At 33.8% G+C, this 144,179-nt stretch overlaps 5 protein-coding genes and 2 long non-coding RNA genes across 22 annotated transcripts; 5 read left to right on the forward strand and 2 right to left on the reverse strand.

Annotated features, from left to right (window-relative positions):
• The first annotated feature begins 20,984 nt into the window (after window positions 1-20,984).
• On the forward strand, window positions 20,985-27,410 carry LOC113734758 (mitochondrial import inner membrane translocase subunit PAM16 like 2). 2 transcript variants are annotated; one of them, XM_072082352.1, is made up of 5 exons: window positions 20,985-21,192; window positions 22,879-23,126; window positions 24,933-25,020; window positions 26,792-26,925; window positions 27,002-27,410. In XM_072082352.1, the coding sequence occupies exons 3-5, from the start codon at window positions 24,963-24,965 to the stop codon at window positions 27,134-27,136; spliced, it is 327 nt and encodes a 108-aa protein (XP_071938453.1). In that variant the 5' UTR covers window positions 20,985-21,192; window positions 22,879-23,126; window positions 24,933-24,962; the 3' UTR covers window positions 27,137-27,410. The 2 variants fall into 2 exon arrangements, with proteins under 2 accessions (XP_071938453.1, XP_027117214.1); XM_027261413.2 differs by lacking the exon at window positions 22,879-23,126.
• A 24,318-nt stretch (window positions 27,411-51,728) lies between these two features.
• Window positions 51,729-56,279, forward strand: LOC113735076 (uncharacterized). The gene is made up of 6 exons (XR_003459509.2): window positions 51,729-52,390; window positions 52,480-52,523; window positions 52,713-52,904; window positions 53,530-53,679; window positions 54,011-54,058; window positions 55,912-56,279. It is a non-coding gene; the product is annotated as an uncharacterized lncRNA (long non-coding RNA).
• Window positions 56,280-60,950: 4,671 nt separating this feature from the next.
• LOC113734762 (uncharacterized) lies at window positions 60,951-64,424 on the forward strand. Of its 6 annotated transcripts, XR_011841598.1 has the most exons (4): window positions 60,975-61,384; window positions 61,952-63,128; window positions 63,953-64,013; window positions 64,096-64,424. It is a non-coding gene; the product is annotated as an uncharacterized lncRNA (long non-coding RNA). The 6 variants fall into 6 exon arrangements; XR_011841597.1 differs by having other exon boundaries at window positions 60,971-61,384; window positions 61,952-64,013; XR_011841600.1 differs by having other exon boundaries at window positions 60,976-61,384; window positions 61,952-62,905; window positions 63,013-64,424.
• A 746-nt stretch (window positions 64,425-65,170) lies between these two features.
• LOC113734761 (pentatricopeptide repeat-containing protein At2g27610) lies at window positions 65,171-72,998 on the forward strand. 5 transcript variants are annotated; one of them, XM_072082354.1, is made up of 6 exons: window positions 65,172-65,485; window positions 66,076-66,937; window positions 67,378-67,513; window positions 67,694-70,362; window positions 70,897-70,949; window positions 72,681-72,998. In XM_072082354.1, exons 3-4 carry the CDS (start codon window positions 67,415-67,417, stop codon window positions 69,905-69,907), a joined length of 2,313 nt encoding a protein of 770 aa, XP_071938455.1. In that variant the 5' UTR covers window positions 65,172-65,485; window positions 66,076-66,937; window positions 67,378-67,414; the 3' UTR covers window positions 69,908-70,362; window positions 70,897-70,949; window positions 72,681-72,998. The 5 variants fall into 5 exon arrangements, with proteins under 5 accessions (XP_027117219.2, XP_071938455.1, XP_071938456.1 ...); XM_027261418.2 differs by having other exon boundaries at window positions 65,171-65,485; window positions 66,076-67,513; XM_072082355.1 differs by having other exon boundaries at window positions 65,174-65,485; window positions 66,076-67,598.
• A 7,986-nt stretch (window positions 72,999-80,984) lies between these two features.
• Window positions 80,985-88,763, forward strand: LOC140004019 (clathrin interactor EPSIN 3-like). 5 transcript variants are annotated; one of them, XM_027261429.2, is made up of 14 exons: window positions 80,985-81,130; window positions 81,812-81,910; window positions 82,076-82,127; window positions 82,631-82,710; window positions 82,793-82,871; window positions 83,114-83,197; window positions 83,317-83,462; window positions 83,969-84,343; window positions 84,899-84,943; window positions 85,037-85,144; window positions 85,224-85,411; window positions 86,345-86,556; window positions 86,890-87,817; window positions 87,921-88,763. In XM_027261429.2, the coding sequence occupies exons 2-14, from the start codon at window positions 81,876-81,878 to the stop codon at window positions 88,364-88,366; spliced, it is 2,778 nt and encodes a 925-aa protein (XP_027117230.2). In that variant the 5' UTR covers window positions 80,985-81,130; window positions 81,812-81,875; the 3' UTR covers window positions 88,367-88,763. The 5 variants fall into 5 exon arrangements, with proteins under 5 accessions (XP_027117230.2, XP_071938459.1, XP_071938458.1 ...); XM_072082358.1 differs by having other exon boundaries at window positions 84,902-84,943; window positions 86,342-86,559; window positions 87,921-88,511; XM_072082357.1 differs by having other exon boundaries at window positions 86,342-86,559; window positions 87,921-88,408.
• A 1,056-nt stretch (window positions 88,764-89,819) lies between these two features.
• Window positions 89,820-94,015, reverse strand: LOC140037650 (leucine--tRNA ligase, cytoplasmic-like). The gene is made up of 3 exons (XM_072082356.1): window positions 93,882-94,015; window positions 90,118-93,423; window positions 89,820-90,022 (listed from the first exon to the last, which is right to left on the reverse strand). Exon 2 carries the CDS (start codon window positions 93,396-93,398, stop codon window positions 90,141-90,143), a length of 3,258 nt encoding a protein of 1,085 aa, XP_071938457.1. The 5' UTR covers window positions 93,399-93,423; window positions 93,882-94,015; the 3' UTR covers window positions 89,820-90,022; window positions 90,118-90,140.
• Window positions 94,016-98,420: 4,405 nt separating this feature from the next.
• LOC140037651 (actin-related protein 2/3 complex subunit 4-like) lies at window positions 98,421-106,784 on the reverse strand. Of its 2 annotated transcripts, XM_072082362.1 has the most exons (8): window positions 106,705-106,784; window positions 105,263-105,328; window positions 104,820-104,872; window positions 103,865-103,892; window positions 102,841-102,915; window positions 101,737-101,841; window positions 99,783-99,872; window positions 98,421-98,667 (listed from the first exon to the last, which is right to left on the reverse strand). In XM_072082362.1, the coding sequence occupies exons 1-8, from the start codon at window positions 106,708-106,710 to the stop codon at window positions 98,578-98,580; spliced, it is 513 nt and encodes a 170-aa protein (XP_071938463.1). In that variant the 5' UTR covers window positions 106,711-106,784; the 3' UTR covers window positions 98,421-98,577. The 2 variants fall into 2 exon arrangements, with proteins under 2 accessions (XP_071938463.1, XP_071938462.1); XM_072082361.1 differs by lacking the exon at window positions 106,705-106,784 and having other exon boundaries at window positions 105,263-105,438.
• Window positions 106,785-144,179: the final 37,395 nt, after the last annotated feature.

The raw sequence follows: 144,179 nt of genomic DNA on the forward strand, positions 1-144,179 counted from the left end.
ATAACGGTTCTGATTTTGGGGTTCAATGGGTTGGGGGTAATTATAGGTGGGTCTATTTGGTGGAGAAAATTGTTGATTGTAAGGAGGTCGGGATCGAATTTATTGAAAGTTAAGTTAAGATATTTGAAAAGGGGCTATAGGCAAGTTGGTGTAATTAGGACAAGATCGACGATGAGTGATATTGGTATGGTAAACAGGATGAAGGTTTGAATAGTAAGGGTAAGGGTTTGAGTAGGTAGGGTACTATTGAGATCTGGGTCTTGGGACAGGGTTTCGATCCCAGACAAAAGCAGTTTCCCCCTCTTTCTTTTAAATTGTTATTTCTTTCCACTATACCTTGGCCTTGCAAAGCTTTCACTTGAGTTTTCAGGACAGACACATTAACAATTTTTCTAACCCTCACGAAATCATCATATTCTTTAAACTTGTTGACAATAGCAGCGAATGAGCATCCAGTCATGCGAAAGATTTTCACAAAATACGGAGGATCATGTGCTTTAATAAAGGTGCGAATGATTTCATTTTCAGTCATTAGCGGCTCAATATTTGCAGCTATTTTCCTCCATCTCTTAGCATGGGTTTTATGGTCCTTAGATGGTTTTCTCTTCGTTCCTTCCAATGTGGTTCATGTCGGAGCTAGCTCACAATTGTACTCGTACTGCCTCACGAAAGCATTAGACAAGTCAAGCCAGGTCTTTACTTCCTCAGATTTCAAATTGGAATACCAATCGAGTGCATCCCCCTCCAAGCTTTTCGGGAACAGCCTTAGAGGCAGATTCTCATCATCTACGGGTCTTCCCAACTTGTTGGCAAACAGTCGGAGATGTGTTTTGGGATTATCTGTCCCATCATACTTGTTAAATTTCCGGGTTTTGAACCCCACAAGCAATTGCACATTTGGAAAGAGACAAAACTCATCATAATCCAGCACTCTTTGCTTGTTTAACCCTGACTTTTCCTCATAAATTCATCAAAACGGTCCAGGCGCTCGAGCAACTTCATATCAACAGGAGCAGAAGATTCTCTTACTTCTGGTTTAGCTTGGACAATATGGTTTGGCAGGAAGGGCTCTATAGCGGTGTGATAAAAAGTATGCGGCTCAAGGGGTATGTTCGAAGTGACTTGGGGTTGTAGATCTTGCGTGTGAGTAGGAAGGAATGAAGGATTAGAAGGGTAAATGTATGGCAAATTTGTGGTGGTATAGGTGAAAATTTCTTCGGGTGAAATAGGAAAAAATGGAGTAAAAGTAGTTTGAGTCAGGGATATGACAAATGATTTTGGCTCAGACTATCTGACAGGTACGGGTTCGGGTTGAACCCCGCTGCTGATAAGTTGATCAATCAATTTTCTCTGGGCCACCATCTCGGTTGTCATCTTGCTAAACTTAACAAGCATCTCAGTTAACTGAACCCCCAAATTTGTAGTCTCAGGTTGACCTGTAATAGCAGACCTATCCGACAATTCCGGTTGTGAACTCATGTTTACACGATTCCTTTGGGTTTGACTACGAAATCGTGTTATGATAGAGTTTCGACGAGAAGCTATGTTTAAATATTACCTGAAAATATGAAATAACTGCATTTAGACTTACCCCTTGATTGATTGCCAACGGAAAAGAAACCAAGAAAAAGAAAAAAAATAGAAGTTAGTAAATATTAAAAAAAATCGGATGCATGTCCTAGGGGGGAAACCCTTTTATGCCAAGGGTAGACCTAACATGATGCGGCACCTTCGAAATGGGACTCGTTATACAAACCTGTTTTTTACAACAATCTTGTACGAGTGTAAAGAAAGATCGATTTCATTGATAAACTTGCCAATATATTTACATCATGTCACGAAGGCGGTTCTGTACAAGGTTGCCAAAATTTCTGAGCCTATCTAATGCAGAATCCCTAGTTTCTCTAGCATATGGAATTCTAATACGTTCAGTTTGATTATACAATTCTCCGCATTTTCTTTTCAACTCTTGATGCTTCTCTCGTTCATCCTCGTACAATTGCTTATTTTGCTCCGCTATTCCCTTGTGTGTCTCGACAAACTTACTTAACTGCAGAATTTCCTTGTCCCTTGCTTCGATGATGGCTTTCAACTTTTTGACCTTCTCGGCTAGTTCATCTTGTTGCCCTTGTGCAGTGGATCTTCTTAACCAGTCCTCGTATTGTGGAGTCGTCAAACCCTTCTGCTTGAGTTCTAGAACGAAATTAAAACACTCGTCATCAAATAGTGTCACCCATGCCTCAATAATCTGGTCTTTCATGGGAACTCGCTTGGGCACGTTCCTCTATTGAAAATGATGGTAAGTTTACTCACGTCAAACGCAGGCGGCATTTCTTGGGTACGTCCTAACTGTATGAGGAACCTCTTTGGGGTGTATGCGGTGATTTTTTGGGTACCCAGTAAGAGAACAAATTCTGACACTTTAGTGCGAAGTATTGACCTAAAGCAATTCGTCCAGTCTAACACCCACTTAATGTCTTGATCCGGCAACATCTCTAAGTATTTGACACATTCAAACGCATTGCTCGGCAGACCCTCTCCGTTGATTCGCTTATGATGCGTGATTACCCAGTTGTACTCAACCACTGGTAGACTTTTGGGAACGGACGCTCGTCTCTTAAAATGCTCTAGGGTCCAAATATGCAAGACTACATTGGCACCATAAAAGAATCTTTTCCCTTTCTGGCAGCTGGTACAAGCTAAAAAAATGTTCGCAAAGATAGTTGGGATTATGGTGCATTGTTTACTTTGGATTCCTAAAAAGAGGTCATGCATAACCTTTGCTACCTTGAAAGCTATTTTTTGATCTTTTCTTGGGAAGAAGTAGACTCCAGCCATAACCATTCCATACACCAATGGCCTTCTACGCTCCCATATGTCCTTGGATGTGAATGAAAAATCCTCCCTATGTCTCTCGAACCCGTTTCGTAGTGCAAAACGTTCAAATAAAATGTTCAAGGCAATGCCCTAGTCTAACCCTTGTAATACCGACTCTTTCAATCCTATGATCTTGCAAAATTCTGTCTTGTCTGAAATGGACGGGGAAACCAAAGCGGTTCCATGCAAGGGTAAATTGAGGAGGCCAGCTATTCCCTCAAGTGTTACTGTTGCCTACTCTAAAGGCCGAACACTCTGGATCCCAAAGATGTACTAAAGTGTCTACTAAATAACCGTTGGGTTTGATCTCCTTATGGTCTCCAATCAATCCTAAATATTGAACTACTTGATGCAATTCACTGGGTAGCATAAGGACAGGCCATCTTTGAATCTCAGTCGACGGTATCAACAACTGATAAATTCGGCGAGGGCAATCCATCTTAAAATGAAAGAGGCGGGTTGTCAATTACTTTACCTACGAGTCCCATTCTCCGGTTGGCAAGAATTTAAATGTGCAATCCCTTGAAGGGTTACGTACCCATGGAAAAATCAAGGTGGGTTTAATCCTAGCAACGGAATTCCCTAAATGGCATTTCCTCTATGGCTCATGCATGATGCCAATTTATCAAAACTACTAAATATGCAGTACACAAATGAAACGTGACCTAAAGGAAACCCTTTTTTGTATGTCGGGGTGAGCCTAAAATGAAATGTATTCATGCTGCAAATGCGAAGCATTGAATTTAAATGTGTTACATCAAATGTAGTAGGCTCCTAGAGAGTACCATGCCAGAACTCTTATTTTCTAGAGCTTATGAATGCAATGGAGACAAAAACCAAAAAAAATTAGTTCAATCAGATAAATACATATAATACATTTGTAGCAAATCAATACAAAGAGATAAGGTAATAAAAGGAAAAGGGGGGGTTGGATCCCTCCCCTCGTGAATAGTATCTCTAATAGGGTAAGACAGACTCTACCCTAGATAAACTATCATAGATGTACGAGGTATTGGCTCACTAATGCATCTAGATTCGATAGATTTTAGATCCTCGAGCCTTCAGATTTGGAAATCAAAGGTCATCAATTCCAAGATTCTTTGTCGGTGGCTTGAGCTATTCCCCAAACATTGCTACGCACACATCATGCCATAGCTACATGTTTGAGTGAATATATTAAAAATCTCAACTTTCGACTAAAAACTAAATGCTATCAACCCAAAGTTTAAAATGGAAGATTGAATGACCCCTCGAATCATGCTACGCACACATCATATCGTGATCACACGTCCAAATGGGTCGCCTAATCCTAATAGGGAAGAGTGGCGTGACAAGCCACTAAAAGAAAAATAAATGAGGGATAAAAAATAAAGCGTATGCACGTATGCTAGTGCTCCGTTTGGAAGGGAGGGATCGAGAACCAACGCGAGACTCTAGGGTAATATCCCCTCACCCAAATGCAATGCAAAGCGCGGGATCACATAAATAAACCACCGTCCATCAAATCAATCGTACGTAAATGGATGAGGAAGTGAGTTGATACGCACGAAATGAAAAAATTCTAAAAAAAATGCAACCCTAAACATCCAAATGCGATATATGAAAAGGGTAGAAGAGGAAAAGAATAACTAAATCAAATACTCGAACCCACTTAGGAAGCCCCCAATGGAGTCGCCAAACTGTTGCGTCCTATTTTTTGAAAATAAAAAAAAATAAATTTACTTTAGAAAAAATGAATTTTTGGATTATTCTTGATTAAAAATGAGTTTTTTATTTTTAAAAAAATAAAGAAAATGGGTGTAAATGGGACTTTGAAAATGCAACGATTTGATCCAAAATAATAGTTTAAAAGGGTTTTGAATAAAATTTGGAGTCACCATTTGGTATCGAGTTTTTAAATAAATTTTTAAATAAAAATTATAGAAAATCCTTTTAAACGACTCCTAAGTCTACGAAAATCAGAAAAAGTGTTTGGAGGTCACAATTGAAGAAAGGGAAGGTAAAGACAATGTCTAAGGCACCCTCTCAACCTAGTCTAAATTAGTTGCATGATTTAGTCATGATTTTCCTAATTTCTAACCTAAAGATGTATCGCATTTAGATGTAACTAACATGGATGCAATCCTAAACCTAATGATGAATCGAAATGGACAAATATCTCTTAGAGGGTCAATCGGACTAGATCACATGAGTTGTGATAGCCAAAGATAAGCTCTCCAAGAGGTTACAAATAGTACCAATGATGTAAAAATGAGTGAGATGAATGTGTGCAATGTGAACAAAATGAGCGTGTGTGAAATGAGAATATGTAAAGTGGTAGTGTGCAAAGTGATAATATGTAAAGTGAGAGTGCAAAGTGATAATGTGCAGAGTGAGAATGTGTAGGATGAGCGTGTGTGAAGTGAAAATATGGAAAAATGATAGCGCATAAAGTGGGAGTGTGCAAATGGTAATGTGCCTTAGAAATGCATAAACCCTAGAGGAATGTAAACAAGACGGGTACGGGGAGACCCTAAATTGTGACTTTTGATTTACCTCTTGGTTTGAAAGAAAACGAGCGTGCTAAGGCTATGTGTAGCCATACTCGTCTGTTTCCCTTACCAGGTGGGTAACTCCCTAATCTAATCAAGCAGACGACCCTAATAACTAAAATGAAATGCAAAGTCCTAAAGATCGTATTTCAAATGCAGGAAAAGGGTAAAGGTTCATGCAAAAATGTAAAAATACTAAAAGAAAAAATGAAAAAATGTAAAAATACTAAAAGAAAAAATGCATGAAAATGTAGTGAAGGCATGCGAGTATGTACTAGCGAGGGACGGCCCTATTGAGTCTAGCATTGAACTAACCCATGTCTATGAGTCCTCACTAGCGTTGGACTAGTGGAAAATCGGAACAAAGGGCCACAACTAGCGTTGTACTAGTGTGGTGACGTCAGACATTGATTATGACTAAATTGAAATATAATAAAGCGAATAAACACATAATATCACATAAAAACATAGCACATAAGTATGATATCTAGATGCAATATTCTAAAAAAGCGGATAACACATAACACATAAGCATGCAAGACATACCAAGCAAATAAAGCAAACAAGCCCTAACTATTACATCAGGGGAGCCCTACTACAATATAAAAGGGGAAATAAAATAAATAATAAAAAGAAATATCTAACTATTACAATTGTGGCATCTAATTGCCTTCCCAAATAATTACAAATTGAACTAAAATAAATATACAAAAATTAAAACAAATAAAGCGAATAAATAAATAAATAAAATAAACACATTCAAAAGGCATGCAATTAAGCACATAAAGTCAAATAGAGACACATAGGGTCGCGTAAAATAAAAAATAAGGGATAGAGTGTACCTCCCTTGAGTGGATGTCCTAATAGAACGAGTTACTTATTTACCCTCCAAAATAATAAAAAAAGGTCAAGGTATCACTTTAATTAAGAAGTAATCACATGATATGGGGATAAGCATGAAATTGAATCAATCCAAGGCATTCAAAGGAAGGTGAACAACTCATGTTTAAGAAATTAAAACAAGTAATGACTTAATTGCAAGAACTAAAGAATTTTGAGGGGTCTATTTAGCATCATTACAAAAATTAAGGGTCTAAAAGGAAATAAATTAAAATTAGAGACTTAAGGTGAAACCTACCAATCAAGTGATAAAATTCACAAAAATAAATAGGAACCAATTAAACGACAAAAAATTCAAACATTCCACTAAAAATTCAAATACAAAACTATAAGTAAAAAAAAATCGTTCAACTTTCAGATTCTTCCTAAGACTCATTAAAAATTCTGTCCAAGAATCAAATTAAAGCATGCCAAAGGAAAACAACATGTTGAAGGGGTAAAATTGATTAGTTTTTCAATTTATTTGGTCATAGTAGAATCAGGAGAAACTTTAAAGGTCAAAATGTAATTTCTCTGAAGTTTCATGCAATCTTCATGCAAGCTACGAAGACAATGAACTTCTGCAACTTTCCTTGTTCCCTATTGCAGCTTATCATATTACATTCTCAAATGCAAGACAACAAGATCAAAACAACAAGACTACCCTGCGTATTCTTTTAGCATGAACAACCAGGAACTAACATCAAAAGAATGAACTAAACTATCCATTTCAACCAACAAGACTACCAAGATAGGAATGTGCGAAGCAAAGGAGAACACAAGTAATGAGAAAGAAGACATTTTAACCTTTGGAAAGAACCACTTCAACCCTTGCCCACTACCCAACAAACGCAACCCAGAAAATTCGCAAAAGATTCTAAACAAAACCCAAGCATTCTATACAACCATCATTCAATCATCAATGATTCACCAACACAACAAGATTCATGAGCAAGGAAATCATCTGAAACCCAGTCATAGCAAAGGGAAAAGGAATGACTCATGAAACCAGCAACCAAACATCAGCATTTCACGCATGATCTGAATTTATCAAGTCATGAAGTGTCAAACTGCAGGAAAACATATAAAGCTGGGAACTTTCTTCTTTCCTCAACTAAAAAACTTTGGCAGCCTCTGAAAACTTTGAGTTTTCATTGAGCTTTCACAACCAGCACATACCAAGCTATACTTCATCACAAAAAACAGTACAAATGAAGGAAATCAGCCCTCCCCAAAATCCTAGGTTTTGACACGAAAAGATCCGATGATTCCCTACCCAAAATCAGAAATAACAATGGCTTCAACTCTTCAATGCAATCAGCCCATGAAGCACGTATACTCAAACGTCAAAGATAACTAACGGGGAAATGGCCATAAGTAAAGTCATAGACCCTATGCTTGAGAGCTTCAAGATCTGAACCAAGGCTTAAAGGGAAAGACAACTTACAGTGCTTTCTTTTCTTTTCCATAGGCGATAACAGTGGAATGAAATGAAGATGATTTCTACTCCTCGCAATAGGTAGCAGCTCCAATGGCTCTTTCGTCCCTTTAAGAATAGCACTTGACCAGAATTTTCTCTTCTTCTACCTTGCTCTCTTGCTCACTCGCACGGTCTCCTCCTCTCACTTTTCTCAGTCCCTCCTCTAGACGTCACTCCAGTTTCTTTCTTAGCTTTCTCTGTTTTTTTCTCTACCTCGGCTCTCCCTCACTCTCTATCTTCCTCTCAGCCACCACACTATCTCACCTATAGCCGTCCCCCTCAAACCCTCAGTTCATCTCTTTCCTTTTATATCAAATGGCCAACCCTAAACCTCATTTCAATGGTCACAAACAAACCCCAGCTCAATGCTTCTCACTTGGCCATCCGATTGGCTTTTTCTCTACGAGATTTTTGGAGGGTTAGATCAAAGCCAAGTAGGGTGAGGTTGAGATGATCCGAGGGTGCTAAAAAAAAAGGAAAGAAATAGTGGAAAAAGAGAAGAAAACATTTCTGCACCTCTGATGTTGAGCTCCGTTTCAACTTGTGAATATGAAGGAATGGCGCGCGTGCAAGGCACGCGCGTGTGTCTTACTCTTTTTTTTCTTTTTTCTTTTTTCAACCAAGTGCTATTTTTCGATGCAAATAATACACATATTACCTAAAGTGTAAAAAGGATTTTTATTCATTTCTTATTTTTCATTTCTTTGAAAGATGCGACCTAAAAATGCAAAAAGGATATTTTTTTATAATTTTTCGCTTTATGAAATTTAAACGATGCAAATGAATTTTAAAGGCAAAAATGAAAAAATATTTTTTTTTCCGAAGATGCAAAAAGGATGACACAATAACCAACTATCATGTCAAACCTAATTATAAAATGCCAAAAACCAAAACTAAAAAAATTTTGGTGTCTACATAACTATTACATTCGGGGTCCTAATTACAATTTAATAGGGAATTTTAAAAATAATAACTTAACTATTACATTTATCTAACTAAATATATATTTAGCAAGTTAAACCTATCTATTACATAAGTTAGTTAAATACATGTCTTAACCACTTATCTATTACAATTTGGTATTTTAATGCCTCTCAAATAAGCATAAAAAATTAAATAAAATACATGAAACTTAAAATGAGTAAAATGAATAATTAAAAGAAAAAGCACTCTAAACATGCAATTGCACATAAAAACACATTGGACCGCATAAAAGAATTTAAAATGATAAAAGAGGTTACCTCCCTTGAAGTTGTGGTTGAATGGAGTGAAATTTGCTTTGCTTATGCTCCAAAATCAACAAAATGATCAAGGCACCAATTTACTTATACAGAAATGGAAATAATCATGGAATCTACCAATTAAATCACTTAAATGAAGTATAATTAATAATTAAAGAAGAAAAACAACTTGTATTTAAGAAATCAAAACTATGAGGAATCTAATTGCATAAATTAAGAAACCTTTTGGGTCAAATCATAATTATTGTAAAGATTAGGGATCAAAATTAAAAAAATAATGTTTAGGGATCAAATTGAAATTATATTAGGGACCTAATTGAAAAATATCAAAAGTTTTTGAGGCCATGGTAGAGTTACTTAAAAGTTTAGGGGCTAGAGTGCAAATTTCGTCATTAGATGTTGTGATTCGGCCATTTTTCTTCTTCTTGGGCTAAAAGCCACTTGGCCCAATAAAAGCCTCAAGTGAAATAAGATGGGCTAGCCCATAAATTTTATCAAACACTTCCAATCACAACGCATGGATTTCAACCCTCAAGCCCAAGCTATAACCCAATCAAATAAACCAAGCTTTTCTATCAAAAACCCAAACAAACAAACCACAATCGAAAAACTAATTGCCATTTTCTGTCAGAAAATTACGTCGTTTTCCGTGATCACATTTCCCTATTACCTTTTTCCCTCACATATATCAAATCGCTACAGTAATTTTTCCATGAAAAATGACGGAAAATGCAATCCAAACAGGGCCTAAATTTTCTTACAAAACCCAACAAGATAAAATCAACTAAAAGACATTTAACCCTAATTATTTCCTAAAATCCAGAATTAATCTACCCAAAAGACCACTTAAAATATAAAAAAGCTGATTAAAATTTGAAAGAGATCAAAATGGTTCATTTGCAGAAGTTTTGGGGCCACAGTAGAATTCTGCAAAAATTGGGGGCCAAAAATGAAAATTTCAGAAGTTAATCAAGCATCTTCTCCATAGCTTGTTGCGTTCCTATTGCAACTTTCTGGGTTTCTCAAATGCAATCTTCTTTTCATCCAAACACAACTAATGTCTCAACTAATCAAAATCTAGATCAAAGCAGTAAGATCACAAAGCCCCCCTTATCCCTTTTCAACATAAAAACTTTGACATCTAAACACAAAGATTCAGAATAAGATCATGCCATGTGTTTAACTATTGGGTTGCAAGAAAGTAAGAAACATCCCAGTTCATGGTTCTAAAAATGAACATTCTAATCTTGGCCTCTTCTTGGTTTCAAAGAGATTTCATCAGGCTTCTAAATGACCATTATCGAACCATAAATCGTCAGGAAACAAGCATGGCAAAGCCAATGAAACAAGAAAATGGCACCAGCAGCAAAAGTGCAAGAGTTCATGTCCAATGGGTTTAAATCTTTGTGAAAAACGTATTAAATCAGTAAGGAGAAGAGTCATGGTTACCTGAGAGTGCTTGCACGGTGGAATGGACGTGAGATACTCCCAAAAATGCGTGCTGATTTGTAAAATGAAGCCCAGCAAAATTTTGTCACAGAAACCGTAATGTTGATGAATCAGCTACTTTGAGCTTCAATTTGACCGGCTTGGAGGTGTTTTTCAAAGTGATTTCTAAATGAAAGTTATTCTACTGTACCATAGGAAAGTACAGAAAGCAAGAGTCCTCTGAAAAACCTAAAATCTACATCGGAATTCGAGACAGGACCAGGCTAGTTCTGGCCTGGTCACGAAATTTTTGCAGAATTTTCTCTTGCTCTTCCTCTCTTCATTTTCTCTATTTTTGCTGTATTTCTTTCTGTTTCTTTCTTGCTCCGTCGCCTCTCCTCTTTTTCTCTACTTTTAATGGCTGCATCTTCATCCATTTATATGGCACAAATCCCCATCCCCCCAAACCCTGGGAGCAACGATGGGGATGCATTAGCTTTTAGGGGTTGATTTTGAACCATTAGATGGTGAGTTTTGGATAAGAATTGATAGTTGATTTGGCACTTGTAATGGAAGACTTGAAAAAGAGGAAAATGGAGCGGGATTCAAGACGAAATCAGACCCAAAATGGTAGCTGAAATTTCTTGCTTGTGGGTTGGTACGATGGTGATGAAGAATGGCGCGCATGCCATGCACGTGCGTGTGGAAGAGATTTTTTTTTTTACAAAACTGATTTCTGATTTTTGTTTTCTGCTTTTCTTTTCTTTTTCTTTTCTCTTTTTTTCGATCTTCTAAAAATGATTTTTCTCAAAAAAATAGAAATGAAAAATAAATTAAAATAAAATAAAATTTAACTAAAATTGAATAAATAAAATAAAATAAAAAAATTTTTGGTGTTAACAGCTTGCCTCTCTTTGTTTGAATTTCGAAAAAACTCGAGATAAAGACGTAGACACCAAATTATTCACATGTCCAACTCAACCGCAATCGAAACAGTTAGCAGAACTTAATCAATGAATCGGAAGATTTAACCCTAAAAAATAAAAGGAATGGTAGGATGAAATCCAAACCTAATGAAATAAATGGTCGGTGGGATAAAACCTAAATCCGTCAAAATAAACGTTCGGTGGGATAAAATCCAAACCCAACAAAATAAAAGGTCGGTAGGATAAAATCCAAACCCGATACGGTTGGTGGGATAAAACCCAAACTCGCCAAAATAAACGTTCGGTAGGATAAAATTCAAATCTAATACGGTTGGTGGGATAAAACCCAAACCCAACAAAATAAAAGATCGGTGGGATAAAATCTAAACCCGCCAAAATAAACATTCGGTGGGATAAAATCCAAACCCGATTCGGTTGGTGGGATAAAACTCAAGCTCAACAAAATAAAAGAACAGTGAGATAAAATCCAAACCCGTCAAAATAAATGTTCGGTGGGATAAAACCCAAACTCGATATAGTTGGTGGGATAAAACTCAAACCCAACAAAATAAAAGGTCGTGGGATAAAACTCAAACCCGCCAACATAAACATTTTGTGAGATAAAATCGAAATCCGCCAAAATAAACATTCGATGAGATAAAATTCAAAACCGATACGGTTGGTGGGATACAATTCAAACCTAATAAAATAAAAGATCGGTGGGATAAAATCCAAACTTAACAAAATAAAATATTCGATGGGATAAAATCCAAATCCGACGTGATTGGTAGGACAAAACCCAAACCTAACAAAATAAAAGGTTGGTGGGATAAAATCCAAACCCGACGTAGTTGTCGGTGGGATAAAATTCAAACCCAACAAAATAAACTGTCGGTGAGATAAAACCCAAATCCGACAAAAATAAACGTTCGGTGGAATAAAATTCAAACCCGATACAGTTGGTGGCATAAAATCCAATCTCAACAGAATAAAGGGTTAGTGAGATAAAACCCGAGTCTAACATTGTTGGTGAGATAAAACTCGAATCCAATAAAATAAAATTTAGTGGGATAAAATCCGAATCTAACACCATTGGTGTGAAAAAATCCGATCCCAACAAAATAAAATGTTGGTGAAATAAAATCCAATGCCAACAAAATAAAGGGTTAGTGGGATAGAACCTGAACCAAATACCATTGGTGGGATAAAATTCGAACCTAACAAAATAAAGGTTAATGGGATAAAACCCGAGTCGAGCACCGTTGGTGGAATAAAACCTAAATCCAACAAAATAAAAGGTTAATAGGATAAAATCCGAGTCGAACAAAATAAAATATTAGTGGGATAAAATTCAAACCCAATAAAATAAAATATTTGTGGGATAAAATCCCATCCCAACAAAATAAAGGGTTAGTGGGATAAAATCCGAATCTAACACCGTTAATGGGATGAAATTTAAACCCAATAAAATAAAAGTTAGTGGGATAAAACCTGAGTCTAACACCATTGGTGGGATAAACCCGAGCCCAAAAAAATGTTAGTGGGATAGAACCCCGAACCCAACAAAATAAAGGTTTATGTTTGAAAGCAAATCATAAATGGATTTGAAATCACATTTTTCAAAATTTGCCCCAGTGTAAGGCCTTCCTCTTCTTTTCTTTTGTGATTGACCTTCAACTTTGCAAGATTCTGACTTGCATTTTTTCACCGATTTTAGTCATAAATACCCGCACATAAGAGATTTGCCAAAATATAACATGCACTTGAACCTTAATAAAAAAATTCATTACTATTTTTGAAAGAAACGGTCTTATCAAAGTCGAATTTTGAACAATAAATTCGAAAGTATATTACTTGACTCGTAGGCAAAATCTCACAAATGTATTACAAAAATTTGCCCCAATTTGAGTCTATTTTGTGAAATTTCACAAATATATTATAAAAATTTTGCCCTAGTTTGGGGTCTATTAAGCAAAATCTTACAACTGTATTATAAAAATTTTTCCCAATTTGGGCCTATTTAAATTATAAAATTTTATTCGAGTGATTTTTCATTTATTTGGATAAACCAAGAAAACTGTGTTTCCCAAAATTTAGAAAACAATCATGTACTAACATGTAATATGAATTGATGTATAATAGAAATTGTATTTTTCAAATGAAGAAATTAAATATCATGTTTAAATCTATGTAGAAGACTCCATGATGAATCTCTCAAAACAAGATCAAATTGTAAAAGATCTCTTTCTTACTTTAGGATCAGTGTTTAGGAAAAATAATCACTTTCCTCATTAGTTCATCCTTTAGGACCAAACAAACGGGTATTATTCCTGAATTTGATGTGGCTAAGAAAAATGTCATGTCAGGATCTGTCTTATTTTTGTACTCCAATTGTCTCTAATCTATTCAATATCACATTTTGGTGAAAGTGAATAGTTTATCACTCTTATTTCTTGAAAAAAATTCAGTTAACACATAAGCTCTATAGGCTTGTAATGTATGGGTAAAAACGATAGCTAAACATATGAAAACATGCTATGGCCTTATGAATTATGATCACGAATGATTGATAGATCCCTTAGAGGTATGATCCTTATTTCGAGTTGTCATGAAAGATAAGTCAGCAATGGACTTTATGATCTTATAATGCGATTTGAAAATGATAGTTAAAGAAATAAAATCTTCAAGAACACTACACTTAAAATTGCATTTCTTCCCAAAAACTGCCCCAGTTTTGGACTCAAAGATCTTGGACTTTATTTTGACTTTCTTTATTTTTTTTTTATCAATCACTAGAGGAAATTCAGCATTGGATGTCTTTGCATTTTTTTTCATTTTTTCTTTCTTTTCTTCACATTTTTTCTTTGTTTCTCTCTCTCTCTTTTTTTACCAATACTGAAATCTCAAATATCAATGATAGAATTGAAAACTCCCTAATTTTTAGAGTATAGATGGCCCCTCTTTTTTTCTTTTTTCAATATTGAAGTCCAAACATCAATGGTAGAATCAAATTCCCCCAAACTTGTAGTTTCTCTCTCTTCTTTTTTAATTTTAGCATTTTTTCTATTCTCAAATCTCCTTTCCCAATGTGGGGTGCGATTATAAATGCTTGTGAATCGAACCACCAATTTAAATTCAAATAAGGATGCAAGGGATAAGCAGTATTTAGATTGTAGAAACGATGGCCAAAATATCATTCTTATTTCGGATGACAACCAAAGTAAAGAATAGTTCATTGAGAATCCATTCCCTTTTGACATTTGAAACTTTTTCAACTGTAGGATTGTGATTATTAAGACTCTTATTTGAAACGAAATTTTATTTTTAAAGGCTCAAATGGAATAACCAATGATAAAATATGTATAAATAGAAAAACGAACGCTTAAAATATCATTCCAATTTCTCAAACAAACAAAAGTAATGTACATTTTAGCTTTATTTAAATGTGGATTGAATCTGATTAGACACAGTGGACATTTTGATAATGAAGATTATCCCACGCTAAAGTTTGTCAACTAATGTGATTGACTTCGAAAGCTTGATAGAAATGGACAAAATATGAATAATAAAAATGAAAGGGGAAAAGATATCATAGTTAGTATTTTGAGACAAATTAAATAGTTTGAATGACCTCATTTGATTTCAAGCGTTCTCATCGAATAGTTTGGACCACAAATCTAGTGTATGCAAAGATTTTAGAAAATTAAACATATACTTGTGAATTTTCAGGCAAAATGTTAAAAAATCTCAACTTAGTCTTATTTTTTAAAATCTGTCATGAAATCTCCCAATAAGAAATAAAGAATGAAATGTACACGAATATATACAAAATAATAATTGTCTAGATGAAAAACTTTGTTATTGCAAACGAAATTTTTATTCAACTATAATACAAATAAGAAAAGAAAAATTTCTAAAAAATACACTTTCACACACTTTTTCTCTTCTTTTTCTTTTGGGACAAAATGTGTTAGAAACAATGAATCAAGAGATTTTTTATTTTATTTTATTTGACAAACAATTATATCATGAAATCTCTGAAATGCTTTAGACTGGCGCTTCGAGACGGATTCTTCATGTTTTTACATTGTAGGATCTGTTCAAGAATTAAGTAATACTTGTAATTTTTAAAATTTAGACCAAAATTATTATTAGATATGGGAAAAACATTTTTACCCTATTGAAACATCTTTTATAAATGCACGGGAGGGAGAAAAAATAAAAGAAAAATACCAGAGTTAGTACGCAAAACTGTAAAATTGATATGCATGTCCTATGAGGGAGCCCTTTTATGCCAAGGGTTGGTCTAACATAAAAAATACAATCCTCTGAGATAGGCACCATACAATACCTGATGGATTTGATTGATATTTGAGTGAAAAAAAATTTAAAAATTTTGGCCAATTGGAGTGACGGGAGACATTTGTCCTAATAAAAGAGGACAAAGTTCGAATGGATTAATTGATTTGATTGACATATAAAGTGATGTTAAAAACTAATTTAGTGTAAAAAAAATCTACTTTTGAAAGGATCGCAATGTCTCGACTAGTTTCTTCAATGAACCATATATTGAAACCTTAAAAGAAAATAAATGGGTTAAATGAGTCAGATGGAATTAATGGTTTATTCAAAAAAAATTGACTGGATTATCCTAAAATGGATAACTTGATCAAATGGATTAGATGGAATTGATGATTTATTCAAAAAATTCACTGGATTGTCCAAAAAGTGAATGAACAGGTTGAATGAATTAAATGGAATTGACGGTTTATTCAAAAAATTCACTGGATTACCAACCCATATGTAGTTTCAAAAATTTTGTTGCGATGCATTAGTCTATGAACCTTCTAAAATCAGGATTTGGCCTCGATATATTTATTATCTCAATAATGAGGACTCATTTGTAAATTTTATTCAACTTAATGCATGCATAAATATCATTAAAATATGTGTGAAGGCTATAGGGTAACTACCCCCCACCCAAGATGCAAGACGCGATATAAATATATAAACATAAGTATATGAAAGTAAATAAACAAATTATTCATCGCATACACGAAATCGAGAGACGATTGCGCGTGTGAAATGCAAAAAACCCTAAAAAAGAAGGAAAAAGAAAAAGTAAAAGAAAGATGCAACCTAAACATCCTAATGTGATATGTAGAAGGGTTAGAGAAAGAAAAGGATAGACTAAATCAAGTGTTCGGACTCTCTAAACGTCCCCAGTAGAGTCAACAGCTGTCGCGCCCCATTTTTTTGAAAAGAAATGAAATAAATCTAAGAGTATTTAAAGTGTTAGAAAAATAAATTTTTGATTTGGAAAACGAGTTTTTATTTTAGAGAATAAACAAAAGAAAATGGCCTAAAATGGGACTTAAAAAGTGCGAAGATTTGAACCCAAATAATAGTCTAAAAAGGGTTTTTAAGAAAAAAAAAATAGGAGTTGTCACTTGATATTGAGTTAAGGTGTACCAAATCATCTAAAAATTTATTAATAATAATAAATATGAAAATAGGTAAAAACCCTTTTTAAACGATTTCAAATATTTGAAAACAAGAGAAAAGAGTTCAGGAGTTACAGTTGAAGAAAGGGAAGGCAAAGATTTGGTAGAATCAAACCTAAGGCACTCTTTCAATCTAGTCAAGGTTAGTTATGAGATGTAGTTGAAAATTTTCTTAATCTAATTTATAAAACTTATCACATTTGGATGTTATTATATGGATGCAAATCTAGATCTAATGGATATCGGGAGGGTCGAAATATTTCTTCAGAGTTTAATTGGTGCTAATCACATTAATGCCTAAAAATGATTCTTAGGAAAAGTCACGAATATGCAAAATAAGACTCAAAGAAAAAAAGAATTATAATATATAAATATACGTGACCTAAAAGAAAGGAATGCAGCATAATGGGTACAGGGGCTAAAATTCGTGACTCAAAATTTTTTTTTTTTTTTTTTTTTTATAGAAGAGATACGAACATGCTAAGGTTAAGAAACCATACTCGTCTATTTCCTATATTTGAAGGGTGACTCCCTTAACCTAATCAAGCAAATGAACTAACCTACTTCTATTTTTCCTAAATGGAATGCAAGTCTAAATGTCGTGTTTTGCGCACTTAGGGATATGGGAGATAATATATAGAGAAAATATTATGTAAGATGAGAAAATATCCTAAAGATGTAAAATATATATGAAATGCAATGAATGCCACGCAAAAAATGTGAATCTAGCGCGAAAAACTACCTAAAGGGTCTAGTATTGGACTAACCCATTTCTACAAGTGTTCACTAGCGTTGGACTAGTGAGAAATCGGGGGAAATGCCACAACTACCGTTGGACTAGCGTTGTGACGTCATGCATTTAATATAACTAAATAAATCATACAAACATAATTAAAGCAAGTAAGCACATAAAACACATAGTGCACATAACACATAAGCATAATATGTAAATGCAAAACTCTAATGAAAGTGAATAAACACGTAAACACGCAAGCATGCAAACACACAAGCAAATAAAAGACTAACTATTACATTCGTGACCCTAATTACAATTTAAGGGGGAATTTTAAAAATAATATCCTAACTATTACATTTATCTAACTAAATACATGTTTAGCAAAAATTTAAACATATCTATTACCTAAACTAGTTAAATACATGTCTTGAGCACTTTTCTTTTACAATTTGGCATTTTAATGCCTCTCAAATAATCATCAAAAATTAAATAAAATAAATGAAACTTAAAATGAGTAAAATGAATAATTAAAAGAAAAAGCACTCTAAACATGCAATTACATATGAAAACAAATTGGAGCACATAAAAGAATTTAAAATGATAAAAGAGGTTACCTGCCTTGAAGTTGTGGTTGAATGGGGTTAAATTTGCTCTACTTATACTCCAAAATCAACAAAATAATCAAAGCACCAATTTAATTATAAAGAAATGAAAATAATCATGGAATCTACCAATCAAATCATAATTATTGCAAAGATTAGGGGTCAAAATTAAAGAAAAATAAAGTACATGGATCAAATTGAAATTATATTAGGGACCTAATTGAAAGAAATCAAAAGTTTTTGAGGCCATTTTTTCTTCTTTTTAGGCTAAAAGCCACTTGGCCCAACGAAAGCCCCAAGTGAAATGAGACGGGCTAGCCCATAAAGTTTATCAAACAGTCCCAATCACAATGCATGGACTCCAACCCCCAAGTCCAAGCCATAACCCAATCAAATAAACCAAACTTTTCTATCAAAAATCCAAACAAACAAACCACAACCCAAAAACTAAAATTTCTTACAAAACCCATCAAGATAAAATCAATTAAAAGACATTTAACCCTAATTATTTCCTAAAATCCAGAATTAATCTATCCAAAGGACCACTTAAAATATAAAAAAGATGATTAAAACTTGAAAGAGATCAAAATGGTTAATTTGTAGAAATTTTGGGGCCATAATAGAATTATGCAAAAGTTGGGAGCCAAAAATGATAATTTCAGAAGTTATCATGCATCTTCTCCGTAGCTTGCTGCGTTCCTACTGCAACTTTTTGGGTTTCTCAAATGCAATCTTCTTTTCATCCAAACACAACTAATGTCTCAACTAATCAAGATCTAGATCAAAACAGTAAGATTACAAAGCCCCCTTTATCCCTTTTCAACCGAAAAATTTTGACATCTAAACACAAAGATTTAGAATAAGATCATGCCATGTGTTTAACTACTGGGTTGCAAGAAAGTAAGAAACATCCCTGTTCATGGTTCTAAAAATGAACATTCTAATCTTGGACTCTTCTTGGTTTTAATGAGATTTCATCAGGCTTCTAAATGGCCATTATCGAACCATAAATCGTCAGGAAACAAGCATGGCAAAACCAATGAAACGAGAAAATGGCACTAGCAGCAAAAGTGCAAGAGTTCATGTCCAATCATGGTTCGAAGTCTCGGCCGAGACCGAGACGACTCGGCCGAGTCGTCACCATCTCGGTCCCTATCGATACGATACCGAAATACTTGACTCACCGAGAAATCGGCCGAGTCGTCACCGCGACGGATTGACTCGGCCGAGTCGCACCGAGTTACTCCGAGTTATCCCGAGTCAAGACGAGAAATCAGCCGAGTCACACCACGACGGATTGACTTGGCCATTTCTTTTGCTATTTTTTAATTATTTTTATTTAGCCTACTTTTTTATATTATTAACAATTTTTAGAATATTAAATACTTTAAAATTTGCGTCTCACTGAGACCGCGACCGATATACCGAGACTGATATGGAACGTTCCGGGCCGCGCCTGCGACCACGCCCGTGACTTTAAACCATGTGTCCAATGGGTTTAAATCTTTGTGAAAAAAGTGTTAAATTAGCAAGGAGAGTAGTCATGGTTACCTGAGAGTGCTTGCATGGTGGAATGGACGTGAGATACTCCCAAAAATGCGTGCTAATTTGTGAAATGAAACCCAGCAAAATTTTGTCACAGAAACCGCAGCGTTGATGAATCAGCTACTTTGAGCTTCAATTTGACCGGCTTGGAGGCATTTTTTCAAAGTGATTTCCAAATGAAAGTTATTCTACTATACCATAGGAAAGTGCAGAAAAGCAAGAGTTCTCTAAAAAACCTAAAATCTACGCCGAAATTCGAGACAGAACTAAGCTGGTGAACCAGCCTGGTCACAAAATTTTTGCAGAATTTTCTCTTGCTCTCCCTCTCTTCATTTTCTCTCTTTTTGCTGTTTTTCTTTCTATTTCTTTCTTGCTCAACCGCCTCTCCTTTTTTTCTCCTCTTTTAATGGCTACATCTTCATCCATTTATATGGCACAAATCCCCCCCCCCAAAACCCTGGGAGCAACGATGGGGATATGTTAGCTTTTAGGGGTTGATTTTGAACTATTAGATGGTGGGTTTTGGATAAGAATTGATAGTTGATCTGGCACTTGTAATGGAAGACTTGAAAAGGATGAAAATGGAGCGGAATTCAAGAGGAAATCAAACCCAAAATGGCAACCGGAATTTCTTGTACTATTTCTTACTTGTGGGTTGGAACGATGGTGATGAAGAATGGCGCGCGTGCCGTGCACGCGAGCGTGGAAGAGATTTTTTTTTTTTTTACAAAACTGATTTCTGATTTTTTTTCTTTTTTTTTGTTTTCTCTTTTTTTTCCGATTTTCTAAAAATGATTTTTCTCAAAAAAAAGAAATGAAAAAATAAATTAAAATAAAATAAAAATAAAATAAAATTTAACTAAAAATGAATAAATAAAATGGTAAAATTTTGGTGTCTACACAAGTCATAATATATATAACTTATGTTTTGGATATAAATTTATAATAATAATATATTTAGTATTGATAAGCCAAGTCTAAAATAGGTCGAAGTCCCGGTATATTTATGAGTTCAATATGAACCTCATAATGTAAATTCGAAAACTTGAATCTTTTACTTTTTTTTTGAGTCGCTGTGAATTTATTAAAACCCAACTCATAAAACCTAACGTCACTCTCAACAATGCTTCTAAAGATAATTTTGCAAATTAGAGGGTCTCCAACTTTAATTTAAGTAAAGAATAGGGGAGGCAAATGCAACATAATCCGGCATTTTTAAAGCAGCTCCCAAGTCCCAACAAGCTCGAAGTATTGGCTGGCAAACGTAACTGGCCGTCCTACCCCCAAAGCTCCTCCTCCTCGCTATTCATCCGCTTGTACAAAAACCCTAATTTTCCCTCCAAATCCTAATTCCTTTTGAGCCAATCAGATCGCAACCTTTCTTTTCTGTTGGAATAATCAGCCATTGTTATTTCCTCCGATTTTGAATCCTCCCCAGCCATGGTAAGTTTTCATTTCCCTCATCTCATTTCTTTCTTCTCTCTTTCCCTTTTCTCATTTCATTCCTCATCTTTGCTTAATTGATATTTAATTAATCTTTAGAGAAAACTTGGAGGAAATTCAGGTTTGTTAGACAAAATTATGGGATGAATCCTTTGGTTTTAGGTTAAAATGGTATTATGTTTCTATCTTTTTTTTTTTTTTTGGAAGTGCTTACCATGGGAAAGTTTGGTTTTTCGTTTTTTATTCTTTTTTGGTTTTGATTTGCTAGCTATTTGTTATGAATGTCAAGAAAATTTATCACTTGTTATATGTATTTTATGCTTCAATTTAAAATGCTGAAGATAGTTTTTTGGGGAAAAATGTCGAAAAAATGTTTTCTATCTGCCTAATGGCGCCTAGATTGAAGTCAAAGAGAATGTCTTTTTGCACTATAAATATGGTTTTATCCTCGGATTAAGGGGAGATTAATGTTTTTGGTACAAAGGTTGTCGATTTACATTTCAGGATCATTAGAATGATTGTTTTTAATGCTTCCTAAACCTCGTAGGCATCGAGATTGGGGTCGATACTTATGCTGTATCATAGTAGTTAGTAATGAGAATACTGTTCTGATAGACAAATGAGTCTACTTACATCTCAATGATAAAGATAATTATATTTAGAACTTCCAAAACCTCCTTATGAGGCCACAAACTTGTGCACCAATTAAGAACTTTTAAGTGCATGTCATATTCTTAAAGTAGAAGCTAGTGTTGTTGCTACTTTTGGGTTGCTTCCTTGGGACAATTTGAATAGAGGGATTTATCAAGCACAGATAGATGAGAAGATCCCTTATTAGTGCTTCTTAGAACTTGTCATTTTGTTAAAAACCTGGTGCATTTTGTTTTTGCGGATGTTGGAAATGCAATAGCTTTCCATATGTTTTCTGGTTTAATGTGCTGCTGCAGCTGTACTTGTACCTATTGATGTGTAAGGAATGTAGTAGATTGTGTTTTGATGCTTTTGTAAGTACTTGGGAATTTCTCGAATATTTTAGTCTCTTTCTGCAATAGCTTCTGCCTTCGAAAAATAAAAGTGATTGCTAGTAGAAGATAGACTTAATTTTTATGGTTCATTTCCTTCATCTTCTAGAGTTAGGTTAGTTATGGCAATCAAATCACCAAAAGTGGCAGTTCTTTGTCATCCCATCTGCATATGTGTCCATTGAAGTCAGACCAAGATAGCTACGAATTTATGGTTACCTATGGCTAATTTGCCATATCTTTCATCATGGATACCATATGTTTACGGAGAAAGGTTAAATTACAGTCCGCTACTTCATTGAGAGGTACGGATGATTAGTTGGCAAGGAGCACCAATGGGCTACCAGCTTGTCTAGTTCAGTGTGCAACAGAAAAGGTTTCCTCCTTAGTTCTGATTTGTCCAACACCCTTCCTCTTACCTTCTCCATTACTCCAATACTGTCACAATTTCTGCCACAATTGTGTCCAATGGCTAATTAATTCTATGATTTTATGGACTACTTGTGAAATCAAAATTAACAAGGGAACTCCACAAATCTCACGTATCCAGTAAACTTTTCAATCAAACAAATACCTTCATCCCAATATCACTCTTTTTTCCAAAGCATGTGCATGTAATATACAGCCAGTTGATCATGAATCATGCGGTTAACATCAAGATCAGCATGGAAAATTGGAAGGTATTAAAAGGGAGGAGAGGTTGCGAGTACTGAATAGAAGATAAAGTAGAGATGGCCATTTGGGGTTTGCAGATTGATGATATGGGATTTGGATTTGGACTTGGAAGAGGGTACGAAAGTGGGAACGAGTGGGAGGAGAAAAGGTGGCAGGCGACAAGCAGGGTGAAAAATAGGTGATTTGGGTGAGGAAGAGGAAGAATGACACAAGTCCTGGAGACATTGCTCGTGAGAGGTAGGGTGGTCTGGTCTATTTTTGATTAACAAAACTACTGGGTTTCTTTTTGAAATTATGAACAACTGAAAAGATCGGTGTCTATGACTCTTAGATCACAGACGTCTGTTACCTAAGTACTACTTTTATATGGGATAGTTTCACAAACCTCCCTTGAGGTTTATGACAATTTCACTCCCCTCAGGTTTTACAAATTACACTGACCTCCCCTGTCACAATAAAATGACTATAATGACTTTCGCTTAATAGATAATACACATTATAATGAAATGAGATTAAAAAAAAAAAAAGAAACCCTAGCTCTCCCTTGCTCTCAAATTCCCAACAACCTTTGCCTACAACTACTACAAATCACACCACAATGGATCCCTTCAAACTCTATTGTATATTACCATTCCTCCTGTCTTCTCTTTGGAATTGCCAAATTACAAGTTCAGCTGATGGATCAGATTTCATGGTTAAAGTAAAATCTGATTTCATGGTCTAACTACAAGGAGATAAAGAGGCTCACAATAATAAAAGAGGAAGAGGAACTGAAGTTGGCGTATTTGCTAATTTGTCTGTGATCAAACTTTTGTAGGGTGTTAATAACTGCATTTGGGTTTCTGTTTATGCTTAGCAATTGTTGGTTGTGGTTTTCCTATGGAGGTAGAGCTTTTTATTTGTATTTAAGATGACGTGAATAGAGTGTTGGTTTTTGGCAAAATGAATTTCTTGAACATCTCTATAGGCATAATGATGCCTTTCCTTCTCTTAATCTTGATTAATCCTGTCAATGACTAAAACTTCCCTGAGGATTTTCTTCAAAGCCATAATATGTGGCTCTTGCAGTTGGAGTTGAGCCACTTGCATGGAACCAATCCATGGCATCCTATGTTGAAGATTATGCAAACATAAGAGCAGTTGATTGTGAGTTTAACCATTCTATGGAACCAAATGGTGAGAATATTTCTGAAGGGTCAAACAAATCCTTAGGGTCTGATGCATGCTTTGGGAGAAGCAATTTTATAACTAAAATGATGAAATTGCTTGGGTTTCGAATTTGGAATTAGAGTCTGTTAGGCTGGTTTGGTAGTATAGTGGGTTCAGCAGAAATGTGGAAGGTGGTTGACAAAACATTTTTTGTTTTGTTTTTTACGAAAAAGGTAGTTTAGGATTTTTGAGAAAAAATCTAGCCTTTTGGGCCTATATTGTTACATGAATAGTAAAAGCAAAGGAGGTAGGTGTAATTAAATAAACTTGAGGGGAGCTCTTTGCAATTGTCAGAAACTTCAGGGGAGGTTTCTAAAATGATCCCTTTTTATATTGTACACGACTCTGATTAAGAAATATGGTGTTATCTCACAATAAATTCCCTGGAATCATTTAGAAGACTACTTCGAAGTATGTCTGGAGTATAAACTTCAATACTGTTGCAATCTTCTTTCTAGGAGATCAACTAGATTTTGGTCACAGGTACAATATTACCTCGATGTTAAACTGATAGTGGTTGAAGTTATCAGGACATGATTGGTATTGATGTGTTGTCATTTCTTGTGAACATGTATGATAGATGAAAATAGGAAAAAACAACAAAAGTGGGTTTAGGATGAAATGAGCACGCTGCATTTCCCCGTTTGGCCAGGCGGTACTGCTTTTTGCCTTGCACAATTTAATGCATCATAGTAGATGGTGCAGTATGTAAATCGGTAGCTTTATCGCAAGTATCATTTATGAATTAAGTTGGTATTTACTATTTTCTTAAGTTGATATTTAATATGCATGGTAGTAACCTCTTTGACAATTTTTATGTTTATGCCTGCACAGGCTGCTAAAATTCTTGCAAATTTGATTGTAATGGGCTCTGGGATTTTGATCAGGGCATTCGCTCAAGCTTATCGTCAAGCACTTGCAAGTGAGTCTCTTTCTAAGCCCAAAGCTTGGTACTTCTGTGCTATTTCTCTAACAATGTTTTCTTGGGCCTATCTTACTTTGCGTTTTTTTTTGTTGGGGAGGGGGGGGGAAGGGAGAAGGAGGAGGGGTGAGCGCGCGCGCGCGCGTGTGTGTGTGTTTTTTTTGGCAAAGTTGGCATTTTATGGCAGTTTAGAAATAATCTTCCTAGGTCAAGAAAAGATCTTCTGGTACAAAAGAATGAGAAAATTCAGTGTAGCATCATTTTTATCAGAATTCTTAATTAATTTAGTAGAACTTACAGATGAAATAAACAAGAAAACTGAATTTACTCTAAATTAACTATTACAATTGCAGTAACATCTGAACTGTGGGACATTGGAATTTTTTTCTTTTTCTTCCAAGAGAAGAAAAGTTTTGCTGGTACAAGAGTATGTAAAGTTCAGGGTAGCATCATTTATCAGCATTCTGAATTAATTTAGTAGAACTTACAGATGAAGTAAACAAGAAAACTGAATCTACTCTAAATTAACTATTGCAATTGCAGTAACATCTGAACTGTGAAACATTGGAATTTTTTCCTTGATATTTATATTATAGAACTTTGTATTATGCTGTTGTAATTCATGTGCATGGGACCCTGAAATTTTCTGTTTCCATTCAATTTGTTTTTAAATCACTTCAAAATATGTACCAAAGTGGTTCCTTTATACATCTAATTAACTGTAGTTTTTATTGGTTACCTCAGAATTGCCCAGCTGCTCTAAGTAACGTGGTCCCATTTCAGAAATCTGTTTATTGAGTATCTCATGCTGCCTTTTTGAATACCCCAAGTTCTTGGGATGGAGAGCAACTAGATACTGAAGTGTGAATATCAAGTCTAGGAGAAAAGGCTTCTTGACACAGACACCATAGAAGAATAACATTTCAAATAAGATTACTTATTTGAAGTGTCATTACTCAATGTGATTGAGCTTGTGTTAGCATAGGTTAATGATTGGTAGAAGTTGGTACTCCATGATTTACCTGAGTGGAGGGTTCACTGTATAGATCAGTGTCCGGCAAAGATTTTAAATTTGGACACTAACTTCCTGTAGGCCTTTGTGATTTGTGAATGAGACTTGATGCGAGAACAGTTTCTTTCAATTTGTCTCAGGGTTTAAGCTTATAAGTGAATCAAGAACCTTTTGAAGATGGTTCATACCGTGAAATCCTTGTTCAAGGCAAAACCATTCTGAGATTTCAGTGTCTTCCCTCAAAATGGACAGACTTCTTGCTTAGTTTGTTGTATATATTCCTTAGGTAGATGGACATAATTTACTGGATTTTTCTGCCCCATTTGTGAGAAACAAAGCATACCCCTCTCTGCTGTGCCACATTGCTGAACAGATAAAAGATACACGTGCAGGAAAGAAAGAAAGGAGAAAACGTACCTTGCTGGCATGCAACTTACTCCAGCAAGTGATGACAAGTAGTACCAATGACATTTTTGAATTAGCAGCGGCATGAGTTCACAGAAGCCTCTTTTGATCCTACTTTCTACCTGCATTTCTTGGCTTCTGTGAGGATTGCTTTCACTCATTCTTGTTTCATCCATCTGTTCTTGGTCATCTTGACCTGCAATAATAGGTTTATGCATGTTGGTTGCTTGTCTTGTGATGCATGCACTAGGATTCTATCAACATTTCTTGTGATTTTGGATTAGTGCAGGTCTATTCTTGTGTTTAATAGGATATATTTATCTCAATAAATAACTGAAATATAGCTCATTGCAGATGCTTCAAAGACTGGTGTTGCTCAAGAGACGTTACAAAATGTGGCTCGTAGGGGTAGCAAAATTATGACAGAGCAAGAAGCTAGACAGATTCTTGGTGTTAGTGAGCAGTCCACGTGGGAGGAGATATTGCAGGTCAAATTTTTAAACAATTTGGTCCAACTTCTGTGCTTATTTATACATCTTTCTAACATTGCTTGGACACGTGCAGAAATATGACAATTTGTTTGAGAGCAACGCCAAGAATGGAAGCTTCTATCTTCAGTCGAAAGTTCACAGGGCTAAGGAATGTCTGGAAAATGTTTATCAAGGCAAAGAGCAGGGATCTTCGGGCCAAAATACATGAAGGTCGCCTGTTCCTTGGCCATTGCATTCTTGTATATCAAAATCAAACAGTAATTGCTAGAATTTTTGAGCCAATGAGTTGCTTCTTTTCGTTTAATCGCTGTTTTCTCATAGCCATGTCTTTGTACTCTGTAGCATGTTTATACTAACTTACTGCAGATCCTAAAAGATTAGTTGTTCTGTAGACTTACTGATGAAGTGGATGATGACATGATTTGCCTCCCTTTTTGGCCTGATCAAGTGAATGATGACACGAGTTACCTTCCTTTTTGGCATTGTCCGCGTAGAGATTTATTACTTTTGTTGGTAATGTACTCAAGTAATAAGTACTTTTTGGGAGATGGACAGGGGCAGGGACAGGTACGGTTGCAAAGGTTTTGTGCAAAATGCACAGCGCGTAATTCTGTGTGCACAAGGTGTAACTCATTTTTAATGTGTAATTATAGAATAAAATTTTGTGGGTTCCATATATGGTGTGGAAAACGATGTATAAGATGTTTAAATCTTATATATTTTTTTAGTCAAATCTTGATCATAAACGTTTAGAAACGTGAACCGTTCCTGTCCCTCCTCCTTGGGGAGATAGTATTCTTCACTTCTCATTTCTCCCACTTTCCTTTCCTTGACACGTTGTAAGTTGTTTCATGTTCCCAGGAGACAAAAATAGATGTAATGTTCCAAGTCGGTCTTTTGTATTTTCTTCAAGGCGAATTTATACATGAAATTTGTAATGTTTTGACACGACGATCTTTGATGAAGTTAAAGGGTCATAGAGTGAAAATATGGGATGTGATAAGGGAGTTGCCTGAAGCCAAGCCCGACGGGTAAAATGTGAGATGCATATTTCAATAAATAAATGAATAATTGAGCTCTAGGAACCAGAACCTCGTCTGGCAAAAATTAGAAATGGATGATTTAATTAAAGGGTGGATGTAATTTGCCAAACTGTAGCATATTCCAGGCCCCATTTAGGCCGTTTCTTTCTCCTTTCTTCGTTTTCTCCTCCTTTATTTAAATGAAAGAATCACAAAACTCAAAAAACCATTGAGAAAACTATATTTATTTTCCCTTTAATTAAAGATGTGCGGCACAAAAATTTGCTGGATGCATTCTTAAAGATGTAGTTCTCCCAACAGGATTGTGTAAGCAGCATTTGGAAGCCACTTGATCTTCAAAACTTGCTGAATGCATTCTTTCAAGTGTATATAGTTTGCCCAACAGGACAGAGAAGTCGCATTTGATGGCCACATGATCTTCAAATGCTATATCAACATGAGATATGGTAGCTGCTAATAGAAGTAGTTTGCATAAATCAAACTAGTGCTAAAGGCACACACGTTGTGTGTGTAATTCAAAGATTTTTTTTTTTGGAATTAATTTTACATATTACTTAAATATATTGTGGTATTTTAACCTTTTTTTTCCATCAAATGATGATTATTTTTATAGTTACAATGCTTATAGACAGTTGTTTTATCAAAATTTGTTTAGATAGTTATGGTTGCATTTGGATTGTAAATTATTTGAGATATTTTTACTGTAGCACTTTTTGTGATGTGATGTATGTGAGATAAAAAGGTAATTGAAAAGATAAAAGGGTGCGTTGAAAATTGTAATGATGATGTAAGTAAATAAATTTTGGCTAATAATAATTCTCTGTCCAAACAAATTGTTGCATGCTATATCTTGACTAACGTAGCAAAAAGGTCTTCCCGTCAGTATCATCAGTTAGATGACCAATTTATGCTCACCAAAATCCTTGGATGTCAGGAAAATGTCAGGGAATCCTTGGATGTCAAACTTGCCCTTTTGGAAGACAACAATAATGCTTTCCCTCACAATTTCATAAAATACACCACCAATGTTTTAATAGGCACGTTATTCCCTTACCTACTTTATATCTACTAGTGATCGGGACATACTCGATGGGGTTGCACTCCGTTAAACATATGATATAATAAAAAAATGATAGATGAAGAAACAAATGAAGAATAGTTGAGAAATGTGCACGCGCGCAATAGTCAAATCAAGAAAGGAAAAAGTATGAAAGACCATTGTTCGATTTCACTGACGAAACGAAACCCTCCCGATGGACCACCGCTTTGAGTGAAAATTGGGGCTTTTAGATTCTTCTTCCAGTTCCTTCAGTCAATTCTTAGCTTTCTCTTTTCTGTTAGTTTGTTGCAGAACTTCAATGCTAACCATGTTGAAAATAAAGTTACGTCATGTCGATTCATGTATAGCTAGGCTTGGTGACCCGCGGGTTCCGCGGGATGTCCATTATTGAATATATTAGGGTAATGAAAAATTTATTTAATAGCATAGATTTATTGTATTTTGTATGATAATGGAGCTGGAATAGTGGATAGAGCATTGATATATTGGATTCATTTATTTATAAATAAATATAGTAAAATTTATTTGATTTGTATTGTGTTTTTTAAAATTAATATGATCTAGGGATTTAATGGATAATATTGAAAAAATTTTGTTTTTGTATTTTAATTGTGGGGTGAGTAAATATTATTTAAATTAATGGAATATATATTAAATTTTTAAAGTTTATAGCATGGAAAATTAGGTGAAGAATTACATTGACAGTGTTATAATTTATTTTGTTTTGGGCATTGGCAGTTTATGTATTTTAGACGATGATTTTTTTATAATTTGGATAGCTAGGATGAGAAAGTGTGTATTGTTGTAGTGGAAAAGTCTATGGAAATTATATAAAAGAATTGAAAATTTGCTGAGAAATAAATGCATAATAGATATTTTTTGGCAAATTTTGATATAGTTTGGGTGTTGTATGATGACATAAATTAATAATTTGGAAATAATTTGATATTGCACGTTGGTAAAATATGTGTTTATTAATTAAGTAGGTTTTTTTGGATAAGTAAAGATAATGTTTATTTAGTTATGAATGAATGTGATCGAAATAGATAGAAGTTGTATTTTTTTAATTAATAGAATCTGAATAAATAAAGGATAATATTAATTTTGAGAGCTGAGAGATTTGATATATTAATAGTTTATTGATAAATGGATATTATTGAAAGTAAGTTGATGTGTATAAATTTTTGTACAAGAAATAAAAATTATTGGACATGAAAATTATAGAGTTTAATCAGTGCAATTTGTGGTAGAATTTTTTAATATTTATTGTTTGATGTTTATATGAGTTATTTTATGTTACTTAAAGTTAGAGTGAATTTTGTATTAATATATAGTTATAGGTATATGATATATTTTGTAATATGTATGTATGTATGTATGTATGTATGTATGTATATGTGTGTGTGTGTGTGTGTGTGTGTTTAGTATTTTATTTTAGGTGATAGAATAGTTTAAATTTTTGTAGTGTTTATATTTTTTGTGGTTTTGTTTGTTAATTATATATTTATTTATTTGTTTATGTATGCGTACATATATATATGTAATGTAATATTTATTTAATAATTGATATTTAGAGTGTTTTGTATGATAATAGGGTCGGAATCATAGACAGGGATGTGGCAGATTAGATTAATATATTTATAAATAGATATAGTAATAGTGATGTGATTTGTATTTTAGTTTTTAAAATGAATAGGATGGAAACATTAGTTAAAATAATGAAATGTATATTATTTTTTTTAAATTTAAGATAAATTAATAATTTGGTATATTTTGGATGTGTTTATTTTTATATTGTTAGATATAACTGGGTGGAAAATATAGAGAATTTAAGGGACATATAGTTGGTATGCGTAATAAGGTACATGGGAGATGCTTAATTATGATTGTTGGAAAAAGTCTCTTCAGAAGAATTGGAAATCATAATTGTTTTTGTTGAGCAGGGTGAAGAGGATGACACTTCCTTCGTACAAGAAGTGTTTTTGTGGGAACTCTAGCCAACCTTCTGTTTTTTCTATTCATTCAACCTGAAAGATCCATCGAGTTTTAGCATAATAGCAGTTGATGATTCTTATGTCATTTACTTCCATAATATTTCGATAGCAGAAAAAATATTTACTTCCATAATAATTTATTGATCAATAAATATTACAGAAGTAACATTTATGAAATAGGGGGAAACGATCCTATAATTTTTGAAGCAATTATCTAATTAATCATCATTTTGTAGAGAATAAAAGTGATGTCCTAAAGAAATTTGGTAAAAGTAATATTTTTGGAGCACAGGGAAATTATCTTACATTTTTCAGAATAAATGTGTCATTAATCAGCAAAAAGCAAAAAGGGAAAATCTGTATTCACTAATAAATGAACATGTAATTAATTATTATTTTGTATTTTTTATATTTATTTTATGTCACTTGGTCTTAAAATGCGAAAGCTTTAGACTAATAATTCTATAACTTGCAGTTTTGTGTAATTTAAAATTAACAAATATTGTACACAGGGAAATTATCTTACATTTTTCAGAATAAATGTGTGATTAATCAACAAAAAGCAAAAAGGGAAAATTTGTATTCGCCAATAAATGAACATGTAATTAATTATTATTTTGTATTTGTTATATTTATTTTATGTCACTTAGTCTTAAAATGTGAAAGCTTTAGACTAATAATTCTATAACTTATAATTTTATGCAATTTAAAATTAACAAATATTGTAAAAATAGTATTTTTTATATCAAAAGCAGTACAATTGATTTATATTCAGTAGATCGACAAGGAATTGATTTTGTTATAGAAGCAAGGTTTTTAAAAAGTAGAGGGAAATTATGCTAGCGCAGAGTAACACAATTGATTTGCATTCATCAGATCGGCGTAGAATTTCCTTGAACGTACGCATGCTGCAGCAAATCAATAATATTTTTTGTTGGGATATTGGCGGCTGAAGACAGGAGATGCAGGAGCAGTGCAAGGTACAAATAACAAAAGGACAAAATTGAAGCCTAAATTACAAATAAACCAAGACAAAAGGGTAGAATCGGAATAGGTGACAAAAGCTAGAAGGAGGAAAGAAGCAACAGCAGGCAAAGCTGCTCTGTGCAACGTTTAGATGCAATGGTGAAAAGACAAAAAAGGACGAAATCAGCAACAGAATTGCATTGAAACCAAGACATTTGACTGTAGCAGCACCTTTGGCGCTTTATGTAGTTTAGGATAGGATAGGATATGTTTTCATAGTTATATTTTCTAAAATACTTAAACAATTAATCGATAAAATGATATACTCTCTTCGTCTTACTTTGATAGTCCTGTATTCATTTTTCATCTGTCCCAAATTATAGTCCACTTTCCAATTGAAGAATGTAGTTGTATTTTAATTTTCCTAAAATACCTTTATTTAATGTAAGTAGTTGTTATTGTAAACTTATCCCATTTAATGAGAGTTGATTCTTTTTTTACCGTCAATTCAAGTTCCCATAAAGTTGTACCATATTTAATGTGAGGGTATTTTTGGAATAGCAATCTAAATTTACTTTTTCAACAAAATTAACTATTTTTTTTAAACTGTGTGAAAAAAGAAACAGGACTATCAAAGTGAGACGGAGAGAGTATCATTAGTACCTTATGATGGGCATTGACCATGGGAAAAGGTATCAATTCAATCATAAGTAGTAGGGTAAGTTTGCTAAAATAATCAATCTATTTAATCCAGTAATGATCACCCTTACTCATTCTTCATGAGTAAAGATTCTAACATCTAACCTGGGTGCGACAAAATTATTTGCAGCTCCATTTGCAGTCATCACTTTCTGGATTGTATTTTCATGATATAGACAAAAAAAAAAAAACAAAACAAAAATTCGACAAACTTAACTCAGTCGTTTAATGTCCAACGGATGACAGATTGAAGAAAAGGAGGTCTCCGATATATTAAGGTGACAAAATAATGTAAAGTTTTGGGCTAAACTTATTTATAGTCATGGACCATAACTGGCAGATATGGTTGGATTCTTACCTGGGTATAACTTTTTGACCACACTATATATGTAGCACAGATTACTTCATCCTTTTGCCAAGGCTTTCACTTTCAACGAAGAAATCAAAAATAAATTACTAACCCTGAATCCCAGGTGTTTACCTCAAAAGCCGGCAACTCTTGAGGCCACCCAGGGAACTAATAACCTAACCCTTAACCCCTCCCTCAGGATCGATGTGGGATTTGGTGTGGAAAGACCAGGGAGGGCCTCTGCTACTAAAGGTGTCAAGGCTTTCACGCCTAAGTGGAGAATCATCCCTTTGTCAAAGCTGTCAAGCCTAGTTACTATTCCATGCTTTTGTGACAGCTCTGTTTGGATCCACTAGTTTTTCAAAAAGTAGTTTTTCAAATAAAAATTTTTAAAAAGTACTTTAAAAAGTAGTCTAAAAGGTATTCTAAAAAGTAGTCTAAATTTTTTTAATATTCAAAAAATATCTCAAAATATATTTTAAAAACTCGACTACTCTTAAATGTTTTAAAATATTTTCTAAAAATATCCCAAAATATACTCTAAAAATTTTGCTACAGCAAAATTTTTTAAAAATACTTCCAAAAACAGCTAATTCAAACGGAGAACTTAAGGATTGGCTGTATGACAGCCCGAGTGTAAATATTGGCAGTGTAGACATACATGGCTATGTAAAAACCCTTTATCTATCAATGTAACTATACCTATGTTTATTGTTAGCTATGATTGCAGCTTTTGAATTTAAAGGTGCTTATTTAGTGTTCTTAGTTCTCATAATTACTGTTAAATTTGATCCTCTTTTGGAAATCTTAGTTATTATAATTTTTGCTAAATCTGGTGTGTATCTAAGCTAAACTGTCATAGTTGAAGTTTCGCAATAATCTCTGATATAGTAAATGCCATTATCATGTATTTGTCAAAAGCCTTGAGTTTTAAACACTTCTAGTTCAAACTTGCTACGCTCACTCTAAAACAATGTGCAAATTTATTGTGCAGGACTTTAGCCTTTCCTTTCAGTCATTGTGCTCCAATATGCGGTTGCTGACTGCTTGTTTTTACAAAAGTTAGAGGTGGCAATTTGTCCCAAGTTCCAATGAATTACCCATACCTATTGAGACTTTGGGCTTGGATGGGTATTAGAATTTGATATTGGATTTAAAATGGGACAAATCCCAATTATACCCATTAATTGACGGGAAATTTTGAAAAATGCTTGGGTACCCATTGGGCTCAAATAACAAGGGCTCTGTTTGGATTAATTATTTTTGGGGGGTGTTTTTGAAATATTTTATTATAGTAGTGTATATGAAAAATTTTTACTATAAAATTTTTTTGAAATATTTGATATACTAATATGGATGGGATGTTTTTTGAGTTATTGTATATTAATGTAATATTGTATTTGAAAAACTTATTCTTTGAAAAAATAGCCAATCCAAACGGAGCTAGATTAAAAAATTATCTTTAACTATTTTTATAGTCATGATTGTATATCTATCTTTTCCTTTATTTGTTAATCCAATTTTTAGTGATAATCCTGAGTATAAAGCACTTGCATGTTTATTTAATAAAACTAAAAAAATTTTAATAAATCAAAAATATTAAAATTATATAAAAAATAAAAATAAATTAAAGAAAAAAGATGTAGAAAATATATTTGGGTATTGGGCGGGATCAATCTAAACTCATCCCAAAGTGATCCCGCCAAAGTTAGTCATAAAACATATATGGGTAAGGTTGGACTCAAACCCATATGACTCGATTCCATCTTAAACCCAAGCAAATCCCGCCCATTCGCCCATTTTGCCACCTCTAACAAAAATACAAACTAATGGTGTATCTCCATAAGATTCTGTATAAACCAGTAGACAGACACATTCGTAGTTTAGAAAACATATTTCATCACCAAACAGGGCAACCTCGCGGTTCGCCCACGTCAACTAGTATAATTTTTCAAGAAACAAGAAGTCTGCATTTTCCCACTAATCAAGGTCCAAGGGAAGCATCTACCTCTTTTTCTCTGTCCATCTCACAATTTGTCTCTCTCTTTGTTTCTCACCTAAGTGGTATCTTTCAATTTTCTTTATTTCACTCCATTTCAATTTCTTTATACCCTAGATCTTCTCTATCTTAAGATCATGAAGAAATCTTATGTATGTTTTGAACTTTACTTGTTGCAGACATCCAGGGATGAAGATTTGTAGGAAGCTTCTCAACTTGCAACATAATGTCAAATTTGATCCATAGGTAAACTTTTGGTTGGAAAATATTCAATAATTTTTAGATTCTTAGTTGTACTATTATATATGTTGAGAAAGTATTCATGTTTTATTTGGACAGATTTGCTTTATGAATTGTATTATGGTTCTTCATTTTTAAAGATATTATGTGAGTCTATATTTTTTGAGTCTGCCCTTTCCTCTCTTCCCTTGCCCCTCACAAAGAAGGAAATGGAGTATAGCTTGGCTTATTTTACCGTTTGCTATATTTGAAATTGTAACATGGAGAGAGCAAGAAAAACTTAGGATGTTATTTGAATAGAGACAAATTGAGACGAAAATATTGGTTTGTGAAGACTTAGGCCTAGGATATGTACATGTACTCTAAAGCCCTAATGACCAAGGTATTGTTTAACTTTTTTCTTTTTGTCTCTTTTTAAATTTTCAATTTTACCCTCACAAAGTCACAATCACTTAATTATAACTTTGATATCTAATCACATGTTGCCTATATTACCAACCAATATAACCACAACTAATTTTCACCCATAACCACTCACAATCACTTAATTATACCTTCGTATTGACATCTGATCATATGCTGCCTATATTGCCAACCAATATAACCACAACTAACTTTCACCCATAACCACTCACAAATATTGTAACTACCAACTTCAATAAAATTTTAGAGTAAATCTTATATACATTGACATTATATATATTATCACCGTTTGATCTATGATAGATGTACAAAAGTTGAATTTCAAATTCAAATTCTGAATAGTTGTCATTCATCCAACGCTGATAGTGTATATATACTGTCAGTGTAGGAAAGATTAATCCAAATTTTTTATTGGTAAACTTTAGATGTGGTAGACTTTTTAAAATGATCTAAGCAACAATGTCATTAAAATAAAATAAAAAAGATGAATCTTTATGCTTAGACATTTTCAAGCCTGAATTGCATTTAGATTGATAAAAAGGTCATCTAATCTCGACTTGAATCATATAATCAAAGCTAAAACACAAACGAACTATTCAAACTTAGTAAAATCAAACTCAATAAATCTAATCAACCTCAAAATATATCAGTTTAAATTTTTATATTACTTCTATACTATCCAAATAATAAAAAACTCTTAGTAATTTAATGTAAGAAAATTCGGATACTCTATATATATATCAGAGCACTTAGAAGGCACATGATTGTAAAAACTTGATGGCTCTCCTATGAAATTGAATCAAAAGACTGAGATTACGCTTGTAGAAAATTCCCAAAAATGTCAAGCCAGGTTCAAGCTTATTGAGCCCTTCTGATCCATTTCCCAAGTCACTAGCTCGCCAACCATCTCCGTTTCTTGCATCATGGACCAGACACGGTGGAGGAGCTATCGGATAGACACGTGCCGAAAAAGAAAAGAGCTTGGACAATGACGAAAATGAGTTCTTGACTCGTCAATGACTCACCAGCACCCGTCGTGGGGTGCTGAGTCTCTACTGAGATATCATTCGGGCTGCTGGATTCCAGGGGCATTCTCTAGCATGATGTTCTTACAGAGAATGCCTGGAAAGAGTTCAAGGAGGCCCGATTCGAACAAAAATCTAAAAATTATAACCCAGTTACTAATCGGTGATCTTGATGCCATCCAAGCCATGCTAGATAAGCTTGTGGAGAAACAAAAGCAGCAGACTGAGAAGCAACGAAATGACTGTACTCGTCCTTGATGATTTTTGGGTGAAGGCATTGTTCAATTTTTAAAATATACTCTTTTCTTTTTCTCAATTCAATTGAGGTTGTTAAATTTGTATATGAAGTCACAGTTTAGCAACTCCCAAAATTTATATGGATTAATTTTTGGGTTATTATCACTTTACCCACTTAACGTTTGGTGCTGCTATCAATTTTCCCGTAACGTTATCTTTAGTCACTTTACCTCCAAGACTAACGGTCAAACTTAACGGAGTTTGTTAATTAAAGTGAAAAGACATGTTTAACCCTTAAAATTATTATCACTTTATCCCCATAAAATTTAGTCTCATTATCAATTTACCCCATAGAGTTATTTTTTAGGCAATTTATCCTACCATTAAACCAACTTAACAAGTTAAAAAACTTTAGAAGAAAATACCCTCCTCTTTGCATAATAAAAATAATAAAAAATTTAGAGTGACCCCTCTTTTTTAGTATCAAGAAAAAAAATCAAAATATTAATTTCTTTTTTCTTGGCAATCTTATTAATATTGAAAAAAAATAGAAAGATGGAGAGGGGGAGGGGGAGGGGGAGAGAGAGAGAAAGAGCTCAATTCCTTTTTTAAAAATTATAAATAAGAAATAATTAAATACTTTTATTATTTTAAAATTATTTCACTTTTTTTTTACCACCTAATTCCAATTCTAATCTGGACAATCTGAAAGTAATACGATAATGTTAGACTTTTTTTATTTTATTTTTTTGCAAAATCTAATTTTTTTTCTCTTTCTTTCCTATCTCTTTTTCCTTTCCTAGTATTAATAAATGTGAAAAACAGAAATTTGAGAAAACCCTTTTACTTTTATGTTTTTCGACCTCTTAAAGTAAAAAAAAGGAAGAATAATCATTTCAACTTTTTATTTTTAACTATATATAAAAAAAGATAAATATATTTAAAATTTTTTGACCATACTAGTTAGATTAACGATGAGGTAAAATGTCTAAAAAATAATGTTAGGAACTAAAGTGATTGTATCACTATAATCTAAACGAATAAAGTGATAATAATAATGTAGTAATGCTATAAAATAAAAGGATATTTTTGTCCAAAATTTCTTAATATGTTGAGTTGAATTACTTATGGGGGTAAAGTGACTAAAAGATAGTGCTAGGAGGTAAACTGATAGTAGTGATATAGTTTAAAGGGGTAAAGTGATAACAACCCTTAATTTTTTATACACTGATAGTATATGCACATCACTATTAGATGCATGACAACTCATCTGATTTTAAATTTGAATTTAAAATATTGCTCATATATCATGCATCCAATTGTGATAATGTATACATTGTCAATGAATATACGAATTTACTCTATTTGTATATATGAAAAGGTCTAAGCATAAAAATTCATTTTCTATTTATTATTGGGTTGAGTAAATGATAAGCATCATTTTGGTTTGTTGACCAACCAATTAGTCAAAAAGCTTTTACGAATTCGTGCTTGATTTCAGTATTGAAAGGTTAGGTTTCCAATTTCAGCCCCTAATAAGAGCTAATACATTCAATATATTGCATCAAAACATGAAATTTTTTCTTGAATGATGTTATTTGCTCAAGTCCGAAGTTTATGAAAAGCAAGCATTCATTTTCCAAAAATTAAAAGAAAAAAGAAAAAAAAGATCCTCTTTTCACCCTTGAGATCTTTATAAATGTCAAATTCTCAATGATATGTAGTAGCAAGTGAAGGGATCGTGTGTTTCTTCTTATAGTCGTCACCACATCTTCCTGTTTGGGATCCATTCAAGAATGTTTATTGTTTGTGTTGTGGCCCTTAAGGCTGTCAACATCTATGAAAGTTTGTCTATCATAAACCAATTTGTGTGTTTGTTGGGTTACCAACTTATCATTTACCATTATTAATAACAAAATAATTGAAATAAAAGGGCTATAATAAGAGAGATGCTAAATTTTGTTTTCTTAAAAATTGTTACAAACCCCTATGGTAGAAATAATAATTTAAAAAAGTATACAAGGATGAATATAGATGATTTAGAAGATGAAAGTTTAGAGAAAAAACATATTTGATTAGTTATGCTTTCTTGAAATAACTATTGCTACTGTGTAACACTTGTAATGGGAGAAATGGATTCGTAAAACTAGCAAGATGAGAAATGGGATTTTGGATTTAACTATTGGACTCTTGGTGTTATAACCCTCTTTGTCACAATACAAGGATCAAACTATGATATCCAACATCAAAGATTTAGTACAACAGTCAATATTCAAAGAAGAGCAAATTGCGCGAAATATCACTGACCTATTGAAATGTGCTGCTTTTGATCACCAAACAATTTTATTAGATAAAAATGTCATCAAAATAGAAAATCTATAACATTCTATGTATTACAAACCCTTATGGCAGAAATGATGATTTACAAGAGTATACAAGGATGAATATAGATGATTTAGAAGATGAAAGTTTAGAGAAAGGACATATTTGATTAGTTATGTTTTTTTGAAATAACTATTGCTACTATGTAACGCTTCCAATGGGAGAAATGGATTAGTAAAATAGCAAGACGAGAAATGGGATTTTGGATTTAACTATTAGACTATTGGTGTTATAACCTCTATATCACAGGACAAGGATCAAACTATGATATCTAGCATCAAAGATTTAATACAACAATCAGCATTCAAAGAAGAGCAAATTGTACGAAATATCACTAACCTATTGAAATGTGCCGCTTTTGATCACTAAACAATTTTATTAAACAAAAATGTCATCAAAATAGCAAATCTATAACATTTAGGTCATTCCATGTATTTATGCCATTAGAAGAGACGGAAAGTCACTTTTTTAGGGACTATTTCATCTGTACAGCTTTTTGTGTGGTATTGAAGGTACAAGAGTATGGTGATTCAGGCTTAGAATGTTGGCAAATTTTTCAAGAAATCAAATGACCGATGAGAAAACTTGCTTCGTTCATCCAGCAAAATCAAACTAATGAGTAAGGAGATTCAAAGTAATGATTGAAGATGAAGATTAGCAGTGAAGCTCAAGTGATTGATAGCGATGAAGTGGGTAAAAAGGTAAAGGGATCAGTCCATCGATCCATACACACTATATCGTAAGAAATCATACAAACCTACCTTTGTAGATTTGGTTAATGTTTGATTCATCATATTGTATGTATTATGAGCATAATGAAGTATTTAGCCAATGTGTTTGTTGGGTTTAGGGTTTGTAGATGTGATCTAGTTGGTTAGAAAAGGACATAAGAATAAGAATATTCCCCTTTTGTCATATTAATAGGTTGTAAATAGTCCTGCAAGAACCCTCTCTTTGATAATTACTCAAAAGATTATGAACTTTTTTGGCATTTGTCTAATTGGAGTTAATGAACAGTTGTTATTTATCTATTATTATTATTAGAAGAACAAATTGTATGACAATAGAAAATGGTGATTAACAAGAATTTTATTGTCTTTTTTGTTGCTGCAGTTCCTGATACATCTACAATTTCATTAAACTTCACCATGTGGGTAAAATTGAGGGAGACAAATACAAGAGTTATGTGGGATGAAATGGTTGAAGAGTATGGGCACAATGATACCATTTTATATTATTACGTTGACTCTAGAGGTTATTTGAACCATGGACTAATGGAACTTCAAACCAATGAAGACATTAGAAAATTCTGTGGTTGGGTTTATGAGTACAAATTGTTGAAGCCTACAATTATCATATCACACTTGAAGAAATATATGAGTTACAGAAGAAAAATCAACTGGAGGAATCCTCAAAGACAAAGAGTTTAGTTGTAATAGAGGAGATACTGGAAGATGGTGAAGTACTTACACAACAGACAACAACCCCTAATGATCGCAAAAAAGGAGCTAACGCTAGTGGATCATTTGCTGCTTTACAATGGAAGCATGACCATGCTGGTGAACAGGATTTTTCACACTAAGAACCTTCTAGGAGAGATGACCAAACTAACAAGAATAGTAAGACAAGTATTGGTGCCGGTAATGAATTTAATTGAGATAACCAAGTTACTAGGGAAGGTGACCAACCTAACGAGAATAGTAAGGCAGGTACTAGTGTTGGTAATGAGCCTAATAGAGATGACCAAGTTATTAGGGGAAGCGACTAAGCTATTAGGGGAGGTGACTAACCTGTTGACGATTTAGCCTATGATGATGGAAGGGATTTTGAAGAGTACAATAACAATTGCAGAGATGACTACATGCATGAACATGAGTTTGAGCAAAAAATGCAGAGCCAAGTTGATAATAACCCAAGTCCACTAAGTCAGAATGCAAATTCTGATAAACAGCCTGATGTACCAATATGTAACCAGAGAAAGATGGGGGATAATGGTAGCTCCAATAATAGAAGAAGAAGAGATAGCAAGATGAAAGTGCAGCAATTCAAGGTGCATTGAATGAATGTGTAGCAACTCAAAATGACATCCAAAACAACCCACTCTTGGATGATCAGGTTGAAGTGGACCTAAATAGTGATCTAAATTCAGAAGATGAAGATGTTCCAGCGAGATACACCAGCTTCAATACTACCAAGGATAGAAGTAATCACAATTTTCATGTTGGGCAGAAATTTGGAACAAAAATATAGTTCAGGAATGCTCTCAGAAATTATGCAATGATGAGTGAAAGACTTATATACATGTATACCAGTGACAAAAAAAGAGCGAGAGCTAAATGTGTAGATCTATGCAAGTGGTCTATTTATGCTTCCCAAGTTCTTCCTTTAGGTGTAGAAGACGTTGTTGTGAAGAGATTTCATGATGTCTAGACCAATTGTAGCCAAGCATGGAGAAACAAAAATATGACATCCAATTAGGTTACTGAAAAGTATGAAGAGTCAGTTAGATCCAACATGAACATGCCTGTTAGATAATTGCTGCAGAGTATTGATAAACAATACACTTCTGAGATTACAAGCAAACAATAGTACGAAACACTGGCTATGGTTAGGGTTGATATCAAAGGGCCAACTGTTAAATAGTATGCTGATGTTTAGAGGTATGCAACAAAACTATAGAAAACATCTATGTTTTTAGACTTGGACCGAACTAGCCGGTCGAACCGAGAACTGGCCACGTAGCCTGTCCGGTCCACAATAAAAATTCGGTGAGTAATAAACCGGTAAAACTGGGTCTGACTAGTGAAACGGTATAATGTATTAAACCCGATTTTTCACTTTTTGCCTAATTTTTTTTTAACTTTAAGTCTTAACTTTGACACTTTGTCTTCCATTTGACAGACTAAATAAGCAAAACAGAGGTAAAAAATCTAGAAAAATAGCAAACTCAACCAATCAATCTCTTTCTCTAATTCTCTTCCCGTCTTTCGTCTTCCCTTTTCTTTTGCGTAACCCTAGCTCCTGTATAAGTCATTGCTGCCACAGCGCCGCTACCAACAGGCTTTGCACCTTTACCAAATTTCACCATCTCTGATTGCCCTACTTCTCTGGTGTAATTTTTGGACGCCGACTCCAAGCCTTCACTACCAGAGAGTGAAAATGGGTTGCTAGAAAGTAAGCAGTAGGAGTTGGTGGAGACAATTAACAGTTTACTTCAATCAAAATAGAGTTTTTTCAAGTTTCTGAGGTTTGTTTTAGTTGCTTTTCTGTTATTAGGAAAATGTGAATATTTGTCAATTGGCAAACGGATTACCGTTAGAGCCTTAGAGGTGATAGAAAATTAATTACTGTGTTTCTAATTATTTAATGAGGTGAGGTTGTTTGTGTTTGAGTTGGTTAATAGGTAAAGACCCATTTAAGTTTGCTATGCCAGAACGCAAATTGAACATCCAAGGCAAATTTCATAACGTCTAGTCTCTTTAGGTCATGCTAATAATTTTATTATGATTTTTCTTTAAAAAAATAGTTACTGAATCTCTCTTCTTTTGGTGTTCGACAATTAAGGTTGTTAATTAATGATTTAGATATGGAATGTTCTATCTATGTTGTGACTCTGGTACTTTGTATTCCTAATAATTCATGTGCAAAAATAGCACTGTGATTATGAAGTATCATATATTCTGTTAAAGCAGTCTTAAAGAAAGAAAAGTGTAGGTTATAACCTTTTATATCATATCCTGGCTTCCATTGTTTCAATAAATTCACGCTTGACTTGAGTTAGTTGACTATAAGTCTATAATGGCCTAATTGGACAAGGAGCAGCAAAAATGCATTGCCTACAGCTGTTTTCTATGAGTAATTAATTATAGTCCGCTTCATATATGTACACAATACATAAATTTTGTATTCGCAAAAGGCGTGCATGAAAATTGGTTGATAATTACTTGTATTATTTTTATAATTGGTTGATAAAAGATGGAGCCAGACTCCTAAATGTAAAGGCATAGTAAGAGAAAGAAAGAAAAGGCAGCCCAATGGCTTTGAATTGAGGTTTTTTTAATTTACTTAATATTTTCTCCAATTCTTTCTAATACATGATAATGGAGGGTACTGATTCACAATCCACACCAGCAAATGAGTCAACATCAAAGCCAAGTTTTGAAAATTATAGGCAAAAAACTGATATAGCTTGGAGACATGTTGTAGAAAGACAAGATTCATAAAGCAGAAAAATTTTTATATGTCAATGGTGCAATAATACATTTAGAGAGGAAGGCATTAATTGAATGAAACATCATTTAGCAAAAGTCAAGGGTAATGTTGCTCTATGCAAAAAATGTGTCGAATGATGTTCGCTTGTTAATGGAAGATTCATTGAACGAAAATGTTCAAAAAGCAAAAGAGAAAAAAGGGATATTTGAAATTGGGAATCAATTGGCCGAAGTGCAGCAGGATTTGAAGGTGATGATATTTAAGAAATTCCTCATCCAAAAACAAAGATAACTCAAACTAATGCGGGTGAGAATAAGGGAAAAAGAAAGGCACAACATGGCATTGAATCTTATATGATAGGTAAATCTCTTGATCATTCTCAACCGAGCATCAAGTCTTGTATGCAAAGTAAAGAGAGACGACATAATACGGACATGGCTATAGTTTTATGATTTTATGATGCATATATTCCAATGAATGCTTGTAATTCTCCTTATTATTAACAAGTAATTGGAAAAATAGCAAGTACGGGTCATGGTTATCAAGAATCTAGCTATCATGCTTTAAGAGTAAAATTGTTGAAAAATGCAAAGAAACAAGTTGAATTAATTGTTGAGAATTTCCATAGTAAATGGGTTGAATTTGGTTGCACAATTATGAGTGACGGTTGGAAGGATAATAGGCAAAGAAGTTTGATCAATTTTCTGGCCTATTGTCCTAGTGGGATCTCATTGATCAAATCTATTGATACTTCAGATTTTGAGTCTAATGCTGAATATTTGTGTAATCTGTTTTTTGAAATTGCTGGACCTAGTAATGTTGTTCACATGGTCACAGATAATGCAAGTAATTATAAAGCTGATGGTCGATTACTTTCTGAAAAATATCCTACAATTAATTGGTCTCCTTGTGCATCACATTGTTTGAATTTAATTATGAAAGATATTGGAGAAATGACTCATGTGAAAGATATACGTACTCTTATTTCAAGAGTTACTGTGTATGTTCATAATCGGAAGTAGATACTTAATTGGTTAAGAAAAAGGCTTGATTGGAGAGAGATTCTTCATCCTGCTGAAACTTGATTTGGTACTAATTTTATTGCTTTAAAGAATCTTCATGATTTGAAACAACATTTCGAGACTTTAGTTGTGATGCCCCCACCTCTCCTTAGGGCGAGTCCTACGGTATCAACGGGACGTTTGTCCAACTCTCGTCAGAATTCACGCACTCATTCTAACTTAATAGAAATTTACAAGTCAACCATAGACTTAGAATTAAAGGAATACTTCAAATATATAAGCCAAATTCTTCTAAGGCTACCATTTACTATTACAATCCAAAATCCCAAATATAACAAAGTTTACACTTCAATTGTCTCAAATATCATACAAAAGATTTACTAACTTTAATCAAAAATTGCTAGTCTAGAGTTTCCCAACTTTCACTTCCAAAACTTGTTAAGGAATAACAACTTAAGGTGAGTCAACGCTTAGTGAGATCAAGAAAATCAAGCAAGCAAGCAAATAGCACGAACCAAATCAAATAGCGCACTCAAAAGCGACTTAACATGAATTTCATATAAGTGAGCAAGTAAGAAATAAAACACAGTAGCAAGGATACTGGAGCTCTCAAGAGTTATTCCCACGTCACGACCGATTCAAGCCATCTTTGGTTGACCCTCTGTCAACTCAAGTAGCAACATGTCCATAGAGTTCCACTTACTTCCTCCATCCACCATATCACCCTCTCGGATCCGGAGCCAAACAAGCACGAGGTGGGAATACTATTCGAGTATGCGAAACAAGATCTCAAAATATCAAGTTATAAAATTTTCCATGATTCACCAAGTGTCTTGACCAAACCCTTGCCAGCTCGAGTTACGAGATTAGCCAATGGGTTGGGACGTCCCCACAAGAATAATTGATCCATGAGACAACGCTTCAATCGATTTAAAATCGATCATAGCACTGAGTTGGGATGAGAGGTACCTCTCACCCGAATAGGGTGTGGTACATGCTGCCGTTCAGTACTCATGAGTTAAAAGTATATTTGAGTACAAGTGCAAGTCACACAAATTCAAATAACAACTAGCGAGTATTCGAGAGGGAGAGGATGAGAGCGATAAAGTACATCCTCGTTTCGACAAGTTTACAAATCACAAGAATCACATAACACTTATACAAGTATCATTTCACTCAAAGCAACATGAAACATGCACTTGACACTCAACAAAGTCAAGAGCAAAGTGAGAGCAAAAGTAAAAGGTCAAATGAACTCCTCGGTGTCCACGTGATCATCTGAAACATGCACAATCACGATTACCTAGGTATTTGACCAAAGCTAGAAAAAAATTCCCTTACTACCCATACTCAAGAGCCTCAAACTCAAGTCAAATTAAAAGAGAAATTTTCTCACTTAATCACTGAAATAATACTTAAGGAGGACTCAAAAGTTTCATTTTCGAGTCAAGTAGTGGCAAGGACTTTTGATTTCAAAAAAGAAGTATAACGCTTAATTTTTGGCACGAAAATCGAGAAAGAAAAAAAATATTTTTATATCTTAAAAGTTCTAATCCTATGCCCAAGTTTTAAAATATAAGTGAGCGTTTACATTTTATAAACTTACGAAATCAAAATCCATCAAAAGCGTCACTTATTTCATAGTAAATATTGGAGCTAAAAGCTCCAAGTTTCAAATATGAAATTAGTAAAATTCCTCAAGAATTACTCTAACTAAAACGCTCAATGTATGGTTCATTTTCACGGAAATCGATGGCATAAGACTAGGAAGTGAAAAATCTAATTTCGGAGCCAAAGGAAACCAACTAGTTTCGCTTGAAGCTTGGCTAACTTCCAAACAATCAAGCTTTCCGATCCAAGTCAAGAGAAATCTCATGTGCTCAGCGAAATCCATTTTTCAAATATGAAATGGGGTGCAAATAATCAAAAAGGTTAGGTTTGAAACTCAGAAAATGTTTCCAAGCCACTTTTGAGCTTTTGTCACTTTATAAAGAGAATTTCAGTTTTTGTAATGTTCTTTAAAATATCATAACTTGAGTTTCATAAGTTCAAAAATTACAAATCTTATACCATTGCAAAATAGACTCAATGAACTAAAACTCTCTAGAAGACACTTCTACCAGATTCAAATTAGAAACCAGTCAAATTTTAGTTCCAAATTGCTACTTCAGTAAAAATAGGGCAAAATAGTTTTGGATTTCAGTGAATTTTGAAAATTTATCAAAATTCATAGAAATCGAACTAGCCCCTGAAATTTATACCACTGAAAGAACTTCAAGTCTAGTTTCAAACGCAATAAACGGAACTCATTTTGGATTTTTCTACACCAAGATACAATAGTGTTTCAAAAGCTGGTTTTTGAAACCTGAAATATGAAAATTCCCGCAAACCTACTTGTGAAACCTTTCTCTTTTCCTTTTGTTTAAAGCCAGCTTAATTGCTTCCGATCAAGGTGCATCTAAGGCCATCGTTTTAGCAAGATTTTAGCTCAAGAAGAGGCTCCAAAAACTAAAATTTTTTGCTCAACTTTCGGCCATGAGTATGGCCTCAAAATCAGAATTTTTGAGCTCCAAGTTGGAGCTAAATTGGGGCTTTTAAAACCAGAAATTTTAGTCTATGGTTGGAGTTAAAATGACTCTCTAAAACCTGAAATTTTGTCCTCAAAGTCTCGGCCAACAAGAGGCTTTAAAACCTGAAATTTTAGCTATCTTTTTCAACCAAAATAATGGCTCAAAAACTGAAATTTTTAGCCTCGATATTCGGCCAACTAGTGGCTTTGAAAAGCTGAAATTTCTCTTACATTTTTCGGTCAATAAGGAAGGTGAATTAAAATGAGACAATGTACAATACAGATGCAATTAAAATGAATGAAATAATTTAATTGGGGCAAATGAATAAATAAATAAATAGATAGACCAGTAAAAGAGAATTTCGGGTTCTCACATTAGTGACTTCTTTTGTATGCAAGAGAGAGCTAAAAAATGAAATAGGTAAAAAAATCAAATAAATTGTTCTTGATGGCAAGTTTTGAAATAATTGTTTGATTATTGTGAGAATTATGGGCCCAATTATGCGATTGTTGCGTATTTGTGATTCTGATGAAAAACCTTTATTGGATTATGTATATGAAAGCATGTGGAGAGTTGTTAATGGCATTAAAGAGTTGTTTAAGAACAAAAAAAAGTTCTATGACCCATACATTGATATAATAGATAGGAGATGGGATAAAATGTTGAAAAAAAATCTTCATGCAGCTCCTTTTTGGTTGAATCCGACCTTCCAATATGATAGGGACAATCCTTGTTATATGCCTGAAATTATGAAAAGTGTTTTAGAAGTCATGCAAAAGTTGAAAATGGATGGACTTCAACACATGATGGATGAAATATCAATGTTTAGGTCAAAGAATCAAAGTTTAGGATTTCAATTTGCCCAAAATACTTACAAGACTGCCCATCCAAGTATGCCTACTTTTAATTTCACATTTATTGCATTAATTGATAAAAATTACTTTTGTTTTTTTTAAAAAAAAAAAAAGAGTACTAATTGTGTTTTACTAATATAGATGAGTGGTGGAGATTGTTTGGTATTAATGCTCCACATTTATAGAAGTTGACAATTAAACTCTTGAGTCAAACTTCTTCTTCCTCGGGATGTGAACGCAATTGGAGTGTATTTGAACACATCCATATCAAAAAGAGGAATAGACTTGAGCATCAAAGATTGAATGATCTTGTTAACATTCATTATAATTTACGTTTGAAGAATATGTATGAAATTACTATTACACATGCTTATTTTCTTTTGTAAATTTATTAATTTTTAAAAATTTCTTACTCCTAATTTTTCATCTTTTTTTCATTGTAAGCTTTCATATAAAAAGAGATCTTATGATCCGGTGGATTATGAATCTATTGATAAAGTTGAATTTTGGATAGTTGACGAGAACAAGAAGGAGAGTTTGATTATAATGAGTTAAAAGAAATGATTGAAGAAGAATTTCTCAAAACTGGTGAAAATGGACTCTCTCAATCACGTAAGATTATATTTGCTAACTTTATCTAAGTTTCTTTTTAGTTCTTGTCTATTTTTGAATATTTTTATTTATGAGTATTTAAATGATTTGTGGGTAAGAAAGACACAAATATTGTGCAACTTGATGATGAGGATGATCTTGATGATATCAACTTGGAAAGTTATGAAATTGCAGATAAGGATAATGAAGATGAAGATGAAGATGAAGAATGGCTTAGATAATTCTTTACTTTAAAAATTAAACATGTTGCTTTGTTTGAATTGATATTTATCAAAGATTGAACATGAACTTATTGTCTTATTTGGATTGCTATTTGTCAAGGATTAAACATGTATGGGATTTCTATTTTGTAAATTTTGTGAGTTTGGATGAATTTAGTGAATTGTTTGCTGAATTGGAATAAATTTGGATGATTCGATTCTATATTTATATTTTGTAAATTTGATTTGTAGGGAAATAAAGATATATATATATATATATGACGATTTATGATGTCATCCGGTTCGACGTCCTATCGATTCCGGTCGAACCCATTGACCCCTAAATTCGGCCAAGTTGACTCCCGATTCGAGTCTGAAAACATAGAAAAATATATCCAACACTAACATAGACATTAAATATTTTTCACAACCTGATTCCCAAAGCAACCCCAAGTTTATGAGATACTATTATTGTTTGGAATAGGACTGCAAACGAGCCGAGTCGAGTCGAGTTTTGGACTAATCGAACTGAGTCTCGACTAAATTTTACCAAGTTCGAACTCGAGCTCGAGCTCAACGAGCCGGCAATTTAAAGTTCGAGCTCGAGTTCGAATCAATTCGAGTCGAGCTCGAAAAAAAATAAAAAATAATTATTTTATTTTTAAAAAAATAAATAAATTAATATTTTTTCTTAATAAATAATAAAATATTAAGAATATATATGTAATTTTACTATTAAAATAAGAAAATAAAAAATATATATACTTAAAATAAAAAATATTATATAAATATACTCGAGCTTACGAGTTTAATATTTTGAGTTCGAGTTCGATTTCGATTGCAAGTGGCTCGCGAGCGGCTCGATTCGTTTGCAACCCTAGTTTAAAACCATTAAAAAGAGGATTTATAGAGGGATGTAGGCCACTTAATACTCTAGATGGCTATCACACTAAGAGGCCATATCTTGGTCAGTTGTTGAATGCTATTGGGGTAGATCCGGACAATGGTTGGGTAATAGTTGAAAAGGAGGCTCGAGAGCAATGACATTAGTTTTTTACTTTATTAATTGATGATCTAAAAATACCTTATAGAAGTAGTCAATACAATTTCATTTTAGACCAACAGAAGGTTGGCATTGTTGTACTTTGCTACTATTGTATGTATGTTTCAGTCATATTTTTCTAGGTGACTAATATTTAACAATACCCGTAAAGTCTTGACAATGCATTACTTAACCTATTGCCAGAATTTGAGAACAGATATTGTGTGCAACACATTTACAAAAACTTTAAGAAAAAACACCTTAGTGAAGTACATAAAGAGAGATTTTGGAGCATTGCATCAGCATCAATCGTGGGGTTCAACGAGGTAACATTGGAAGAGTTGAGAGAATATGACTAGCAAGCTAATGCATGGGTCAAAAAACTTGCACACCTCATTACTAGTGTAAATTTTTTTTTCATTTTATGTGAAGTCTGACATGCTAGTCAATAATTTATTTGAGATATTTAACTCTCATATATTAAATATTAGAGAATTGCTTGTCATTGGGACGGTTGAGTGGATTAGATAGTTCATAAAGAGAAAATAGAAATTAGGGTTGAATCGATAACAAAATGTAGTGGTCCTATGGGACCAGCAATAAAGACTTTGATTGAACAAAGAGAAAAGCTTTCTAGAAAATGGAAATCAATATCAAATGATAAAGGGGATATCAAGTTAGGGGACCCAAGAGGAATAATTTGTTGTATACTTAGGAGACAGAACATGTACAAGTGGATTGTGGCAAATTAGTGGGCTTCCCTACTGCCATGCAAGTTCTACCATCGTCAAAATTGGTAGGGACTCAAATAACAACGTAGATCAGTCTTATAGTAGAGATCTATTATTTCAAATATATAAAAATATTCTATATCCAATTCGTAGCAAATTTCTATAGCCGTAATGTGATAGTCCCATATTGGATTCTCCATTTGCATGTGTTTAACGTGGTAGGCCAAAAAAATCAAGAAGGAAAACTAGTTTTGAAAATAGAAATGGTGTGCTTGTTGGAAGGAATAATGTGCAAAAATTAAAAAAAAACATGTGATCATGCACCGTAGAAAATATGGCTAGGCAAGTCATAATGCTATTACCTGCAAAAGTGTACTAGAACAAAGAGGTGAAAATTGCAATCAACTTGCTTCAGCTCCTAAACGTGCTAGAAAGTCTACTAAAGATAGCAAAAATGTATCAAGTTCAGCACTAACTCAACCTCATGCTCAACAGGAAGTTCATGAAGACCATCACACACATGCAAAGGGTACCAATTCTCAGCAAAATGGAGCTAAAATTAATGCACATACTGCGAGACCATCGGATTTCCAGAAAAAACCAACTCATAATGTTGATGCTATCAACACTAAGAAAAAGCAGAAGATTAGGAAAACTAGAACACTAGTAGGTGTTCAATTTATTTTAAGTTTGTCTTTAGTTTTACTATAGTAAATAGTAAATATAACAATTAGATGATGTGTACAAGTGAGGAGAGTTAGGCCTACTAATGATGCTGACAAATCAACTGCAGTGCCCCACAAATAGTCTCTCTATTCAAAGAGAAAACTATTTGATATAAACAAAATAAGAATCAACACCAACTATGAGTACTTGGATAAAGAATCTCCTTTCAAGATTGATAGATGGGTAAGAATATCTAGGAACAACAATGATGAAAAATCAGATTAAAAAACTTATTAACGTATCTAGTCTATGCGCGAATGCCATCGTTTCCAATTGAGTTTTAATTGCTGACGTGGCACAATTTTATTGGCCAATTGGTGGTCGTCCTTCGTTGATTGAGCTGATGAATTGAATTGAGGACAAAATCGAGATTTCACGCCTTAATGAATAGGTAGGGTTACTGAGAGTCTTTGCTTGTTGCTTCTGCTTGCGCCGCTTGTTCTACCAGTCTCCTCACCTCCCTTTTTCCAAAACACCTCTATTTCCTTTTATCTCATCCGAGAGTATGACTGACTGCCTCCATTCCTTCCATGGATTTCCTCCATTTTTTTCTCTGAAAAAAAGAAAAGAAACAGACTAACAACACACCACATCTATTCTCCCTTTCTTCTATATTTTTCCCTTTTTTTAAAGATTATTCGAAAAAAATGATGCTCAAAACCCACCTTTTATTCTCTCTCTTTTTTTGCCCTTTTTGTCTCCTTACTCTAAGATAGGAGAACCTCGAAAATTTGGTCGATCTTGTTTGCTCAACTGCTCACATTTGGATTTTCTTTTTCTATTTCTGATCTCCATTCCTTTTCCTCATAAACCTATGATTTTTTCCCTCTTTCTACACAGAAAAATTTCTATTTTGTCTCAATTATTTTTCTCTTTATTGGGACATAATTACCTTGGAGATCTTTCTTATCTGATTTATTTTCGATCCGTTGATCTCGCCATTTTTTAGTTTCAAAATTTTCCTTATTTTGACTGATTTTCTTTATTCTCTAAGCAATTTCATGTTTGTTTCAGGGTGCAAGTTTAAGGTTTGCATTTTATTATCTGGTATCTTCAATCTCTACAGAACCCGCCAGGTAAGAGATCTCACATGATGTTTATTTTTCTCATGGCTTTTTTGACTATGATAATTTTTTGTTATGGAATTTTTTTGTGATTATCTCAGGTAAAAAAAAAAACACAAGAAAGGCCACTGAAGGAGGAATTACAGTTAGTATCTTGCCTTTTCATTTTTTTTTGGGTTATTTGTTTTTCTCTTTATTGGGACATAATTACCTTGGAGATCTTTCTTATTTGATTTATTTTCGATCCGCTGATCTAGCCATTTTTTAGTTTTAAAATTTTCCTTTATTTTGACTGATTTGCTTTATTCTCTAATCAATTTCATGTTTGTTTCAGGGTGCAAGTTTAAGGTTTGCTTTTTATTACCTGGTATCTTCAATCTCTACAGAACCCGCCAGATAAGAGATCTCACATGATGTTTATTTTTCTCATGGCTTTTTAGACTATGATTATTTTTTCTTATGGAATTTTTTTGTGATTATCTCAGGTAAAAAAAACACAAGGAAGGCCACTGAAGGAGGAATTACAGTTAATTTCTTGCCCTTTTATATTTTTTGGGTTATTTGGTTGTGATAAATAGTATTTTTCTTTACTCGTTTCTTCCTTCAACTATATTATGAGAAAATCCAATATTGTTCATACTGGTATCAACTATTTTTTTGTTAGAAAAGTTATAGATCTAAAGCTTCGTTCCAACCATATTTATTTGTTGCCCCCATCCTCATTTCTGAGCGCATATTATATTAGAGATTAAAAATAATCATTATAGGGTTTTCTTTTGTATGGAATAAAATTTGATCATATTTCTCCCAAGGACGGCTTTAAGGTATCCTGCAATTTGGGGCTCTCTTTCTGGAAAATTTTGTTTATTGCATGTGAATTAATTTCTTCGATCTCTTTTTTTTTCCTTCTTTTGGTTGGCAATGATCTCTCCATACCTTTGCTACTGGTTTTATTGGTCTAAGTTTTAATAGTTCTCATGGAGTTGTATTTATATTTACTTAGTTTGCTTTTTTTTTTTTTGACGTTTCTTTGAGAGCCCTTATACAAACTTATGATTTGTGTGATTTGCTGGTTTACTTTCAGCTACTACATTTCTCATTGTCTTTGGTTAATTATTTAATAACCATCTATTTTACTTATTTGTTTTCAGGTTCTCTTTGTAAACTCTTTACCCTTTCTTCCATATTTTTCTTGCACGATGAGGTGGAATAGTTACAAGCTATCAGAATGTATCTCTTCAAGAGGTGGAAACATTCTCAATTATGATATTTTTGTATCTGAGCACAAGAATGTATAGAAGGTCTGTTGCTCTATCATGTACTTAATTGTATTTTAGCACATTTCAATTCCAAGTAAATAAGCTCATTTTATGCTTTATTTTTTTGGAATATTTGGCTTATGTTTGGGTTTAGCTTGAAGTTATAGTCCCTTTTGTGATTTGTCCCTCATCCTTCAACCGGTGGATTATGTTTAGTTGATCTGGTGGATTATGTTTATTAGATTTAATGACTCATGGTTTCTTTTTTTATTAACAAGACCTTTATTCTTCTGATATTTTGCCTCTTAGAAAAGTATTTTGTGTCACTGATATTTTTTATCTGATTTATATTTTTTTGTTATTGCCTTTGTAGGAAGAAAGATGATAGCACCTACCTTTCATTTTTTTCTGTTCTATAGAGGTATATTCATTTGAAGTTTTTTTTTTAACTCTTTTTGGCTGATAAGAATGTTCTTTTGATTTCTGTTTCTCAAGTCTCAAATCTTTTGAATTTTTTTTTTGTCTTACCATTATTTTTTGTAGGAAGCAAGAGGAATTTATCACTGTCTAAAAAAAAAAGATAAACATTTTTTGAGTAAATAGACTCGTCAAAAAGGAACACTGGATATTCAAAATGCTATCGGAGTAGCAGTATGAGTTAGTAATCAAGGCGCTCATACCTAATGACCTTAATTTTTGTGATTTATCCCTTTTGATAATTGGTGACTTCATGTTAGTGTTTCTTTTGCGTTTTAGATTGTGGCCAACTATTGGTTGTTTTATAATGATTATAGAAGAATCAGGTTTTAGATTTAGAAAGGCTTTTTTTCAATAACATAATTCTACTAAATCTACTACGTTGGTTGGAGATGTGGTAAAATTATCATATCACATTGTTTGGAAACTTTCTTGTGTTGTTATAAGAAGTACGAAAAGTTTTCAGAAAATGCTAATTTATTCTTGTAAATATTTTCCTTTTTGACTTATCAGATATTCCCAGAATTCTTATGTAATTCTACGTGTCCTTTTATGTAGTAGATTGCATTTGGATCCATTTGCTTAAGGTGGTCCAAATCCTTTCATGTATTCACCGATGATGCAACAAAAGTAACTTTAAAAGTATTTTTGGTCCTTAATTTTTGCTATTGTAAGGTTTAGGTCCTTTGTTTAGGTTTTAGATTTAGAAAGCCTTTTTTCTAATAACATAGTTCTCCTGCATCTGCTATGTTGTTTGGAAATGTGGTAGAATTATCATATCACATTGTTTGGAAACTTTCTTATGTTGTTATATAAGTACGAAAAGTTTTCAAAAAATGCTGATTTATTCTTGTAAATATTTTCCTTTTTGACTTATCAGATATTACCAGATTTCTTATGTAGTTCTACGTGTCCTTTTATGTAGTAGATTGCATTTTGATTCATTTGCTTAAGGTGGTCCGAACCCTTTCATGTATTCACCTATGATGCAGCAAAAGTAACTTTAAATGTTTTTTTGGTCCTTAATTGTTTGCTATTGTAAGTTTTAGGTCCTTTGTTATCTGTTTAGATTACAAACTATTTATTTACTTCAAAAAGTGGCTTAGGGACGATGTTTTGTCCTATTGCATCAATGTGATTTGGATGTGAAATTTTGAAAAAAATTTAGGTGTTTAGTGCTTAATTCCTATTGTTTTACTTCTTTTTTGTGATTTAACATATGCTATGCTAGATTTGATGGTGTAGCATAAGAATTTTAACTATATTTATTTTCTACTAAATCCCAAATGTTTATTATGGGTTGAGATATTAAGATTTACAGCATAGTACAAAAGGATTTTGGAAATTGTTTTCTCAATGTTAATTTTATTTAGGCCCTTTTTTTAACAAAAAAAATGTTAATCTGTTTAGTGTAGATCCAAGGTTTTGTGGTCTTCATTTTCCCCCCCCCCTCCCCAATAAATTTGCTCTTGCCAGCATTTTTTATTCTAAGTCTTTGTTAGATGAAGGAAGAAAAGATAAAGGAGGCTACTTTTCTTCAGTAAGCCTGGATGATGTGTTTTAATGTCCTTTTTTTTGTGTGAACAAATTTTTTTCATTGTAACTGGCTGTAACTTTCTGCTTTCTTTGTCCTGTTATTGGTCTTTAAAAAAGTGAAGGGTGAAAATTTGAGACGGCATCCTATTTCCTCGAGATCCAAAGTTATTTTCTTTTACTTGTTTTACTTACTCTGTTTTTATTGTTTTGATTTCTCTGTTTGAGAATCATACAACCTAAAGCTCAATTTCTTTTTTGCAGAATTCAACTCGGACATATAATTGCTTGTACACTTGCTGTTCGGCTTGTAGTTTTGCTTGTTTCCTTTTTCTAGAGATGTTAGTCTTGTTTTTGTTTTTTCAGTTTTTGGTTATTTGTCAACCTTATTGATGGGTTGCAAGATTTACTTTTCTTTTTTTTTATCAGCTCAGTAGTGGCAAGGAGAGTAAACTAATTTGTTTTCAGGTAATTTGTAGTTTGCCTTTTGTTGGAACTTTATTTTGGTTGGCAATGTCAACCTAGCAAGTTACCAGTGCCACTGGTAATGAAGCGATTTTTTAATTCTTTGTAATGCTGATGATCCCTAAAGGACATCAATAAATCAAATTTCTTGACTTTTTGATGGTTTATTTGAGGATGTAGTTTTATATTGCAAACTTCAATGGCATTTCTTCGTGAAGTTTTCTTGTTGGATTGGGTGAATATTTTGTCAATGTCGTGAACTTTACTTTTTATTTCATTCGGTAAAACAATAGTTGAAGCCATCCATTTGTTACAAAATAAAATGGGTATATTTGATGTTCTTTTTGTAACTATTGCAAGGATTTTGATACATTTTTATGTAACTTTTTATAATTAATTTTTTAATTTGAATAACTGGATGTTTCGGGGCAAGCTTGAAAATTACACCGCGCATCGTGCGGTGTTCTCCTCCTAGTGAATATATGATTGGCTTTGAATTTTGTTTTGTTGGTAGTACTTTGATTGTCTTTTGTTTAGATGTATTCTATGGCTAGAATAATTCTTGACTATTGATGACCCTGTTTGGATTAGTTGTTTTTGGAGGTATTTTTTAAAAATTTTACTGTAACTGTGTATATGAAAAACTTTTACTATAGATGTTTTTTGGATTGTTTTTAGAGGTATTTTTAAAATATTTTTTTGAGTATTTTTATAATTTACAATTTTTTTGGGATGTTTTTTTTTTTATTTTACATGACCCACCACTATCCCTTCCGTTTTCCTCCCCCTCTCTCCTTTCTCTTCCTCTCCTCCTCCCCTCTATTTCCTTCCCCTCCTCCTCCTCCTCCCTCTTTCCTCTCCCTTCTCCTCCTTTCCCTCCTTCCCTCTTTCCCCCCAACCCCAAACCCTTTTCCTGCTCGTAGGTGGTAGCTGTGACTTTAGCCACAACTATGACCGTTTTAGTCGCGACTTCTGATCGCGATCAGATTTGATCGTGACTAGAAAGGTTGCGGTCAGTCGAGAGAAAGGAAATTGGGAGGCGGGGAAAAGAAAAGAAGAAAGGAGGAAGGAGAATGAGAGAGAGAGAGGAAAGATGGGCGGAGAGAAAGAGGAGAGAGAAGAGAGAGTCGTGGGTGTGAGGGTAGTGACTGTAAGGTGGTGGCCGTAGTGGTGGAGAGTGATGGGTAGTTGTGTATTTTTTTGTATATTTAGAGTTGTTTTTGATATATTGTATGGGTATGGTGTTTTTTGAGTTGTTTTTGTTTGTGTATTACTGTAGCATTGTAGATGAAAAAATTATTTTTCAAAAAAGTCTGAATCCAAACAGAACTGATATGTAAAAGAAGTACAACTTTATTGGGGGTTTTGATTAGGAGATTCATGCTAGTGACTGTGACAATTTCGTGAAAGTTGTACTCTTTTGTTTGGAATTGTGCATGTTCAATCTCATTTTGCTAATGCAAGTTATCTTTTGTTGTATTTGACATTTATGTAGATGCATTTGTGAGCTAATAATATATTTTTTTGAACATATGTAATTTGATAATCCTCAAACATACATGGTTGTTAGTCACTTAACCAATACTTCACTTTTTGGTCTATAAACTACTATATTATATATTACATCTAAGGTGTAAACAACACCAACCAAAATGAAATGTAAACAATAATGGCACCACCTCAACAAAACAAACTTTCTACTAAATCATTTGGCAGCATTGGTTTTGAATTTAAGATATACAACTATATACCAGTAGCTATCAATTTGCAATTTTCCAAACTTATTCCCTTTCTCGATCCCTAATTCCGCATTGATACACTCAGAATAGTTCAGGTTGCAACAAAAAGCACAGTGAGCATTTTTTTCCTATTCTTTTTTCCTAGCTTCTCCTTCAGATTTTTTTACTTGAACCTCCATTTTCTCAACTTTGTTTTGCCACTAATAATGGGATGAAAGGAGCAGAAGATTTGCCTCTAGAGTCAGTGGAACCTCTATGAATGGTCCAAAGAGCTTGTTGACAAAACTTTAGTACACGATGTGGTAAACCATCTAGACTTCTTTAGATGTGGTAAACTTTATATGTAAATTTGCTGTACCATCTAATCCAATCCCAAATCCCATGATATCCAATATGCACACATACAAGGTCAACACAACAAAATATCTGTAGAGCAAATTATCTGGGTAGCCACTGAATTTTTTGAATAGTTAAGATTTGGTCATTCAACTATTAATAGTATATTTTTATTCACTAAACGATCACAAAGTATAAACTTTGTGCCATTCCATCTAATTCCATCGTTAATTCTGTCAGATATAAGGATCTGCATGATTCACAAGACATTATTACTAAATAGATATGATAGAATTAATGATAAAATTAAACAGAATGATCCAAAATTTATACTTTTGATAGTTCAATAATACAAACATACTATTAATTGTTAAGTGGCCAAAAGTTGACTGTTCAAAATTTTAGTAGCTCCCCGAGTAATTTGTTCAACATCCGTAAGGTGACTGCAATCTTATAAAATAGAGTCTAAAATTAGAGAGCAGAATATCTAATCTAAGAGGGATCTCGGAATTTACTCAAAAGAGCTTAAACAAGTAAACAAATTATTGTTGTGACAGCTATTATTAGGATGAATAATACAGAAAGGACTATTCTAATGTTACAGATGTCTGTGACTTTACATTTACGGATGCTTATTTTATCGATTTTTATATTTTGAGTAGGATCCAATAGTTATACCAATCAAAAAGTAGATCAATCTCACCCCATCCCTCTCTCGCCCTCCAATCTCCAAGTTCTTTCCTTTCTGCAGCCATAAATGATACCCCCATCCCCATTCTTCTTGCGTCTACCACTTTTCAGTTTTCTCATCCCAATATTTTCCTATTCTTCTCCAAGTTTAGATTCTCCATGTTCTGTTATCACTCTACAACCCCCTTTCCCTCCTCTCTTCCCAAAAAGAAAACACCAAAATAGTTATCTCTATTTTCTTCTTCTCATTTTAAACTTGATGTTAACAATGTTTTTCATGTCAAATCTCTGTCTTTATTGGTTTCATATGCAGGGTGTGATAAATGGTATTATTGTGTATTTGTGCTTTAAGGAAAAAAAAAAGTGATTTTGAGATAGAAGCATTTGATCAATTGAGGAGTTCTCTTAAATCATGAGAATTGTTAAAACTTGATTTCTAAACTGTCCATAAAGTCATGAAATTTGTATCGTAAAAGGAAAAAATAGTTCATGAAATTTGGCTGACTATCCACTAAACCAGTATAGAAGTGGCAGAGACAGTGAGTGTGTTTGGATTGAAATGATTTGAAATAAAATAATTTGCTTCACAAATTCTAATCACTTTCTTATTTTTCCAATCACCTTTTTATTTCACATACATCATATCAGAAGAAGTACTACACTAATTATCTTAAATAAATCATCCAAATAAACTCCTATCCAAACAAACTCACGTGGCTAATTGAGAGATTTGGAAAAGAGGATGTTGAAAATTTAGAAGTTGATGAGGGGTACATATGTAAAACTATGGGTTAATTACATTTACCTCCCCTGAGGTTTGACCATATTACCAATCAATCCCTGTAATTTGTCCAAATAACGGTCTCACCCTCTGAACGATCAAACATTTAACAAAAACCCCCTTAATGCCGAAAATGCCCTTATTGAGGCCATGTTGCATTAAAAAAGGAACACATTTTTATTTTATTAACCCTGAAGCAATCCAAAAAAATAGAAAAAAGTTTTATTATTTTATAAAAACCATATCTTTACTTCCATAAATAGTTTTGAATCAATAATTATTGTAAATCTTAAAAATAAATATTAAAAATTAGATATATTGAAAGAAAAATAAAAAAGAAGAAATTATTTTAATTCCTGAAGTATGGTTCAAATTGAGGAAAACATGCATTGTGCTCTCCGCAACATGCCTTGAACCACAATTCGAACCATACTTGAGAATTTAAAATAATTGCTTCTTTTTTATTTTTCTTTCAATTTATCTAATTTTTAATATTCATTTTTAAGATTTAAAATAATTATTGATTCAAAACTATTTATGGAAGCAAAGATATGATTTTTATAAAATAATAAACAAAACTTTTTTCTATTTTTTTGGATTACTTGAAAGTTAATAAATAAAAATATGTTCTTTTTTTTAATGCAATATGGTCTCAAAAAGGGCATTTTCGGCATTAAGGGGGTTTTTGTTAAATGTTTGATCGTTCAAAGGGTGAGACCGTTATTTGGACAAAAATTGATTGGTAATATGGTCAAACCTCAGGGGAGGTAAATGTAATTAACCCTAAAACTATTCGTTCCACATTTTAACGGGACGAGCCGGTAGCCCTTTATGCCTCAATCCAATTAAATGTAACCAACGGTCAAAAATTGTCCATAACTCAATGTTTTCAGAACCGGATCGGACCGGCCGATTCGACCGGTCCAACTGCGAACCGATAGTATCAACGGTCCGGTCCAGCATCACACCCGAAAACTAATGAAAACCCGCTAAGAACCGGACGAACCGTTAAAAATCGTTTCAACCGTAAACCGCCGGTTCATAAATTTTCAAGCAATAGACCTGATATTGAAAACAATAATACCAATAGAGGCAGCAGCTAAGATTCGAACTCAGGCCATCATGATCACAAAGAGTATGCTTACCACCAATCTACAACCGAGGGACAAGCCTTTTCTTGTGTAGAATTATACTTAATCTAATCAAAATATAAAATTAGATTAAATAAAAAAAACCCTAGCATTGGCTTCAGACGGCACCATTCATTCAATTCACTTTCTTAATTATTATTAACATAACACTCTATGAACCAAAGGCGTTACTGTTCATTTGCTTTTTCGTCGTCGTCGTCGTCACGTGTTATAAGCATGTCTTCAGTGCTTTTTTATTTCCGCGCGATGCGCGGGTTGTCGACTTAGGGTTCTCTACACAAATCGCATTTTCTCTCCAGGCTTTCCTTTCCAAAACCTCCGTGCCGCCGCTTCTTCTCTTCTGTCTTTCCTCTCCTGGCTTTTCAACTTAGGGTTTCCTCTCTGCTTCCTATTCTCTCCGCAGCCGCCTCTGCTTCCTATTCCTCTCTTTACGAAACAAAAAACTTGATCATTTGCTTCTCCTTGGCCACCACTTCAAAACTTTTGATGTTTTCGCTTTCTTTTCTTCTTTTATGCCTCTCAACTCCCGAGTCCAAGATTTCCATTAATCCCTAGCAATCGGCGTGATTCTTCTGGTTAGTTACATTATTTCCAGATCTCAAGATTGTTCAATTATTCCTAGGCTTTTGACATATTCATCTTCTCTTCTCTTTATTATATTTGGATAGGTCATTCTGACTTCTGTTTTTTGCCCATTTTTGTATATTTACAGTATTTTTATATATTTGCATGTGTTTTCTGACTGAAGCTTTTTATGATTTTTTTGTGTAGTCTTTCTTTTTCATGCTATAGACTATTCTTTACCGGATTACTGAGTCGATCAAGCCCACCATATTTCATTTAGGACCTATTAGCTGGTTTATCGTGCCTCCTATAATTTATTTTCCTATTTTAATGAATATTCTATACCATATTAGAAACAAAAAAGTAAAAGAAATGGCTTAAGATAATGCGATAAGATAAATTGAAAGGTGACGACCAAGGCTGTGTATGCCAAAAATTTATCAGTATGCTTTGCTAGATACAAATGGACATATTTATGCATTTTTATCAATATTCCCGCTCTAATTGCTGCATCTTCTAGATTGCACTATCCTACCATTCGTTTACTATGATGCAATTTACATGTTTTAAATTTGCAGGTTGGACTTTTTGTATATGACATTTTCTGGATCTTTTTTACCCCAAAAATGGTTAGTGTTGCTAAATCTTTTGATGCTTCTATCAAGATAAGTGTGTCATCTTGTGTTCTGTATATCTTTTAAAAATTCTTGTTCTTGGATTCTGTCTATCATAGTTTGCAACCAAGTGTAACAATAAATACTTTCTACAGTTTTTGTTCCCAACGGCTGACTCTGCACCTCCATTTTCAATGTTGGGTCTTAGGGATACAGTATTTCCTGGTATAGCTTATATTCTAATTGTTCTAATAGTTGTTGTTAGTTTGCCATCCTCATTTTGGCTTCTGTGTTGGGAGTCCATGGCTGAGTTCTTGAATTTGATGTTTGACTGTTTTTCATCCTCGACTGCTTATAAGTAGCAGATGTATCTGGTGATGAGAGTCATCATTTTGAATCCAACCCTCTTTAGAGCATTGCATTTTTTACAATCTAAAATAATTGGAAAGCTTTTTGTTTTCATCTCTAAGCTTCTTGTTTGGTTTGTTGGTGATCCCTTGTGATGTGCACATGATTCTAAATTGTATGAAGAAATACTCGGAAGTGTGCTAAGTAAAATCTGCATCTGTAATTTATATATCTCAGGGCTTTTGGCATTGCACTTTGATGTTTCTCAGGGGAAGCAGAACCAATATTTCAAGAGTGCTTTTGTAGGATACTCTGTTGGTTTGATCCTTGACAATAAGTGTCATGAACTGGTTTCAAGCTGTATAGGAAGGTGTTTTATGCATGTCCTTATCTTTGAAAGTAGATAGATACATTTGAGAAGTGTAAATTTGTTCCAGTGAGGAGGGTCCATACTTCTCATTTCGTTGATCCTTTTAATGGTTGTTTATTTAGTCTGTGCTCTTGTATATTGTACTGGTTGTCATCAGATTTTTGGGTGTGTACGTCGCTTGGAATGGGGAAGTAAAACCAGTAAGTCTTTTGTGATCATGAATTTATTTTATAACTGTTTTTAAATGCTGAACTTCTTTCTTTCCTGGTGTATTATAGTGAAATGACTTTATGCATGTCTTTGGCAGATACTTTTAAATGGCCGGCTAGCTGCCTGGCTTATAGCTACTTGATTCTAAGCTTTGCAACTAAGACAATGAAAATAAAACTAGAGGTAGCAACCAGCAATACAGAATACATAAAGGTATTATAGTTTAATTTTTGGCTTATGAATTTTTTCATATGCTCTTCTCTGAAGGTTTGAGTTTTGCTTGCATATTTCTTATGTATGATTGAACGACATTCTGTAGATGGAAAGGGTTACCAATAGAATGTTTAATTTTTTAACTGAATTTTTTTATGAATTCTTCTCTGACGGTGCGAGTTTTGCTTGGCATGTGCATGAGTAAACCACATTCTATAGATGGACTGGGTTACCGATTGAACCTTTTAATTATAACAACTTTAAACAAGAAGAAAATTATAGTCAGAAGTTTTTAGTTTTATAATCTGTCATGCCACATTTTAGTTCAATCATAGTACTGGTTCTGAGTGCCTTAATCTTGTACATAAGTTTAATTTTATTGCTTACATGATAAGCTGTCATTCAAGTGAAGTCTGGAACAGCCCAACAGTATGCAAATTTTAGTTCGATCATCGAGCAATTGTTCTGACTTCTGAATACCTTCAGCTTTAATTTTGTACTTTTATTCTATAACTAAAGGTAGTTTTTTTTTTGGCACTTTAATCCTTCTGCTTTGGTTGCTTTTATTCTGTGATTAGTGCGTTTTGGTAAGCTTGACAAATTGATCCTCCTGCCTTATCTTGATATTGGCCATTTTACATCTTTTCCAACATTTAGTTGATGGTCGTGCCTCTATAATTGAGTCACCGGTTTCCTTTCTCTTCCCTTTTTTTTTATACGAGTAGTCATTTTGTTTCTGAGCTGATATTGTGATATACTATCTCGTCTTTTGGTTGACTGATTTGTAATATATATGATGGGAGTTGTTTTATATGCTTTACCAGTGAGAAAGGCGCTTTTTAGATGGTGTTCCTGTTATTGCTAGGATTATGCTGTTGATCAAAGGTGATTCCCCCGTGTTGCTTTTGTTGGCTCCTGTAATTTTTTGAGATTGCTGACACCTTCTTGTTTACGTTTGTTGCTATAGTAAGAAGCCTGTTCTGCTGACATTGTTCCGTGATTTTTGAGATTGAAGTGGGATGAACCAAAGTAGATGCTACGGGGTCTGTTGAGTCCAATCCAATTATTATTGGTACTAGATTCAGATTGAAGCATTGATAAATGTGAGATCTGTTTCTATGTATATTCATGGTTTCTTAGTTAATTTGTGTTAGGCTGTTGTATTACTGGTCACTGTGCTATATTTTTTTCTTGGTACTTTTCCCTTCTGGACTTTAAATCACAGATTGTTTGCTAAGTCATAGCAAGCTAGAATGTTATATTGATTTTTTGAAAGGTGACATTTTTTATTAGGCATTTCTGATGGATGGTTAACCTCCTTTTCTTCAACTGATATACTTGAATTTTTTTTGAATCGTCCAGAAATTTCTTGTTTTTGGTAGAAGATGGCGCCAACATTTTCTTGCTTAATATTGCATTAAATAGTGCGATCCAGGTTTGAATTTGAGTATACCAAATTGTGAATTCAGTGGTTGGTTGATAAGCATTAATTCATTGATCTCCAAGGAAAAAAAATACAAGGGTATGGATAGAATTGAAACTCTTATTCAGACAATGCTTAAGAGTGCGCAGTCTAAAAATATAGACATTGTCTGGGATTGCTTTGAGGTCCGTGAGATTACCTGCTATGTTTTTTTTCCTTTCTTTATTTACTAATCAATTTAATAATGCCAATTTCATCAAATAAGCAATTTGAGAAAAAAGGTTCAATTAGCCACCCTAGCAATCAAAAGAATTATTTTCTCTAGGGAAAAATAATAGTGACCTTAAAATTAGCAAAGCAGCAAAGGCCGCACATGCTAAAGGCCTTCCAAAGAAACATCCGGTAAAGCGCAATGGGTACTCTCCAACTCCTAGCTGCTTCATAGTTTTGTACGACTCCAAAACCTCTTCATTATAAGACCAAAATAGAAGGAAATTAAAAAAAAAGCCCAAAGGGCTGGTTGTCAAGTACATGCAAAGTAAATATGGTCCTAAATATATAGCCATTTTGTTCATATGTAATTTCCAGCTATTAATCTTGAGCTTTAAATGAATAAGCAATTTTCTCATTTAGCATTCCCGGCTATTAATCATAAAGTGGGCATACAAGTTTTTATCTCTGCCGCGCGAAGCGCGGTTTACCTCTCCTAGTTTCTTTCTCAGCCGCACAAAGCCACAAACGCACAGACGGGCAACGGCACCATTTCTCATTTCTCCTTGGCTTCACTTCACTTTCTCACTTTCTCAGTTCCTCCATTCCTTCAATTTCTAGTTAATCTATTTTTTTTTTCTTCATCATCCTTCCACATCCAAATATCCACAACAAGATCAGCACACTATTATTTTTAGACGGGACTCCAAAGCTTTGCATCTTGGTAAGTTTAATTTTTGCCTTTTCTTGATTTTTGTTTTCTATATTATCTTTAGTGGATTTTTTCGTATTTTCTTCTTTTTTTTCCCCAAATTTTCATCCGTTTATGAATCATAAATTCTTTGGCAGTCATGTTTGGAGAAGTTATTTTTTGGATGAAGTATCAAATTAATAAAATTAGTCATGTTTGGTTTTTTAATTTTGTATTTTTCTGGAATTAATATTTGGAATGCCCTTTTTTTGTTCCATTGATATTGTTTGTGACAATAACCGTATGCAACTAATTTATGATTTATAATTATAGTATGCAACCGTATGCCCTTTTTTTATTCAATTAATTTTTGTGACCAAAAACTAATTTCTGCTCAAATGTTCAAAGTTCATACGGCTCAAATGTTTGTCTTTTGTGGAGATATGCAATATACTTCAGTTATAGGAGATTTTTTTTATTTTTTTTTAGATTTCATCTCGTATATTTTTATGGCTTGATCATTGGTGTTATGACTGGGTATAGCCCAAAATTTTTATGGCTTTTTTTTTTAGTTTCACCGATTTGATTTATATTTTTTGTAATAAACTTTTTAACTTTTTCAGGTTAAATTGATGAAATTGTGAAGGGGGTGCTCATGCCTTGTCATGCCAATGATGGACATTTGTTATTCAAATTGTATGCCTTGAATATGAGTTGAACTCTTTTATGGACTTTTTTGGAATTGTGAAAGAATGTCAATATTTATTTTAGTTATTTGTGTGTTTTTGTTTGTGATAATTGGTGAATATTTGGGCTATATCTATTTATGTTTGTAATGAATTTATGAAAACTTGCGGTGAATTATGATATTTTAGTTATATTTGTCATTCCAGGTTTCATGTATAATTTTTAAAAAATTTATTATTATCTCAACTTAAATTTAGTTTTAAGTTATATTGATGAATGTATTTTAGGGACTTAAGTTATTAATAACCATGTTAGAATGTACATTAACCGTCAAGTTCCAATGTAGACTGTACAGTGAAGACCTATGAAATATTTAGCATTAAAGCTGCAAAAAAAAAAAAAAAAAACAGAGAACCGTTGAACCGGCTGGTCGGACCGGTCGGACCGTGAACCGCCCCCTTCTCCGGTTCACTGGCCGGTCCGAGTTTAAAAACATTGCCATAACTCAGAGGAATCTACGGACCGTAATTTAACCATTTTCCAAAGCAGAAAATGGACAAATCATTTGGCCTTGCTTAGCACTTTTCTTTATCTCCGCAATCAGCTTTCTTCTCCTGTGCTTGTAATCCCCCGGTCTCTTCCTTTCTCTATCTCTGTTTCTATTTATCGAGCATCCCTTTGTTCTCCTACTCCCAACTCACTTACCACCCTGCATCCTTCTCATAGGCTTAAGAATTTCAGGATGCCATTATCCCCATGGTCCAGCTACCGCAATTCTGAAATAGTAGCATAGTAAAGGTATATCCATTTCAGTTGTATCCACTCGTTTAGTTAACACCTGCAACAGCCACTTGTATCTGTTATTTATTCAAATTCAGCAGAATTTTAGCAATTTATTAACTTGCACTGACTCAGCAATTTCAGAATTTAAGAATTTCAGCAATTTCTTAACACTGCTATTCAACATTGAAAGATTGTCAATTCGTTCTTTATTTCATGCACTGAGTTTTTTCGGAAATTAAGCCCAGAAATTTTATTTTGAGATCAGTCTTGGAGATACACCAGCTATTGAACAGTTCAAGATGGATTGTTATAAGTGACTAATACCACCTGATTCTAGCTGAAGTACGCCTCAAGGAAATGACCCTTAAATTTAAGAAGATGAATAGTAAAGGGTTTCTCATTTGGGATATTTTTGGTTGAATTAGTATCCGTTTTCTGCGTTGTTTATTACACAGGCAAGCTATTTGACACAATGGCTAAGTGAATCGTGTAATGGTAGATGTGTTTTCATTGCTAGCCATGGTAGCACGCTCTCTTCTTGAGTTCAAATCTTTAGAACTTCGACATCATCCCAAGGTGTCAGCTAACAAAGTGAGTCTTTCTCTATTTCCCACTCAATCTCACAAACACACACGCACAAATGGGGAGCTACTAGGTGGTGGTGACAGATTATCTGGTAATGATTTTTCAGTTTACAATGCTGTGCAAGTCTCTTTATTGTTGTTTAACTCAAACAACCAACTTAGTAATCATAAAGACAATTTCTTGCAGGGTAGAAAATTGGTAACCAATATATCATTTCCAACCACCAAAAAAGGGAGTTTATATTTGGGAAACACACTCTTGAAGTCTAGTGTTAGTGACGAAGGTTATGAGAAGACTCAAGCTCAAGAGCTGATCGATGGTCTTCATGAATGTGCAGCCAATGGGTTACTTAAAGAAGCAAAATCTATACATGGACATATATTGAGGTGTCATTTTACCGGTGATAATTTGATGGTTCTACTCAATCATGTAATGCATGTGTATTCAAAATGCTCGAATTTTGGATTAGCTAGGTTAGTGTTCAACAATATGACACAGAGAAATGTTTTTTCTTGGACTATAATGATAGAGGGGTCCACAAACAATGGTTTTCTGCATGATGGTTTGAAGTATTTCTCTGAGATGCAGAAATGTGGAATACAGTTGGATGCGTTCACATATTCGGTAATACTACAGTTATGTATAGGGTTGAATTGTCTTGATTTAGGTGAAATGGTGCATGCCCGGATTCTCATAACAGGTTTTGCATCACATGTTTTTGTGAGCACTTCACTGCTTAACATGTACGCCAAGTTAGGAGATGTTGAGGAATCACTGAAGGTATTTGATAGCATGAATGAGCATAATGAAGTCTCTTGGAATGCAATGATATCGGGTTTCACAGCAAATGGGCTTTACTTGGAAGCTTTTAACCATTTTCTTATGATGATGGAGCATAGATATGCTCCGGACATGTATAGTATAATCAGTGTCTTAAAGGCAGTTGGAATGTTGGGTGATGCTGGCAAGGGCAAGCAAGTCCACAATTATGCATCTAATTTGGGTTTGGACTCTAATGTTCGTGTGGGCACTGCATTAATTGATATGTATGCGAAGTGTGGTGCTTTAAGTGATGCACAATCTGTATTTTATAGTAACTTTTCTAATTGTGGACTAAATATGCCGTGGAATGCTATGATTGGGGCCTATTCACTGTGTAATTACAGCCAAGAAGCTGTGCAACTTTATTCTGAAATGTGTTGGAACAACATAAAGTCAGATGTCTACACTTATTGTAGTGTGCTTGATGCTATTGCCAGTTTGAAGTGTTCCCATTTTTTGAAGCAGGTTCATGGAAAAGTTTTAAAGTCTCGGTATGATTTGATGGACCTAAGTGTTGAAAATGCTATAGCAGATGCATATTCCAATTGCACATCTCTTGGAGATGTAAGGAAGGTCTTTGACACAATGAAAGATAGAGATCTTGTTTCTTGGACCACATTAGTGGGTGCTTATTCTAGATGTTCTGATTGGGAGGAAGCACTAGTAATTTTTTCTCAAATGAGGGAAGAAGGTTTTTTACCTAATCATATCACTTTTTCTACTATACTTGATGCATGTGTTGGCCTTTGTTCCCTTGAACTTGGTGAGCAGCTCCATGGCCTTGTTTATAAACTTAGATTGGATACTGATAACTGCATAAATAGTGCTCTAGTTGACATGTATGCTAAGTGTGGCAGCATAACGGTGGCAAGGAAGGTTTTTGATTGCATCTCAACCCCTGATGTTGTTTCATGGACTGCTATCATATCAGGTTATGCCCAACATGGATCTGCAGCAGATGCACTTCAACTGTTCAGGAAGATGGAAAAGTTGAATGTTAAAGCCACTGCTGTAACTTTGTTGTGTGTTTTATTTGCTTGTAGTCATGCTGGAATGGTGGAAGAAGGTCTTGACTATTTTTGGTCCATGGAGGATAAATATGGTTTGGAGCCTGAGATGGAACACTATGCTTGTATTGTTGACTTACTTGGTCGTGTGGGCCGTCTTAATGAAGCATTTGAATTTATAAAAGCAATGCCAATAAAACCAGATGAAATGGTCTGGCAGACATTGTTAGCAGCATCCAGGATCCATGGGAATATTAATTTGGGAGAAATAGCAGCAAAGAATATTCTTTTAATGCAGCCAAATTATTCAGCTCCCTATGTTCTTTTGTCCAACATGTATACAGAAAAAGGGAGCTTCAGATATGGACTTCAATTGAGGAAGATGATGAAACAGCAAGGTATTGCAAAGGAGCCAGGATATAGTTGCATATCATTGAAAGGTAGAGTCCACAGGTTTTATGCTAGAGATCAGGAGCACCCAGAAAAAGATGACATATATCTGAAGTTGGCAGAATTAAGGAAGATGATCAAGGCATTTGGTTATGTGCCTGATACAAAATGTGCCTTGTGAGGAGAGGATTAAAATGTATTTGTGAAAGTAAAATTTTTTTATTCTTTGGATATAATTTGGTAGAGAAATGCCCATCATTTGTGGAAAGCTTTCCTGTTGAAGCACTGAATTGAAGATCGGAGACACATTCAACTATGGGAATTTCTAAATTACAAGCAACTGTAGGTTGGCAACAATTTCCATGTCTTGATATGTGGTATATGCCATTTCAAAACCAGTGCCGTGCATCCCCCATTCCCCCTGTTATTTGACGACAAATGGCAGAGCAGTGACATTTGGAATTTGCTGATCATAGATCACTGAATGGTAGCAATTATGGTGTTATGTATTCTATCGGATTCATGAACATATTTGGGGAATGCTTTCTGAAACTTGAGTTTTTTTTTCTGTGACTTCAAACAATCATCAAGAAGCAAGCATTGTATTCTTGATCACAACCTTTGAATATCTTCTTGGTGAGTGCCCTTTGCTGAAGCAAAAATTTCATGAATAACATTGTCCAATTTATTAATATGCAGCTTGCAATAATTTGTTCACTTTTGAAGAAATGCATGGTTGCTGTATGATTTTCTCATGATGTGGCAGTTTGTCATTAGGAAGTCTCCTTCTTAGTTGTTATTATTAGGTTGATAAGTAAGAAGATACACAGTTAAGATATAGCCATAGTTGCAAATGAACTGGTATCAACAGATATACATTTTTGTGGGTAATACATATATATTCATATATATAGGTGGTAGTTGTAATTCTTTAACGGGGAGTTCTTTTTCCATGTGGTGACTGGTATCAACAGATATACATTTTTTTGGGTAATACATATATATCCATAGATATAGGTGTTAGTTGTACTTCTTTAGCGGGGAGTTCTTTTGCCAAGTATGTGGTGATTTACTATGTTTGGTACTGGATTTCTAGTTTGGAAATTATAATGTCATTCTACTTATATGCAATACTGACTAACACTGTTTTTTTCTTTTTTTGAACAACAGATATTTAAGCATTGATCTTCTTTAGTTGGACACAAACTCATCAGCCAACAACGGTATTCTTTCTCCCAATCACTAGCTTATTATTGTTGTTGAGGAAATATCTGATATATGCATCAATGTTGACAAAACTTTGACTAGAGCAGTAGTTTCAAATTCTTTGCACACAAAATAATCTGATGGTCCTTTGAGATGCAACCATCGAGGATCAAGAACTAAATCCTAGGCTCATGGCTAACTTCGAGTATAGACAGCTCTCACCTTAACATTCTCATTTCCCCTTTCTTTTTACTCATTTTTTCTTGTTTCATTGCCATTTTGCTATGGCTTGCAATTGTAAAACTATTTTCTGCTCTATTTTCTGTTAGAATATGATCTAACAAAGAAACCTATATGATTAGAGATAATAAGGGAAAGTATTTATTGTAGCTTTATATGTCCTATTTGCTGTGGGACTACAAACTTGTGCAGGCCCTTGTGGGGCATGATTATGTAATAGGACCTTCACGTACTGTTTCTGATTTTCCTCTTCTTATTGTTCTACGGATTATAACATGGCTTCCATGTTTTTAAGAGGAAGTGTAAATTAGATATGCATTTTAGAAAGACAGGCAATGATGCAGTTGATTGCTAATTCTGTGTGTTAAGCAAGAATGACAAAGAATGGATTTTTGTTTCTCAAAATGATGAGAAAACTTGAAGGATGAAGTTATACATGTAGTCTAAGGAACTAATATGAGTGAAAAACCAGTATTTTGATTCTCAATCTGCCATATAAACTTTTCTATTGTTCAAATCAGCATTTTAAGTGCAAAATTTTTGTTCAATATACCGTCATCTCCTTTGAAGCTATTATCCGATATTAACTTGATTGATAGATGACTGTGAACAGCTTGGGAGGACTGTATTTTTCTTCTATATTTAGATTGTCTGCTAAATTTGAATAATAATGTGAAATAATAAATCTATTGGATAGCTGTACCTTATGTGTAATTGTAAATTTAGCACAAACTCTTTCTTTTTCTTTTTTTGATAAATGATTTAGCACAAACTCATATACTAGTATTAACCTTTAATGGCACAAGTCATCTAAAATTAGTTACAATCAAAATCTTCAGGTAATTACTACCGAAATATAAATGGAGATGGTAAACTAAATTAGACTTTTATACTTTAGAGGCTAATTTACAAAATCTAGAGTTTAGATGGTAAATTGAGGACAGAAAAAACTTTATATGGCAAAATGAGCTTTGGCTGTTATATCGTGGTATTAGTTTTTTAAATATTGAAGATTCTTTTTATCTAACAATACGTATATAATTAAGTTGCACCACAAATTTGTAAACTTGATGGCTCATGTCATTAATGAACAAAATCCGTGAGAACATTTAAATATCTTTCCTTATTAGTGTCTTGGTAGTAAATTAGTGTTAAAGGAGAGGCTTTAACATGAAAAAAGAAAAAAAGATAATAAACAAAAAGGTCTCCGGAATGCAAATCTTCCACTGCTGAATTCCTGTAGATTTTCAGGCTGAGATTTTGAAGATTCCAGCATAAGAAAGCATCTTGTTTGATAATTTCTTTTGATTGTTTGATGGTTACCATTTGTGTTTCTTCAGAAAGGACCAAACTGGGCCATTTAACTGCTTGAAATACTTGTTTCTTTTAGTTTTAGTGAACAAGTGGTTATGATTCACCAGATTCAAGCCAATTTTAACATGACATGGTATGGTTATGCTTTCCATTTTTTCCATATCTAATATTTACCTCTTTTGCTTAACTTTCAGGAAAGTTGAACTTCTATGGCGTTTGATGTGAATGTCTGAACTTGCATACCTGACAGATTTGCTGAACTTGTGTGCATGCAGATTTCATATGTGATCCATCTGTAAGGACAAGAAGATTTGAATAAGCTTAGTAAAAAGGACAGGGGATATAGATGTGCATGATAATCTGTACCATAACCATACAAGGGATAAGCAGTAAAATGTATGGCAAGTGCAGAATGGTCTGCATGAATCATTTACATCTATGCAGAACATTGCGATTACTATTTTATCTCCTTTTGGCACACTCTCTATGACAAAATCCTTCTTTGTATGGTACTCTCTACGCCAGCATCAAGTTTGTTAAATGGTCCAAAATTTGACTGCAATGAAATATGTTGACCCAGCCAAATATGTTGACTTTTTTTTTTTTTCCGGACACGATAGACCTGCAGTTACTTTATATTAGGGGGAAGGGAACCTGAAGAGGTCTAAGAAGAACTCGAAGGGGATTGAATCACCATCGATCTAGACAGGTACCTATGCATCCGCTGATGACATTTTCAAGAAAAAAATGGATTTTAGAATGTAGACAGGGGATTTGATTCTTTGACCTACACTCAAGTAGAGTTTTAAAACTCTCTCGGTGATCAACTATTTTAGGAGTAGCTGGTTGTTAATATGGCGGACTCATTTGCTTTTTAATCATTTCCAGAGAGGATGGACGTACACTTACTAAAAGAAATGGCAACAACTATGGGAGAATGACTCTCAAGTTTAATCCTATTTTCAACGTTTTGTAGCATGAAATGGCCTACAACCCAAACTTGGGAAAAACTAGACATGGAAACACTTTTGACCACGAACATTCTTACAATCAAATAAAAGGGTCTTATTACAATTTCGAATTCTGCACTGTGGGAAACTAATTAGAAACTGCCGCATAAACAATTAGGATTAAGGAATATCGGTTTAGCCCTTGTGGGTATTTATTCTTCACATCAAATCGGTTTTTTTACATTGCTAAATGAATAAGTAAATAGCTGAGAATAAACGGGTACATTTAAAATGAATAAATATAAATTTGAAATTTGAAATCTAAATTTATTAAGTTATTGAATTGTTAATATTAAAATCTTAACATTTAAATATATTTTGCATTAAATAATAAGTGAATAGCTTTTCACTTTTTTTTGGAATAAGTTTTGCCTGTGCAATTTAGAGCTACTTAAATAATTAAGATGCTCTACTCTTTGTCATCAAACACGTCTGAATATATTAAAATTTGAACCATTAAAATTAAGTACTGAATTGAATTATCAAACAGGGCCACTAAAAAATTGCTTAACGCATCATATCCTATGGTGGTTAAAAAAAAAAAAAAAGTTGTGAGACAAGGTTCAATGACAAGAAAGGTAAGATTATTTTTTTTTTTTTTGTGGGCTGCTATGGAGAATAAAGGCTTCATGTACAACAAGGCTGATGTTTATGCTTGACTTAAGTTCCATTACATTGTTAGGCAAAACTAGCTTTTTCATTGCTGCAAATTTGTCATATTCCAACCATGATACCACAGAAGAAAGTATAGATTAATCCTTTATTTAGTTATTAATTTTTGTAAATTATACCCTGCAGAACAATTTTACTGCAAGTCCATAGCTATCATTCCATCCGCACTAACAAATACAATTGGTTGATTTACAGCGTTGCATGATGAGAAGTACAACCGACAAGACTTACTAGAATAAGAATCCAAGAAATTCCATCCTTTATGTGTCAAATTGCGTGGCCAGTATGAAAAGACTCCTCAACTGGTGTTTGTTAAAAATTAGTCATTTAACAGTTAATTGTTGTTCAGATAAACAATTATGAAAAGTTGTCATCATTCTGAAAAATTATCACAAAGGAATCGGTTCCAAATTAGTGGGAAGGATCTATAATTGCAAACTATATGTTTGTTTTCTCATAGTAGCTTTAGTTGTAAGCCTTGTGACAGGATGATAGTTGTATGTTTGTACTACAATAACTTTTTAACTAACAAAAGGTGACAAGAAGAATGTAGATTAGGCTTTGATGATTTAGGGGTTTGGCTTTTTTCTTTTTTCTTTTTAAAAAAAAAAAAAAAAAACCTTGGCCTAGAGAGAGAGAGAGAGATGAGAGGAAGAAAATGAGAAATTTGAAAATATTTGGATATTTAGGAAATATATGGAAGGATTTAAAGAGTCTACGTTACTACATTTCTCCTATCCCCCTCCAAAAAAATTTTTTGACATAGATATGGCATTTTAGCAATTTAGAATTTGCTTCTGTCAGTTTTCAAAAAAGAAGAAAATGAATTCACTTCTTTCAATTTTCTCTCTTCTAATCTTCCATTTGGGCTGAGTTTTTTTTTTTTTTTTTTCATTGTAGCTGTCACTTTCATTCTCTTAATCTATTCTTTTCTCTACTTTCTTCTCCAAAAATTCTCCCAAACCGAAGAAAACCAAGTTCTCTACTTTCCTTTCCTTTCCTTTACCTCTCCAAATCCCTTGCTAAGTTTGAAATTATTTTCACTATATGATAATTTTGAACTTTTTTGTATATTTAAAATAGAGTGTTCTACGTATTTTATCACTATGACCGGTGATATGAAACTTAATTTCAATTTAAATGTACACATGAAGGTACTTGTTTGAAGCACTTTTAGATTCCTAAAGTTATCTAATAAACTATAAAATTGAAAGTGTAATGACCTTTATAAGGATATATTGGAAACTAATTCCATACCCATCTATGTCAGTATGATAGGGGAATTAGGGATAATATCAGAAAATTTCGCTGAGATTTCTCTTAATACCACTTAGCACTTTTAAATTTTTTTTTAAAATATCACTTACTTCTCTTACTTTTGTTATTTGTATAACAAAATTTTAAAAAATCCTCAACTACTCTTTTTGCTCATTTTGCTAAATAAAATACTCCTAAACTACTTTGTTAATGTTAAGAAAAACCACCACCTAAAAATAATGTCTAGTAGTATCATTATATCACAAAGCTATAGTCCATAATAGTAGAAATAAAAAATAAAAAAGATATTTGTAAAGTGATACACTAGCACTAATTCAACTCTATACACTCAAAACCGATTTCTTATGAAACTAATATTTTTTTCAACCTTTTCTCAACTCATGGCCCAAGCTTTTTGAAGTTGTACTAAATCATAATAAAAACCAACTCAAAATAAACAAAAAAAAAAAAAATCATACCCCACTTTATCACAAGCACAAAAAGAAAAAATAAACAAAATTGAATTTACCAAAATTTACAAATGAAAATAGCATAATCATCCAAAAAATAAGTGAGAGATAATGTTAGAGAAAGGGGAAAGAGAACTAAGTGACTTTTATTTCTCTCTCTTTACTTTTTTGAGCTCCATTTAATTTTCAAAATGTTAGGGGTGTTAAAATATATTAGGAGAAGGGTGGAGCTAAATCCACAACTATTAATCTAAATCCATACCCTTACAACCAAGTTGACCAAAAACCCCCTAACATTTATGGGGCTTGCCGGCTTGGTAGAAACTTTTTCAGCAAAAAATTAGTCTTTTTTTTTTTTGTGAAAATAGATGGTGCCAGTTTGAATTTAAACTTTTACATCAGTATGAATAATTTTAAAATTTTTGAAATTTTTAATTCACTTTGATGGCATTAATTCTTTCATCTTATTTGGGTGTGGAGAATGTTTTTAACTCTTTTTATCATATAAGAAAAGATGAAAGATTTTTTTAATTGTGTTAATAAAATATTTTTACCTTTTTGGGATGTTGCACTTCAAAATTAATTTAAGTATAACTAGTTTCTTTTCCATTTACACAAGCACTTTTTTATGTTCTATGATTTTTATTTTTTTTGAACAAAAACTATTCTAAAAGAACTTAAAATGCTATTTTATTAAATTTAATATAGTAATTGTAAGACAAACAATAAAATTAAACATATTAAAAATAGTTAATTTATAACAATTTAGTTTCAATCAAATCTTATCCCGTAATTCAATTATGTTTACTCTAATTAATAGTGGCAAGTCAACATATGAGTGAATGAGATATATTAGGAAATATGTGCAATTAAAAATTTGATTATTTCAAGACTAAAAAGAATTTTAAAAGCAAACTAATAGATTATGAATTTATTATTTGATCAAATTGTTAAAAACCAAGAAAAGTAATTTGAAAGAACTTTTACAACACTGTGTAAAAGAATGTGATTGAAAAACGTCAACGAATATTAGAAATAAAGAATGTGATTGAAGATGATTAGAAAAGGAAAGATATGGATTGATTAACTAAAAAATAAAGAAGATACAATTAATATAACTTTATATAAGGTAGGTAATTAATAGATTTGTTGAAATTGACTATAAATAAGAAACCATGCTATAAATAAGGAAGTAAAAAAGGAAGGGAATTAATAATTTCCAAAAAATAGAAAAAGAATAAAAAAGTAAAATAACACAAACATTAAAGACATCCTTTTTTTTTTTTTCAGAAACGATAGAGCACAAACATTAAAGACATCCACTTAGCAAAAAGATAGATAGTTTACTTGATAGAATGTTAGACTGACCAACTTAACAACCTATCAAAATCATAACTAAATATTATACACACACGCACACAATTTTAGAAACCACTAGCAAATCAATAATTAGATTGATGATATTAAACAATTTCAATAAACTAAAATTTATAATTAATTTTTAAACATCTCTTGTTGTAAGAAAGACAAATTTTTGTATTGAAAATTTTTTTTTATCAAGCTTCTATGGTTTTTTATTGTCATCTTAATATTAGGAGTGCGGATTTAACTCCACCATTAGGAGAAATCTCAAGGGATCTGATATTATCCAATATACTATGCTATGGTGCGTTAATTATGTACCCGTTAGCGTTACAACTTGTAAAATGTGTCAATGTTAAGAGTATCTAAAGGTTTGAATTAAGCTCCTTTCAACTTATCAGACTTATATTAATAAGGTTTAAGCTACTAAAGCAGCCGGTGATCTCTAGTCTAAGTTCTATTCTATGAATGGTTAGTCTAACCAAAAATACCAGAAAAAGGAACGTGCGCACAACCGCGTATATATATTTGTATGTATGTTGACAATTCAAATTTATAGCTCCACAAAGTTTACCAGTCCAAGTTCTTACATGGTGGCTGACATATTCTCCCTATCAGGAAATAGTTTAGGGACAATTTTAGAAACCACTCCTGAAATTTTTGATAATTACAGCCACCACCCTTAAAATTTTAAAAATTACACTTACATCCCTTAATGCTATAGGTGGCAAACCAATCCACTTAACTAAATTTACTCATACCCGCCCATCAATAGATGTGTATAGATATCTTAAATTTTTGTATATGGGTATAAATGGGTTACCCAATAATACTCATTTAATAAATGGGTATTATTGGGTAACCCATCAAAACCAATTAACTCATTTAGAATTCTCTTCTCCCAAATCTCTTCTCTTCCCCCACCCCTTTTTTTTCCCAAATCTTTCATTTTGTCATGATATTAATTACTTTTGTTTCATTATTATTATTATTATTTATTGATTTTATCTTATTTATTGATTTTATCTTAATTTGTTAACTTGTTCATTTTTCAGCATTACTAATTTATGATAAGTTTTAGCCTCTTTTCTTATCTTTCTAAAATAAAATTTTAAATTTTATATATGAAAAAAATGTTAGGAGTTCAAAATTTTTGGATTAAGTTTTATATTAACTTTTGTAGTACTTAGTTCAAATTTTTAAATTCTTATTATTCAATTAATAAATAATATGTAATTTTGTGACATAGAATATAAATGAAAAAAAATTTGGTAATTATGCTTATTGAGTATTATAAGTAAATATTTAAAACTAATGATGGGTACAAAGAGCGATATAAATTGATAACTTAGTTTGCAAAAATGAATGTAAACGAGTTTACAAAAAGTTAAAATAAATGGGTTATAAATGGGTAATTGGGTTATTCAATTCCTTTTTTGAATTAGATGGGTATAAATGGATTGACTCACTTATACCTATTACTCATTTTACCCAACCCAAACCCGCCTAAATCACCCATTTTGACATCTCTTAATGCTATGAAACGACTATGTTAACCTTCACAAAATTTATAAATTTTAAGTGAAAATAAGTTTAAAAGAGAACAATAGAAATTATTTTTTGGTAATAATTCTTTATCCTAAAACTCTAACGTTATCTAATCTAGTAGTTATACTTCATTTCTAACTTTTTTGACTAGAATTATAAATCAATTTACAAAAAGTCAACCAATTAATTAGGAGACATCTGTTTTGTTAAAATAAGTTTATTAAAAAAGTACTTAACTAACAAATATTTCCAAAGTACCAAAAAGAATGCTTTCAAAATATGGTTTAAATTTTCCTATAAAATAATAACTTGAAATTTTCACCTAATGAATAATGGTGATAATTAATTTTTCAGCATTTAATTTGTTTTATATATCATAGAGGGATAATATTGGATTTTTTTTTTTGACGAAAGTTAGATTAATAAACCTAATCCCAGAAGATTGGATATTATTGGATAATATTGGATATTATTGGATAATAAACCTAATATTAATATTGGATAATATTGGATATTCATTAGATTTTTTTTGCGTATATCATCAATTATCACAAGACATACGTTTTAGGGGAGGTTTTCACAAACTTTCAAATCTTAATGGAGGTAACTGAAATTATTGGAAATTTCAGAGGAGGTTTCTGAAATTATTCCAAAAGTTTAACTGGCTTACAGCTGTGAGCTATTCAGCATTTCATTAAAGAAAGAAAGAATCCTAAAAGATATTTAACAAAATCCCATCATATAAAGCGGGAAATCAAACTTATAATTACATTATAGCCCTCTTAAACTTTTAAACAAGAATCCACTTAAAGTGACAATTAGTACCCATTTTTCTTCTTTATATTTATAGTACCCGTCCAATTTTTGGCTCACATCTTTTAAAGATTGATAATATTCACTATTATTCTGATTTGGCACTTAAGAATTTTTCTTGAAATAGTTATTGGGGCATGCTCTAAACTTGGTAAAAAAATCAAACCATCTCTCTCCACAAGGCATTAATAAGCATTTTTACTGTAAACATGTAATTTTACCGCCATTTCTTAGCTACAATGATATGATTAAATTTAATATTTGCATCATGAACTATGCAAAAATATGTTAGGTAAATTATGCAAAAGGTCAATCTCAAAGTTTGTTGGATTACTATAAGCCAAATTTGTTTAGTAAAAAAATAAATAAATCAGGCTTTGAAGATGAATGTTGTTGCAAAAAAGTTAAAAATCACTGCAGTTTAGAGAACACTTTGGACATCCAAATTGCGCAAATCTTTATGCTATGACAAATTTAAAAAATGATATTTAGATTCTAAACGTTCCCAAGAACCCCTATCCTAGATGTTTTAAAATACCTAACGAGTTCAACAAATTTGAAAGATGAAAAGAGAATTTTATTTAAATGGTTAGCTATACGCTTTAAAGAAGGGGAATGTAATTTGCCTTTATCAATAATCATGGAAGAAGGGGCAAGAACGATTATTAGTATAGTCCTTCCAAATTATCAGCAGCAAACTTAATTAAAAATTTAAAGTCTAAGAAAATGTACGAGCATGATACCATGAACTATATTGTTTTCATGCGATATGTATGTATAAATCCTATATCTAATATTGTAAATTAACATTTAAATACAAAATAGTTTGCAACTATAAACATACAATTTATACTCTATTGAACACATTATTGTATTCCAAACTATTTAAAGTCATTGTAATTTTTTTTTTATCGATACGATAGCTTCCTATATTATGGGGAGGGAGAGGGTCTGAAGAAGTCCTATGGTAAATCGGAGGGACTGAACCATCACCGGATCAGACGATGCATTATATACTTGTCTGAATTTTTTAAACAAGGTCACATTTAATTATGACAAATTGATGGGAGATAAGATTTTTTATCAAACCGAGCCTCCTTAATGTATTGGTGGTCTCTGGTGACGTCTGAGGCAGTTGTACGGACGATGGACGCAGTAAACATAACTAGAAGTCTAGAAGTACTGCTGTAACAGTAGTAGTGTACATGAACAAAAAGGTCAAAATAAGAGTCCCAAATGAATAATTAAAAAAAGTTCCTGCGTAAACGGTGCGCTGTCTCCCTCTTCACCCTCCAACAGCTCCCCTTCTCTCTTTATTTTTCGTTTTTCCTCTCTATCAATTATTCCTGAATTCCCATTTCAAACCAATTTCGTCATTGTCAGCTCCTTTTTCTTCTCCTTTCCTTCCCAGAAGGAGCTCGCGTCTCTTCCCTTCCCCCTCTTCTCTCTCTAGATCTGACGTATATTCCTTGTCCGACGTCGTTTGGAGGCCCCCAAGCTCCCGATCCTAAGGTGATTTTCTCTATTTGTTGTTGCAATTCGATCAGTTATATTTAATTTGTTAGCTATTTAGATCGCTGATTTCTTCCACCCCCTTTTTTTTTCATTGGATCCCATTGTCATAGTTCTCCGCGAGATCCATTTTGTTTGGGCATATATATTGCAAGTAGCTACGGTATTGATTTTTGTTGATCGATATTGCAAGTAGCTTCATTTTTTTTTCGAAATATTAGGGTTTTGTTTGCTTTTTTTTTGTCCCTAGATCATGCGTTTATTTATTTTCTTTAAGTTTTTGATCCGTTGTCTTTTCTTGTTTAATTTTAGAAGTGATGATATTGATTCTTGAAAATTCAGTTTAATACTAATAATCTTGGAAGAATCTTTGGATAGTAGAAGAAATTGGAAGTAAGAGTTTGATAAATGTGATCGACGTTTCCTTACTGAGAGAATATTAGTGCAATTGGAGCAATATAAAATTGTTTTGATTATTGAATATCTTCCTCTTCTTTCTGGTGAAAGAAATTGGGTTTTGGATTATTGTTTCCAGTTTGAAATGTGTATTTAACTATGGATACATTGTTAGTTTGGTTCATTGTAATTTGCTTTGTTTATGATTCTATTTGATTTTGTATATTGCTTTGATGGAGAAGTATATTCGCATGGTTACAAGTGAACAACTTTCATTTCTTTCAGGAAAAAGTGAGAAAGATCCAAACTTTTCTTCAGAAAGGGATTTGCCACCAAAGCTGAAGTTGAAATGAAGAAGGCCTTTGATCAAACTGTCCGGGACATGTGAGCTTTATTTTGAACAGACTATCTTTATTTGTGTTCATCACTATTTGTTTTAGGTGTTGTATAATGCTGTTTAGATGTAAGATTGATCTGTTGGTTTGAGATTTCTCTTCCACTATGATGTTGAGCATGCTGATTGATCTGTGTGATTTCTATGTGTTGCAGTAAGAGGGAGGTGAATAAGAAAGTTCTTAAGGTCCCTTCAATAGAACAAAAGGTAACTTGACTATCTTTTGAGCTACGTGGCAAGCTGAGAAGTTTTCTGTGCATCTTGATTTGTGTATTGCATACTCATTACTTAAATGAAGACTATTGGTTTGATAACCTTGTGATTGGTTATAGAAATTGCTACTTAAGTTTATGGGAGTTTTCTTTTTCATGATTGTAGTCATGGAATACATGGACTCTCTGCTTTCTTCCTGTATATGTTTCTCTTTTGTTTAAGCTGTAAAATTGATAGTTGTAACTGTTAATTGTTATTCTTTTTTCATTGAAGTTTGTGAATCTGGAAAATAACCTTTTAATTTTTCATAACTGCCATTTGTACAACCATATGCAACTCAGTCAAAGTAAATTGTTTATCACCAGCTGTGTCCATGCTGGTCTGCTGGTTTATGAGTGCTGTAGTTCTGAAAGACTAGATCCAATAGGAAAAAGAAAAAACTTTATCACTTATGAACTTGTAACCAAGAAATTTTCTTTGGTTCTTGTATCTTTCAGGTGCTTGATGCTACCAGCAATGAGCCATGGGGTCCTCATGGAACACTTCTTGCTGATATTGCTCAGGCTTCCAGAAATTAGTAAGATTAGATTATCATCCTTTTTCATTGGATGATATTCAGTCAACAGTTACCATTCTAATTTGCATTTCCTTTTCGACAGTCATGAGTACCAAATGATTATGTCCGTTATCTGGAAGCGTATCAATGATACTGGTAAAAACTGGCGGCATGTCTACAAGGTACCTATTAGTCGGGATGTGTTTTTGCAGTTCAATGTCTTTGGAAGGTTCATGTCTTGCGGATGCCAAATGCATCTGGATAGCATAGCTTGAGTTTGTCTTTAGTCTACTGTGGGTTCGACCTCCACTCCCTAAGGGATGTTGCTGCATTAAGTTCCTATTGATTCTGTGGAGTCAGATCAATTCTCAATGCTTTTTTTATTCTCTGGATTTGGAACTCAAGAATCTAATTTTATGTTCAGGCTTTGACAGTTTTGGAGTACTTGGTCGCCCATGGGTCAGAGCGTGTGATAGATGAGATCAGAGAACATGCCTATCAAATACAGGTGAATTTCTTGTCATTTTGGTCCAGAGACTGCAGCTGTAATATGTTATCCAGATCATTGTGGTGAGAGTTTTTTGACCTCTATTACATGATGTTATTCCTCATTTTCTCTTGTACTAGACACTATCCGATTTTCAATATATCGATTCTAGCGGGAAGGATCAAGGCAGCAATGTCAGAAAGAAATCTCAGAGTCTTGTAGTTCTGGTAAATGATAAGGATAGAATACAAGAAGCTCGACAGAAAGCTGCTGCAAACAGGGAGAAGTAAGTATTAGTTGCATATTTCTGGTAACTTAAACAAAAATAGAAATGTTAGTCTTTCTTGCCTTAAATTTTAATTTAGTTTTCCCACCACCAATTCCTTATACAGGAATACTGATAGTTTTTGATGAGTTCTTCTGATCTAAACTCTTATTATCTAATATTCCTTTTGTTTTTACGGGGAGAAAGTCTTACCTTTTTTTATCTCGTAATGAGGTAGCAGTTTGCTTGTCAAGGAGAGCAGATAATATTCGAATAAGCGAGATCTGGAGAGAAGAATAAGATGTGACAGACTTTATTCTTGTTTAATCCAAAATTGTTTATCCTTGCTTGTTATTTCTGTGCTAGCCTTGGTTGTAGTTTTCAAATTTCTGTTAACTGAATTTATTGTACATGCTAAGATTGGTGGATGCCTCCTGAAACTTTCTGAAAACAGAAACTTTTTGCTCAAAGTATAAGCTTGTGAATCGGTTTTTAAGTTCCTGGCCTAAGTAGTGGTAATTTATTAGGTACCGTAACACGTCAGCAGGAGGTATGTATCGGCCTGGTTCATATTCAAGTGCAGGAGGATATGGTGAAAGGTATGATGATGATCGGTATGATGGCCGATATGGAAACAGAGATGAAGAGCGGAATGGATACGGGAGAGAGAGAGAATGGGGTTCTAGAGATGATGACCGATATGGTAGGTATGGGGACCCATATGGCCGTGATGGGGACAGGTACAGCAGAGATGATGACCGCTCTAGCCGAGATGGCTACAGGGATGATGATTATCGTGGAAGAAGTCGAAGTGTTGATGATTATCAATATGGCTCCAGGAGCAGAAGCTCTGACAGAGATCGTGACCGCGCTTATGAAGAAGATGGTCAATATTCTTCCAGGTTTGTCTACTCTTGGTTTCGTTAGTTATGCTAACATAACAAGTGATTTATTTTTTTAATTACCCTTATCATTATGTATTTCTTGGTTTAGTATTTCCCCTAGGGAGCAGAACTAATTAATATAAAATCCATGTTTGCGCATAATGGATTTGTTTATCTAAAATGGAAGTTTGTGAAGGAAAAATGGTCCCTTGCTTGTATGTTAAAAGTCTTTGCTAGATGAAACTTACTACCTTCTCTCCACTCTGGCATTTGTCTCACTTTGAATTTCTCAAACGGTGCATGTTTGTTGACAGTCTTTTCTTTATTCATATTTATGCCAAAACTAAGTTCTTCTGAATTAAATTTAAGGGGCCTTTTGAATGAGATTATTACAATTACTTGACTAGCATATGTGTAACTTGCATTATTAATGCATGAATCTTTGCACCCCTGGATGCATTTAGCTGCTTTCCTTCATTGCTTAGTCTCTTGTTTTTCTGTTCTTCTCCTCGCCCTTTTGTTCCTTTTATTGGTGGTCCATAAGATATAACTAAAAGTCAACTTCTCTGATAGCAGAGGAAATGGTGCCAGGCCAGATGATCAGTCTCAGGATGGAAGGTAATGGTACTAACCAGCAAAAATGTGTGAGAATCTAGTTGTTTTCACGAAGTCCGAGTTCATTCTTCTCTCTTTGATTATGTTTTAATTCAGTTATGGTGGAAGGCATCTCGAGAGGAAATATTCTGAGCAAAACCTTAGCGCTCCTCCTAGTTATGAGGAGGCTGTCAGTGTTGGGCGCAGCCCTACCCATAGTGACCGGTGAGTCCATGCTTTCTTAATCCTTGATTTAATTCGAATTGGATAACTGTTATGGTCCTAATGTCTTAATTGCCCAAAGGGATGGAGAAATTCCTTCGGCAGCTGCACCTAAATCATCTTCTCCGCCTGCAAGTGTGATGCTGAATCAACCAGCCAATAATCTTCCTCCACAGCCTGCCCCTGCTTCACCTCCGCCACCACCTTCAGTTACTGATCAGAAGCAAGATGATGGTTTTGATGAGTTTGATCCTCGTGGCTCATTTTCAGGTAAACTATTCAGATAGGATGCAATTGCAGCATCCATGTCTTTAAGTCGATGGCAGTTACTTTATCTAAACTTCTCTAGTTTTCATGAATTGTTTGTTAATTTATTTGCTTGCAAAGAATCTCTATGTAAAAAGAATCGGATTAATCTTATTTAGTTTGATTTCTCTTAGGATTGTGCTATTGTGGCTGATCAAGGAGTTAAGGAGTACTGATTTCTTAGGATACATATATTTCTTTAGATTAAAACTATCCGAAGGTAGTTTTTTCTGCATTTAGGCATTTCACTATTTGGGTGACTGTTAGATCTTCCTTGTCAAGTATGCCTTTAATAATGAGCAATAAGAGATGCACTTATTAAAATACATTTTCATGTACCTGACAATTTCCTTCATTGATTAGGCTATGACAATGTATTTCCGGACAGTTCTTATGTTCTTAGATTGCACATTATCGGGTCTTGCTCTAAGGCAATAAATTCAAATTATTAGAAATTGTTGTTGTACATTACTATGCATTCTGGCCCAGTGCATTTTTTCCTTCTTCTTTTTGTCTAAATGCTTGTGTACTGTGATTTTTTTTAATAGAAATTGACATCATATATTACTATGCATTCTGGTCTGGTGCATTTTTCCTTCATCTTTTTGTCTAAATGCTTGCGCATAGTGATTGTTTAGCTGGAATGAATTGTTTAAGGAAAATTTGTACTTTTAAGTAGTCTTCCAGAATTGCACTCTACTACTAAATCCTTGCATGGATGGGAAAAGAAGGAAAAGTGAAATTCAAAATGTAATCTGCAGAAGTGTTTCCCAAACCCAGTCTGTTCTTATAACAATTTTATTTTTGCTTGTAAATTGGAGTATTTGACTATTTGTCTTTTATATAAGAGAAGGATTTAACTCTTCTTTTGGGTTATTTGTTTATTTTCTGTAGCAGCTGCTCCAACTACATCAAATGTCACTGTTCCAACTGGTGGTGGTGGTGCAGAACTGGACTTGCTTGGCTCCTTGTCTGATTCATTTTCTGCCAACTCATTGGCTCTTGTGCCAACTACTGCTTTTGCTGCAACTACTGAAGATATGCATGTAAACCCTGGATCTGGGCCCACTTTTGTGGCACCTACATCATCATCATCAGTCTCTAATCAGGTAGTTGTATTAGTTAGAACTGCTGTACCCTCTTTGAGACTTTACCGGGTCATACTATGTCCAGTTGGTCAATAATAGAGCCAATTAGTCAAACTGTTGGCCTAGTTTATGAATTTTTTGAGGGGCACAAAAACTGATATTTGGCATCTTTAGCGACTAAGCTTGTTTCCAGTTAGGCCTCATCAGACCTTGAATTTTTGTGGATTTGGTTTAACCAAAATGTGGGCTTGAAGAACATTTTAGTCACTTTCTAAAATTTGTCAAAATGAGGTCTAGCATTATTTGTCAGTATCATCCACAAGTCTTTAATCTAAAAAGGTGCCTTCTTTGCAGGCATTTGATGATCCTTTTGGTGATGGCCCATTTAAGGCTATGGCTTCCAGTGATGATTTACCTGCTCAGCCCCAAAATGTTGCTCCGACTTTTGCTACTACTGCAAACCAAAGTACAGAACAACCTCAGCTTATTCCGGAGAAGACACAGCCTATTAATAACTTTGGAGGCTCATTTCCTTTTGGTTCCAACATGCAATATTCTCCCCAGGAGTTGTCCACTTCTAATCAGGACATTGACATATTAGCAGATATCCTCCCTCCAACTGGTCCTCAACCTGTTGCAAACCCAGAGACAGCGTATACAACTCCAACTGGACAACCTTCTTTCACGGCAGGTTTTCCTCCTCAAATCAGCCAAACTGCATCACAAGCTGGTTTCCCACCTCAAACTGGTCCAGGTGTGCCACAAACAAATCTCCAAGTTCAACCGGGGCAGGTGGCATCACTGACAAGTTATCCTACTCTACCTGGCCAACCTTCAATGCAATCAGGTTTTCCCGTTCAGTCTGGTCAACTCGTTCCACAGTCAAATTTTCTTGCTCAGACGCCTCAATCTGGTCAACCTGCACCCGTTGCTGGTTTTCAACCTCAGATGGGTGCTTCTCCACAGCAAAATCCTAATTCCTACGGGAATTATAATCCACAACTGGGATCTGCCATTCCAGTTGCCATGCAGATGTCTACACAGCAGAATTCTATGAACTTCCCTTCACAATTGGGTTCTGCTGCCCCCGTGTCCTCACAAGCATCATCTCAATCTCCGCAATTTCAATCAACTACCTCTCTGGTCTCGCAACCTGTGCTTTCAGTGTCAACAGGGTCTGCTGCTGCGGCTCCTCAACCAGCAAAAGATAAGTTTGAGACGAAATCTACCGTTTGGGCTGATACCCTTAGCCGTGGGCTGGTCAATTTGAATATTTCTGGACGTAAGTTCTCATAATGTCTCCTGGTATTTTTGCATGTGACATGGATTAAAACTTGTTTGAACTTGATTTTTTACATCACTACATGTTTTTGGTTGGTTTGCAGCTAAGACAAATCCTTTAGCTGATATTGGAGTTGATTTTGAGGCCATAAATCGCAAGGAAAAGAGGATGGAAAAACCTACAACTGCTCCTGCGGTATCAAATATTACAATGGGCAAAGCAATGGGTTCGGGTTCTGGTATTGGACGTGCTGGTGCAGGTGCACTCAGGGCCCCACCAAACACAATGATGGGTTCAGGTATGGGAATGGGTATGGGTGGTGGGCTAGGCCCTGGTATTGGCATGGGAGGTTATGGATCAGTCAACCAACCAATGGGAGGTGGTATGGGAATGAATATGCCCATGGGAATGAACATGGGTATGGGGCAAGGTGGCCAGATGCAACGGCCAATGGGATTTGCTCCTGGATCTAATATCCCTGGGGGCTATAATCCCATGATGGGAATGGGTAATTATGGTCAACAACCGTATGGTGGTGGCTACCGGTAAATTTTCATGTACCGCCAATGAGATATAGGGTATATAGTAAAAGAGCATGTTTTGTATAAGATCAGAAGTTCAGCCACGGGTACAACTATTGATTCTGGAACTGCATTTGAAGTTCAAAGCTATATTGTTGGCATTCACCTTGTAATTTTTCTGGATAGTGCAGTGTAACATATATGTTTATTCATTCTCAACAGTATCAGTAGATTGTTTCTCAGCTCTGATACTATTTTTTGGATTACAATGGAGTTGCTTAGGTCCAACGGTCGTTTAGATGTTGTGATATGTATACCGAGGACAACCTTCTCAGGTTGTTAAGAACATCGCATTTTGATATAATTTTGTGACTTTCCCATTGAGTTTGTAAACTCGCGAACAATAAAATTCACATTCATCCCAATTCATTTTAATGCACTGTGTTTTCTGCTCAAGATCATGGTGTATTTGGTAGGATTTTAGTAATTTCTTCCTCCGACTTAACGTGTTTTTGCCTGTTAGCCCAGCGTATTAATTACTTGTATATTGGCATGAAATGTACATCACTCAATGATTGTTTCAGTCTGGGAGTTGATATTCACTTGTACGAGAAAAAGGAGGAAAAGGGGTAATAGAATGGAACGTCTGGTACGAGAAAAATGTTATTTGTTGACAACAGCCTTTACCAAGATCGTCATGCGTGGAAAAAGCCAGTCATAGCAGTCAGATGTGTACATATATATAGGATGCATGCATGTTGTTTCACTGGTTCATGTTCCATTGTTCATTTTAAACTTTGGAGTCTGGACTTGGCTAGGTGCAGACTGTGCAGTTATGTAATTTACAAGAACTAGTATACGTTTGGACAGAGAGCTTTTTTAAAATTTTTTTTTTTCTTGAAAGCTTTTTTTTAGTCAAAAATAGTACTGCATATTAAGATAAGCAAACACAGAATTTTTCCCCTTTTTTTTAGTAAAAAATAGCTGAGGTTGAATACTTCGTAGAGAATTATCACTCACTGATACATTTTATGCCCCACATACCGCCCACAACCTTTTAATTACAATTTACAAGCACCATACACTAGCCCAAGCTAACTCAAAAGACTTCATGACTAGCTCCCAGTTTATCCTGTACTTTTGAATGCCTCTCCAAAAATTAACTACATATCTAGTCTGGTAATAAGACCAGATAAAGCATACAGCGTCTGGTAAGGCCAGCCTCAACAGATTACCAGCAAAGGTGCAACAAAATGTAACATCCAATCCAGCTCTTAACAAGACCTCTAAATCAACAAAGATTGGGATTGAAGCTTTTAATCCCTCTTCTACGGCATTTGGGCTTCAACAAAGATTGAGCCCTCAAGCCATCTCCAACACCAGCTCAGCTCATGCTTTTTCAATGTTAAGCCAGAAAAAGGTTGATTTAGGTATTCAGCCATCAGAGAGAGAGATAGAGAATTCATCCAGCAGAACACGTCTAAGACCACAAAGATGGAATCTCAATATCCATATTCGCCAACATAACAAAAATTTTGATGTGACCGAACAACAATAAAAGTATTACAGTTATAAACCAAAAAGAAACAGAACCGGGAAACAGAGAGCACGAAATATTCATCTACTCAGCCATCGTACAAGCCAACATCAACAATTTGCTATCTTTAACCTCAATCTCGCCTACCTGTGAATCAACAAGCATTGAGTGAATCTAAGAACCAGCCATCAATATTTTTATAAGCAACCTCAGAAAAAGAACTTGAGAGGAAAGATCTGAACCTTTTAGGCATGTTAAAAACTAATCACTCATTCAAAAAGATTGCAGTGGGATTTCCAGGGGAGGGTGGATTCTGCCTCAGAAGTGAGGCATGAGGGCCAGCCCTTTGAATGACACCAGGGTCCTCTGCAGACAAAATCTGCACATTATCAAGACCTAACTGCCGCCTAATCAGGTCTGAATTTGTCCTGAGGACCTCAATCTCACCAAAAGGCAGCTTCAGGTCCAATGCTTGAATGCCGACTGCCATAACCTCATCCTTCTTGAACCTCAGAAAGGGCATGCAAAGCTTCTGTATTTGTTTAAAGTTACCTTCCTGCCCAATAGCACTTCTCTGCAATTCAGATATTACCTCCTGATCAGGAGCAAATTTGCAGGTAACACTATCATAATTTCTCTGGAGTATGATTAAACATTCCTTCTTCCATCCATCATACTGCTCATTCACAAATATCAGGCCAGTGTTTGGCTTATTCTGACTGTTTAATATGTTTGCATTGCCTTTCTTTGAACCAGAAACCTGCTTCTGCAACAGCTTCCTCATTGAGACTATTGAGTCTTGCAAATACTTATTTGCCTTTTTGAGGACAAGATCTGGAAAATCAGCTCCAGGCAATCCAGCTTTTATTACAAACCCTTCCTTCTTCAGAATTTCCCTCCAAACATGTTCAGAATAGTGTGGGCAGATCGGAGCAATAAGCCGAGTTTGAACATCCATAAAGCGCCATAATAGACTGCGGTTCATACCTTCAACACCACAGGAGAGCCGGTATTCATCTCTGGCAGCCTGAAGATCATAGAAGCCTGTTTTTAAAGCTTCGCGGAACATGTAATCACCATAATTCTTCTCTGTCATCTTCACAGCAATATTTATTTCACTATCAAATACTTTATCTGCGTATGTAGAAGGTGGACCGCTTCTCAAAGAATCTTCTGCAGCAAGAACCTCTTGCATCCATGATAACTCCTTTGTGAGACGTAAGATTGCAGCATTAGCTGTGTCAAAGACAAAGTTGGCGTCATCCATGCCATCACCAGCATCAGCAAGTGAAAATCTTGTAGCATCAGCTGAAAACTCTTCAATAGCTTGGCGGAGTGTCCTAAAGTTTCCAGTGGACTTGGACATCTTTTCAGAATTCAGCATTATGTGTCCATTGCATCTAAAACCACGAGGCCAAAGATTTGTGGGAAAGATTGCAGTATGATTATAGATGCAAAAAGTAAGATGATTCTGAATGAGATCCTTTCCAGAAACCCTTAGATCAAATGGATACCAATACTCAAACTCTTGCTTCATCTGATTAAGAAGAGAAGAAGATATATCTGAAGACTTAGGATACGGACCACCACAAAATACGAAATCCCACACCTCATCAGTCAGCTGCTCTGGCTTTAATGAGGAAGTATCATTACCATACATATCCCCTTTCTGCAACAGATGACATACAGTATAGTATGCCATATATATAGTGGAATCTGACAAAGACTCCACGAGAAAGTCCTCATCCCAAGGAATACGAGTCCCAAGTCCAAAATTACGTGAACAAGCCCACTGATTCAGCCAGCTCAAAGTATGCTCAAAACCATGCCGTGTCTCATCCGAGTAAAGATTCATGTTCGCCAAGCACTCCTCTGCTAATTTCTTCCATTCTTGTTCTCCATAAATGATGTACCACTGATCAGTCAAAGCAACAACACACTCATCCCCTGACCTTGACATGACCTTCTTTTCCGGCTCGCTGTAGCTCACTGCTTCATTACTCTCAAGAAGCTTGCTCCTGATCAAACTCTTTGCTTCTTGGACCTTCATTCCTGCATAATTGCCGACAATCATAGTACCCTCATAGAAACCACCCTTGTAGATTATTTTCTTGGCCTCATCAAGCTTTTCTCTCTCATTCTGACTTTTTATTTTTTTCTCTATACAAATTCTCTCAGCAGATTTATCTCCAAAGTCTGGATGGTTGATTATAGGTATTATCTCAAAAGGTAAAACCCACTCGTCCTTTACCCCAAACTTAGCTCTAAAAGCTGGCTTTGACTTCAAGTCCTGGAGTGCCATGTAATCATCGGGTGAATCACTAGGCACGCTGGTAACAATCCCAGTACCTTTTTCAGTGAGAACTGAGAGCATTGGCAAAGCGTATATCATGTCATTGAAAGCCAATGGAGACCTCAGTGGTAGCCCAATGATATCTTGTCCCGTCAATTCAACTAAACAGGTTGGCTGCTCTGCGATACGTGACAATCTCTGATATGCCAAATTAAGTGCTGCCCTCCTGGTTAAGATGAAAACCTCAGTGTCACTTATTTCAAATGCACCATATTTCCCCTCTGGCAGAACCCAGGCATTTGTTTGTCCATACATGGTTTCTGGCCTCAAAGTAGCAGCAGCAAGGTAAACTTTCTTACCTTCCAAGACACTCATCTTTGCAGGAAAAGGTGGGACAACCTCCATCTTGATCAGGGTGTACTCCTGTGGAAGAACACCTTCACCTGATGCACGATCATGATCGGCACATGGCTGACCATCTAGGGGAGAGTAAATGGTATATCTTAAATCTTTTACAATTTTCTCCATTGCTTTTAATTTCCTAAACTGCCAGCGCACAAACGAATCAAAATATGGATTCATATCAGTAGTTATAAATGTTCTCCTCCAATCGCATCCCAAGCCGAATGACTTCAAATCCTCAACAGCAAGGGGTGGGAAAAATGTCAACCAGTGATAAGGGTTCGTGAACTTTGCGATTTCTTCATCAGTCAAACCATAGCTCTGCATTATCTCCCACTGAAACTTGGCCCCACCAGATTTAGCAACAGCCTTTGACTTCTTCCCCTTAAATTTACCACCAGGTGCAGTCTGATTCCCTTCATTTTCAGCTTCAGGTTTCACTTCTGGCTCAGCAGTCTCCTCTTTTACAACAGGAAATATTGGTGGGTTCCCAAACCCATCAATTTCCCTTAAAAGTTTATCTGCTGATGCCTTGATGGGCATGCCAGTACAATGAAAAGCAAATGGCAACAAGACATTTGCACCCCTCAACCTATGATAAGCAGCAGCAAATTCAAGCTTCGAGAGGGAAAAAGCATGACCAAGGTGCAAATATCCATTCATGTATGGGAAAGGAAAGTTCCCGAAAAACTTTTCCCCAGGTTTCGGCACAGATTCTTTGGGATCAGCCCTGAACACATCACCTTCAGCCCACCACTTCTGGACCTCAGATTCAATCCCCAAGAGCTTGTCTCGGCGAGCAAAGCTTTTCCCACTTTCCTCAGCCATTATATTACTAGCAACGCTACAGAAACTGCACATAACAAATAGGACACATTAAAAAAAAATTCCCACATCTGCAAAGGTACATACTTCATCTGGAATTACTTCACAAAATTGTAAATCCTCAAAAAAAAAAGGACCCAAATTCAGCAAAACTTGGAAGCCTAGCTCCTCTAGATAAAACATAAAAAAAAAACAAGTAAATGAGAGGGCTTGATATTTCCTTTCACAATTAATTAATGAAAGCAATATCAAATCCATATTAACCATCAAAAGAAAGCCCAAAAAGTATATGCATCAGCGGTTAAAAAATAACAATACAAAGATAACCAAAACTAATAAGAAAAGACAACATCTTCGAGAGCATAGATAACACGTCTAGACCTAGACTAAGCAAGAAATTTATCAGTTATTTACAAGTACAGCTTCAGTTACAGAAAATTTCTTATTCGGGAAAACTATTTAAAGCAAGCCAGATTTGAATGGTACCTTAGTTTCTTGAAACTTAATCCGGAAAGATTGTATCTTGTTGAAAGCTTGCCCTGCTGCAAAGAGTGTCTCAAGGTGTGAGTCGCCACTATCGTCGGCGTGGAGGAAGAGAGTGCGGTGAGGAAGGAAAAGGTGAACGAAAGAAATAGGGAGGGATTTAGGTTTGTGGAAGTCAAAGAGAAATTAGGAAGTCAAACTGTGAAGGATTCCAAAATTTGTTTTTTTAAAAAAAAAAAAAAATAATAAAGGGAATATGAAAATAAAAACCCGGTTCTCTCTTCTCTTGGTTGGCACGGCCACGGACCACGGTTCCGAATCACCTGTTGGCCGTTACATGTTTGGAAGCCGCTAATTCTGACCCCAACGAGAGTTGGCGACGGTTTTAGCGACGATTATGAAACCTAGGAATTTTAGTTTTGGATCCTTATTAAAGTTATGGTTTTAACTTTAAATGTTAAATTAGTGTGTGATAATGAATTTAAAGTAAAGAGTGACTAAAGAATATATTGATTATAGAAGAAAAATAAGACTTTCAATTTAGTGTTAGTGATAGAATGATAGCTAAAGTTATGCTATCATCTATCCTTTATTATTACTAGTGATCAATGCACACCCAATGTGTGTACAATAAAAAATACATAATATTTATGATTATATATTTTAAATAAAATTTTTAGTACTGAAGCAAACTTCGATCTTCTAAATGTTTTTCATAAAATAATTTTATATTGGCAGTTATAATGTTTAGGAGGGTAATTATGTTGAAAACACATACTTGAAAATAGTTAAAAGTAAAAGTAGTTTTTATAAGGATAAAAAAGAAAATTCATGAAATGACGATAAATGTTAATTCAATGTTAATCCCAAATTCCTTCCTCTGGTTTTATATACTAGTGTTTTGACCCGTGCTATGCACGGGATTATATTTCAAATCAAAATAATATTGTATATATTTATATATTATGGTACAGAATAATAAATATATATATACTAAAAATTTTAAAGAAGTGATGCTTAATATTTTGAAAAAAAAAATTAATCTATAATAATTTACATGATAAAAGAATCTATATCTATATAAATTTGAGAAGGAATTTTTAGCAACAAGCCTCCACGCATCTTCCCACTACCAATTCCATTTTTCTAGCATTTCACATTTAATTTAATTTATAAAATATATTTCTCTCAACTTCTACATTTGCGTTGTTTATGATTCTACAACAATTAAAACTTCTATAAGACCATAAGAAGAGATAACAAATATAACATCTTTTCATGCTTTCTTATTAATTTAAATAAGTAAGATTATTTACGCTCCATTTTTTTTATTCACACTTCAATAATCATTTTGGTTATAGAATTTTCATTAATTAGACTATATGATAAAACAAACAGTGGAATTGCAAATAATAAAAAATGGAGTGCAAATAATATTTTCTTAAGTAAGAAGTGGCTTCCATGCCTTTCTAATTTAAAAAAGTAGTGACTCCACTTATATAGGAATTTGGTTTGAAGTTTATTAGTGAGAGGGTAAATAAAAAGAAAGCATTGCCAAACTTAGTAAAAGTAAAAAAGTAAATGACAATATTTTATCTTTTAACTTAGTAATCCTAAGTAAAAGGGCAAAATTAAATAAAAAATATTCATGAAATAATGTCGTGGATTTAAAAAATCAAGAATGGTACCATTCATGAAATCCAAATTATGAAATCACTAAATAAAAAACAAAGTACTACTAGCCTTTTAACGTGGAATTTGTTTTTTGAAATATTCATTTTTGATAAAAAAAAATAATGATAATAACAACACCAATTCTACCAAAAATTTTAAAAAAAGTAACATTATAGTTTAAGAGAAAGATATAGAACATTCAACCCTAAAATACTTCTTAATTTGTATATATCTGGCCCAAATTTGACATTAGATTTGAATAAGAGTGCAAAACCCAAACACTAAGGATAACTTTTGGTATTATTAATTATTTTATGTATTCTTATTGCTGTCTTCATATGTAAATACGTATTTACTATGTTAAATATATATATATATATATATATTGATTGTAGTACTTGAGGATATTATAGATATTATCAGTTTTTCATTTCCATTTTTAGACACTAATAGTTGCAACCATTGTAATCATTTTTCAATTTTATATTTTCATTATGATAGGGAAAGTTAAATATATTGGGTCGCAGGGATATGAATTTAGAGGTTAGGTATAGGGGGAGGAGGGAGGGAAGAAAATGATGAGAAGTTAAAAAGTGGCAGGAAAGGTTGAAGAAGAACTATGGGTTACAAGGATGGGTAGAGAAGGGAAAGAAGAAGAGAGGAGATTGCAATAAGAGAAGAGGAAAATGATTGCGAGGTATATGCAAGGTTTGAAACCTTTTAGTTTTTTAATATTGATAAATTCATGTTCATGCCTTTTTTATTTTTTATTTTATATACAATCAACAAACTGTTTTTGTTTTTCTTTTGAGTGTAGGTTTTTTTTTTATTTTGTAAATTTATGGAGAATGAATTTTTAGGTTATTATCCATTGATCATGAATTTCACATTAACTGAACACTAATATTACCTGATCCCATAATCGGATTTGTGCCTATTGTAAATCCTTTTTAAATTCAACCACTTCCCATACTATCTAATTATGCCTGTTGCTAAGTAAGTTATTGAATTAGTTAATTATCATATTAGCATCTGGTATAAAAATAACATTTTTCTTTGACAAAGATGTACAATACTATCTAGTCACTTAATAATGATAGAAGTAATGCGTATACTACATTGTACAACTTCATTGATAGCAGAGTTACAATTTTACTAGGTTCAGAGTACTAGATATATGTTAACAATAGTTAATGCACAGTTGACGTAGAATTAGTTGTCCTAAGGCTTACTTCAAATATCTTAAAAATCTAATTCTAACTACGAAATATTAATTGGGTTGGTATTGAGTATTGGTTAGATTAGTGATATTAGGGATCTTACGAGTCAATAGATTATATATAACAATTAAGCACTATTAGTGCTAAAAAGATTAGATATATTGTCGATTTGTGGTAGCAGGCAGAAGACAGTTAGGTAGAAGAACATCATAGATCGCCAAATCAGGCTTGAGACTCTTTACCATTTTGTGTACTGGAAATTTTATAATGATAACAGTCTTTAAAGTAGTGAAAATGAGATCTAGTGGCAACTCAGAATTATTGGTAAACGAAAAAAAAAAAAAATCTGCAGGCAAGTCTAGCTGATCAAGTAGCACAGGTTCAACTCAACACAATGAGAGTACTTGGGCATGATTTGCTTGGATATGGAACTAACTCAAAGTGAAAGTTGTACAATAAAAGTAAATGTAGAATCCTCTTTCTGTAAGTTTCTTAATTAGCTAGCTCTAGGAATGGAGATGTGTGACCCGGAGGATATCAATGGAAACATCACAATCCTTGGAGAACTGAGTACAACTTCTTGTTCTTTGGACATGGATGTTGTCTCCATTCCTTCTTTTTTGTGTATGTGATGAAATAAGTCTATTTGGTGTTTCTTTATATAGACAAACGGCATGGGTATAATTGGATAGTGGTTTTTATGTAACAACAAATAAGGGCATTAGACTTGTGAATTTTTTGTTAGAAACGACTATCAAACAGTGATTGTACTCTAATATGACTAAGGAAAATATGAAGATGACAAACACTGCAATTCTGTGATTCTAATAGTGTAGACACTTTTCAAGTACTAATTTTTTAAGTATATTAGTATTTTTTTGATCTCTTTATCCCTATTTTTGAGAAATTTCCATCACTAATTTGTAGATACTTTCCCCATTATTTAAAATCCCAGACCATACATGCAATGGTCCCGTTTGGCAAGTGAGTTTTTTAAATGCTTGTCTAGAACTTCATTATAACTTTCTGTAGAAGTTGTAGAAAAAATTTTGAAATGTGTAAATTTTTGGATATTTTGAAGTATATAGTTTAAAAATTTTGAGAAGTTTTTTGAGATTATTGTAGTTAGAGTTGTTAAAAAACTTGTAACAGACAAATTTGGCCAAAGCCTTGCTTGCCAAACAAGGCCATAATGTTGGAAGGAGTTTTATATACGTGGGTAAACTTTCAAAGTTACAGAAGTATATGTGTCTGTCATCTAACTATTATTTTGTACCTAAACTATCTTATTAATCTCCCAACTGAACGTTATTCACATCTGTATCCTTAAACACAATCTCACCCATTACCCGTGTTTTAAGATCTCATGGACTAGAGTTATATGATTTTCTTTTTCAGAATCACATTGTGATGCTATTATAATTATACTTATTTGGATTTGGACATGAAAGTGATAAGAAATGAGAAATGAATTTGGTACATAAGAAATGAAGAATTTGTCACTCTAGCCAATAAAGTTTACAAATTTAACCCAAGTATATCAGATTCACTTTACCAATATTAATCTTGTATAATTGCCCATAGAATTGGGGAGTAGTAAAACAAAAGTCTACAAACTTGAGCTTATAAGTATACTGTGTATCTATGATGAATCTAACTTAGCAAATCTCTTGACTATGTTCACAAAGTGCAATTGACAAATCCCTGTCCATCCCAATGACTTGCATGTCATTTTGCCATATCTACATTTAGAATTGTAGCAGTCTCTACTACACCACAACAAAATAATATATATATTGAAAACTTCAGATAAATTGCTTCAGAAATTCTGTAGCCACAAGCCTTCCTCGTGTGTTCACAGACAATTTCAGTTCACTAATCTCTTTATCAATATCCTGCAGTTCAAGGAAAGTAAAAAGTTTAGACAAGACTTTCTAACTAGCAACTGCATGGTTTTTGTTGAACTGGACATAGGTTGAAAGAACTTCAAGCACAAGCAAAAACTAATAAAAATGAGATCCACATTGCTAAGATAATCATTAGTCATTAATAAAATCTGCACAGGAACAGCATCTCCTTTTCCGAATTTTGTTACGAAATGATCACTTGTTTCATAGTACTCTACAACTCAGAAATAATCCCAGTATTAATAATATCTGGTTCTTTACACAATCAGCACACTTTCTTTCTAATTGGTGCCAAGTACCTAAGAACCAATGACAAACTTTAGCATGCTTAGCCCGTTTATTATTCTCAGCAGCTGCAAAGAAACAAAATGAGCGGCCAAGTGCGCTAGATTCTGAAATTGAAGGAACTAAGTGAAACAAACCCAAAAAGAAAGTTCATATGGAACCATCTATGGATGAACTTGAAAGGGTATGTAAAAGAGTGAACAAATAGTGGCTTGATTAAACCCCCAAAAAAAAAAAAATGGTGTGCTAAAGACGCAGATAATTGATTATTTTTGAAGATCCATAAGTGAAGGATCAACACATAATGAATGTCTTTGTTCCCAAGTTGAAACCGTGAGGTCAAGGTAGCATAACAAAATAATACCTAACTACACTACTTTTCATGTTACTGATCTAGCCAGTGACATCAATTGGAACAAGATTTAAAGAAGCAAAAGTGTTCGAACCTCGTGTGTAGTCTCTAACCCCTAGAATTTATTAAGCACCAAGAAAAAAAAAAAAAAAAAAAAAAAAGCACCAGAAGCAAGTGTTCTAAGAAACCACATTCCCCTCATAAATGATATATCAAGAATGTTAATTTAACTTGAATACAAATGGTATTCACCAATAGCCTAATCTGACATATTTCTGAGCACTTTTGATGTGTAGCAGAAATTCCTTCTCCAGTAAAGAGGAAGATATTATCAACTTGAAATTGAAATTCTGATTGATATATTTAATTCCTTGGTTGCCAATGAACAGCTACAAGTTTTCTATCTATTTTAACTTTTGTAAAACTACAGGCAGATTATCAACATCTAAACTCAGTAAAATCTTACCTCCATGAACTGAACAATAAAATCTATGAGTCTCTGTTTTTGCATCTCCTCACAGTGATAATTTGTGATGAGGAAACTTATGTCGTAGCCCTGAAATGAGCCATTTGAAAGCTTAAAGCCTCTGAATCAAAAGATATTGCCATGCATATATTGTTAGAAGCAAATTAGGTAGAAACAATATGCAACTTTACAGCAGTAAAGCCGGCTCATTTGTAAAAGGAAACACCAATCTTTTTTACTATTGATTGTGCCAAAATTGAAAAAGAACTAGGAATATGAACTAAAATCTCACATCACCATATTGACTCAAATAATAGAGATGAAAATTGTTAGGATGGCAAAGAATGTCCACCTCTACATTAAACTACTCAGCATAGTATCTTAGATCACCATATTACGGAAAATGAAACAGAATGAACACATACAAGGCCATAGATTGACCTACTAAATGTATCATCATTGTACAAAATTTTCTACTAAATGTGCTTATCATTGTAAAACATTTTTCTAATTCTTGATTACATCTCTCAATACTTACTAAAGAGGAAATGGAAACAAATAAAATTTGACCAGAGAACAATTGCGGATGAAAAATATGATTTGACGAAGTTGAATTAAGATGTTTGAAATTTTTGAGAAAGAAAGTCAATAGATAATGGCTTTATCTGTCACTGCAATCCTCTATTTTACAAGGTCAAGTAACAGCCTGATTAAAAGATGTAATTGCCCCAGTTTTATTTACCAGAAAAACACAAACGTATTTCAATGTGATGAAAATTTTCCATTCAAGCACTTTTGCACTATGGCCATCCTTGGCAGAAAAGTTAATAGATGTTTCCATGTCACGGAGGCAAACTCAATATTGCCAAGTGGTCGCCAAATTTACCTGGTTCTAATACCTAATTATGTGCATCTTATGTCATGGGACCATAAAGATGCTCATGCTTCCTATTTAGGTGAAAATGTCATATCAGCATAGATCTGCACTGACAAGTCCAACTATATCGTCGTACCACAATATGAGGCTCCAAATGAAAATACAGCATTGCAATTATTTTAGAGGAAGATGTTTCCATGTTTGACTGCCTAAATGCATTTAAAGAAAAAAAAAACATATATTTCACATCAATTTATGGATGATTGTGGAGTAAATCTTCTTTAATTGAAGCCAATGAAATTTAGTTTCAAAGCTTCTTACACTTTCAGAATAAATGTAAAAAGACTTACAATCGCCTTAAATTGATTCTTGGAATAAGAAGGGCAGTTCTGGAGTACCAGGAAACAACACGCATAAAAGCATGCATCAGGAGACTTAAACCCATTCATTGGAGGCTCCAGAAAGAAAGGCAAACATCAAACGTGATCGAAAAGCATGAGAATAGTTTTTAGATTCAAATCCAAATCATAGAAGCTTCCTTTTGTGGCTAGCTACATTTAATATGCATTTAGATTTTAGAGTTTGGAAAGCACATGAATTATCTGTTAGAGCTCAATCCAACTCAAGAACAATTAGGAAGCAAAAGAAAATACAGAAGTCCTCTTCTGAAGTAACATGAGCACTTAATGCACTTAATATCTATCACATTTTGCTAAAGGCCAATAAGTCTCACTTTTGACAAAAACTTTCAAGTTATCAAAACTGCCATAAGAAAATTTTCACATTATACCACTTTCCTAGGGGCAATCGCATTTACAATCTCATAATTTGGTATTACAATGGATCATTTCTAGAACTACACATAACATTGTGTTGATATCCATTTCACAAATTTCCAGTCAGAACTTAACAGGTAGTCTTTTGGGACAGGTATGCAGTTAATAGGCCTTATGCCTTTGATGACCGATGGACTTGTAACAAGTTTGGTAACACAGAGAATCAGTCAAACTCCAAAGATAGAACTTATAGGTAAAATCCAGATTAATATCAGCTGATCATATATTTTGCCATACATACCTGCACAGGCTTCCTCCTTAGTACCTGAAATGCCTCTGCTCTCATTGACAAAAATCTAAGGAATTTCTTTGTCAAAATGTTTTCAAGTTCATATGCTTGCTTCACCTGTGCCCCAAAAATTTAAAAGAACAAAATAAGAAAAAGAAAAGAAATCCCTTTCTCACTCCCTCCATCAAGGTTTGAGCCTAGCATTTTGGGAGCATTTTTTTTTATTATTAGAACTGTGAAGTTGCATAATTTTACTGCATTTTGGACTTGCACCCGGGTAACATAGCCACAAATAATCACACGGAGGGAATTGTTTTCTTGTACCTAAACAAGGTGGGGCCATGGTACTCTCTTAGTTCAGTCAAGATGTTAACCGACAAAGTAGCCTGTTTTTCTCCTATGTATTCCCACATATTAGTTGGGTTCATGCACTCTGTTGGTGCATCAACGTCATTTTTTGTAATAGAAAATTCAATGTGTAAATATATTGGGGGTAGAAGTGGAAATTGAAAGTGAAACTCTCTACCATATTTCGAAGTGGCAACTATTTTCCAACATATCCAAAAGAAAGCATTATAGATTCAATAAAAGAGAGACAGTATCGAGTTTTAGCATAAACAGGTATTTAGTTAACATGTGCTCATTTTCGCGGATGATCACCTAAACAAAGCCATTTCCACTCACTGGGTATTTGAAATGCACTTTTAAAAGTATATTCTGCGGCTGAAATGATTCTCATGCATAACTATATGTAGAAACTGGTAATATAAGTACTTAGCTCCCAAAATTTTGATAGCTTAAGCCTTACTGAAATCTTGATGCTTGAAATGGGTACTTGTATGTGTTACTTTACCAATCCCAGAAAAAGACAGTTTACAATTCCTCACCCATCACCAAGAAGAAGGAAAAGAATAGAAAAAGTCCTACAGAACTAGATAAAAGCACAAAGAAAGAGGAAGGCTATCTGTGGTTCAACAAAGAGGAAGGCTGTTGCAAGGGTCAGTGGTTCTTCATGTTCCTGACATTTCAAAATTTTTTGACAGTATGTGCAAATGTGTTATACAACAGCATTACAACAAATGTGATGTCATGCTTATAAATAAGTGAGGAACTTACCTTAAGGCTTATACGTAGAGAATTAATTGATGTTTCTATCAAGCACTTTTCAGCCTCATTTCTACATATTACAACCTGAAAGATGACAATCTGACAGCATTAGGACTGTGGATAAGAAAATCAAAATGTTCAAAGCCTCCAAAGTTATGGTATTTTGAAGGGGGATTAATAAATAACAAAACACTCTTTGTTACAATAACAAAAGACCTTTTAAGTGTTTTAGACATCTTTCAAACAAAGTTTTTACATTCTAACGTTTTGGAACAAGATAAGAACAGAACATGCAGTAGCCAATGGAATTCCACTCCGACAAAGCACAGGAAACAAAGACCCTACCAATTTCTTAAGCAACTTTGTCCTAGAAGCACCCAAGACAAGGGGCAATGATAATGGAATGTTAAGATGTAGAGCATAGATAAGATATGGATATAGCATGACATCAACAAATAGACAACATCTTTTTTTTTGGTTTTAAAATAGAATATGGCATGTTCTAACAATATTTTACGCAATGAAACTGATGAATAGAAGAAAGAAAGAAGCAAAGAAAGAGAGCTGTTCATGTTCAGAGAAATTAACACCAATGTACACATCCATATTTCAATCCAAGAGGGCAATTCAGGAAAAAAATGCAGCATGAGAACAAGGAATTGCAGACTCCATAGGTCCTTAGCCACTCTATCATGGAGGGATAACAAGAACATTTCTGATATTGAAGTTTAGTCACTTTTGACAATTAAACTACTTGAGGTAGTTGCTGTCCCATTACTTTCATTTGAAAGTGACCCAAAAAGTTCCATCAGATGCCTCAACATGTACAGGCACCACAGCAACAGATCTCATATGAACATAAATGCTGCTACATTTGGACAAATTTCCAACTCAGCATTTTGAAAGGGAAGGGGAGGGGGAAAGCATGAGTCCACACACAGCACTTTAGACATCGTTAGACATCAAAAATCACTAAAACCACTAACAAGGAGACAAAAAATATTAAGAAAGATGTGAGTGAAACAGTCCTTACAGAATTAAGCAGAAGTTCTGGGCTAGTCCTGAAAATAAATTAAAAAATGTAAAGTTATACAAATCTCATGAATGTAATTAGTCATTTATGCTAGAAAAGTACCAGACAGTAAATTGTCATCACAGAAAAGACACATAGAAGGTCTAAAATAGCCTACATGATAATCATGCGCAAAATATAGCAGAAGAGACCAATGACTTAACCACCTTCAGTCACCAGACACACCCATGCCAAAGCATCAATAAGATCAGCATGCTACTTGGAATAGCTACCATAAAATTCTAAAATAGATGTTGATACAACACTAAAAAACTGGCACAATCAGACGATTCTTACATCTTCCCGCTTGTTCACTACTGAAGGACCTGAAGTGAGGATTATACTACTAATTAAGAATTTCACTAATGGACCAAGCCAGCAAAACTATATGTTTTACATCCCATGCTCCAGCCAGAGTCAGAATAGAATCCAAAGAATATAGTTAATATTTCTATAAGATGCAATTGCAATCCTTGGCACCTAAGAATGGCATCAACATGTTGACTTAACCTCCTACTCAAAGTGCATACTGTTTGTCATATGGGCCACATTTTTTTTTTCAAACTCAGATAAAAGAAAAGCATATCAGAAGCATCTTGAGACCATCAAAAGATTCACAAGAATTTTCAAGTCATATCAACTCTAGGAATTACAAGAGTATACAAACCCAGATATTTTATAAGTTTCAACTCTATCAGAAATATAGCACTTGATTAGAAAAAAAGAGACTGCTGCCAATCCTAACTATGAAGAACATACAAGATCACTACAAACCGGACCAGCATGCAAGAACTTAACCTTTTTGTAATCTAACTCGCATGCTATATTTGTCAATTATCACAAAATTGAAAGTTTAGAATTTAATAAGCATAGCGATTGAAACTAACTAATGTGACAACAGTGAAGAGCAACATACTTCAGTTCAACTTCAGGTTTGTTATGTCTTTCAACTTCTTGACAAGGGAAGTTCTGCAGTCAGTTTTTGCCAAGACAAAGGAAATCATCAGAAGGCACCACTTCTCATCAAAGAAAACATGGCAATATTATAGTGGATAAGATATCATCTTTATGTAAAGTAACAATGCCAAGATTCAGATTCTATCTGTTTCCGATCATATTCTGTGATTTCAATCAGAAAAGTATATTAAATAAAAAATATGAAGTTGTTTTTGAATTGTTAGAGACTCAGAGGCAAAAGTTCAGCCAAACTTGTATCTGACAAAAGTTAGAAGACACAACATTTAACATCATGTTAGCTGGTTCAATGCATTGCTACAATCTGTACTGTGTATTACGGCGTTAGAGAGACAGAGATTTGTCCTGCATAGAACTTCCTTGAAAGCAGCATTTGATACGTACTTGTAGACACATGGCAGCTTCAAGAGTGTTCCTTATGCAAGTCAGATACAACCTTAACATGTTTGCCTGAAGGATTTCCAAAAAAATGTAAAAACCACAGTTCATGCCATACACAAGTGAGGTCCAGATTAGACTTTAACCAAGTAGCATAAGATAACTGCAGAGAAACTTCCAAACACACTTATAATTTCAAGAGATAGTGACAGGGGAAGAAAATTGAGAAGTACCATATTGAGGTTTATGATAAAAATTCTAAAACCATATCCTTAGAATGATGATTCTTCCTTAAAGTTTCATTCGACACACAACATTAGCAACTCTTTTTTTACCTTGATTTACAATTACATGGATGAAGGAAAATATATATATATATATATATATATATATTATTTTCTCTTCCTTCTTTTTCTTTTTAATTTTTCTTTTTCTTGGAGCAGTGGTTTCAGAATTTCAATTTCAGGGCCTCAACTGTACAGAAAAAACAAATGTAATCAATTTCGCCTCAAAACATTATGATGAGATGAAATAACCAAAAACTGGAGTAGTTTTTTTGTAAAAATCAATGATAAATTAAAGAACGTACAACCTAATTATCTTCTTTAACCATAAAAGATATTTGTCTATCAGAAGCAATTTCTAGACACATTGCCAACGTCATTTCTTTAATAACATTTCGGAGCTTGATTGTAGCACTGGAAATGCAAAAAGAAACCTAGAGTTTCACATTAATATCATATTCAACAGCACTAGCAATGATAAATTAAAAACAGTAGAACCTAATTATCTTCTTTAACCATAAAAGATATTTGTCTATCAGAAGCAATTTCTAGACACATTGCCAACGTCATTTCTTTAATAACATCCAACAAAAGGACTCATAAAAACATATATTTTTGAATACCTACAGAAACAAAATTAATCACTGATCAGCACTATCTACACTATAAATTTCGGAGCTTGATTGGAGTACCGGAAATGCAAAAAGAAACCTAGAGTTTCACATTAATATCATATTCAACAGCACTAGCTTATGTAAATCACAACATCATACTAAACCAGGTGAAAAGTAATCTACTTCAAATAAGTCGAGAAATAAAATGTTAAATCATGAAAAGTCAAACACTCTTGTCATTTATTAATATAACAAGAAATATGTCAAAAAAACCAGGAGAAAATGGAAAAAAATCCTCATAGATTTTCCTCTTTGTATTGATCCTCAACACTCGAAGATACAAAAGCCATTTGATTTACTGAGCCCCGAACTTCCCAAAAAATATTTAACTCACATCACATTGGCCAAATCCAAGCTTTAACTCACATAGAATTTAAACAGTCAAATAGTAGAACAGTTCCTAAACATGAAATTTGGAAAAAGAAAAAGAAAAAGAAAAAGCAGCGTTAGTTATAGATCAACTTTGATCAAGAACAATAGCAAAACTCACCGCCATTCTTCTATTATCTCCCCTTACAACAGAGAACTGAATTGGTTTCTGCAAAATCCACAAACAAAAAAATCAGAGCTTTTGCGCTCAAAAAACAAAGGGAAAAATACACGGAACCCCCCTATGGTTTCGCGAAAAGACACGGAACCCCCCTATCGTTTAGAAACATACACATAAACGCCCTAAACTTCATAACTGAAGTGGAAATAGACCTATAACCGGCTGAGCGAACTACTGATGATGGGTCTGCGAGGTTCTTTTGAAAAGATCGTGAGTTTCATTCCCAATCTACCCTTCAGTTGCTATATAGAAGGCACTACATATTAGGGGAGAATATATTTGAAGCTATCAAAGAGTGAAAGGAAAAAGGGAGAAAATCTACTTCTGAGTATATCGAAGTCGTCATGTCCACTTCTGCAAATTTTGGAGGAGGTTTGACAGATCTAAGGTATGAATGGTCTCGATGCTTCTGCAAGAAAAGAGCAAAAATCAAGATCGTGGAGTCCAACAAACCCTCAAAAGGTAGGCTGTATTACATTTGTGAAGATCAATCCTGCTCCTTTTGGGCATGGTGCAATCCTCTAAGAAGGGATGGAATGGGCAATGAATGTACTAGTAAAAGTCCAGAAACAAGATTAGACGAAAGTTCTGGGTTCTCTCCAAGAGTGAACAGTAATGAAGGTATGCTAGTTGTGAACAATGGTGACATTTTGTCGGGGCTACATGCAAAGTTGAGCACGGTTGAAGGCACTGTGGGGATGTTGAAAGTGATAATGATTTTGTCTCTTATTATTTGTTGTTTATCTCTAGTTATTGCTACTTATAGAAAATAGTAGTTTGGTTAGTGGCAGTATAATGATGTACTAAATAATGTAATGATTTTAGTTTATGAAAAAATTCCAAATTTTGTCATGATTTGTATTCCTGTCTGAAAGAAAGATAATAATCATACAACCTGTTTAGTCATGAACCAACTGTCATGACCACAATCTAATATGATAATATGATAACCACAATCCAATATATAGCAATACAAAACCAACTGTAATTTAGATAGTCATAATATGATAACCACAATCCAATATATAGCAATACAAAAAAGAGCAATAATGCCAATAATGTCATTACAAAAAAGAGCATCACTTACAAAATATGTTAATCCATTATACAATGTCATTACAAAATATGCCAATAATGTCATTACAAAAAAGAGCATCCTGATCCTAATTTTTCTTAAATCTTTTGGATCGAGAACTGGGGTTGTTATCAGTAACTGCAGCAGTGCTGCTTTGCTGAGATACTTGATGCACTGGTGCTTCTCTGGTTGGGGCTGAAGTGGAAGCTGTTCTTGCCCCTCGCTGGGTATTGCTTGCTGGAGCCTGCAACCAGAGTAAAAAATTTATTGCTGGAATAATTATCAAGAGTACATAGTCCAAGAAAAATTCAAGTACTTAAATGTACCTTATACAACTTGGATTTGGGATGAGGAGGTTCCTTACAAGTTCTCCTATTATGGCCAGTTTTTAAACATCTCTTACAGTATACTGGCAACCCCTTTTTGGAAGCTCTTTGTGGATCTCTCGGTTCATCCGGACCTCTTCTTCTAAGTTTTTTAGGTCTCCCAGGTTGTTTCTTCACAAATGGTGGATTTAACAGCTGCATTCCACTATCAATCCAGTGTTCTTTGGATGGAACAGCTCCAATGCTATAAGCATATGCCATCAAGTATGCCTCTTTACTATAGCACTCATCGACATAGTTTTCAACCTTCATCCGCATGCTTTGAATGGCAGAAATAGCATGCACACATGGAATTCCAGTCAACTGGAATGCACCACATGAACAGCTTCTATGTTGCAAGTTCACGACGGAGGTTCTGTTGAAACCATCAACCTCAAATGATTCAATACCATCAAATATAGCAATACAATGTCTGCTCTTCTCTATACTTTTGGCTAGCTTCTCAATAATGTTTGGACACAATCTGCCTCCATATGACTCCATGCCTTGCCTCTTCAATGTCAATCGTTGCATTAGCTTTCTTCTGAAAAATTCAAGAAGAGTCACAATTGGCTCGTCTCTTGCTTTTAAAATATAGTTGTTGAAACTCTCATTCAAATTGTTGACTGAAATATCAGTCTTAGCAGCCATTCCATAATGTGCTCTAGACCACAAGTGATATGGCAGCCTTTTTAACCAACCAGCAGCAGTAAGGTTCTCTCCATTTTGTGGCTGAGCTATCTCCAAAGCATTCAATGCTCTCTTGAAATCATCACCATTAGTTGCTGATGCAGTAGCCCAAAACAATTCTCTCAGTTCACTGTCTTTGAACTTTGCCTTAAAATTCTCAAACAGATGCCTAAGGCAAAATCTGTGTTCTGCACCAGGAAATAGCTCCTCTATAGCATGTACCAGTCCTTTTTGCCTGTCAGAAATGAAGGTATAAGGCACTACATTGCCCCTTCCAATATGAGTAATCAGTTCCTTCAAAAACCAAGTCCAGCTATTATAGTTTTCTGCTTCAACAATGGCAATGGCTATGGGAAACATATTGTCATTCCCATCCCTTCCAAGTGCTGCTAACAGCTGACCTCCAAAGGGCCCCTTCAAAAAGCAACCATCTAGGCCAATGATTGGTCTACAACCTGCAAGAAAGCCCTTTTTAAGAGCACCTAAACCATAGAATAACCTTTGAAATGTTGCCCTTTCCTCAATAGACCTCCTGTCTATTTGTATAGCTATATGACTGTCTGGATTTGACTGTCTAACCGTGGCAGCATAATCCCACAGCCGTTCATATTGCTCCATATCACAACCTTTGATTGCCTCCCTGGCCTTCCTCTTAGTCCTGTATGCTTTTTTGCCACTTATATTAACCATGAATCTTCTTCTGGCATCATTAATAATGCCATCCAAGCTGCAATTAGGGTCATCTCGAACCTTCTCTTGAAACTTTCTGCTCAGATTAGTTGAGGTTGCATGCTTGTTAGTGTACTCTCTGCCGCAATGGTGCTCTCCCTTTAGTGTTTTGATCTGAAAAGTGTCAGTTCTATTAATTCTGCTTGCATGAATCCTCCAAGAACATCCTTTTGCACATTTGGCAGTTATCCTCCAACTGTCATTGTTGATATATAAAACTTCGTATCCCTCTCTAATGTTCCATTCCACAAGTGCTTCTCTAAATTTTGTAAAATGAGTGAATTTCTTTCCAACCTTTAATTCAAAATTTGGCTTGTTAAACTCCACTGAAGCATTGAAATATGAGTAGTCAGGCCCATTTTCATCACCAGAATATAGGAAGTCTTCATCTGCAGTCACAGGTTCATTCCATTCCTCACTGTCAGGGCCAATAGGTTGGTCTCCTCCATGTTGATGTTGTGCTGTGGACTCCTCACCCTGTGCTTCCTCATATTGTTGCTGCTGCTTATTCAAGTCTTCAGTTTGTTGATGCTGTGCTGTAGACTCCTCACCTTGTCGTTGCTGATGTTGTTGCTGCTGCTCATTCAAGTCTTCAGTTTGCTGATGTTGTGCTGTAGACTCCTCACCTTGTGGTTGCTGATGTTGTTGCTGCTGCTCATTCAAGTCACCAATTTGCTGATTTGTTTGAAGTACAGTTGAACCAGCAGTTGCAAAGATATCCTCATCTTCTGCAAATTCTAGACCCTCTCTCAACCAATCCGGATCAGGTTCTTCGTTTCCATCACTGTGGTGCTGCTGTTCATTGTTGACTTGATTCTTCTCAAGTGAGGTTCTGTCAAAGTCACAATGTTGTTCATTGTTGACTTGATTGGTCTCAACAGAGGTTCTGGTTGTTTGCTGAAATAATTTTCTGACAGTTTTTCTAGCTGCTCTCTTCACAGGTTGCACCACAGTTTGTCTCTTCCTTGATGGAGTTTTACCACCCTTTCTTTTGTTTTTCTTAGTTGGTTTGAAGGGATTTTGTGTGCCATCATTAGTTTCTACAGCAGTTGGGCCATCTAAATCATTTTCTTGCCCTCTTGTATCACCAATATATGGTTCAAAACCAGTCAGATCAACAGGATTTTGTGAAGCTCCAGCACCTTTTCTAGTCAGATCTGAATTTAGCTCTGAAGAACCTTCATTGTACGGTAAAGCAAGTGGACCATCATTCGTCACTCTTTCGAATAAGAGCTTACCATCTGGTGAGATAATTTTGAGAGGCGTCTGACCTGCCTCTACATATATATGCATAAAAGGAAGCCCTTCATAACAGGTAGTCAACAATTCTATGTCCACATCATCATTTATTGGGATAACACCTACATCCACATCATGGTCTGGAATGGAATACCAAAATTTTGCACATGCCGCTTCTTTTTCAATTTTGGAGTATAGGTTGAATAATGAAAATGTTGATAACTCATCAGGGTCGCAATTGTGAAACACTCTCACTGAATCACTTGTATACCTAATATTGGGATGATGTATAAACTGCCCACCATAGTGCATGTGGATATCCACTATCCTAAAAGGATCTGACATGGTCCCCAACCTACATTATTTAATCAACACTTTTAGAATTCAAATATAGATTAATAAACTATATTAAGCTACATCACACTTTCAGATTATAAGAACAATTAGTTATAACAACAATCAAATTATTAAGTGAAATCTGATTTGTAGTCAAATCCAAACCCGACACATATTATTTCCTCCTGACATCAACCACATACTCCAAAAAAGACCCACATTCTCCAAAAAAGACCCACATTCTTCAAAAAAGACCGACATTCTTCAAAAAAAGCTAAAAAAGTTAAGATCTTTACATTTTTAAACCCCATTTTCTCTGATAAATCACCTAAATATGGGCCACCAACTATAAAAATGACAGATATGGGGTAATGTAGAAAAGGAATAAACAAATTGGAAAAGGATTACAAATCCTAAACATTAAATGGACTGAATATTGAACAATAAGTTCTGATTCTTACCTAGAAATGTCGAACAAGCTTCACGATCAGATTTCCCCACCAATCTGTCTTTCCCTTCTTCGCAACCGAATGCAGCTTCACGATCAGATACAACCACCAATCTGTCACTCCATTCTTCGCAATAGAATGCACCCACGGCTTTTTCAGCTCAGATTCACGATATTTCAGCAACAATTTAGTATACAAATCCCTTGTCTTAGGGTTTTTTTTCTTACACAGGATGAACGAGAAAAGAGTCAGTTGTTCATTCTCTCTCTCTCTCTATTATAAATGAGGGTATTTTGGGTATTCGACCTGCAGCCGGTAACTCAACCGGTTAAAAAGTCTATTTCCACTTCAGTTATGAAGTTTAGGGCGTTTATGTGTATGTTTCTAAACGATAGGGGGGTTCCGTGTCTTTTCGCAAAACCATAGGGGGGTTCCGTGTATTTTTCCCAAAAACAAAAAATCAGCTTTTGCAAGTGCGTTTTAAGAGATTTTCATTGCATAAAGAAGAGTTTAGCGAGGAGATAGGAGAGAAAGGAAAATGGCGAATTGCCAATTGGGCCTTCAATTATGGCTGGAACAGATTCAGGACCCAATTTTCTTGTTTTTAGATTTTTAGTCCTTCGCTTGTTTCTAATTGGGCCCTATGAGTGCTTTAAAAAATTTTCATTTTTTAATCTTTAAAAGGGAAAATTATTCAAAACGTCTCTCACATTTTATAAAATAACTTTTTTCGTCCTCCACTTTTAAAAGTATAATTTTACGTCACTTACAAATTCATATTGATCAAATTTGGTCCCTACCTAGGTTTTCGACAAATTTTTAGTCAGAATTCAGCCTTGCATGTAATTATTTTTTAGGTGTAAAATTGTCAAATCAAAATTTACATAATCCATCTATAATCCCTAACCTTTCACAAAATGAATTATTTCGCCCCTTACATTCACAAAATAAATTTTTTCATCCCTCACATTTCACAAAATGAATTATTTCATCTCTCATCGACCATGTATGCAAATAGTTTTTTTAAAAAAAATTCATGTATATATATCTATTTGATTTCACTTGAACAATATGAATAGTATGTAATATATCTTTATTTTATTTCACTTAAACAGACTAATTGTAGTTGTGCATATGCTATTCAATAGATATATACATGGGTTTAAATCTAATAATTTTGTTTTAAACTCATATATATTTATATTTAATTTCACCATGTAAATTTATTTAATATTTGTAACCTTTTCTATTTTGGTAATAATTCATTTATTAAGTTGTATAATAAGACCATCTAATTAATCAATGTTAATTCAAATTTTATACTCATGCTAACAAATTGCAATTTAAATCTGAAATTTTTACTTGCTACCTTTAAGACCAACAGTTGAATTTCTTACCTTATGATTATCTTAAAATTTAAAAGTGTCAATCACTTACTTCATTTTGTCATACTTTTCCTTTGTTTATTTTTTTTGTCCAAATTTAATTCGATATAAATGATTGATAATGTTTAGAATTAAATATCTTCTTTGTTTTCAATTTTTTGAGTAAAAGAAATGAACATGAGTAAAAAACTAATATTTTTTTTAAACCCCTATATATATCTATTTTAATTTCACTTGAACAGTACGTTCAGATAAAATCAAATAGAGATACATTACATGCTTTTATATTGTTTAGGTGAAATCAAATAGATATATATTAATTTAAAAAAAATTATTCGTACACATGATCAATGAGGGATGAAAAAAATTATTTTGTAAAATATGAGGAATAAAAAAAATTTATTTTGTGAAATGTGTGAAATGTGAGGGACGAAATAATTCATTTTGTGAAATGTGTGGGACTATGGATCAGATTATATAAACTTTGATTTGACAATTTTGTCCTTCAAAAATGATTACAAGCAAAGCACACGGTGGATTCCGATAAAAAACTAGTCGGAAACCTAGATAGGGACCAAATTTAACCAATATGAATTTGTAAGGGACGTAAAAATATACTTTTAAAAGTGAGGGACACAAAAAGTCATTTTGTAAAATGTGAGGGATGTTTTAAACGATTTTCCCTCTTTAAAAATATCAAAGTACAATAATGATACAGATTTTGTAAGAAAATGCTTAAAAATACGGATAAGTACAATGAAATTATGCAAGATATTCCAGACTTATAGAGGTAAAAGTTAGTATATATAATTGTTATTTTGTTTTGCACAATGAAAGTTTAGAAGACGAGAAAACTTGTCTCATTCCAAGGTCAACATAAGTCATTACGCACAAAGTAACTTGAAGTAGTTTTTGTAATAGCTTACAAACAGTGTTTTTAACTAATTGATGGATTTACTACATTAAAAAAAAGATGTAGAATAATTCTCAATAAGTTTAGTGTTTTCATTACATTGTAGAATTACTAGTCAAATTTTTAAGAACCAAAAAATCAATAATAGACATGGCATCACTTTTAAAAAACCAATTAAACATAACATGGTGTAACTTTTAAGAAAAAGTTCTTAATAGTACCATGTTTAATCAATAATTCACTATTCAACAATAAGTTTAATTAATAATCTTCTATATATTAACGGCGTATACACGATTAGTTTCAGATAAATGACAACTGTACAAAATTTGGATTTGAAATCTTATTTTTGCACGTGTCGTAAATCCAACCGCAATTACGTATACATTGACAGTATATAAAAAATTTACTCATAAATTTACTATTGTCCTTTTTAAGGTTTTTTGGTAAAGGATTTTCTTTGCTATTCCACAATGATATATTAGTCTTACAACAGCTAGTCCTTACGTCATTATTTCTGTGGACTGTGGTGCAACACTACAGAGGCGTATTGTTTTATATTTATCTCTTGCCGCTCTTTCTTAGAATTTCCATTAATTTTTTGCTTCTTTAACCAAAAGACCTCAGAGATATTTCACTACCAGTTTCTCTATTTTTCTTTCTTCACTCTTTCACCTCATTTACCGATGGAATATTCTTGTTCTGCAGTTTTTGCTATCATTCTTTTAACCTTTCTCTATATTTTAAATTCCCTGTTGATTTTTTTCTCTTTTTCTCGCACAATTTCAGTTTAGTTGGGTTGTATAATGGTTTTCTCTTGTGATTTTGATTTGAAGTACTGTTAAGAATTGAATTTCATGGGAAATTATTTTTAGGGTACAATGTGTGATGAATAGATCCTATTCTGTTCGCCTATATACATACAAAATGCACAACTTCAATGCATTTGTATATAGTCTATATTAGTCTTCTAAATGCATTATGTGACATTTTTGGTTTAGCTTTAGTATCCATGTATAAGTACACTAGCATGGACTGGCTGTGTGTGGGCCACCAAAGGTGATGCATTTGTAGTTTTGGAATTGGTCATGCAATGAGTCATGTTCTTAACTTTTAGTTATCTAACTACTATATAAAAACCTAAGAATAACTTCACCAAGAAGTGCCATGTGGACAACTTAAACTGATTTGGCATTCTTTGATTGATTTGTTGTTTTAACACTACCTTCACAAACAATTGTCATCTGCAATTGATCGCTTGACATCTTTGATTGGTTTGTTGTTTTATGGTGGGACATGTGTCTTTGGTATGTATTTAACCATGGAAGGTTGTTTTAGTAATATAAGTATTTGGTTGAAATTAGTGATGTATATGGTACAAATACATACAACTTTCAGTAATTTTCTATTGACATTTTTAACCCTTACATTAATTTACCACTCAATTAAATGAGTTGAGTTTGTGGGTATTGAAATCAAGATTAAATTATGCTCTGATGCTATCTCACTCTTACAACATGAGTGGAAGCTTTAATTGTCTGCATTATTTTGTTTGGGTTTTTCTGATTTCTTCGATTTCATATTCTTTTGGTGTTCCTTAGTCTTTCATATGTATTAGAATGCTATGTAAAGGATTCATTCCAACGTTCTTCTAGCAAGCATACTTTGTGGTTTCAATTTAAGTTGGTTCCATCTTTAATTTTGCTTTCAAAGATTACAAGAAAATTGGTGATTTTGATTAAATGATTGCTATTAGAAATTCAGTAGTTTGTTGTATCTTGTTAATGCATCGTTAGTTTAATTCCTTATAGCCAAAATTTTAACTTTTTCTTTCATGGGATATTTGTAAAAATAGTTTTAGAACTTCTTGGAGTAGTGATTCATCAGGAAATTTGATGAGACAGGTATGTCCGACAACTTTGCCTTTTAATTTTTTACTTTTTGTTTTTGTATATGTTTAATTGTATTGGATTTTAGTTTTGACTATAATAATGTTGTTGATTATTGTTTACTCTCTACAAGAGTTTTTCCCACCATACCATGCTGTCTATTGTATCAGATTTCAGTTTTGCCACCAATATTGTTATTGTGCTTTGTGGATTTGCCGTAAGAGTTTTTCCATTCTGACATGTGCTTGTGGTTAAGCATAGTACATTACTTAAGTAAATTTTATCCTTTAATTATCCTTGTTTCTTGCTTGATGCGCTTTTACTATAAGAGATGTTGGATCAGCCAACTGAATTCAGTGTATGTGATTTTGCCTTATCTAGATTCGGTGTTTGTAAAATGGTTTTGATTAGAGAGTTCTCACCCGCTCAATATCTACTTAACTAGTGGTAGGAAATCTGATGTTTTGATATAATAATCCACTTCCATGTTATTACACGTAAACTTTGATGAATAGTTTATGACATTTTCTTTATTAATTATCATTCATGTGATAATATATTGATTCGCCTAATGTGCCACACCAATATACTGTTGCCTTAAATTTAATCAATTTTCTAATTTACAAATCTCGATGACATAAAAGAACATTTCCTAGCAGCAAAACTGAAATTCATAATTTATAGTTAATTAATCTTCATAAATAATTACTAATCAATCTATGCACTTGTTACTTTGACCACATGCACTTGAGGGTAGGCAATTGTTTCCCCTCAAATAGTATGAAATTATAGAAAACACTTATCGTATAATTTTGTAGTGTTTTCAACTTTTATACTTTATTTGTCCCTTTTCAATTTCTTAGAAACACTTATCTGCTCCCTTCATATAGATAATTTTGTAAAGTTCTATTACATTAGACCCTGAGCATTTACAAATTTCACATATCTATATACATCTCTTCGTTCAAATTTCTAAAATTCTATCCTAATGTGAAATACTACATACTACAATTTATAAAATATAAAAAAATCAACTTTTATTAGTTTAAACATAAGTATGATGTTAATTATAGCTTTAAAATGACAATTTATATATAAGGGATATGCAACGATCCACATTGAAAATTTAAGGGATATGCAATTGGTATATGTGTTTTTCCTTATTATTTACAGGTTTGTTGTACCATTGTTTTCCTAAATTTGTCTTCATCAGAAAATTTATCTCTTGCCACAGATTTTGAAGATCAACAAATAGTAGCGCCTTCACAAAGGCCTTGATTTGCAACTTTGTCTTGAACTACTCTTCTTATTATTTATTACTTGTTAGATAAATTGTCTGAGAGACAGTTCCTATTTGATTTATAAAAAAAGAATAAGCCAATAGTATAGATTGTTTAGAATCTTTAAAATACTACTTTTATTGATAGGCTTAATTTGTAGTAGAGGAAAAAATATCAAATGTCGTTATTATTTAGTTGATATAGCTTATTAAGTAGAATGAAGTAAGATGTCATGCTTCGTTTTCCATCAGTGATACTTTAGCTTATATTTATTTCTCTGGTTCTAAATGGTTAGATAGTAGCTATTCTAAAATGAAAAGAAAACGCAAATCACATGGCGAATGTAAAAGATTCATCATCTGCTTATAATGGCAAACATTGCTAGAAAACATTGATTTCTTCATTACTAAACGGCACTATGGAGAAGTTTTGCAATACCAATCAAAGTAGGACTAGCACTCTTCGTACTAATATCAACCAAGGTTGTTTTTGCATGTGAGAATGCAACATGTAGCTGTCCGTGTGAAAATACCGGTTCCTTTAAGTAAGTACCCACAAGGTTAAGTGTTTGTCCTTGAGTTTTTGTTTATGGTGATTGCAAAACATAGGCGGACTGGAAATTGAGTTTGTTTGAATGGAACTAGATATTGCTCATCTGATGATGGCTGTAAATGAATTCTATAAATGAAAGTTGGCTTTCCAGCGAAGTCACCAACAAAAATTACAGCATGAATTACATTTTTTGCAAAGCTCTTGCATATTAATCTTGTTCCATTACATAGCCCTCAGTTGGATCTAGATTTCTAAGCAAAATTATAGGTGCATCAAGTTTCAATAACATCCTATACGTTGAAAGACCATTTGGTGTAAGAGTGTTCAAAAAATCTACATACTGGCCTTGATCATTTGGATTGAAAGTTTCATCATAACTCAAATATGCTGTAACTTCTCCATGAAATTTGATTATTAAAGCATCATTTATTTCATCAACAAAGTAATTTTTAGTCGTTAAAATTGCCTTGTTATTTAAAGAAGCCAAATTGCCTAAGCCATCTTTAAACTCAGGATAAACAACTTTTATGAGTTGTTCAAGTGGATCAGATTTAGTCGTATGCTTCACTAAAATTGAAGATGGTAACTTTATAATATCATTTGATCAGTCTTTTCAGTACCATCTCCTACACGCAGAAGGAATTCAATAAAAGAAAGATCAAATTTTGCTCGCATATTTTCTTTCAGTTTTAATTTCTATAGTTGTTGCCATATTGGTGAGTTTATGAGGCAAGCATTAATCGTTTCAGATTTTGTACTTTTACGAACTACAGGTAATGTCTGCCTAAAATCTCCATCAAATACAATAACTTTTCCACAAAAAATTGCTTTTGTATTCATTAAATCTTTTAACAAATCATCTAAAGCTTCAATTGCTGATCTTTTAAACATTGGAGTTTCATCCCAAATGATTAGTTTTGCTTCTTTAATTAAAATTGCTAAAGAACTCTGTTTCCTCATTCGACATATTGCTCCTTCCAGAATGTCTATTGGTATTTTAAATCTCAAGTGAGCAGTTCTATCACCTGGTAATATAGATGCTGCAATTCCTAATGTTACTGTTGCAAGTGCAATGTGCCTTTTTGATCTCACAACAGCTAATAGTGCTCTATATAAGAATGTTTTACCAGTGTCTCTAGCACCGCTAGAATTTGAATATATCCTCTCTGTAATGATTTTAAATGCTTGCTATTGTTTTTCATTCAATAAATGTATAGCATTTAAATCAGTTTCTGAAATGACTATATTTCTGTCAGCTGTTAACTCTCTTGTTTGACTTTCTACATTTGCGTAATATAGGCCCTGAGGTATCAAATTATAAAAATTTATAGTTTTTCCCATGGATTGTAGAAAGCCATCTATTTGTTGTAGTGTTTTTTTCTTGATTTCTGCTTGTTTTAGAGTTTGATATCTGAAGAAATTTTCATACATTTCATTTTCAAACTTTTGCCACAACTGCTTAGGATAATTTGGATGGGAATATACCAGCAGTGTAGTGAATAGCTTCCTCATTTCATAAGGCATGTGAAACAAGGATGCCTCTTGTAAACAAAGTTCTTGACTGTTGTCATCTTCCAAAAGGCCTCTTATTAAAGCTGCTTCATGAAAGGTATGTACTCAGACTCCATTGTATGTCCTAAGATCTTCGAATGGACTAGGACAGCGTATTTTAAATAATAAGAGTATGAAATAATACCTTTCTCCTTCACTTGGGTGAGCTGTTATTATTCTATCAACAGAATCGCTTCTTTCTCTGAATTTTCAGAATTTTTGACCTAATTTTCAAACAAAATGGTCTGAAAATTTTGAATACGTCAAAATTTAATTCTTGTGCTCTCTTATTTGTTCTATTTGTGACAAAAAATTATGTGAGCATAGTTTTTCTCAAGTGTGAATTGCTCACAATATTTTGCTTTTTGTCTTTTTTCTTAAAAGTCAGTGGCTGGTGGTTCTCCAAATAGAGTTGCAAGTGAATAACAGTAGGTTTAATCTGACTCATTTGAAAACTATAAATTCTTCAGCATGCCTATAGAGGAGATACCCATCGAGCAGAGACATACTGCTTGATCTCATCAACTTATGAAGTTGAATTGTCTACCACCATATAAAAGCTGGTTCTATCATGGCCTTTGCATAGATATTTATAAATGTATTTAACTACTTTAACTATTGAGCAAATTTCAACATTAATATGGTAGTTAAATTTTGCCAGTAAGTAAGGATTGTAGGGGACCACCCATCTATTGTCTAGTATGACTGACCTTATGCTGATTTTGACACCATTATCCCTTCTACGATAGACAGGATAAGCATCAACAGATTGTGTAGTTTCGTCACAGAATTCTTTAGGATAATTGCTCTTACATGTACCATTTTTTTCATGTAAGATAGTTGTTTAACTACAACATATTTGTTGCCAGTGGCATTAAGTGGGCGTTCATAGCCTCTTATTCGATAACACCAACCATTAGTTAGATGAAAATGCTCAGGTTTACCTACATAACTACAACACCTTGATGACACAAATTTAAAATTCATATTGTTTCACTCCATATGCCATTAGAATGATATTAAAACACTAATTTATTATCTTTATTCCTATTCTAGGAAGAACTCCAACGAGTGGAAGGGAATTATTGAATATAATTCCTAAAACGCCTGATGTTCTGTCAAAGTAAGATGATTGTCCTCATTGTGGTGCTAGAAAATTCTACTCAAAAACAACAAATTTTTGTTGTTTAGGTGGAGATATAGTATTAGCCCACAATAAATATCCAAAAATTCTAAAAGAACTTTTAACATCATCTTCAGAGGAGAGAAGATCATTTAGAACATACATTAGAACTTATAATAATCACTTTGACTTTACTTCTTTTGGTGTCAAATGTGATACGAATTTATTTAGGAGAAATAAAAGTATTTATATTTTTAGAGTTTAAGCACAAGTTTACCATTTTTTGAATTATTGAACTCATTCCAATCTTCAATTATATTTCCATGTTACTGAAGATGAAGTTTCTAACCGCCTAGCAGCCTGTCTAAGATTATCAGAGAGTATAATAAGAAAAATCATTTCAGTTCTTCAACAAAATCCATATGCTAAATTTTTTAAGACTTTAAGAGAAGTGCCTAATTTAGAAGATTATCAGATAGTGCTTAAAACATTCCCCAGTCTTGATCAGAGAGTATATAATAAGCCAACAACTTCCCAAGTTACAACATTATGGTTCGAAGGTGAAGATAATGGAAAAACAAGTCGTCGTGATATAAAAGTTCATACCTATAGTGATCACTCAAGAAACATTGAGTACTATTATGGCTGCTATGATCTGCTTCTATATCCCTTTATCTTGCCCTATGGTGAACTTGGTTGGCATTAAGGAATTCCTGAAAAAGGAATTAAGATTCAGACCAAAAAAGGCAAAAGAAAAAGAAATGCAGCAGAATGTATTTCTCCAACAAATGCTGCAAATATTGATGAACTTTTACAAAACGAAGAAGCTAGTCAGTATGCTATCAATAGTTCATTTTTTTTTTACTCATTTTACTCTAAAAATTGTTGTCTGACTAGCTTTCAAATTACCTTATCACTTTACAGTGATAGCCCAACTTGAAGATGATCCAAACTTGGTTTCTCTCAGAGAGTATTATGAATATAAGTTACAAATAAGAGATAATGATGAATCTTATTTGCTGCACCTTATTAGATTATTATAATAATATGTCGTAGATCAATATGTCAAGATTGAAACATAAAGACTTGACTATTTTAGATCCCAACAAGAAGAAATTCAAAAGGAATGTTAAATTCTCCTCGTGCTTTCTTCCTCAAGCTCCTTTATTTTCTCTATTTTTCTATCCTAATTTCAAGAAATGAACAACGTGGACAAGAGCAAAGTAGAGCATAAATTGGTGGCATACTCAAGAAAGCACAAGAATCAAGAAGCAGTAGCCTGCAAAGACATTTCTGAAGCTGCTACATTATCACTTTCTAAGATTCCCTCTGCTTCAATGTTCCTAGCAAAGATTGTGAGCGAAATGTTGAACTAAAAATTAGAAATAACCATCAAAGATTCAGAAGAAAGTGGTGAATACAAAACTGGCGACTGTATCAGAGACATCTCACCGATTTATCAGGTGTTTGCAGCAACCTACAGCAAGTGGGGCAACCAGGATGATCATTCTCTTGTAGTTCTGAGTCTCAAATTGGCCAACCTTGATGAGATTGAAGAATCAAACATTATAATGATGCACACTAAAGTGGCCAAGAGCTGCAGATATTGTGAACATCTAGTGACGTACGGCCTTCTAGTTGGAATTAGGGAGCCATGCTACTGCGACTCTCTATATTGTATTCCGATTGAACACTGTGAATATGGCAGCATACGCTCAATCGTCAATTCTCACAAAAAATTCCCCAATAAAAGACACTCGGAGAGGTTGTGGCCGCCATACTATGGCAAATTCTTAATTCTCTCTATTACCTTCATCCCAAAAAGAAAGCCCACGGAAGCTTCAATATTGAAAATATTTTTGTGTCGGGCGGTGATCCTGTCACAATAAAATTGGGATATGCGGCATCTTGTTATTTTTAGAATTTTAAACTAGTTTGGCACAAAGATTGGGCCTTGCATTTGGCACCCACATTTTACTATGCGTCACATTTTTCAAAAAATTACTTTTGACTGACCACGGGTTCTTAGTATTATGAACCTAGCATGGATGACTTCTCTTATCAGCGCGTATCCGATGCATTCAACGTCGGAATCACGACCCTTGAATTGATTCTATGACCATTCTGCAGCTATCGAGGAAAAAAAGGCATAATATGGCAAATTTTTGTAATTTCTTAACAGAAATAGGCAATAATGGAAAGGGCCTTCCAAAGTTATTGCACGAGATTTTCATGAAGGATAATCCACGAGCAATACAAATACCAACTGGATCTTTAGCAACTTCAGAAACTTTAGAACCTTGACATGATGATCCGGTGCTTTCCACTTGGTTTGAGAGGATGGTTAAGCGATGCGTCATTGTGAACCCAAAAATGAGACCCACGGCCAAGGAGCCGGTTCAGGATGAATTCTTCAAATATCATGATCTACAAGATTTCGCAGGAGTCATTCGTAGAGATCTATAACTCTTTAAGACTTCTCCTGAATTTTGATGCTGATTTTTGAATCTCCTAGGATTTTTGATCTAATAGTAGTAGTTGCAAGTAGTATCATCCTATTATAATTTCAAACTTTGTCATTTTCTCTTCATCAGAATTTTCAAGATATCTAAACTGCATAAAGCGTGGACTGAGCTATAGTTGATTGTGCTAGTTTCCATGTGATTTTGTAGTTGATTTTATCCTTTTCTATTTTTCAACATTAGATGGAGCCTCTTATATAGATAGATGCCTTTCACTGTTGTTGCTTTTCTTCTCATTTTTTCCTTTTGCTAACTTATTCCAATTGTGCCATTTTATCTCGGTTTATTTGTAATTTTCTTGTCAATTTTATCCTTTTATTTCTTCGTACAACTATAGCTGCTAACTTCAAGTGCTTTCTGTGTGTGCGTTTCTTAGCCATTCATCCTACATATATAATAAAAACGACTTTGAAAAGTTTTTCGTCCGTCTCTTAAAGGGCCTTTTCAGTAAGTACTTTGGCATGCCATGTAAATCATTCATGGAATCTCGAGTACAACCCCTAAAGTGGGGTTTATTAATTTAGTTACTGATTTACCCTTTTCCAACTCATTGCATCTGTTTAGTCTTATGGACTTCAACTTTGGAGTATTTACGTGGGTGTTTGATAGGCTTTTCACCATGGTGGTGGGTCAATATTCCATGATGACATGTACTTTTGTTATTAGGTTTTTGTTTTGGGTTAGGTGTATTATTGACAAATTATGAGAACCATCATTCAACTATAGCAATTGCTACCATATGTGCATGTCCCTATGCTTTCCAAGGTTTATTCTACTACCCTTCATCCTTCAATTGTGGGATCGGGTGATAAAAGATAGAGAGTTTGGTAGAGGAGTCCAAATTTCTAGAGTTCATGTCGGATATCTCAATTTTCTTTTTTGAGTTCAACTATCACGACCATTTATAATCACTTTGGCTATACTTCTTTTGCTACCAAATGTGATACGAATTTATCTAGGAGAAATAAATGTATTTATACTTCTAGAGTTCAAGGACAAGTTTACCATTTTTTGAATGATTTAACTGGTCCCAATCTTCAATTATATTTCCATGATACTGAAGATGAAGTTTCTAAGCGCCTAGCAGCAGCCTGTCCAGGAGTATCAGAGAGCATAATAAGAAAAATCATTTCAATTCTTGAACAAAATCCATATACTAAATTTTTTAAGAGTTTAAGAGAAGTACCTAATCTAAAAGATTATTAGATAGTACTAAAACATTCCTCAATCTTGATCAGAGAGTATATAATAAGCCAACAACTTCCCAAGATACAGCATTATGGTTCAAAAGCGAAGATAATGGAGAAACAAGTCATCGATATATAAAAGTTCATACCCATAGTGGTCACTCAAGAAACATTGAGTACTATTATGGCTGTTATGATCCGCTTCTATATCCCTTAATCTTGCCCTATGGTGAACTTGGTTGGCATTAAGGAATTCCTAAAAAAGAAATTAAGATTCAGACCAAAAAAGGCAAAAGAAAAAGAAATGCAGCAGAATGTATTTCTCCAACAAATGCTGCAAATGTTGATGAACTTTTACAGAGTGAAGAAGCCGGTCAGCATGCTGTTAAAAGTTCATTATTTTGACTCATTTTATTCCAAAAATTGTTGTTTGACTAGCTTTCAAATTACCTTCTCACTTTACAGTGATGGCCCAACTTGAAGATGATCTAAACTTTGTTTCTCTCAGAGAGTATTATGCATATAAGTTACAAATAAGAGATAATGATGAATCTTATTTGCTGCACCTTGTTAGATTATTACAGCAATATATCGTGGATCAGTATGTCAAGTTTGAAATGTAAAGATTTGACTATTTTAGATCCCAACAAGAAGAAATTCGAAAGGAATTTATTCGAGGTGTTGTAGATGCCGTTGCAGCAGGTGAAACTGAAGCATCTAATGTAGGCCAGCTGATAATATTACCACTTTCTTTTATTGGAGGGCCAAGGAATATGAGACGAAAATATTTGGATGTAATGACATTGATCCAAAAGTTTGAAAAATCAGATTTTTTTTTTACCATGACATGCAATCCAAACTGGCCAGAGATAAAAGAGCATTTAATTCAGGAAGAAGAAACACAAAACATGCCAAATTTGTTAGCAAGAGTATTTTATGCCAAATTAGAGCAATTAAAAGATAAACTCTTAAAAAAATATATTTTTGGTGAGGTCACGGCCTACATTTACATAATAGAATATCAAAAACGAGAACTTCCACATGCTCACTTTCTTTTAATTTTGAAGTCTAAGTACAAAAATGTATAGCCCTGAAGAATATGATAAAATTGTGTGCGCTAAAATTTCAGATAAAAACAACTCATCCGTATCTTTATAACATGGTTATTAAGCATATGCTTTATGGTCCTTGTGGCTCTCTTGATCCAACACGTTCTTGCATGAAAAAAATGGTACATGTAAGAGCAATTATCCTAAAAACTTTTGTGATGAAACTACAAAATCTGTTGATGCTTATCCTGTCTATCGCAGACGGGATAATGGTGTCAAGGTCAGCATAGGGTCAGTCATACTAGACAATAGATGCGTAGTCCCCTACAATCCTTACTTACTGGCAAAATTTAACTGCCATATTAATATTGAAATTTGCTCAACAGTTAAAGCAGTTAAATACGTTTATAAATATATATGCAAAGGCCATGATAGAACCAGCTTTTGTGTAGTGGCAGACAATTCAACTCCACAAATTGATGAGATCAAGCAGTATGTTTCTGCTCGATGGGTATCTCCTCTAGAGGCATGCTGGAGAATTTATAGATTTCAAATGAGTGAGATTAAACCTCCTATTATTCACTTGCAACTCCATTTGGAGAACCACCTGTCACTGACTTTTAAGAAAAAAGACAAGTTGCAAAATATTGTGAGCAATTCACACTTGAGAAAAACTACGCTCACAAAATTTTGTCACAAATAGAACAGATAAGAGAGCACAATAATTACATTTAAATGTATTCAAAATTTTCGGACCATTTTGTTTGGAAATCAGGTCAAAAATTCTGAAATTCAGAGAAAGAGGCGATTCTGTTGATAGAATAATGACAGCTCACCCAAGTGAAGGAGAAATGTATTACTTGATACGCTTATTATCTAAAGTACGCTGTCCAAGTTCATTCGAAGATCTTAGGATATATAATGAAGTCCGAGTACGTACCTTTTGTGAAGCAGCTTTAATAAGAGGCCTTTTGGAAAATGACAACAGTCAAGAACTTTATTTATAAGAGGCATCCTTGCTTCATATGTCTTATGAAATAAGGAGGCTATTCGCTACACTACTGGTATATTCCTATCCAAATGATCCTAAGCAGTTGTGATAAAAGTTTGAAAATGAAATGTATGAAGATTTCTTCAGATGTCAAACTTTAACACGAGCAGAAATCAAGGAAAATGCACTACAACAAATAGATGGCTTTCTACAATCCATGAAAAAAACTATAAATTTTCATAATTTGATACCTCGTGGTCTATCTTACACAGATGTAGAAAGCCAAACAAGAGAGTTAACAACTAAGAGAAATATATTCATTTCAAAAACTGATTTAAATGCTATACATTTATTTAATGAAAAACAAAAGCAAGCATTTAAAATCATTACAGAGAGGATATATTCAAATTCTAACAGTGCTTTTTTCATTGATGGTCCTAGAGGCACTGGTAAAACGTTCTTATATAGAGCACTACTGTCTAATGTGAAATCAAAAGGGCACATTGTACTTGCAACAATAACATCAAGAATAGTAGCATCTATATTACCGGGTGGTAGAACTGCTCACTTGAGATTTAAAATACCAATAGACATTCTGGAAAAAGTAACATGTCGAGTGACGAAACAGAGTTCTTTAGCAACTTTAATTAAAGAAGCAAAACTAATCATTTGGGATGAAATTTCAATGTGTAAAACAATAATTTTTAATTAAAGAAGTAAAACTAATCATTTAGATGATTTGTTAAAAGATCTAATGAATACAGAAGCAATTTTTGGTAGAAAAGTTATTGTATATTTGGCAGACATTACCTGTAGTTCGTAAAGGTACAAAATCTGAAACGATTAATGCTTGCCTCATAAACTCACCAATATGGCAACAACTACAGAAATTAAAATTGACAGAAAATATGCCAGCAAAATTTGATCTTTTTTTTTTTATTGAATTCCTTCTACGTGTAGTAGATGGTACTGAAATGGCTGATCAAAATGATATTATAAAGTTACCACCTTCAATTTTAGTGAAGCACACGACTAAATCTGATCTACTTGAACAACTCATAGAAGTTGTTTATCCTAAGTTTAAGGGTTAATTCCACTTTGTTCCCCCAAACTTTGGACGATTACCCACTTCAGAATCTAAACTTCAAAATAGGACACTTAAGTCCCTAAAACTTATAAATTGGGACACTTAAGTCCCTAAACTTATAAAATGGGACACTTAAATCTCTAAACTTATAAAATGGGACACTTCGACCACCAACAGCATTCAGTATTCTGTCAACAATTTTTCTTAATTGGGAGGTATTTATAAGTTTAGCGACTTAAGTGTCCCATTTTAAAGTTTAGGGACTGAAGTGGATAATTGTCCAAAATTTGGGGGGACAAAGTGGAATTAACCCTGAGTTTAAAGATGGCTCAGGCAATTTGGCTTCTTCAAACAACAAGGCAATTTTAACAACTAAAAATTACTTTGTTGATGAAATAAATGATGCTTTAATAATCAAATTTCTTGGAGAAGTTACAGAATATTTGAGTTATGATGAAACTTTCAATCCAAATGATCAAGGTCAGTATGTAGATTTTTTGAACACTTTTACACCAAATGGTCTTCCACCGTATAAGCTGTTATTGAAATTTGATGCACCTATAATTTTACTTAGAAATCTTGATCCAACTAAGGGGCTATGTAATGGAACAAGATTAATATGTAAGAGTTTCGCAAAAAATGTAATTCATGCTATAATTTCTGTTGGTGACTTCGCTGGAAAGCCAATTTTCATTCATAGAATTCATTTACAGCCATCATCAAATGAGCAACATCCAGTTCCATTCAAATGAACTCAATTTCCAATCCGCCTATGTTTTGCAATGACCATAAACAAAGCTCAAGGACAAACACTTGACTTTGTGGGTATTTACTTAAAGGAATTGGTATTTTCACAGGGACAGCTATATGTTGCACTCTCACGTGCAAAAAAAAAAAAAACCTTAGTTGATATTAGTACGAAGAGTGCTAATTCTACTTTAATTGATATTGCAAAACTTCTCCATAGTGCCGTTTACTAATGGAGAAATCAATGTTTTCTAGCAATGTTTGCCATTATAAGCAGATGATGAATCTTTTACATTCGCATCATGTGATTTGCATTTACTTTTCATTTTAGAATAGCTACTATCTAATCATTTAGAACCAGAGAAATAAATATAAGCTAAAGTATTACTGATGGAAAATGAAGCATGACATCTTACTTCATTCTACTTAATAAGCAATATCAACTAAATAATAATGACATTTGATATTTTTTCCTCTACCACAAATTAAGCCTATCAATGAAAGTAGTATTTTAAAGATTCTAAACAATCTACACTAGTGGCTTATTCTTTTTTTTATAAATCAAATAGGAACTGTCTCTCAAACAATTCATCTAACAAGTAGTAAATAATAAGAATAGTACTTCAAGATAAATCTGCAAATCAAAGTCTTTGTGAAGGCGCTACTATTTGTTGATCTTCAAAATCGGTGGCAAGAGATAAATTTTCTGATGAAGACAAATTTAGGAAAACAATGGTACAACAAACCTGCAAATAATAAGGAAAAACACATATACCAATTGCATATTTCTTTAATTTTCAATATGGATCGTTGCATATTCCTTATATATAAATGGTCATTTTAAAGCCATAATTAACATCATACTTATGCTTAAACTAATAAAGATTGATTTTTTTATATTTTATAAATTGTAGTATGTAGTATTTCACATTATGATAGAATTTTAGAAATTTGAACGAATAGGTGTATATAGATATATGAATTTTGTAAATGCTAAGGGTCTAATGTAACAGAACTTTACAAAATTATCTATATGAAGGGAGTAGATAAGTGTTTTTAAGAAATTAAAAAGGGACAAATAAAGTGTAAAAGTGGAAAACACTACAAAATTATACAATAAGTGTTTTCTATAATTTCATACTATTTGAGGGGGAACAATTGCCTACCTTCAAGTGCATGTGGTCAAAGTAACAAGCGCATAAATTGATTAGCAATTATTTATGAAGATTAATTATTAATTATAAATTATAAATTTCAATTTTGCTGCTAGAAAATATTCTTTTATGTCATTGAGATTTGTAAATTAGAAAATTGATTAAATCTAAGGTAATAGTATATTGGCGTGGCACATTAGGTTGACCAATATATTATCACAGGATGATAATTAATAAAGAAAATGCTATAAACTATTTATCAAAGTTTATATGTAATAACATAGAAGTGGATTAATATATCAAAACATCAGATCTCCTGCCACTACTTAAGTAGACATTGAGCGGGTGGGAACTCTCTAATCAAATCCATTTTACAAACACCGAATCTAGATAGGGCATAATCACATACACTAAATTCAGTTGGCTGGTGCAACATCTCTTCTAGTAAAAGCGCATCAAGCAAGAAAAATAGATAATCAAAGGATAAAATACACTTAACTACTGCACTATACTTAACCACAAGCACATGTCAGAAGGAAAAAACTCTTACAGCAAATCTATAAAGAACAACAATAATATTGGTGGCAAAACTAAAATCTGATACAGTAGACAGCATGGTAGGGTGAAAAAAACTCTTGTAGAGAGTAAATAATAATCAACAACATTATTATAGTCAAAACTAAAATCCAATACAATTAAACATATATAAAAACAAAAAGTGAAAAATTAAAAAGCAAAACTGTTGAACATACCTGTCTCAGCAAATTTCCTGATGAATCTCTGCTCCAAGAAGCTCTAAAACTATTTTTACAAATATCCCATGAAAGAAAAAGTTAAAATTCTGGCTATAAGCAATTAAACTAACAATGCATTAACAAGATACAACAAACTACTGAATTTCTAATAGCAAACATTTAATCAAAATCACCAATTTCCTTGTAATCTTTGAAAGCAAAATTAAAGATTGAACCAACCTAAATTGAAACCACACAGTATGCTTGCAAGAAGAACGTTGGAATGAATCCTTTACATAGCCTTCTAATACATATGAAAGACTAAGGAACACCAAAAGAATATGAAACCGAAGAAATAAAAAAGATCCAAACAGAATAATGCAAACAATTAAAGCTTCCACTCATGTTGTAAGAGTGAGATTGCATCAGAACATAATTCAATCTTGATTTCAATACCCACAAACTCAACTGATTTAATTGAGTGGTAAATCAGTGTAAGAGTTAAATGTGTCAATAGAAAATTAATGAAAGTTGTATGCATTTGTACCATATACATCACTAATTTCAACCAAACACTCATATTACTAAAACAACCTTCCATGGTTAAATACATACCAAAGACACATGTCCTACCATAAAACAACAAACCAGTCAAAGATGTCAAGCGATCAATTGCAGATGACAATTGTTGGTGAAGGTAGCGTTAAAACAACAAATCAATCAAAGAATGCTAAGTAAGTATAAATTGTCCACATGGCACTTCTTGGTGAAGATATTCTTAGGTTTTTATATAGTAGTTAGATAAGATGGAAAATTTGCACATGAGAAAATAGAATATTCTTAATTGCAGGAACTACAGCAATCCAAAATCTATTATATTGGGTAAAAGCGCATCTGGGTGCATACTCTTCCATACTGCTAGCTTGCTGAAGCCACTATATAAATGGTCCAACCTTTGAGTTTTGTAATAGGACTCATAAATATGAAAAATCAATGGGACAAATGTACTAGCCATATAGAGGATTTTTAAGGGACCGTGACAAGTCAAGAACTTAAATTGAAAGGCTTAAGGTGAAGAAGCAAAGTTCTTGAGATATCCAGTTAAAACAAGATGTAGAAATTGGTTAGGATGTCAAATTTAGAAGCTCACCAGTATCTTACTCTAGCACTTAAAAGGCCACAGCTTTGCTATCTAGTGTACTGAATTATCAAATGTCCACATGAGAAAATAATAATTGCTGATTAAGTTTTGGAATAAAATTAGAATATTATAGGTATGGCTTATGGTTTATTGTTGGCCTTTTCTCCATATAACTAGTACAAAGCACATTAGTTACTCTTGTGTACCTCATACCCAATTAAATTGAGCAACTATATGCTTCTCCTTCTGATAGAGATAAGTGACAAAATTTCACGAAGGTTTATAGGTGGCGTGGGAAGGATGTGTCGAATATTTAAGCATTGATTTGGCATGCTTTTGATGACAAGAAACCAACTTGGGAATTGGTTTGAATCCTATTGAGATTTTTTTTTATTTTCATCAGCAAGGGTATTTAGTAATTTGGTTAGTTGCAGGAATTTTATGTTTATGGTAATTTTTTGTTTAGTAATTGTTTTTTATAATTAGTATTTTAGTTGTTATGGGATATAAGAAAACTTAGATTTCTAACTTTCTACTAGAATTCTATTCTAGTTAGGAGTCCTAATTAGGATTGAAGTTGGTTTTGTTCTAGTATCTATAAATAACAACTTCTTTACAAAGGTAAGTCAGATTTTATCATTAATAAAATTTTCTAGCGGATTCAACGTCTTGCTCTAGGATTGTGTGATACATCCTAACTTTAGGTATGATGTTTTCCTAGGAGTGATTCTTAGAATTGCTAATCAGATTTTCATCTTGTTAGCATGTTTTTTCATCCTATTTCAAGTTACTATTTTAAACTCGGGTAAAATTCGATATCTAAACTTTTCTACAAAGCCGTTGTGCCTACCAAGTCTTTGTGTTGCGCCACCTTCATACAGTTTTTTACCTGTTAAATTAGTTATTTATCTTTTTCCAACTAACTTTTCTGTTTCTTTTTATATCAAGTTAAAAAGTTGCAACAAATCCAGAGACAGCAATTCACTATTGCTTCAGTCAATTCCATGCAATTGTGTATCCCTTATGTAATGTGAGGCAAAAGACTAGTATTTAAAAATAGCACCCGCTCAATTGGTAGGCAGATTGTCAACTTGATTTCTCCCTTCATACAAAGCTGTTGTACTTACCAAGTCTTTGTGCTACGTCACCTTCATACAGTTTTTTGCTCGTTAAATTAGTTATCTATCTTTTTCCAACTAATCTTTCTGCTTCTTTTTATATCACAGTTAAAAAGTTGCAACAAATCCAGAGACAGCAAATCACTATTGCTTCAGTCAATTCCACGCAAATGTGTATCCCTTATATAGTGTGAGGTAAAGGACTAGTATTTAAAAATGGCACCCATTCAATTGGTAGGCAGATTGGCAACTTGATTCCTCCCTTCATACAAATCTGTTGTACCTACCAAGTCTTTGTGCTACGTCACCTTCATACAGTTTTTTGCATGTTAAATTAGTTATCTATCTTTTTCCAACTAACCTTTCTGCTTCTTGTTATATCACAGTTAAAAAGTTGCAACAAATTCAGAGATAGCAATTCACTATTGTTTCAGTCAATTCCACGCAAATGTGTATCCCTTATGCAGTGTGAGGCAAAGGACTAGTATTTAAAAATGGCACCCATTCAATTGGTAGGCAGATTGTCAACTTGATTTCTCCCTTTATCACAGATTATCAACTTGATTTCTCTCTTTATCACCACTAAAAACGGCAGTTTACACCATTGCTTCAGCTAAATTAGCTTTAAAAAATCTTCTTCCGTTCACTTCTTCCTGTAAACTACCACCACCTAAATTCCCCCTCTTTTGTGCTTCACCGCTGCCAAAGCTGTTGGCCCCACCACTAACTTCTCTATAGATGAATGTAATGGTAGTATTGCAAAAGGCACAAGAAAAGAGCGAAAAGCTAAAAAGGCAAAGGTGTTGAAGCAAAAGACGAGTAGCTTTGTGAAGTCACAAGTGAAGAGGTAGACGCATTCGGATAGGACTATTGATGTGGATGGCTTGTTAAGGTACTATGGAAATGATAATAGTTCTCTTAATGTTCCCATCATGCTTGGTGAAATCTTGCATATCTTTGCTTCCGTGCATCTCCACTCTTTCATTGATTGTACGCTCAATGCTGCCAGCCACTCTTCTGCGGTTTGTGTTTCTGCTATATTTGTTGTTATTAATATTTCTTTTTTTTCTATCAATTTCTTTCAAATTTGGGAAAATTATTGACATATGCCTGTTGGGAGTTCTAATTCATGAGAAGTAAACGATTTTGGGATTTTTGGTATAATAAAGTAGATATTATAGAAGTCAGAATTAGTACAAATGCCACTTTATTAAATGAGATAATCTTACACAATTTTCCTTTAAATTGCAGGTTATATGTCTATTGGTTGCATTACAATTGCAGCAAATGATAGATAATTGAAAAATAGAATTCCATTTTTAAGATGTGCACTATTCTGAGAAGCAAAAAAGTAGTTGCACAACCATAAAGTCATTGAAGAATTAGGAGTGAGGGATATTGTATCAAGATTATTATTTGGATAGAGTGTGAACGAATGTATATATTCGTATACTATACTTGAAGAATGCTTAATTATCTCATCAAACAATATGTCTCCATATTGAACCAAATTTGCTAACTAATTATCTTTCTATTGATATATGCATTCTTTTTCCTTGTTTCTCTTTTGATTTGCATGAGCATGTAACATATTTGCACAAGGGATCTCACTAAATTGTCTAGCTAACATGGAATTGGTACCACATAATTGAAATCAAGTATGAGAAAAATTGATAGGATTCCTACTAACTGATTTTCATGAGAAATAGAGAGAAAAAGGTGAAATTAAATTTAGTTTTTATCAAAGCAAGAAAAGGGTGAAATTAAATTTAGTTTTGTTATTTATCAAAGCATAATGATATTGATTTCTTGTTATGCCCTTTAATAAAGGAATTCTAGCTCTTATCCTATGCCAAGCAAATAGGGGAACTTGACTAATGGCCCGTTTGGGGTTGCGGTAGTTTATTGAAAAATACTTTTCTAGTAGAGTTTTTAATAAAAGTACTTATCAACTGTTTAAGTGCTTGTAAATATATTGTTTGGAGATATAATTCAATAAATACTTAATGCATTGAATAATGTGTAATTTAAAAATTTTTAAAGTGTTTATCTCTTTATTTGGTTCATAATATAGGATAAGGTAATAAAATTTGATGTTTTATTTTTTAAATCACAAAATCTACTCTAAAAGCACCAAATTTGAGTTTTTGCTAAAAGTGATTTTCACACCAAAAGTTCTATTCCTAATTTTATGGGATGATATTTATCAAACACTTTAAAAGTATTTTTAGCACCTAAAAGTACTTCTTTTACCAAAAGCACCGCAAGTCCAAACGGGGCCTAAGTTATTTAAGTTGAGGGAATTTCTATTTTCATCCCATTTTCATTTCTAAATAATCAAACCAAACCAGTCTAACTTCAGCTATAATTAGTAAACCCTAAAGAGAGAGAGAGAGATCCAAATTCAGCAAAGCTTGGAAGACTAACCCCTCTAGATGAAACATAAAAAAAAAACAAGTAAATAAGAAAGCTTGGTATTTCCTTTCCTAATTAGTGAAAGAAAGCAATATCAAATTCATATTAACCGTCAAAGTAAAACTCAAAAAATATACATTAGCAGTGAAAAAACAACAATAAAATGATAACCAAAACTAATCAGAAAAGACAACATCTTGGAGGGCATAGAAAACATATCTAGGCCTAGAATAAGCGGGAAATTTATTTCAACCTGGGTTACTTTAGAAAGAAAATTACATAAACAAAGAAAATTTCTTATTTAGGAAAACTAAACATGTTAGATTTGAATGGTACCTTAATTTCTTGAAACTTAATGTGGAAAGAAAATATCTTGTTAAAAGGTTGGTCGGATGACTTTTTATACTTAACTTTGAGAGGAGTGGCCAAACTACAAGTAATTCTTCATTACTCGATATGGAGAGTGAATCAACGCCTTCCTTTATCCAATAGATTCCAAGAACATAAAACATATCATGAAATATTCTAAAATTGTAAAATAACAAACAAAAAGGCAAATTAACAGGAAAAATTTGGGAAAGGGAGGAGGAAACTCAAAATTTACGAGTACAAATAATAGTACTAGTGCTATCAATCATATTATTTGCTTCTAATGTGCATCCATCTTCTTTACTAGTTAGTGGTGCTATCTTTGCAATATTAGGCTTATGTTACGGTTCCAATTTTCATGGGTGGTGACATAGAGTTTGTTTGGATTGTTCCTTTTTCTCTATAATTTGTTTGTCCACTTTATTGCAAGGTCAAGAAAGCAAATAAACGTTTGGTCAGTAGATATTTATTTCAAATAACTGTTTGGCCAGCTTTATAGCTTATGTAAGCACTTGTGGACTAATGGACCCAGTTAACAAGACAACTAAGTTAAGCTTGCACATGTACATTCATCCAGTACATGCATGTGGCAAGCGAAATACCATGCATAATCATTCAAACGAGCAAACAAATTACTTGTCGCTAAGGAAAAACAATATGCTACTGGCAAATGAAATTCAACATGGTGCAATTTCATTCCACGACACTTTGTGATTGACTAATATTCCTATATTCTAGAAGAAGTTCTTCATAGAATGTGCTACCCCCCTTTGAAAAACTGTGAATTGCTATGAAACTGAGCAAACTACAAACAAATGTGAAGCAATTGCGATAATTTCCCCTGGTGTATGTTAGCGCATTCTCCTACGTTGTGATCCATACATTTGAGTGGCAATTGCATCTCGTCTTGTTTTCTATGTCGCAACCTCAGCTCAGGAAGCATTTAATGGTTGAATATTTTCCATTGCCACGCCTCTCTCTTCATTTTCAAAATAAGCATTTTTGCTCGTAGAATTCAAAGTGTGAGTCACCCGGTTGGTTCAACCTAAGAAAGTTATGCAGTGCAAAATAAGTTATAACAACACTTACCTGAGTACTCATGTAAAAATTGGGCATGCAAATCTCTTCTTTAAAACTCTAAATGTGCGTTTAATGACATTTCTAAGTTCTGATTGGTGCATATTAAATAGTTTCTTCTTTGACCCCCGAGGCCAACATTCTTGTACGGAGGTAAAAACTCCATCAGATTCTTGTATGCAGCATCAACCATGTATTACTTGCCTAAAAATATTTTATTTGGCATAATTAGTACTACTTATTCCCCCTAACAACTAAGAAAAGTCCTTAAAATTAGCTATGATATGGTACTCTCTCACCTTTGGGCGGCATTGAAAAATTTAGCGGGTGCGATAGAGTATCCTCTAACATTTGTGCATTATGTGCACTTCCCTCTCAACCAACATATATATATATGTGTGTGTGTGTGTATATATGAACCGCATGTTGAAATCACATACAATCAAAAGATTTTGAAATTAATTTTCATGCCAATTGGTGTATGCTATTTGCTGTCCTAGTGGGGGACATGCAGGGATATGGGTGCCATCCAATGCGTCTATAGTATCTTGCGGTACTTAAGCAGGCAAACAATTTGACTACAAGCCAATGGTTGACTTAAATTGGTCGAACAATTTTTAAAAATTTTATACTATTGCTTTGGGCTTACCTCGAACCATGGAAAGTATTTTGTTGACTTTCCAATGCATGGATGGACTTGATCATAGTCATATGAGTGAATTATCCTTGATGCAAACATACATAGCCCTCTTAGAACTTTTCTGACATTTTGATTAATTGTTTCAGTTGATTTATTGAATCACTCTACTAAATTGCGCTGGCATGCACTATAACTAACCATTACCAGAGTCATAGTTAGGGTCTCCTCAATTTCCACATGCTTTTGATAGTTCTGTGGTACGTAATTATTTTGCTTGAGTAAGTCACATAGGAGGAGAAAATTATCAATGGTAATGCAACAATTCTCCATTATACGTTTATAGCTAGTGACCATTTATCAATTCCTCAACCCATTGGTGGCTTATTAATGCTCCATCATGATGAGAAATTTTTAGTTTTAAACCTCCATATCTTTCCACATCTGGATGGCATAGTATCAGCTCCACTCCAGTGCAACGATCAAGTCATCTTCATCATCTTCAGATTCCCAAGTCCTAGACAAGCTCCCTCTATTAGCACTATAGTTGCTCCAATTTATATCCCTTACACAACACAACGAAACTATTACTAATGATTAGACCATTGGTGTGTTAGATACCACACCTACATTGGTTTCCCTTACTTTAGTAGGCCTTACTTAACCCTTTCCTGAGGGGTGTCGGGGAAAAATGGAGTATTATTTTGTGAAAGGCAGAATGGGTGATGAGTTCATTGAGTCACAAAATCGTGTGGAATTGGAACCACATATATAACACCTAGGTGATGTACTATTTACAACTATTAATTGACTTTAAGCATATATAAAAAAAATCTAACGTGAGTAGATTTTTACTGGCAAATCAATAGTACAACTATGGTCACCGAGTCCATTAGCAATAGATGCATTGCAGCAAATCAATTTTTTTCACGTGCATTGTGAGAGGCAAAGTTGTTAATAAGTGAAACTCTAGGTATGTGAGTTGTTGGTCCCATATAAAGCTGTAATAACTCAGGGAAATTGGAGTTGATATGGATAGTCACTTCGCCTTTAACAAGGCTGCGAAAAACTCAGACAACTATTCGAATCTGTAGTTGAGTGGCCTCTGTGATAGCTTGTCTTCAGTTCCACCACTATCTTCAAGGTCTTAAATTGGATATTAGGATGTTGTGGACACTAGCCGGACTTGTATTGGTAGAACCTTTCTGTTGTATATGAAATTTGTTAGCAATCAAGTCAGAAAAATGAATAAAATAGTGGACCATGACATCAAATTAGATTTGGTCTATGTCGTAGACTTACAGTTCAAGATCTACCACCATTTTGTATGCTTGTGCTATTCTCTTTTGTTAATTATGTTCAATGATTAAACACTATAAACTTGTTCTATTTTTTGAGGTCTTTCTTATTTTCTCTACAAGTCCAACTCATGGCCTAGTCCATGTTTCATCTATTGGCTCTTTCATAAGTGTTGTCAATCGGTTCATCTCATGACCAATTGAATGGTTACAATTAGGCTATTTGTTTTTGGTCCACTACTACTACACGATCAATACATGAAACGTACAAAAACATATTTCATCTTCTTTGAATTAGGACCACTAATTCATAATATGTGCAGCATAACCCAGTTCACATAACTATATCATATACATCACTTCCTGTTAATCTGTCTACTCCATTACCATGCAGTAATACAAGAGTTTCAAACTCCAACAAACATGAAAATTTATCAACCCCCGAAAGCAGCAAATGTCTGACATCAATATCAAACGGCATGAAGGAAAAATAAAACAAGTTGGTCAAGCTTATACAACTCGAAAGGACCTAATTAAGTTCGTGAAACAAATGCGATGTCCCTAAATGACAACTCCAATGCACTCACAGTAGAAGTGGAATGATAACTTGTGTTCAATCACAGAGGTATGTCACAGTGGTGGCACAGCAAGTCCAAATTCTTCCATAATCAATCCAATGTACTTATATCTCTGAGATTCGTCAAACCGGACAAATGCAATTCGTTGCCCTTTTTTTTTTCTCTGGCAAAGTACATTATTGCTTTCAACTTTACAGAGTTTGTCAATTACATACCCTTCACAAGATCTTGCACTACATGAACAACATATTTAGCACTTTCGTTATATCTAATTTTTTTATAGTCCATGGAATGAGTGGTGAAGCGGCTGATCTTACTTATCACATCATCTAGACTTTCCCTATCACTCGAGAATCAGGTTGATTTTGTCCATTTGGAACCTTCATGATGAGTTCCCTGTTTCAAAACTAGAACCTGGACGTTTTCCCGTCACTGCTCTTGGGATTGGAGGGACGTAGTATACGTCCTCATCTTCCCAAGGGCCTGTGGCGACCCCACTTTCCCCTAAGGCGAACCAAAGGTTGGCGGGCCGTCTGCCCAGCTCTCGCCAGGACTCACGCAAGCATTCCAACTCAAAATCCTCCAAAGATCAACCTAAACTACTACAAAATAATTCTTCCGAAATAAATCGATTTCTATCACCACATTAACTTCAAAGATAACAGCATACAACTTAGCCAATCAACGGCTCTTAAACACTTCACGCGTTGTTCGCAAGGGTTAAGACATACTATACCAATACAACCATACATACCAAATATTAGAATTAGGGATTACACTTTTCCAGCTTCAAGTGGCAACCAAAAATAAAAGGTACAGTGCTTAACGTAGAATTCATTACAAACCGAAATTTAAATTCAAGTTGTTCAAGTACATTCATAGGAAATATAAGCTGCTCAAATGCTTTCAAACTTCCCATCTTGTAAGGAAAACAAATAAACGTGGGGTGAGCTAAAGCTCAGTGGTGCCCCAAAACATGCAGTCACGTAAATCAAACAGCGAGAAATAACTTAAACAAATTGAACAGTTAGGAAAGCGTATAACAGCACAAGGTAGGATACAGGGGCTCTCAGGAGCAATTTTCCTCGCTTGATCACCATTCAGCGTAGTTGACCCTCCATCAACTCTCACTACTTATAGTCCATGTAGATCCACTCATTTTAATCCTAACCCGTCACCATTCATACCCCTGTCCCGGGCCCGAACGTCGACTAAGGACGTAGTATACTCGAGATATACCCGTAGATAATTGGACGCAGTATACTTGCGTATACCCGTAGATAATTGGTCGAGGGATTCACCCAACGACGTTATCGTAGTTAGATTCACGCGTCGAGGGATTCACCCAACGACGTAACTACATTTAGATTCATGGATTCACGAGAAAATGATTCACGCAAGTCACCACTCGAACGGCTAGTGCGATAAAGTACGCATTGCTCACTTCGATGGATCAAAAACTAGTTTTGCCAATTATCACATATTGAGTCAAGGAAGCACTTTAACCAAGTAAGCATAGAACAGGCAGGGACACTCACCAAGAGTGAAGTTCAGATGTCAAATTGGAAATCGAATTCCGCGTCTTCGCAATATCCTAGAATATCAAATGTTGAAACTATGAGTTTTTATTCAGTTTTTAAGCTTATACACATCGAGGTTTATCTAATATATTACTAGTTTACTTTCCCACAGTAAATTCAAAAATCTATTTAGGTTGAAACTTGACAAAAGTAGAAGAAATGTTTCTTATAGTTTTTCTTGAGGTACTTTTCCTTATAGAAGGGTAACTAGTATTATTCTCTAGAAATAAGTCGACGAACCTCTTAACATCAAAGCTAGAGGGATACTTTGAAAATTTCTTTAAAGCTACGGTTCTTGCAAAAATTATCACTAAAAACTATTTTATCTAAAATAAAGTTTCTTGCCGAGCAAGTCCCTACATTTTTAATTAAAGTTATTAAAACTCTTATTTTGGAACTTTTCCTACTGACAACTATCCTAGGGCAAATCTTTAAGAAAGAAAAGGGATTAAAATAAGACTTAGGATTTTCAAAAGCTAGAGAAATTATTTTCAATTAAGGTTGTTTAAAACTTGTACTTTTGAATTTTTCCTATAGTCAACTAGCCAAAAAACAATTCCTAGGGAAAAGAAAGGAAGTAAAACAAAGCCTAGAGTTTTTGAAACTAGTGAAATCATTTTCTAAAAATAATAAGGCTAGTTTAAGCTTAAAGGAAGAAATATCGAGTTGACAAGGTTTAGAAAATCCCTACATGAAATTTTCAATTTTAACATACCGTGCTAAGTTTTATCGCACCATACTAGGGCGAAAATATATTTAAATAGCTTGCTTAACACTTTCTCAAGTTCACCAGACCAAAACGGATTTCTTACGATTCCGATTCACACACACGCAATATTTTAGATTCGTCAATATAGCAAACTCACATTTTAAATAGAAGTCTCACTAGGGCTTCATCAATCATTAGCCCTAGGTTTCAATAGATTCATTTCAAATCGAGAATAAAATAAATGGCCAAGGCTTCGTCAATCATTAGCACTTGGTTTTTGGCAAGTTCATATCACATCTTAATTTAATCGAAATAAACATATTAGCTCCAAACAAGTCCAGCAGTTCAATTTCACCACACTTAAACACTTATATAAAATTATTCAAATGGCTAAGGCTTCATCAATCATTAGCCTTTGACAACCCTCAATCACATCCAACCACAATTAAATCAGGAATTCAATTCACAAACGAGCTAAGTGTTTGATCCAAGTCAAGATTTCAATTTCATGAAGGACAGGATATTTCAGCAGGACAACCTACTTTGAGGAGTCACGAACAGCAGTACACATGGAGGAAAAATATGAAATTTCTACAGAACAAAGGCCCATAATTCTAGTTTCAAATGCCACTGACGGCGCCTTAAATGGATTTTCGTACACCAAGATATAAGCATTTTGCCTAGACTGGTCAGTGAAATCCGAAAATCTGGAAACTCTTGTTCACTTGTGAAAAGCTCCTTTTTCTCTTTTAAAACCATAAGACTTTTATTCAAACCATCCATACATCTCTTATAGAATTCTAACACCACATTTTCCAGGCATTTTCAACCATTATGTTTTCAAAGAAAATTTCACAATCAAGCTGGAAATTCTAACTCAAACTTTAGCAACCACAAGGAAAATTTCCAGCATTTGTATACCCACATTTTTGGTTAAATCTTTCGAGATATCAAATGTTTCATTGCTAAACAGCTTTCACAGCTTAACGTGTACATTTTGTCATGCATTTCGGGCTCATAATACCCCAAGGAAAAATTCCAGGAACCAGTTAAAAAAATTCAGTTCAACCTTTCGGTCATTAAAATTTCCAGCACTTCGTTGTTTATAAATTCAAAATTTCCTTGGCTAAGACATGCTATTAAACTCTCAACTTCATCATACAATTACGTGGCTAGACCGTTAGCATTTCCAGCTCAAAAATTAAGTTCGATTAACCACACCAGTCATCAAATTTCCAAGAAAGAATCTTCAGCTAGCCTCGGAATAAACATGCATGCGGCAGGATACATTTTGGTTTTATTTTTCTGGTTCAAACTAACTAATTAACTACATGCATAGCTTAATCATCTTGTAATTTACTAGTTAGTCATGGTTAGAGGCTCAAAACAGCAAAATTATACCACATGAAACTACATTATTCAAGACAACTCTCGGCAGAAATTTTTTCATCAAAACAGAATTTTCCTAAGCTCCTTAGTTCATCATCCAATTTTTTTCTTCAGCTAAAACCTTGTATTTTGCACTTAAGTCTTACATGCACAATTGCTGAGTTAATTAGCTATCATTTCCAGACCGGAAATCAGTTCGGCAACAGCAATATACGTTCATAGCTCCAGAATTTTGTGCAACTACTCTCGGATGAGCTTGCATGTGATGGATTCTGTTTCATTTTTATTTTCTAGCGTAATCCAGGCTAATTAATTTCATGCATGACTTTATCATCTTGTTTTCAGGTGATTAAATACAAATACAAACTTTGATCATCCCACAATTAACGAATTAAGGCTACAAAATCCCAGCTCAAGCTCACGGCAGTACCCTTTTTTCCCAAAACAGATTTTTCTAATGCTTTTGATTCATCATCCGACTGCACAGCTCAACATGCATGTCCATAGATAGTTCAATCTATCACTAATCAACTTATTCTAGCTCAGTAATTACCTCACAAAGAAGATTATACGCACGGCAGAAAGCTGAAGTTTCTCCCCTCTTGGTTCACACGCGATTGAACGTGATGTTCCTGGTTGCAGAGGTCGCTGCTGGGATGGTGTTGGGTTGTGAGGATGTTTTGTAGCTGATTGAGGTTGCAACCAGGGATGAAGCTCACGTAGTCTCCCTCTTTTCTCCCCTTTAGCTTACGGACAGAACAGAGGAAGGTTCAGCTCGCGGTTTCTTTTCTTTCCTTTCGGACGCACGGATGCAGCTCCCTCTCTAGCTCTCTCGTCGATGATAACAAGGCAGAGGATAATGTTGTTGTGGTCTTGAGGTGTGGTGGTGTGGAGAGGAAATGGAAATGAGCTACGGATGAGAGAGTTGAGTGTGCAAGTGGAGAAGTTTTCTCATTGGCCGAATGGAGAGGTGGATTATAAGGTTGTCCGACAATTTGGTTTTGAAATTGCATGGTCATTTTGAGATTGTATGGAGGGCATTTTAGTCCTTTCACGTCTCTTCCTAATCTCCACTCAAAACCTTAGTTCTAACTTAATTCCACAAATTATCCCCAAGTGTGATTTGATTGCCTAATTATACACTAGTCATGCAAAATTTTAATTATCGAAATATTTACGTCCCACGCGTATTTAGTATACTTGTATTATTCTTATCTAAAATTTGTCGGCTTCATATTTTTAACGTGAAAATTTTTAGTAGTATTAACGTTATTCACTGATTAGAATTAATTATTGGACTTTAAATAATTTATTTTAAGGTAGTAAGATTAATCGGCTCAAGTATCGTTGATTTAGCGTAATGGAGACTAAGTGTTCTAACGTTTTATGTTAAGGCGATAAAATTATTCTAATTCCAAATGTATTAATATAATTAAGCAAAACCAAGAAATTTCATAATTTAGAAAAATTATATTAGTTCACACATGAAAAGTGTTTTTTAAGTACTTATCTGCAAACAAGTTAAAGTAATGCTAAAATTTATTAAGGAATTAAAAGAAATGCAAATGAAATATGCACAGGCTTATATATCTTTTTGGGGTTCTCACATCCTCCCCTCCTTAAAATGAATTTTGTCCTCAAAATTCTTACTTTCTCAAGAGATAGGTCGGGGTATATATATATATATATATTTATTCAATTAGGCACTTATTTTAACCATTTATTTGTTATAATACTTCTAATAGCAAAGCAATTAAAATAAAAGATATTCGTAGCGTACATACAACTCGTAGCGTACATATAATTCGTAGCGAAAGATCACAACCTCCAAAAGTGCTATTCTAGTTTAGGGTAACTATAACCTCTATTCCTCGAGTGAAGTCAAACCCTCTTGATTTGTGAAACATTCACTACTAGGACCCCGTTCATGGCCATTAGCACGAATTACTTCCAGTTGGCACTTGGTCGCTCCGTAGCGGACTTAGTTAGCTGCTGAGTTCTTTCTCTTTTTAAATGCTCTAGGCTAATTCGAAATCTTGTGCTGGGTACTACCGCAC

The sequence above is a fragment of the Coffea arabica genome, chromosome 3c (genome assembly GCF_036785885.1).
Source record: "Coffea arabica cultivar ET-39 chromosome 3c, Coffea Arabica ET-39 HiFi, whole genome shotgun sequence".
NCBI classification, from domain to species: Eukaryota; Viridiplantae; Streptophyta; class Magnoliopsida; order Gentianales; family Rubiaceae; genus Coffea; species Coffea arabica.

Bases quoted from the DNA above. Each gene is read 5' to 3' on its own strand.
- LOC113734758 (XM_027261413.2), top strand. The intron at 25,021-26,791 runs GTGAGTCTCTTT...AGCTCATTGCAG, and splicing joins TTATCGTCAAGCACTTGCAA to ATGCTTCAAAGACTGGTGTT. The intron at 26,926-27,001 runs GTCAAATTTTTA...GGACACGTGCAG, and splicing joins CGTGGGAGGAGATATTGCAG to AAATATGACAATTTGTTTGA.
- LOC113734761 (XM_027261418.2), top strand. From the start codon at position 67,415: ATGGTAGATGTGTTTTCATTGCTAGCCATGGTAGCACGCTCTCTTCTT. The intron at 67,514-67,693 runs GTGAGTCTTTCT...AATTTCTTGCAG, and splicing joins CCAAGGTGTCAGCTAACAAA to GGTAGAAAATTGGTAACCAA.
- LOC140004019 (XM_072082357.1), top strand. From the start codon at position 81,876: ATGAAGAAGGCCTTTGATCAAACTGTCCGGGACAT. The intron at 81,911-82,075 runs GTGAGCTTTATT...TATGTGTTGCAG, and splicing joins GATCAAACTGTCCGGGACAT to TAAGAGGGAGGTGAATAAGA. The intron at 82,711-82,792 runs GTAAGATTAGAT...CCTTTTCGACAG, and splicing joins GCTCAGGCTTCCAGAAATTA to TCATGAGTACCAAATGATTA.
- LOC140037650 (XM_072082356.1), bottom strand. From the start codon at position 93,398: ATGGCTGAGGAAAGTGGGAAAAGCTTTGCTCGCCGAGACAAGCTCTTG.
- LOC140037651 (XM_072082361.1), bottom strand. From the start codon at position 105,367: ATGAACTGTGGTTTTTACATTTTTTTGGAAATCCTTCAGGCAAACATG. The intron at 104,873-105,262 runs GTACGTATCAAA...AACTGACTGCAG, and splicing joins AAGCTGCCATGTGTCTACAA to AACTTCCCTTGTCAAGAAGT. The intron at 101,842-102,840 runs GTAAGTTCCTCA...TTTGGGGCACAG, and splicing joins CTCTACGTATAAGCCTTAAG to GTGAAGCAAGCATATGAACT.